Source organism: Chiloscyllium punctatum, chromosome 8, assembly GCF_047496795.1.
Source record: "Chiloscyllium punctatum isolate Juve2018m chromosome 8, sChiPun1.3, whole genome shotgun sequence".
NCBI classification, from domain to species: domain Eukaryota; kingdom Metazoa; phylum Chordata; class Chondrichthyes; order Orectolobiformes; family Hemiscylliidae; genus Chiloscyllium; species Chiloscyllium punctatum.
Window position 1 is genome coordinate 129,784,107 of NC_092746.1, and position 144,179 is coordinate 129,928,285.

Here is a 144,179-nt window from a genome sequence, read left to right on the forward strand (position 1 = left end):
AAAGCTTTTTTAGGTATGTGAAAGGGATAAAATATTAAAGACTAAAATTGGGCCCTTGAAGACAGAAACAGGGGAATATATTACAGGGAACAAAGAAATGGCAGAAGAATTGAATTGGTACTTCAGATCTGTGTTCACTGGGGAAGACACAAGCAATCTCCCTGAGGTAACAGTGGCTGAAGGACCTGAACTTAAGGGAATTTATATTTGGTGTTGGAGAGACTGTTAGGTCTGAAGGTTGATAAGTCCCCGGGGCCTGATGGTCTACATCCCAGGGTACTGAAGGAGGTGGCTCTAGAAATCGTGGATGCGCTGGTGATTATTTTCCAGAGTTCGATAGATTCGGGATCAGTTCCTGCAGATTGGAGGGTGACTAATGTTGTACCACTTTTTAAGAAAGGTGGGAGAGAGAAAACAGGAAATTATAGACCAGTTAATCTGACCTCAGTGGTGGGAAAGATGCTGGAGTCTACTATAAAGGATGAAATTACGACACATCTGGATAGTAGTAACAGGATTGGTCAGAGTCAGCATGGATTTTTGAAGGGGAAATCATGCTTGACTAATCTTCTGGAATTTTTTGAGGATGTAACTCTGAAGATGGATGAGGGAGATCCAGTAGATGTAATGTACCTGGACTTTCAGAAAGCTTTTGATAAAGTCCCACATAGGGGGTTAGTAAGTAAAATTAGGGTGCATGGTATTGGGGGCAAAGTACTAGATTGGATTGAAAATTGGTTGGCTGATAGGAAACAAAGAGTAGTGATTAACGGCTCCATTTCGGAATGGCAGGCAGTGACCAGTGGGGTACCGCAGGGATCATGCTGGGACCGCAGTTTTTTACAATATATGTTAATGATATAGAAGATGGTATTAGTAATAACATTAGCAAATTTGCTGATGATACTAAGCTGGGTGGCAGGGTGAAATGTGAGGAGGATGTTAGGAGATTACAGGGTGACCTAGACAAGTTAGGTGAGTGGTCAGATGCATGGCAGATGCAGTTTAATGTGGATAAATGTATGGTTATCCACTTTGGTGGCAAGAACAGGAAGGCAGATTACTACCTAAATGGAATCAATTTAGGTAAAGGGGCAGTACAGAGAGATCTGGGTGTTCTTGTACACCAGTCAATGAAGGTAAACACACAGGTACAGCAGGTAGTGAAGAAGGCTAATAGCACGCTGGCCTTCACAACAAGAGGAATTGAGTATAGAAGCAAAGAGGTTCTTCTGCAGCTGTACAGGGCCCTAGTGCAGTTCTGGTTCCAAATTTGAGGAAAGACATTCTGGCTATTGAGGGAGTGCAGCGTAGGTTCACGAGGTCAATTCCTGGAATGGCGGGACTACCTTGCGCTGAAAGACTGGAGCGACTGGGCTTGTATACCCTTGAGTTTAGAAGACTGAGAGGGGATCTGATTGAGACATATAAGATTATTAAAGGATTGGACACTCTGGAGGCAGGAAACATGTTTCCGTTGATGGGTGAGTGGCGAACCAGAGGACACAGCTTAAAAATATGGGGTAGACCATTTAGGACAGAGATGAGGAGAAACTTCTTCACCCAGAGAGTGGTGGCTGTGTGGAATGGTCTGCCCCAGAGGGCAATGGAGGCCCAGTCTCTGGATTCATTTAAGAAAGAGTTGGATAGAGCTCTCAAGGATAGTGGAATCAAGGGTTATGGAGATAAGGCAGGAACAGGATACTGATTGAGGATGATCAGCCATGATCATATTGAATGGTGGTGCAGGCTCGAAGGGCAGAATGGCCTACTCCTGCACCTATTGTCTATTGGCTATTGACTCATTGTCAGTGCCATCCTCCTGAACACGATCCCTCGACCGTTTCACCCATTTACTCAGCTTCAGGTTAAACTGGGGAAGGGCTGAGATCACCTAAAGCTGGCCGGTTCAGGAAAATAACGAATAAAGACTGCAACAGCCGAAAGCAGAGATTCCTGGAGAAACTCAGCAGGTCCGGCAGCCTTCCTGGGAGAGAAACAGAGTTAACGCTTCAAGGTGCAGATTACTCAGCTTCACAACAGATGGTCAATCATCAGGCTTTGTAGAATTATCGAGTACAGCAGAGGCCATTTGGCCCATTGAGACTGTACTGTCAAAACTCTGCTGAATCTACACAAATCCCACAGTTTGTTGCCATCAGTGAGACAGACTGTGTTGGAGATCGCAGCGTTTATTCACAGATTGATTTCACTCAGCGAACTGTCCCTCTGATTAACGAATTCCCTATCCCACTGTCGCATCTCCATCTTGCCCTCCCCAGTTGAATGGCCTCCTGTCCCACAGTGCCGTTCTCAGTTTGACCACCCTCCCTGCAGTCCTTCTCCCCATCCACACAGAGCCAGTACCTCAGGCTGAGGTTCCTTCAGCACTACCTCCTGGAACCCTTGACCTGCCTCACTTAGTCACACCCTCCTGTCCCTGACCACATGCAGGTTAGTTAATCTAAGGAGAACGACTGCCTCTTGAAACACAGTGTCCAGGTAACTCCAGCCCTCCCTGGTGTGTCAGAGTGTTTGAAGCTCAGACCCCAGCTCATTAACTCTGAGCTGGAGTTCCTCAAGCAACCAACATTTACTCCAAGTGTGCTCACTGTCAACTACAATGGGGATCACCAACTTCCACATCACACAGGTACAACACATTGCCTGGACCAGCATCTCAAAATTATTTAATTGTATTTTAATCTGTGCTTTTACATTTCCTCCTGGTCTTTTTTCTTTGCTCTGTAAAATAGTTCTCGGATTTGAATGTGAAAACGGCTGAGAGAAGGTATTCAAATTAGCAGCTACTCTCCAACAAACGAACTTAACTGTTCTCCCTGAGATGGTTCTGTTTCATTCTCCATTTTCTAATCCCTGAGTCTCTTCTCCCATTGGCTGCTCCAAATCACACCGAATTATCGCCTCTGTATCTCCCAGACATCACCCTCCCCAGTCCAGCCAGCACCAACCCTGGACACAACCCAGGACACATCAAACAGAGCCCAGGACTGGACAGTGGGTAAACACTGACACCCACTGGTAATGATGTGGAAGTGTTGGTGTTGGACTGGGGTGGACACAGTTAAAAATCACACAACACCAACTTATACGACAACAGATGAATGGGCACCACACAACAATCACCAGACAGCAGCGTTCCCTCCCATTTGGGGAACACTTCAGTGGTCTGGGACATTCAGTCTCGGACCTTCAGGTGACCATCCTCCAAGGTGGACTTCGGGACAGGCAACAACACAAAGTGGCCGAGCAGAGGCTGATAGGCACATTCCTTACCCATAGGGAGGGTCTCAACTGGGACCTTGGGTTCATGGCACATTACAGGGGACCCCACGGCACTGCACACACACACACACACACTCACACACACACACACACACAGGCACTCCTATACACACGGACACACAGACACACACACTCCCACACTCTCACATGCACCACCTCACAGACTTAAGACACTCTGCACTCACTACACACACACACACACATACACTTTCTCACACTCACAACCCCCACCCCAGACAGACACACACACACAGACAGACAAAGACCCACATGCACACATATATGTTGTGGGGTGAATTTGTACCTTGCAGGGTTACATTGTACTTTGCTCAAAAACTGCATGAATTTATGTAAAACTCTGTAATCTCACTTTTTAGATTAGAATCAATCTAAACATCAGGTCATAGACAGAGAACACAGGGGGCTAACACCTTCAACATATTGTCTGGCTATCACCATTGTTAACACTAACCTGAGAATGCAACTTTAAAAAAAGGTTTTGTGATTTAAACATGAAAGAAGTGAAACTATCACTGTATTCTAACAGACAATCAATTTTTCAATGTATAATTTCAGTTACATCACACTGTAAATTTTTGCTATAAATTCTGTGTGTTACGATTGAGCTCTCCACTACCCCCTGATGAAGGAGCGTCGCTCCGAAAGCTAGTGCTTCCAATTAAATCTGTTGGACTGTAACCTGGTGTTGTGTGTGATTTTTAAGTTTGTACCCTCTGGTAAATCACAGAACTTCACCATACACAACCTCACCAGCTGCTCCAACTATTCCCAGTGCCCATATTTCAATTTACCAGACACTGTCCTTACAACACATACTCCTGCACTTCAATCACCTTCTTCAGTGCTGCTTCAGAGTATCAGGTTGTCAGAGGGTCAATGCTGAGGGAGTGCTGCGCTGTCGGAGGGTCAGTGCTGAGGGAGTGCCACACTGTCAGAGGGTCAGTGCTGAGGGAGTGCCGCACTGTCAGAGGGTCAGTGCTGAGGGAGTGCCACACTGTCAGAGGGTCAGTGCTGAGGGAGTGCCACACTGTCGGAGGGTCAGTGCTGAGGGAGTGCCGCACTGTCAGAGGGTCAGTGCTGAGGGAGTGCCGCACTGTCAGAGGGTCAGTGCTGAGGGAGTGCTGCACTGTCAGAGGGTCAGTGCTGAGGGAGTGCTGCACTGTCAGAGGGTCAGTGCTGAGGGAGTGGGCACTGTCGGAGGGCCAGTGCTGAGGGAGCAGTACACTGTCAGAGGGTCAGTGCTGAGGGAGTGCCGCACTGTCGGTGGGTCAGTGCTGAGGGAGTGCCACACTGTCAGAGGGTCAGTGCTGAGGGAGTGCCACACTGTCAGAGGGTCAGTGCTGAGGGAGTGCCGCACTGTCGGTGGGTCAGTGCTGAGGGAGTGCCACACTGTCAGAGGGTCAGTGCTGAGGGAGTGCTGCACTGTCAGAGGGTCAGTGCTGAGGGAGTGGGCACTGTCGGAGGGCCAGTGCTGAGGGAGCAGTACACTGTCAGAGGGTCAGTACTGAGGGAGTGCTGCACTGTCGGAGGTTCAGTGCTGAGGGAGTGCTACACTGTCGAAGGGTCAGTGCTGAGGGACTCCCGCACTGTCGGAGGGTCAGTGCTGAGGGAGTGCTGCACTGTCAGAGGGTCAGTGCTGAGGGAGTGGGCACTGTCGGAGGGCCAGTGCTGAGGGAGCACTACACTGTCAGAGGGTCAGTACTGAGGGAGTGCTGCACTGTCGGAGGTTCAGTGCTGAGGGACTCCCGCACTGTCGGAGGGTCAGTGCTGAGGGAGTGCTGCACTGTTGGAGGGTCAGTGCTGAGGGAGTGCCGCACAGTTGGATGGTCAGTGCTGAGGGAGTGCTGCACTGTCGGAGGGTCAGTGCTGAGGGAGTGCCGCACAGTCGGATGGTCAGCGCTGAGGGAGTGGGCACTGTCAGGGGGTCAGTGCTGAGGGATTGCCGCACAGTCGGAGGGTCAGTGCTGAGGGAGTGGGCACTGTCGGGAGGTCAGTGCTGAGGGAGTGGGCACTGTCGGAGGGTCAGTGCTGAGGGAGTGGGCACTGTCGGGGGGTCAGTGCTGAGGGAGTGGGCACTGTCGGGGGGTCAGTGCTGAGGGAGTGGGCACTGTCGGGGGGTCAGTGCTGTGGGGGTGGGCACTGTCGGGGGGTCATTGCTGAGGGAGTGGGCTCTGTCGGAGGGTCAGTGCTGAGGGAGTGGGCACTGTCGAGGGGGTCAGTGCTATGGGGGTGGGCACTGTCGGGGGGTCAGTGCTGAGGGAGTGGGCTCTGTCGGAGGGTCAGTGCTGAGGGAGTGGGCACTGTCGGGGGGTCAGTGCTGAGGGAGTGGGCACTGTCGGAGGGTCAGTGCTGAGGGAGTGGGCACTGTCGGGGGGTCAGTGCTGAGGGAGTGGGCACTGTCGGGGGGGTCAGTGCTATGGGAGTGGGCACTGTCGGGGGGTCAGTGCTATGGGGGTGGGCACTGTCGGGGGGTCAGTGCTGAGGGAGTGGGCTCTGTCGGAGGGTCAGTGCTGAGGGAGTGGGCACTGTCGGGGGGTCAGTGCTGAGGGGGTTTCCCGGTGACACTCTGTAAGCGCCTTAAAGGTACAAACAATTCCAGATCCTTTCTCCTGGATGAATGACATTGTTATTCCACTCACTGGGTGATGGTGTTTCTCCTGTTCACTGACGGAAACATTGTTGTGAATGGGCTCAGTGGAAAACTCCGTTATTTAACACCGTGGGGGTGATGTTACTGGGTGCCTGGACAGTGAGTGAGTTAATGACTGAAGAGTCACACCTCAGGAGATGTCACCAAGTTAGGTTTGGTTATAGATGATAGCAGAAAATTACAAAGGGAGATCGATGGTGGGAGTGGTTTGATTTGATTGGATTTCTTATTGCCACATGTACCGAGTTACAGTGAAATGTGTTGTTTTCTGTGCTAACCAGACAAATCATACCTCACATAAATACATCAGGGTAATGGAACAGAATACAGAATATAGTGTTACAGCTACAGAGAAGGTGCAGAGAAAGATCAACTCTAATATACAGGAGGTCTGGTCAATGTCTGATAACAGCGGGAGAAGTGAACAGGTAAAACTGTGACAGGTGGAGTTCAATCTCAACAAGTGAAAGGTTTGGACCGAAAAATGACAGATCAGGGAACCTTCAAGATGGTATGAAGTAAAATTCAGTGGATAGCCAAAAACCTTGAGGGATAATTAAAATGTCACAATCCAGAAGGTTAGTGGAATACTGACCTGTTGAGCTCAGGGACTGAGGTACAGGCCCACACAGGTTACACTGCAGTTAGACAGAACTCTGGTTCAGCCCACCCAGTAGATCTGAGCACTACACCTTCAGAAGGACATAGTGGCACTGGAGGGAGCATGTTGCACATTTACAGGGGTTACCTGGTTTTCAAGGGTTAAGTTATGAGGAGAGATAATACAATTTAGGCCCGTTTCCTCTCGAATATAGAAGGTTAAGGTGTGATTTGATTAGACTGTTCCAAGTATTAACAGGAAAGGACAGGGTTGGGGATTTTACAACCGCGGGGTGGTATCTCAGAATTAGGGCCAGATTGTTCGGGAGAGATGATTGGAAGCACTTTGGCACATAAATATTCAGGGAGTCTATAATAAAGGGGGCAGATAGGATCCTTTGCGAGCCAGATCGTGAGTCTCATATGGTGTGTTGCCTGCCTGGTGCCAGGGTGCAGGACATCTCTGACCTTCTTGAAAGGATATTGGGGTGGGAGGGGGAGGATCCAATTGTTGTGGTCCATGTTGGGACTAACAACTTGGCAAGGCTAGGGTGGAGGACCTGTTTGGGGGATTAGCAAGCACTAGGAAGGAAATTAAGGAACAGGTCCTTAAAGGTTATAATCTCCGGATTACTGCCCGAGCCATGTGCAAATTGGCATAGGGATAAGAAAATGAGTTAAGTAAACACGTAGCTAAAGGAGTGCTGTGGGAAAGAGGGGTTCTATTTCATGGGGCATTGGCATCAGTCTTGGAACAGGGAGGGATCTGTACCATTGGGACAGTCTCTACCTGAACCAATCTGGAAGCAGTGTTCTAGTGACAAAAGATAAATAGGGTGGGACTTGAGGACTTTAGACGAGTGAATCAGGGGGAAGGGAAGGGGAGAACGACAGGAAGTATGACGGTAAATGGAAAAGTAAGCAGCAAGTTAGCACGTGTGCAGGAGGGTTTAACTACAGGGCAGACTGTGAAAGAAATTAAAAGGAAGGATAACTCAGGAGATTCTGTTAATGGAGATACTGTTAAACTTGCATAAAGGCACTTTACCTGAATGCTCATAGCATTCGAAACAAGGTAGATGAGCTAACGGCTAAAATCATTGTGAATGAATGTGATTTAGTAGCCATTATGGAGACATGGTTGCGGGATGGTTAAATATCCAGGAGTATCAGACTATTCGGAAGGACAGACAGAAAGGTAAGGGAGGTGGTGTAGCTCTGATATTCAAGGATGACATCAGGGCGGTGCTGAGAGATGATATAGGTTCTATGTAGAATAAAGCTGAATCGATTTGGGTGGAAATGAGAAATTCTAAGAAAAAAAGTCATTGATAGGTGTAGTCCAAAGGCCACCAAATAATAGTATAACATTCAGGCACACAATAAGCAAAGAAATAATTAATGCCTATAAAAATAGTATGGCAATTATCATGGGGGATTTTAATCTACATGTAGATTGGTCAAACCAGCTCGGTCAGTGTAGCCTCAAGGGGGAGTTCATTGAATGTGTCTGTGATAGTTTTCTTGAACAGTATGTAATTAGATTAGATTACTTACAGTGTGGAAACAGGCCCTTCAGCCCAACAAGCCCACACTGACCCTCCGAAGAGCAACCCACCCATACCCATTCCCCTGTACCTAACACTACGGGTAATTTAGCATGGCCAATTCACCTGGCCTGCTCATGTTTGGACTGTGGGAGGAAACTGGAGCACCCGGAGGAAACCCACGCAGACACGGGGAGAACGTGCAAACTCCACACAGTCAGTCGCCTGAGGTGGGAATTGAACCTGGGTCTCTGGCGCTGTGAGGCAGCAGTGCTAACCACTGTGCCACCGTGCCGCCCAATACTAGGATCAACAAGGGAGCAGACTATTCTAGATCTGGTCTTGTGTAATGAGATAGGAATAATCCTCATAGTTCGGGATCCTCTTGGAAGGAGCAACCACAGTATGGATGAATTTAGAACACAGATAGAGAGTGTGAAGATAAAATCCAATACGAGGGTCCTGTGCTTAAACAAGGGAAACTACAATAGTTTGAGGGAGGACTTGGCTAAAGTAGACTGGAAACAAAGATTTGATGGTGGGACAGTTGATGAGCAGCGGAGGACTTTCAAAGTAATTTTTCAAAGTGCTCAGCAAAAGTATCGTCCAGTGAAAAAGAAGAACTGTAAGAAAAGGGGTAATCTGTCACAGGTGTCTGAGGAAATAAGGGAGGCTATCAAATTAAAAGAGAAGGCATACAAGGTGGCAAAGATCAGTGGGAAACTAGAAGATTGGGAAAACTTTAAAGGTCGACAGAAAGCCACAAAAAATTCGACAAAGAAAAGTAAGATAGAACATGAGGTAAAAAAAACACAGAATATCAAGACAGATAGCAAAATAATCGACAATTATATAAAATAAAAAGAGTGGCTAAAGTAAATGTTGTTCCTGTAGAGGATGAGAAGGGGCATTTAGTTCTGGGATGTGATGAAATGGCCAAGGCAGGTATTTTGTATCAGTCTCTACAGTGGAGGACATTAATAACATGTCAGTTACTGACAAAGAGACAAAGGTAGGTGAGGACCTGGAAACAATCATTATTACAGAAGAGTTAGTGTTGGGCAAGCTTATGGACTGAAGGACAGACAAGTCGCCCGGCCCTGATGGACTGCATCCCAGGGAACAAAAAAGAGATGGCAGGAGAAATAGCAGGTGCATTTGTGGTAATTTTCCAAAACTCGCTGGACTCTGGGGCAATCCCAGCAGATTCAAGAACAGCAAATGTGATGCCACTGTTTAAGAAGGGAGGTAGGCAAAAAGTGGGGAATTATAGATCAGCGAGCTTAACCTCTAAGTTTGGGAGAAGATTTGTAGCTCAGGTGCACGTTGTTGTGGTTGTGTTCGCTGAGCTGGGAATTTGTCTTGCAAACGTTTCATCCCCTGTCTAGGTGACATCCTCAGTGTTTGGGAGCCTCCTGTGAAGCGCTTCTGTGCTGTTTCCTCCGGCATTTATAGTGGCCTGTCTCTGCCGCTTCCGGTTGTCAGTTCGAGCTGTCCGCTGTAGTGGCCGGTATATTGGGTCCAGGTCGATGTGTTTGTTGATAGAGTCTGTGGATGAGTGCCATGCCTCTAGGAATTCCCTGGCTGTTCTCTGTTTGGATTGCCCTATAATGGTAGTGTTGTCCCAGTCGAATTCATGTTGCTTGTCGTCTGTGTGTGTGGCTACTAAGGATAGCTGGTCGTGTTGTTTCGTGGATAGTTGGTGTTCATGGATACGGATCGTTAGCCGTCTTCCTGTTTGACCTATGTAGTGTTTTGTGCAGTCCTTGCATGGGATTTTGTACACTATATTGGTTTTGCTTCGTTCTGGTGAGTTGTTGTCTGAGAGAGGCTGTTGGTTTGTGTGCTGTTATGAGTCCTAGTGGTCGCAGTAGTCTGGCTGTCAGTTCAGAAATGCTCCTGATGTATGGTAGTGTGGCTAGTCCTTTGGGTTGCGGCATGTCCTCGTTCCGTTGTCTCTCCCTTAGGCATCTGTTGATGAAATTGCGAGGGTATCCGTTTTTGGCGTATACATTGTATAGGTGGTCCTCTTCCTCTTTTTGCAGTTCTGGTGTACTGCAGTATGTTGTGGCCCTTTTGAATAGTGTCCTGATGCAACTTCGTTTGTGTGTTTTGGGGTGGTTGCTTTCATAGTTTAGGACTTGGTCTGTGTGTGTGGCTTTCCTATAAACCTTTGTGGTGAATTCTCCATTCGGTGTTCTCTGTACCATCACGTCTAGGAATGGGAGTTGGTTGTCCTTTTCTTCCTCTCTAGTGAATCGGATTCCTGTGAGTGTGGTATTGATGATCCGGTGTGTGTTCTCTATTTCTGTGTTTTTAATTATTACAAAGGTATCATCCACGTATCTGACCCAGAGTTTGGGTTGAATTTGCGGTAAGACTGTTTGTTCTAACCTTTGCATTACTGCTTCTGCTATGAGTCGAGAGATCGGTGAGCCCATGGGTGTGCCGTTGATTTGTTCGTATATTTGGTTGTTGAACGTGAAGTTTATTGTGAGGCACAGGTCCAGTAGTTTGAGTATGCCGTCTTTGTTGATAGGTTCACCATCCTGTTGTCTGTTATGTCTGTCCAGCAGGTTGGCTATTGTTTCTTTGTCTAGTGTTTTGTCGATGGAGGTGAACAGTGCCGTTACATCGAATGAGACCATAGTTTCTTCCTTGTCTATGTGTATATTTCTGATGATGTCCAAGAATTCCACCAATCAGTAATGGACCCGGACCATAGAACAGGCCGTCACCATAGGACAGAACAGGACCACACACCGCAAAAAAACGGCACTAAAAGAAAAAATGGCCAAACTAACACACAACGAAGAGGACACCACAACACACACCTGGGTTAAAAACCTCTCCCACAGACAGCTCACAGACACAGAAAGAACAATACTGGCCAAGGGACTCAACTACAATCACAGGGACACCAAGACAGTAGACTTCCTAGCAGCACTAGAATACACACTCAGGAACAATGGACTGACAGAAGAGACACAACAAACAGTGAGACAAAGTATCGTACCGCTGATAACAAGGAAAAGACAAACACATAACCTCAACACCAAGGAGAGGGAAGCACTAAAATCACTAAGAAACAATAAGAACATAATTATACTACCAGCAGACAAAGGCAGAATGACGGTCATCCTGGACAAAGCAGAGTACATGCAAAAAGCGCAACAACTACTTGCAGATACCAACACCTACCAAAAGAGGGAGTTTAACCCCACCCCACAGCTCACCGACAGGATAAACAACACACTGAGGAATCTACAAAAAACCGGACAGATAACCAGGTTTGACCTACAAAGAATGAAACCTGAAAGCAACAACACCCCCAGATTCTATGGACTACCCAAAGTGCACAAACCAGACATCCCACTCAGACCCATAGTATCACTACCAGGGACACATCACACAAACTGACTAAAGAACTACAAAAGAAACTGAAACACCTGATCAGTGGATCCAGACACTCTATACAATCGACACAGGAATTCATGGACATCATCAGAAATATACACATAGACAAGGAAGAAACTATGGTCTCATTCGATGTAACGGCACTGTTCACCTCCATCGACAAAACCCTAGCCAAAGAAACAATAGCCAACCTGCTGGACAGACAGAACAGACAACAGGACGGTGAACCTATCAACAAAGACGGCATATTCAAACTACTGGACCTGTGCCTCACAACACACTTCACATTCAACAACCAAATATATGAACAAATCAACGGAACACCCATGGGCTCACCCATCTCTGGACTCATAGCAGAAGCAGTAATGCAAAGGTTAGAACAAACAGTCTTACCACAAATTCAACCCAAACTCTGGGTCAGATATGTGGATGATACCTTTGTAATAATTAAAAACACAGAAATAGAGAACACACACCAGATCATCAACGCCACACTCACAGGAATCCGATTCACTAGAGAGGAAGAAAAGGACAACCAACTCCCATTCCTAGACGTGATGGTACAGAGAACACCGAGCGGAGAATTCACCACAAAGGTTTACAGGAAAGGCACACACACAGACCAAGTCCTAAACTATGAAAGTAACCACCCCAACACACACAAACGAAGTTGCATCAGGACACTATTCAAAAGGGCCACAACACACTGCAGCACACCAGAACTACAAAAAGAGGAAGAGGACCACCTATACAATGTATTCGCCAAAAATGGATACCCTCGCAATTTCATCAACAGATGCCTAAGGGAGAGACAACGGAACGAGGACATGCCACAACCCAAAGGACTAGCCACATTACCATACATCAGGAGCATTTCTGAACTGACAGCCAGACTACTGCGACCACTAGGACTCATAACAGCACACAAACCAACAGCCACTCTCAGACAACAACTCACCAGAACGAAGGACCTGATACCCAACATGAGCAAAACCAATATAGTGTACAAAATCCCATGCGAGGACTGCACAAAACACTACATCGGACAAACAGGAAGACAGCTAACGGTCCGCATCCATGAACACCAACTAGCCACGAAACGACACGACCAGCTATCCTTAGTAGCCACACACACAGACGACAAGCAACATGAATTCGACTGGGACAACACTACCATTATAGGGCAAGCCAAACAGAGAACAGCCAGGGAATTCCTAGAGGCATGGCACTCATCCACAGACTCTATCAACAAACACATCGACCTGGACCCAATATACCGGCCACTACAGTTGACAGCTGGAACTGACAACCGGAAGCGGCAGAGACAGGCCACTATAAATGCCGGAGGAAACAGCACAGAAGCGCTTCACAGGAGGCTCCCAAACACTGAGGATGTCACCTAGACAGGGGATGAAACGTTTGCAAGACAAATTCCCAGCTCGGTGAACAGAACCACAACAGCTTAACCTCTGTAGTGGGGAAGATGCCTGACTCTTATTATCAGGGAAGAAATAACAGGGCATCTTGATAGAAACTGTCCCATTGGACAGACGCAGCATGGCTTCATGAAGGGCAGGTCTTGCTTCACTAATCTTGTTGAATTCTATGAAGACATTATGAGCAAGGTGGACAATGGGGATCCAATGGATGTGGTGTACTTGGATTTCCAAAAGGCCTTCAACATTGTGCCGCACAAGAGGCTGCTGCATGAGATAAGGGTGCATGGCATTATGGGTAAAGTATTAGGATTAGAGGATTGGTTAACTAACAGGAAGCAAAAGGTGGGAGAGATGAGTGCTATTCTGGTTGGTAATCGCTAACTAGTGGTGTGCCTCAGGGATCAGTGTCGGGACTGCAAGTATTCACAATTTATATTGATGTTTTTGAGTTGGGGACCACGTGTAGTGTGTCAAAGTTTGCAGATATATTATATGAGTGGCAGAGCAATATGTGCAGAGGACTGTGAAACTTTGCAAAGGGACACAGATAGTTTAAGTGAGTGGGCAAAGGTCTGGCAGATGGAATACAACGTTAATAAACATGAAACCATCCACCTTTTAGGGTTAATATTAAAAAGGATTATTTCTTGAATGGTGAAAGGTTGCAGCATGATGCTGTGCAGAGGGACCTGGGTGTCCTTGTGTATGAATTACAGGGGGTTGGTCTGCAGGTACAACAGGGAATTAGGAAGGCAAATGGAATGTTGCCCTTCATTGCTAAAGGGATGGAGTTTAAAAGCAGGGAGGGTATGTTGCAGCTATACAAGGTGCTGCTGAGGCCACATCTGGAGTACTGTGTGTGGTTTTGGTGTCTTTACTTGAGAAAGGATGGACTGGCACTAGAGGGGGTGCAGAGGGGGGTTCACTGGGTTGGTTCTGGAGTTGAGGGGGTTGGCTTGTGAGGAGAGACTCAGTAGATTGGGATTATATTCATTGGAATTCAGAAGAATGAGGGGAATCTTATAGAAACATAAAGAATTATGGAGGGAATAGATAAGATAGAAGTAGTGGGAGATTTTCACTGGCAGGTGAAACCAGGACAAGAGGGTACAGCCTCAAGATTAGGGAGAGCAGATTTAGGACTGAATTGAGAAGGAACCTCTACCCAGGGGGTTGTGAATCGATGGAATTCCCTGCCCAGGGAAGTGGTAACTTCAGTAACCACTTTTAAAGCTAAGGGAGATATTTTTTCGAACAATGAAGGAGTTAAGGGACACCGCGAGGGCACAGGTAGGTGGAGCTGAGGCCATGGGAAGGTCAGCCATGATCTCACCGAATGGTGGAGTAGGCTCGATGGGCCGGATGGCCTACTCCTGCTCCTGGTTCTCATGTTTTTATGAGTCATAGAGCACAGAAACAGACCTTTTGGTCCAATACCAACCAGATATCCCAACCCAATCTAGTCCCACCTGCCAGCACCCAGCCCATATCCCTCCAAACCCTTCCTATTCATATACCCATCCAAATGCCTTTTAAACGTTGCAATTGTACCAGCCTCCACCACACCCTCTGGCAGCTCATTCCATACACGTACCACCCTCTGTGTGAAAGAGTTGCCCCTTAGGTCTCTTTTATAACTTTCCCCTCTCACCCTAAACCTATGCCCTCTAGTTCTGGATTCCCCCCACCCCAGAGAAAAGACTTTGTCTATTTATCCTATCCATGCCCCTCATGATCTTGTAAACCTCTATAAGGTCACCCCTCAGCCTCCGATGCTCCAGGGAAAACAGCCCCAGCCTGTTCAGCCTCTCCCTGTAGCTCAAATCCTCCAACCCTGGCAACAAACTTGTCAATCTTTTCTGAACCCTTTCAAGTTTCACAACATCTTTCCAATAGGAAGGAGACCAGAATTGCAAGCAATATTCCAAAAAAGTGGTCTAACCAATGTCCTGCACAGCCCCAACATGACCTCCCAACTCCTGTACTCAATACTCTGACCAATAAAGGAAAGCATACCAAACACCGCCTTCACTATCCTATCTACCTTCCCACTGATCCACTCCACCCTCCTTTCCAAACTATCAACATCGCCACCCACCTTCATCTACCTATCGCACTTCCAGTTACCTTCCCCAGCCCCACCCTCCTATTAACCTCTCAGCCCCCTTTCCCCCTCATGTTCCTGATGAAGGGCTTATGCCCGAAACATTGACTTTCCTGCTCCTCGGATGCTGCCTGACCTGCTGTGTTTTCCCAGCACCACTCTAATCTTGACTCTGATCTCCAGCATCTGTAGTCCTTACTTTCTCCTGTGTCTTTCCCTCTGACTCTCTGTCTCCTGGTCTGTAATTTTCAAATTAAACCCCTGACACGGAGGAATTTCTAACTTCTAATTTCCAACATTTCTGATCAAACTCCTTTCTGCAGCAGGAACTTCAATGTGTATTCTGTCCATTTATAAAACTGTCCCAGCAGGAACGAGTTTCCCATTTCTGCGCAAGGACTCATCTCTTTCACGTTGTATGTTAAAAATTAAACCACGGCTCCATAAAGCCTGCCAAGTAACTCATTAAAATCTCCTCACAGACAGACGCAGACCACAAATCATCTGCCACACATTCCAAATCAATTCTCAAAAATAAATGAGATCATATTCGATAAATTATACCAGTTACATCAGACAAGTAACATCATCCAATCCTGATGAAGGGCTTATGCCCGAAACGCCGATCCCCCTGCTCCTCAGATGCTGCCTGACCAGCTGTATTTTCCCAGCACCACACTCTCGACTCTGATCTCCAGAATCTGCAGTCCTCACTGTCTCTGAACAGTACAGGGCAACTGCCACAGCCAATGAGAGACGACCTATCCATCAGAGAACAGTGAGTGTGAGTGTACCCCTGTCAGAGCAGATATGTCCCGGGAATGTACAGTAATCTAATTCGTGTGGCGTGTCCATGTTCCCAATCTGATCCAGAGAACCAGCAAAACACAAACACAATCTGACTTCCAGGAAATGGGGATCCTCTGTGCTGAGATCCACACTTCATCCCCACCCCCCATCTCTCTATCTCTGTCACTCCCTCCAGGCTCTACACCCCCTCCCTATCTCTATAACCCCCTCCAGCCCCGACACTCCCTCCCTATCTCTGTAACCCCCTCCAGCCCCTACACCCCCTCCCTATCTCTGTAACCCCCTACAGACCCGACACTCCCTCCCTATCTCTGACACCCCCTCCAGCCCCTACACCCCGTCCCTATCTCTGTAACACCCTCCAGCCCCTACACCCCGTCCCTATCTCTGTAACACCCTCCAGCCCCTACACCCCGTCCCTATCTCTGTAACCCCCTCCAGCCCCTACACCCCCTCCCTATCTCTGACACCCCCTCCAGCCCCTACACCCCCTCCCTATCTCTGTAACACCCTCCAGCCCCTACACTCCCTCCCTATCTCTGACACCCCCTCCAGCCCCTACACCCCCTCCCTATCTCTGTCACCTCCTCCAGCCCCTACACCCCCTCCCTATCTCTGACACCCCCTCCAGCCCCTACACCCCCTCCCTATCTCTGTCACCCCCTCCAGCCCCTACACCCCGTCCCTATCTCTGTAACCCCCTCCAGCCCCTCCCTATCTCAGTAACGCCCCAGGCCCCTAAACACCCCCCTACCTCAGTCACCACTGACAGCCCGTACACCCCTCTCTATCTCTATAACACCCCCTCATCCCTACATCCACTCCCTATCTCTCTAACCCCCTCCAGCCCCTACACCCCTCCCTATCTCTCTAACCCCCTCCAGCCCCTACACCCCTCCCTATCTCTCTAACCCCCTCCAGCCCCTACACCCCTCCTTATCTCTGTAAACCCCTCCAGCCCCTACACCCCCTCCCTATCTCTGTAACCCCCTCCCTCCCCTACACCCCCTCCCTATCTCTGTAACCCCCTCCCTCCCCTACACCCCCTCCCTATCTCTGTAACCCCCTCCCTCCCCTACACCCCCTCCCTATCTCTGTAACCTCCTCCAGCCCCTACACCCCCTCCCTAACTCTGTCACCCCCTCCCTCCCCTACACCCCCTCCCTATCTCTGTAACCCCCTCCCTCCCCTACACCCCCTCCCTATCTCTGTAACCTCCTCCAGCCCCTACACCCCCTCCCTAACTCTGTCACCCCCTCCATCCCCTACACCCCCTCCCTAACTCTGTAACCCCCTCCAGCCCCTACACCCCCTCCCTAACTCTGTCACCCCCTCCATCCCCTACACCCCCTCCCTATCTCTGTAACCCCCTCCCTCCCCTACACCCCCTCCCTATCTCTGTAACCCCCTCCCTCCCCTACACTCCCTCCCTATCTCTGTAACCCCCTCCTGCCCTTCCACCCCCTCCCTATCTCTATAAACCCCTCAGCCCCTACACCCCCTCCCTATTTCTGTACCCACCTCCAGCCCCTACACCCCCTCCCTATCTCTGTACCCACCTCCAGCCCCTACACCCCCTCCCTATCTCTGTAAACCCCTCCAGTCCCTACACCCCCTCCCTATCTCTGTAACACCCTCCAGTCCCTACACCCCCTCCCTATCTCTGTCACCCCCTCCAGCCCCTACACCCCCTCCCTATCTCTGTAACCCCCTCCAGTCCCTACACCCCCTCCCTATCTCTGTAACACCCTCCAGTCCCTACACCCCCTCCCTATCTCTGTCACCCCCTCCAGTCCCTACACCCCCTCCCTATCTCTGTAACACCCTCCAGTCCCTACACCCCCTCCCTATCTCTGTAACCCCCTCCAGCCCCTACACCCCGTCCCTATCTCTGTAAGACCCTCCAGCCCCTCCCTATCTCAGTAACGCCCCAGGCACCTAAACACCCCCCTACCTCAGTCACCACTGACAACCCGTACACCCCTCTCTATCTCTATAACACCCCCTCATCCCTACACCCCCTCCCTATCTCTCTAACCCCCTCCAGCCCCTACACCCCTCCCTATCTCTGTCACCACCTCCAGCCCCTACACTCCCTCCCTATCTCTGTAACCCCCTCCAGCCCCTACACCCCCTCCTTATCTCTGTAACACCCTCCAGCCCCTCCCTATCTCAGTAACGCCCCAGGCCCCTAAACCCCTCCCTATCTCAGTCACCACCGACAGCCAGTACAACCCCCTCCCTATCTCTGTAACCCCCTCCAGCCCCTACACCCCCTCCCTATCTCTGTAACCCCCTCCAGCCCCTACACCCCTCCCTATCTCTGTCACCACCTCCAGCCCCTACACTCCCTCCCTATCTCTGTAACCCCCTCCAGCCCCTACACCCCCTCCCTATCTCAGTAACCTCCTCCAGCCCCTATACCCCCTCCCTATCTCTGTAACCCCCTCCAGCCCCGATACCCCCTCCCTATCTCTGTAACCTCCTCCAGCCCCTATACCCCCTCCCTATCTCTGTAACCCCCTCCAGCCCCTATACCCCCTCCCTATCTCTGTAACCTCCTCCAGCCCCTATACCCCCTCCCTATCTCTGTAACCCCCTCCAGCCCCTACACCCCTCCCTATCTCTGTCACCACCTCCAGCCCCTACACTCCCTCCCTATCTCTGTAACCCCCTCCAGCCCCTATACCCCCTCCCTATCTCTGTAACCCCCTCCAGCCCCTATACCCCCTCCCTATCTCTGTAACCCCCTCCAGCCCCTATACCCCCTCCCTATCTCTGTAACTCCCTCCAGCCCCTACACCCCCTCCCTATCTCTGTAACCCCCCCTCCAGCCCCTATACCCCCTCCCTATCTCTGTAACTCCCCCCCAGCCCCTACACCCCCTCCCTATCTCTGTAACCCCCTCCAGCCCCTATACCCCCCTCCCTATCTCTGTAACTCCCTCCAGCCCCCTACACCCCCCTCCCTATCTCTGTAACCCCCTCCAGCCCCTATACCCCCTCCCTATCTCTGTAACTCCCTCCAGCCCCTATACCCCCTCCCTATCTCTGTAACCCCCCTCCAGCCCCCCTACACCCCCCCTCCTCTCTCTGTAACCCCCTCCAGCCCCTATACCCCCCCTCCCCTATCCTCTGTAACTCCCCTCCAGCCCCTATACCCCCTCCCTATCTCTGTAACTCCCCTCCAGCCCCTATACCCCCCTCCCTATCTCTGTAACCCCCCTCCAGCCCCCTACACCCCCCTCTCTCTCTGTAACCCCCCTCCAGCCCCCTATACCCCCCTCCCCTATCTCTGTAACCTCCCTCCAGCCCCCTATACCCCCCTCCCTATCTCTGTAACTCCCTCCAGCCCCTACACCCCCCTCCCTATCTCTGTAACCCCCCTCCCAGCCCCCCCCTATACCCCCTCCCTGTCTCTGTAAACCCCTCCAGCCCCTACACCCCCTCCCTATCTCTGTAACTCCCTCCAGCCCCTATACCCCCTCCCTATCTCTGTAACTCCCTCCAGCCCCTACACCCCCTCCCTATCTCTGTAACCCCCTCCAGCCCCTATACCCCCTCCCTATCTCTGTAACCCCCCTCCAGCCCCTACACCCCCCTCTCTCTCTGTAACCCCCTCCAGCCCCTATACCCCCTCCCTATCTCTGTAACTCCCTCCAGCCCCTATACCCCCTCCCTATCTCTGTAACCCCCTCCAGCCCCTACACCCCCTCTCTCTCCGTAACCTCCTCCAGCCCCTATACCCCCTCCCTATCACAGGAGTGCTGCACTGTTGGAGGGTCAGTGCTGAGGGTGTGCCACACTCGGAGGGTCAGTGCTGAGGGAGTGGGCACTGTCAGATGGTCTCTGAACTCAGTTCTCCATCTTTGTCGATCGAATCGTTGTGACATTATCTGAAGTTCGGACACTGTTCGCAGCCATGATCCTTTTGATCCTTTTGAGTGGAGTCGATGTTGTGATATCTGGCAAAATATTGACTGTCATGAGGCAGGTTAGCTTCTGGGATGTGGATATAGTCAGTGGGCATCCTGGAGAATTCGTGTTGTTTTCTGTCAGTGCAGTCTTGATGGGCCGAAGGGCCTGATTGTCATATGTGATCCCATGAATATGTGTGAGACAGAGCAGAGACAGGAATGTGCTGCAAACATTTCTCTCATCACTCAGTGTTACTGTGCTCAGATCGTCACAGCTCCTGACATCAAATCAAAAACTCAGCAGGAAATCAAAACGAAATCAAATGATTCCGTAAACTGTGCCGACTAAGATTCCATGTGCTGCGACTTTCATATTAAACATGTTCTCATAAGGTTTAAAGGTGAAAGTATGGAGTAATCTGATAATCAACTGATGTTGTCCCTGTCCTGGGAGTGTTTGATGGGGGGGACAGTGTAGAGGAAGCTTTACTCTGTATCTAACCCAATGCTGTCCCTGTCCTGGGAGTGTTTGATGGGGACAGTGTAGAGGGAGCTTTACTCTGTATCTAACCCTGTGCTGTCCCTGTCCTGGGAGTGTTTGATGGGGGGGACAGTGTAGAGGGAGCTTTACTCTGTATCTAACCCTGTGCTTTCCCTGTCCTGGGAGTGTTTGATGGGGGGACAGTGTAGAGGGAGCTTTACTCTGTATCTAACCCTGTGCTTTCCCTGTCCTGGGAGTGTTTGATGGGGGACAGTGTAGAGGGAGCTTTACTCTGTATCTAACCCCTGTGCTTTCCCTGTCCTGGGAGTGTTTGATGGGGGACAGTGTAGAGGGAGCTTTACTCTGTATCTAACCCCATGCTGTCCCTGTCGTGGGATGGTTTGCTGGGGTACAGTGTAGAGGGAGCTTTACTAGGTATCAGTGGAGATGAGGTGGGGTGAAGTGAGTGAAAGTGTGGGAAGTATGAGGTGAGTGGAGGGGAGGTGTGTGAACATGAGGGGAGTGGAGTGATGAGGTGTCATGAGGTTGGAAAGGGAAAGGAAGGTGGGGAGGTGTGGGTGTGGGAGGTGTGGGGAGGGGAGGTGTGGGGAGGGGAGGTGTGGGGAGGGGAGGTGTGGGTGTGGGAGGTGTGGGGGAGGGGAGGTGTGGGTGTGGGGAGGGGAGGTGTGGGGAGGGGAGGTGTGGGGAGGGGAGGTGTGGGTGTGGGAGGTGTGGGAGGGGAGGTGTGGGTGTGGGAGGTGTGGGAGGGGAGGTGTGGGGAGGGGAGGTGTGGGGAGGGGAGGTGTGGGTGTGGGAGGTGTGGGAGGGGAGGTGTGGGGAGGGGAGGTGTGGGTGTGGGAGGTGTGGGGAGGGGAGGTGTGGGTGTGGGAGGTGTGGGGAGGGGGAGGTGTGGGTGTGGGAGGTGTGGGGAGGGGAGGTGTGGGGAGGGGAGGTGTGGGGGAGGGGAGGTGTGGGGAGGGGAGGTGTGGGTGTGGGAGGTGTGGGGAGGGGAGGTGTGGGTGTGGGAGGTGTGGGGAGGGGAGGTGTGGGGAGGGGAGGTGTGGGGTGTGGGAGGTGTGGGGAGGGGAGGTGTGGGTGTGGGGAGGGGAGGTGTGGGGAGGGGAGGTGTGGGGAGGGGAGGTGTGGGTGTGGGAGGTGTGGGAGGGAGGTGTGGGTGTGGGAGGTGTGGGAGGGGAGGTGTGGGGAGGGGAGGTGTGGGGAGGGGAGGTGTGGGGAGGGGAGGTGTGGGGTGTGGGAGGTGTGGGGAGGGGAGGTGTGGGGAGGGGAGGTGTGGGTGTGGGAGGTGTGGGAGGGGAGGTGTGGGGAGGGGAGGTGTGGGTGTGGGAGGTGTGGGGAGGGGAGGTGTGGGTGTGGGAGGTGTGGGGAGGGGAGGTGTGGGTGTGGGAGGTGTGGGGAGGGGAGGTGTGGGGAGGGGAGGTGTGGGGAGGGGAGGTGTGGGTGTGGGAGGTGTGGGAGGGGAGGTGTGGGGAGGGGAGGTGTGGGTGTGGGAGGTGTGGGGGAGGGGAGGTGTGGGTGTGGGAGGTGTGGGGAGGGGAGGTGTGGGTGTGGGAGGTGTGGGGAGGGGAGGTGTGGGAGGGGAGGTGTGGGAGGGGAGGTGTGGGGAGGGGAGGTGTGGGTGTGGGGAGGTGTGGGGAGGGGAGGTGTGGGAGGGGAGGTGTGGGGAGGGGAGGTGTGGGGAGGGGAGGTGTGGGTGTGGGAGGTGTGGGGAGGGGAGGTGTGGGGAGGGGAGGTGTGGGTGTGGGAGGTGTGGGGAGGGGAGGTGTGGGTGTGGGGAGGTGTGGGAGGGGAGGTGTGGGAGGGGAGGTGTGGGCGTGGGAGGTGTGGGAGGGGAGGTGTGGGTGTGGGAGGTGTGGGGAGGGGAGGTGTGGGGAGGGGAGGTGTGGGTGTGGAGGTGTGGGTGTGGGAGGGTGTGGGGAGGGGAGGTGTGGGGAGGGGAGGTGTGGGAGGGGAGGAGTGGGAGGGGAGGTGTGGGGAGGGGAGTGGAGGGTGTGGGAGGAGTGTGGGGAGGGGAGGTGTGGGTGTGGGAGGTGTGGGGAGGGGAGGTGTGGGTGTGGGAGGTGTGGGGAGGGGAGGTGTGGGTGTGGGAGGTGTGGGGAGGGGAGGTGTGGGTGTGGGAGGTGTGGGGAGGGGAGGTGTGGGTGTGGGAGGTGTGGGGAGGTGTGGGGAGGGGAGGTGTGGGTGTGGGAGGTGTGGGGAGGGGAGGTGTGGGTGAGGGGAGGTGTGGGGAGGGGAGGTGTGGGTGTGGGAGGTGTGGGGAGGGGAGGTGTGGGGAGGGGAGGTGTGGGTGTGGAGGTGAGGGAGGGAGGTGTGGGGAGAGGGAGGCTGTGGGGAGGGGAGGTGTGGGTGTGGGAGGTGTGGGGAGGGGGAGGTGTGGGTGTGGGAGGTGTGGGAGGGGAGGTGTGGGGAGGGAGGTGTGGGAGGGAGGTGTGGGAGGGGAGGGTGGGAGGGAGGTGTGGGTGAGGGAGGTGTGGGAGAGGGGAGGTGTGGGTGTGGGAGGTGTGGGGAGGGGAGGTGTGGGTGTGGGAGGTGTGGAGGGAGGTGTGGGGAGGGGAGGTGTGGGTGTGGGAGGTGTGGGGAGGGGAGGTGTGGGTGTGGGAGGTGTGGGAGGGGAGGTGTGGGTGTGGGGAGGTGTGGGGAGGGGAGGTGTGGGGAGGGGAGGTGTGGGAGGGGAGGTGTGGGAGGGGAGGTGGGGAGGGGAGGTGTGGGTGTGGGAGGTGTGGGGAGGGGAGGTGTGGGTGTGGGAGGGTGTGGGAGGGGAGGTGTGGGTGTGGGAGGTGTGGGAGGGGAGGTGTGGGGAGGGGAGGTGTGGGTGTGGGAGGTGTGGGGAGGGGAGGTGTGGGTGTGGGAGGTGTGGGAGGGGAGGTGTGGGGAGGGGAGGTGTGGGGAGGGGGAGGTGTGAGGGTGTGGGAGGTGTGGGGAGGGGAGGTGTGGGTGTGGGAGGTGTGGGAGGGGAGGTGTGGGGAGGGGAGGTGTGGGGAGGGGAGGTGTGGGTGTGGGAGGTGTGGGGAGGGGAGGTGTGGGTGTGGGAGGTGTGGGTGTGGGAGGTGTGGGGAGGGGAGGTGTGGGTGTGGGAGGTGTGGGGAGGGGAGGTGTGGGGAGGGGAGGTGTGGGTGTGGGAGGTGTGGGGAGGTGGAGGTGTGGGTGTGGGAGGTGTGGGTGTGGGAGGTGTGGGGAGGGGAGGTGTGGGTGTGGGAGGTGTGGGTGTGGGAGGTGTGGGGAGGGGAGGTGTGGGGAGGCGAGGTGTGGGTGTGGGAGGTGTGGGGAGGGGAGGGTGTGGGTGTGGGAGGTGTGGGTGTGGGAGGTGTGGGGAGGGGGAGGTGTGGGAGGGGGAGGTGTGGGGGAGGGAGGTGTGGGTGTGGGAGGTGTGGGAGGGGAGGTGTGGGGAGGGGAGGTGTGGGTGTGGGAGGTGTGGGGAGGGGAGGTGTGGGGTGTGGGGAGGTGTGGGGGAGGTGGAGGGTGTGGGGAGGGGAGGTGTGGGGTTGGGGGAGTAAGGTTATCACTGACCATGGGACCTGTTAATAATTGCACATGGAACTGATGTTATCACTTTGTAAAGTCACAAGCCCAGTTCCTGAGTGGGTAACCAAACCTGAGTTCACAGACCCAGCCGTCTCCTGTTGACTGACATTGATTACAGGGTCAGGAATTTGAATCAACCCTCTCTCTCTCTCTCTCTCTCTCAGAGACTGCCATCTAGTCACATACACAGGGACTTCTTATTTCTCAGTTCAGAAATCATTCACTCTCTCTAAAAGGTACAAAACCACACCTTCAAGTTCATTACACAGGCCAGCTTCAGACAGCACTTCCCAACCATGGCCACTTCCATCTAGAAGGACAAGGGGCAGCAAATACACGGGAACACCAACCTCTGCACGTTCAAGCCCCTCATCCTTTCCCATGTCCCAGAATTCCCAAAACTATTGGCTTTGACCTGGAATCTGATCAATGCTGCACCATTGACCAGTGCCTGGGACAGAGAATTCCAGCAGTTCCAATCCTGAGTGAGGAACATTCTCCTCATCACCATCTGTCTGACATCCCGAGGCCATGCATTGCTGGAACTTGGTCTCAGATGGTTTTCGTAAATGTTTGCCTGTTTGTGCTGGTTCTGGATTAGTGGTGCTGGAAAAACACAGCAGTTCAAGCAGCATCCGAGGAGCAGTAAAATCCATGTTTCGGGCAAATGCCCTTCATCAGGCTTTTGCCCGAAACGTCGATTTTACTGCTCCTTGGATGCTGCTTGAACTGCTGTGCTCTTCCAGCACCACTAATCCAGAATCTGGTTTCCAGCATCTGCAGTCATTGTTTTTACCCTGTTTGTGTTTGATGTCACGTTTAGTTTGGTTGTGAACATACCAGATTCACACACTCACCTTAACCTTATCTCATTGTTCGTGACTGGCCATGTCCCTGGCTGTATAAGTAGCAGTAAGCAGTCTCTCCCACAGCGCAGTGTTTCCAACCAGTGCTCTGGAAAACAGGAATGTGAATTCTGAAGGATTTGGACTAAACTAAAATCCCCCAAATCAAACTGGTGACTCTTCTTGAGAGTTCAAAATCCAGTCTGGGGTATCGACAGGGAGGGGAGGAAAGGAAGGACATCTTTAACCTGAAGGATATTGGAATGTTCACTAAGTAACAGCTGTTACAAAACGGCAGTGAATCCCCCACTAATTAAACCAAACCCCCAGAAAAGCTCATCTCACCTCATAATCTGTTAAAATGAGTGACAGAGAACTCTCCAAATTCCACTATTTAAAGAAAATAATATCAATTTATTCCTTAACTTTAAAAGTGAACATGAAACAACAACTATTCACCCCATTCTCGTATTATCTGTCTCCAAATCTATAGGAATATACTGTTCCAATAAAACACTTATTAAAATTACGTCAACTTAATTTCAAAGCCACACAGCGGCTATCATCTTCAGTGTCTTTTTTCTGGCTGAAGACTTCCCTGGGTCAACTTCTTTCGTTTTACCGTGAGTATATTTCATATGAAATGGTCCCTTTTATAGAGAGTGTTTCCTACTTTCTTCGAGAGCAGGATGTTACCTCTCCCTACAATTTTCTCTCTTAATGGCAGTTGCTCTCTGACCACTTTTCAAAATGTCTGCATTTTATAGCGCCCCCCCCCCAACATCACATCATTTCATTGGTTCGATGTTGGCAAAACAATAAATTCAAACTCAATTGGGTTTTATCATCCTGGGGCATAATTTAAACTGATTGGTTAAATTCAAATTTTGTCAAAACAGCAACAACTCATTTCACAGCCAAATGTTATATATTTTCAATTTTCCAGTACACTCCAAGACTGCTGTCTAGTCATATACACAGGGACTTGTTATCTCTCAGTTCAGAACAGCATTCACTCTTTGTTAAAGGTACAATACAGACCTTCAAATTCATTACACAGGCCAGGGTCAGACAGCACCTTCCAAATCCACGGCCACTTCCATCTCGAAGGACAAGGGGCAGCAGGTACATGGGAACAGCACCCCTTGCAAGTTCCCCTCTAAGCCATTCCCCATCCTGACTTAGAAATATCTCACCATTCCTTCAGTGTCACTAGGTCAGAATCCAGGAATTCCCTCCCTCAGGGCATTGTCAATCTATATACAGCACACGGACTGCAGCGATTCAAGGTGGCAGCTTACCCCCACCTTCTCAAGGTGGTATCTGGGGATGAGTAATATATACTGGCCACATCCCGAATACCTCACATCCTGAAAAATAATTGTTAAAAATGCTTCTGTAACCTGAGATTGAATTGTGGATGTGACCCTCTGCAGTGATTGTAATAAGGTCAGGTCAGGTGGAGAACTTACAATATGAGATCCCTGACTGGGTCTGTTAATCTGGTCCAATCAGGGAGCCCACGCTGATAGATATAAACAGAAGTGTCAGATGTTCTGTTCATTGTGGGAGTTGGCTCTGAGTAAGCTGGTCAGGACTCTATTGCTGTGTATGTGTGAATGAAGGGTGGCTCACTGATGGGATACTGGCCTCAATGGAGTTACTTCACCCTCTCGCTGACATTGAGGACTGTTTGATTTGGAACGAAATTCCATGGGAATTTTCACATGGGAAGAAAAGGCAGCCATAGAGTTACGGGTTTAGATGGAGAGGAATTTGTTAAGGATGGTCAAGACAATTTTCTGATTCAGTATGTGGATGTACCAACGAGAGAAGGAGCAAAACTTGACCTACTCTTGGGAAATAAGGCAGGGCAGGTGACTGAGGTGTCAGTGGGGGAGCACTTTGGGGCCAGTGACCATAATTCTATTAGATTTAAAATAATGATGGAAAAGGGCAGACCAGATCTAAAAGTTGAAGTTCTAAATTGGAGAAAGGCCAATTTTGACAGTATTAGGCAAGAACTTTCGAAAGCTGATTGGGGGCAGATATTCGCAGGTAAAGGGACGGCTGGAAAATGGGAAGCCTTCAGAAATGAGATAACCAGAGTCCAGAGAAAGTATATTCCTGTCAGGGTGGAAGGGAAGGCTGGTAGGTATAGGGAATGCTGGATGACTAAAGAAATTGAGGGTTTGGTTAAGAAAAAGAAGGAAGCATATGTCAGGTATAGACAGGATAGATCGAGTGAATCCTTAGAAGAGTATAAAGGCAGTAGGAGTATACTGAAGAGGGAAATCAGGAGGGCAACAAGGGGACATGAGATAGTTTTGGCAAATAGAGTTAAGGAGAATCCAAAGGGTTTTTACAAATATATTAAGGACAAAAGGGTAACGAGGGAGAGAATAGGGCCCCTCAAAGATCAGCAAGGCAGCCTTTGTGTGGAGCCACAGGAAATGAGGGAGATACTAAATGAGTATTTTGCATCAGTGTGTGGGGAAATAGATGGTGACATCTTGAAAAATGTCCAGATTACAGAGGAGGAAGTGCTGGATGTCTTGAAACACATAAAAGTGGATAAATCCTCAGGACCTGATCAGGTGTACCCTAGAACTCTGTGGGAAGCCAGAGAAGTGATTGCTGGGTCCCTGAGATATTTGAGATTGCTGAGATATTTGTATCATCGATAGTCACAGGTGAGATGCCGGAAGACTGGAGGTTGGCAAACGTGGTGCCACTGTTTAAGAAGGGTGTGAAAGACAAGCCAGGGAACTATAGACCGGTGAGCCTGACCTCGGTGGTGGGCAAGTTGTTGGAGGGAATCCTGAGGGACAGGATGTACATGTATTTGGAAAGGCATGGACTGATTAGGGATAGTCAACATGGCTTTGTGCGTGGGAAATCATGTCTCTCAAACTTGATTGAGTTTTTTGAAGAAGTAACAAAGAGGATTGATGAGGGCAGAGTGGTAGATGTGATCTATATGGACTTCAGTAAGGCATTCGACAAGGTTCCCCATGGGAGACTGATTAGCAAGGTTAGATCTCATAGAATACAGGGAGAACTAGCCATTTGGATACAGAACTGGCTCAAAGGTAGAAGACAGAGGGTGGTGGTGGAGGGTTGTTTTTCAGACTGGAGGCCTGTGACCAGTGGAGTGTCACAAGGATCGGTGCTGGGCCCTCTACTTTTTGTCATTTACATAAATGATTTGGACGCGAGCATAAGAGGTATAGTTAGTAAGTTTGCAGATGACACCAAAATTGGTGGTGTAGTGGACAGCGAAGAAGGTTACCTCAGATTACAACAGAATTTTGATCAGATGGGCCAATGGGCTGAGGAGTGGCAGATGGAGTTTAATTCAGATAAATGTGAGGTGCTGCATTTTGGGAAATCAAATCTTAGCAGGACTTATACACTTAATGGTAAGGTCCTAGGGAATGTTGCTGAACAAAGAGACCTTGGAGTGCAGGTTCATAGCTCCTTGAAAGTGGAGTCGCAGGTTGATAGGATAGTGAAGAAGGTGTTTGGTATGCTTTCCTTTATTGGTCAGAGTATTGAGTACAGGAGTTGGGAGGTCATGTTGCGGCTGTACAGGACATTGGTTAGGCCACTGTTGGAATATTTCATGCAATTCTGGTCTCCTTCCTATTGGAAAGATGTTGTGAAACTTGAAAGGGTTCAGAAAAGATTTACAAGGATGTTGCCAGGGTTGGAGGGTTTGAGCTACAGGGAGAGGCTGAACAGGCTGGGGCTGTTTTCCTTGGAGCGTCGGAGGCTGAGGGGTGACCTTATAGAGGTTCATAAAATCATGAGGGGCATGGATAGGGTAAATAGGCAAAGTCTTTTCCCTGGGGTCGGGGAGTCCAGAACTAGAGGGCATAGGTTTAGGGTGAGAGGGGAAAGATATAAAACAGACCTAAGGGGCAACTTTTTCACTCAGAGGGTGGTACGTGTATGGAATGAGCTGCCAGAGGAAGTGGTGGAGGCTGGCACAATTGCAACATTTAAGAGGCATTTGGATGGGTATGTTATTGGGAAGGGTTTGGAGGGATATGGGCCAGGTGCTGGCAGGTGGGACTAGATTGGGTTGGGATATCTGGTCGGCATGGATGGGTTGGACCGAAGGGTCTGTTTCTGTGCTGTACATCTCTATGACTCTGACCTTGATTCTAATATCCTCAGACAATGAATTAACTTCCATTGATGGCTGATCAATCGCTGCCGTGACCTCTGCCCTTGCCCTAACCCCACCGACCTCGCTAAAACCTCCACGAATGCTGCCTGCTATGTCACCTCTGCTCCCCCATGAATTGCTGCCATGAACATCACTTCCTCTAATGATGCCACCAATGATCACATGACCACACCTACTCTAGAGACGGTCTCCACCCCCACTCCCAACTCCAGCCCTGTCAGGTATTCACCACACCCCCAGACCTCCCCCTCAGTCAGGATGAGCGATCAGTCTTTAGTAACGTTCTTACCTTCATCCCAGTACCCCTCCCCCACCCCGGGTCAATGAACACCCTACGTGTTGTGACATTGAAGTTGTCTTCTGCTGCCTCCATCTCGTGCCTACTTTCCTGTCGTGACTCACACTCACCCTCCGAAGACCCGTTCTCCCGCCTCCAACATACACCTCTGCCCCTCCCTCGACCTATTTATCGCCAATTGCTGCTGTGGCATTGACCGCCTGAACCTTCCCACCCCTCTCCCCTACTTCAACCTCTCAGTATGCACTCCTCCAGTCCCTCTGCTCCAACCCAACCTCACCATTAAACCAGCTGACGAGAGGGACGCAGTGATACTGTAGCACACTGATCTCTACCTTGGTGAAGCCAGACGCCAACTCGCACACACCTCCTCCTACCACCCCCCTGACCACAACGCCACCTCCCATCATCATCTCCTACACCATCCTCATCCTCATCACCTCAGAGGATCTCCCATCCACAGCCTCGAACCTCCTCATTCCCCAGCCCTGCACCGCCAGATTCTCCCTCTCACCCAAAATCCACAAACTGGATTGTGCAGGTTGACTGATTGTCTCCAGCTGCTCCTGTCTCACAAAACTCATCTCCTCATATTTCAACTCCGTCCTGTCCCCCCTTGGTCCAGGACCTGCCCACAGACATTTGGGACACCCACCACCTTCTCCATAACGTTCGATTCCCTGACCCCTTACACCTCACTGTCATCATGGACATCAAGTCCCTATACACCTCCATCCCCCATGACCAAAATCTACAAGTCCTCTGTTTCTTCCTCTCCTGCCAAAACAACTAGTCCCCCTCCACTGACACTCTCAATCAATTGGTGGAACTGGGCCTCACCCTCAAAAACCTGTCTTTTGAATTGTCCCACTTCCTCCAAACCAAAAGGGTAGCCATGGGCACCCACATGGGCCCCAGCTATGCCTGCCTCTTTGTCAGCTAGGTGGAACAGTCTAGCTTCCACAGTTACACCGGCACCACCCCCCACCTTTTCCTCCGCTACATCAATGGCGCCGCCTCATGCTCCCACAAGCAGGTTGAACAGTTCTGGATGTAGGTTTGCTCGCTGAGATGGAAGGTTCATTTCCAGACGCTTCATCATCCTACCAGGTAACATCTTCAGTGGGCCTCAGGTGAAGCACTGCTGAAAATGCATGCTTTCTATTTATATCTTTGGGTTGGTGATGTCATTTCCTGTGGTGATGTTATTTCCTGTGGTGAAGTCACATCCAGTTCCTTTTCTCAGGGGGTGGTAGATGGGGTCCAACTCAATGTGTTTGTTGATAGAGTTCGGGTTGGAATGCCAAGCTTCTAGGAATTCTTGTGCGTGTCTCTGTTTGGCTTGTCCTAGGATGGATGTGTTGTCCCAGTCAAAGTGGTGTCCTCCTCATCTGTACGTAAGGATACTAGTGAGAGAGAGTCATGTTGTTCTGTGGCTAGTTGGTGTTCATGTATCCTGGTGGCTAGTTTTCTGCCTGTTTGTCCAATGTAGTATTTATTACAGTCCTTGCACAGTATTTTGTAAATGACATTAGTTTTGCTTGTTGTCTGTATAGGGTCTTTCAAGTTGATTAGCTGCTGTTTCAGTGTGCTGGCGGGTTCGTGGGCTATCATGATGCCAAAGGGTTCATCAACTTCAGCAACACATTCCACCCGACTTTAAATTCACCCGGATCATCTCAGACACCTCCCTCTCCTTCCTGGAACTCTCCATCTCCACCAACAGTGACCGACTCAACACTTAGATCAACTTCAAACCCAACGACTCCCACAGCTACCTGGACTAGACCTCCTCCCACCCTCCCTCCTGTAAAAACGCCACTCCTTATTCCCAATGTCTCCACCTCTGCTGTATCTGCTCCCGGGAAGAGCAATTCCACCATAGAACATCCCAGATGGCCTCCTTGTTCAAGGACTGCAAATTCCCCTCCCACATGGTCGACGATGCCCTCCAGAACATCTCCTCCACTTCCTGCACCTCCGCCCTCGAACCTCACCCCTCCAATCGCAACAAGGTCAGATCACCCCTGGTCTTCACCTTCCACCCCACCAAACTCCGCATACATCACATCATTTCCACCACCTACAAACAGACCACACCACCAGAGATATATTTCCCTCCCCACCCCTATCCACATTCCGCAGAGACCATTCCCTGAGTGACTCCCTTGCTAGGTCCATAGCCCCCACCAGCCCACCCTCCATTCCTGACACCTTCCCCTGCCACCGCAAAACCTGCGCCCACACCTCCCCGCTCACCTCCGTCCAAGGCCCCAAGGATCCTTCCACAACTGAGAGATTTTCCTGTACTTCCACCCATCTCATCTACTGTGTCCGTTGCTCTTGATGTGGTCTCCTCTACATCGGGGAGACAGAATGCCAACTCGCGGAACGTTCAGGGAACGTCTCTGGAACACACGCGCTAACCAACCCTATCGCCCTGTGACTGCAAACTAACTCCCCCAAGTCCTGGGCCTCCTCCACCACCAAACTCTTGCCACCCGACGCCTGGAGGAAGAATTCCTCATCTTCCACCTTGGGATCTGCCAAGCACACAGGATTAATGTAGATTTCACGTTTCCTCACCCTCCCTCCAACCACCTTATCCAACATTCCAACTCGGCACTGCCCTCTTGAACTTTCCCATCTGTCCATCTGCCTTCACTCCTATCTGCTCCACCCTCTGCTCTGACCTGTCACCATCACACCCCCCCACCTCCACCCACCTACCTTCCCCCAAGCCCCCCTCATCCCCCTATTAATCTCTCAGTCCCTTACCAATAGAAGAGGGAAACCCTCTAATGACACAGTTAGTATCCATGGAGACTGACATCAATCACAGTCAATGTGCAAACAGCTTCAGTTAACCCTTTCACTACAATCCTCATAAGTCACAACAATACTTGGTCTGATTGGGATGTTGACATTGCTATTGGGCTAATAGCATCCTCTCCAATTGTAAAGTTAGAGGTGAGGCAGAGGGATGATGCTTTCTGTTCACGAGCTCGATGATCCTACAATGTTGTGGCAGGGTCAGAATTGCTGGGCTCCCAAGGCCGGCTGTGTCTGATAACCAGGCCTGCTGCATCCTTTCGCTTTATTTATTTATGTTTAACTTTGACATTTATCTTACCATCATTTAACGGCTTAGGTGGGGTTAGGCATTTTTGAGAGGCTCCTACAGTGTCATAAACAGTGTAGCTAGAGTCCATTCCTTGTGGTCCTTGTAGCTGCAGCCTGGTTCTGTGGAGTGACGGTCAAGCTGTCACAGAAGCAGGATTCTTCGTTTTACCTTTTCCCAGTTATTGCTGGGGTATCAGCGGGATTGGAAGGCTGTAAATCTCTCCCAGCTGCTACACTCTCTCTCTCAGATTTTTTCTCAGAATTGTCTTTTGATGTGCTTTCCTCCTGGATTGGAGAACTGCATGTGAGACAATCTGTTTCCTGAATTTGTTTTTTGACAACTGTGTGTTTATAGGATGTTACCTGATGAGGAGCTTATGCCCGAAACGTCGATTCTCCTGCTCCTCAGATGCTGCCTGGCCTGCTGCACTTTTCCAGCACCAACTCTTCAACTCTGATCTCCAGCATCTGCAGTCCTCACTTCCTCCTCAGATTAGGTTGAGACTCTGCCCTCTGTACAGGAATCAATGATGTGGCCTTTACGTGGTGGGAATGTTTCCAAGACAGGTTTGTTCATTGGAATAGACCCCTACTCCTGAAAACTTTACCCATACTGGCCTGTATCAAGCTTCATCTTGATCCCACCCCCTCACTAATAGCTTTATCTTCTATAAATGTCCTCTTTCCTTCCTTGTTTGTTTGTCTTATCAATGTTTTCTCTGCCTCAAAAGAATTATTTTGCCTTTTCAGTGAGCTGTGGGCATTGTTGGGTATGGCAGCATTTACTGCACGTTCCGTAATGGCCTGGAGAGGGTTAACGTGTTAAAGGTGCTCTCTCAGTCTCACGTGGATCAGAAAGCTCGAGTTGATGAACAAAGATCCAATAATTTAACTTCAAAGTAATATCAGATCAATACTTCAGGTGGGAGAAAATGGCAGGGCTTTGGAGAAAGGGCAGGGGGGAGTGTGACTATTCGGAGAGCTTTTCAAAGAAGCAACAATGGGTCAATTGGCCTCCCCCTGGGCTGAATGATTTTGTTACAGTTCAAATTCCAGGCCTGTAGCTTTAAGATACGAGAGAGGCATCTTAAGGGACATTAAGATAAGCGCAGGGATATGGATTAAGACCCGGCAGAAGGTATGTGTTTCATTTCAAGACATATTCAGCACAACATTGTGGGCTGAAGGGCCTGTTCCTGTGTTGTACTGTTCTGTGTTCTCTGTTCTAAGACAGTTACACGATTAGTACAATGTGATGTTTAACTTTGTTCCTTTAGTTTTCCAGTTGATATTAAGAAGGACTTTAATGTTAACTATTGCCTGATTTATTTGCTTTTCTACTCTTTCTATGAAGGTAATGCTTAACTTTTTTAACTTTGTCCCTAAGTTTTTTATAACATTAGATGGCGCCATGTGGTGACGTTAGACACTTTTCACTATACTCCTGTAATCATGACAATAAAATCTAAATCTGCAATCTATATAGAAATGTTCTGGTATAATGATCAGCACATTGCCTTCAGGCACTCTCTCTGTCTAATGGGGGATGTGTACAAACAGTTATTGGGCCAAACAAAATTGGAGTGATATTGAAAAAATGTCACGTTTTGGAGACAGGAAGGGAACGTACTGTAGCCAATTTGCAAACAACACGAAAATAGGTGGAAAGGCAAGTTACAACCAGGATATAAATTGCTAAAAATATTCACAGGCTAAATGTAAGGGGTGAACATATTGGCAAAAGGAGTATAGAATAATAGAATCACTACAGTGTGGCAGTAGGCCATTCGGCCCATCGAGTCCACACCACCCCTCCGAGCAGAATCCCATCCAGACCCACTTTCTTAACCTAACCCTTGCATTTCCCACAGCCAATCCACCCTGACCTGCACATCTTTGAACTGTAGGAGGAAACTAGAGCACCAGGAGGAAACCCACACAGACATGGGGAGAACGTGCAAACTCCACACACAGTTCCACCAGGGTTGAATTAGACTCAGGTCCCTGGTGCTGAGGGGCAGCAGTTTTAGACACTGTGAGACCCCCAAATAGACATATAACGTGGGAAACTATGGAGTTGTTCAGCTTGGAAGGGAATCAAAAGACCAGAGTATTATTTAAACAGAAAAAGACCACAGAAAGCCGCAGCACAGCAGGATTTGGAGTGACGTGTGCATGAAACACAGAAAGTTAGCACATGGCGGCAGCAGGGAATCAGCAAAGGGTCATGGAACGTTGACCCTTATTTCAGGAGGTTTGGAATATGAGTAGAGGCTGCAGAAGGAGCTGGGGAGACAATACCTGGAATACTGTAAGCAGTTGTGGTCCCCTTATTCAAGGAAAGATTTCATTGGAGGCAGATCAGAAAAATGTTCATTCAGATGATCCCTGGTATGGAGGGATTGTCTTAGGGGCAAAGTCACTGAGTCATGGAAATGTACAACACAGAAACAGACCCTTTGGTCCAACACGTCCATGCCAACCAGATACCCTAACCTAATCTAGTCCCATTTGCCAGCACTTGACCCATATCCCCCTAAACGGCACAGTGGTTCAGTGGTTAGCACTGCTGCCTCACAGCACCAGGTACCAGGTTTGATTCCAGCCTTGGACAACTATTTGTGTGGAGTTTGCACGTTCTCCCCCTGTCTGCGTGGGTTTCCTCCCACAGTCCAAAGATGTGCAGGTCAGGTGAATTGGCCATGCTAAATTGCCCCTAGTGTTAGGTGCATTAGTCAGAGGGAAATGGGTCTGGGTGGGTTACTCTTCAGAGGGTAGTTATTGACTTGCTAGGCAAAAGAGCTTGTTTCCACACTGTAGGGAATCCAATCTAATCTAAACCCTTCCTATTCACATACCCATCCAGATGCCTTTTAAATGTTATGACTGTATTAGTCTCCACCACTTCCTCTGGCAGCTCATTCCATACACGTCCCACCCTCTGTGTGAAATAATTGACCCTCAGATCTCTTTTATATCTTTCCCCCTCACCCTAAACCAATGGGACTAGATGAATTTAGGATATCTGGTCAGCATGGAAGAGTTGGACCGAAGGGTCTGTTTCTGTGCTGTACCTGTTTATGACTATAACATAGTACTGCTCCACCAACCTTCGAATCCAACGTGTCATTCTCCGACATTTCCGTCACCTACAATCAGACCCCACCACCCAAAAGATATTTCCTTCCCATTCCGTCAGCTTTCCGTGAGGAACGTTCACTCTGTGACTCCCTTGGCAGCTCTACACCCCCACCAACGTGTCCACTCCACCCAGTACCTTTCGCTGTGACCACAGGAGGTGCAGCACCTGCCCCCACACCTCAGCCCAAGACCCCAAACAATCCTTCCAGATCCAACAGAGAGTCACCTGCCCATCATCCAACCTCATCTATTATACCCGTTGCTCCCGATGTGGTCTCCTCTATATTGGGGAGACCAAATGCAGGCTCGGGGGGACTGGTTCATGGAGTATCTGTGCTCCACACTCATTAACCAACCCGACCTTACAGTTGCCATCCATTTTAATTCCCTTTGCCACTCCCCCAGTGACATGTCCATCCTTGGCCTCCTCCACTGTCAGACTGAGACCAAACTAGAGGAACACCACCTGATATTTCCCCCGGGAAGTGTACAGCCCAGTGGCCTCAACATCCACTTCACCAGCTTCAAAGTCCCTCCTCCCCCAGCCTTAACCCATGTGCAGCCCTCCCTGTCCCTCCTCACCTCCCTGACCTGCCCAGGTTCCTACTCACCTAGCTGCTCCACCCTTCCCACTGACCAATCACAAGAACCCCCTGTTTTCATCCACCAATCACCATCCCAACCAACCTTCCCAGCCACACCCCCTCCCCCTATATACCTCTGGGCTTCCCTGCCCCTCCCCAGTCCTGACGAAACATTGATGTTCCTGCTGTTTGGATGCTGTCTGACCTGCTGTGCTTTTCCAGCTTCACATCTATCGACTCTAACATAGAACCTCATGGCATTTTTAGTTTTCTATCAGCTAATTTTGTATTTAAGAATTGTTGTAGCCCACCCTTTAGCCCCAGAAAGGCTTCTGTCTTACCATATCCCATCCATTTCTAACGTTATACAGGCCTGTCACGTTACTCTGCCTTACTCTGATGAATGAAGAGGGATTTTAACCTTTTCCCAAATTCTTCTCCCAGGGAGTAATGTTACCTCCCCACCCTGTACCAAGCCTGTAACATGAACTGTGTCACATGTGAAAGGAGCAAACGTTCAGAGGCATTGCGAACTTGAGTTAAAAGTCTTTATTTTTGAAACAAGTACAGGACAGAGAACTGCGAAGCCAGATCTTTCAATCCTTCTGACCCCTCCACACTCTGTCTTTTGTTAAGATGCTCAATCAGCTCTCTCTCAAGGTGTTGACCCACCACAACAAGGAAAACAATTAATACAAGTTCCCGAAAACATCAGGATATCAAATAGCTTAAGGTGAGGCAGGAATATAAAACACCTAATTAAAAAGTGATCCTTGCAATTAGAAGGTAGTTTAAGATTAAATTCAGCCAAGTCATGCTGATGTGACACTGATTTTGAAACTACACGCCTATTGCACCAACCCTACCAGAGACAGGAGTGAAAACTGGCCCCAGAAATGACTAAGACTGCTCTGTGTGGACACAATACACCCCCAAATGTACTTGGTACAGGATAGTGTTTGAGCAGTGATTGGGAACATTTAGCTGTTCTCCACTCTCCTGACTGGAGTTGCTCCAGCACACACTGCTTTTATTTTGGACTAACAGCAGCTTATCTACTGCCTCTTGCTTTCAGACTTAAATGAACTCTCCTCGGATCATGTCTCTATTGATTACCGTGTGAGACAACAAAGCCAATTCAAGTTAAACAGCTCCATTTTGGAAATCCACCACAAATACTGCCGTCGCTGCTCGCTGTTCACAACCAACAGAGAGAGAAAACAGAACTTAACCAAGAGACTCAGGGATTGATCCTTAAACCTGGTGGATACACCCAAAAATAAAGGCTTCATGAAGAATGAGTGTTCAGGATTAATCCATTGGTTCATTCGGGTCACAGCGTGTCTCACAGACAATCAACATCCTCCTTAGTAAAACTCATCATAAGACCAACTCTCCCATATGGCGTCCATGACCTCTGACCTGGGGCATGACCCAAGATGAGCTGTGAATCTTGGTCAGGAATGGGTCAGTTAGATCCAGATTGGTCCCATTGGAGTGGTTGTTATATTAGCTCCCCTTGTGTCTCCCGTGAAGTGAAATTCCATTGCTGTTTTGGACTTTCAGATAAAGGGGAGGTCGCCAGTTCATGGTGTTCCCCTTGTGCACCAAGCATGACACGGGAGTGTGTCCAGCCCACCCAATCCAATCAAGGAGCAGAAATACACAAGGGAGCTGTGCTCCATACAACCCCAATGGGAGTCGGTAACTGGGAGGCTTCACATTAGGGTACCGACAGACTGACCCACTGCTCTTGTGAATTACAGAAGGTTAACTGCATTCGTTTTGTGTCTATCTTGTGTTCGGAGTACCGCCCCAGTCAGAAGGTTGGCTGTTAATGTCACTCAGTGGAACAATTGGAATATCAGCAGCTTCTCACCCCTCACCCAGGCACACCACCAGGAATGCCTACAGCCACTCTGACAGGAACGCCGCCAGGAACACCTACAGGCGCTCCGACAGGAACACCGACAGGCGCTCCGACAGGAACACCGACAGGCGCTCCGACAGGAACACCGCCAGGAATGCTGCCAGGAACACCGACAGGCACTCTGATAGGCGCACTGACTGGTATGCCAACAGGCACTCCGACAGGAACACCTACAGGCACTCCGACAGGCACGCTGCTGGTTCTCCGGGCTCAGGATCAGAAATCTTGGCTCTAATCCTCTGGCACTGAGGCCTGTTGTCTTGCTCCCACCCCTTTGTTGAGGATTGCCAGTGTCTGAACTCCTCGCTTTTAACCCAAGTCGGAATCATTGCTTAAAACTGGTAACTTTGGACAGTACCGGCGAAAATCCTCAACGACAATTAATATTTAATTCTGCAATTTCCTTGGTCCTGATGTAGAATATTAAGGTAAAGTCCAACATGAGATTGTTCACAGAGGGAACCATCCCCTCAACGAGGATCACAGCACATTGCTCCTGTTGCAGATACAGACCATGAGGAAATCAGACAGTTCCAATTACTTCATCCTAACTTCGAGATTATTGCATTGTTAACATTATAGAGAATCATCTTAGATGGTTTTCTTGATCATATCCATCCCTTCCCTCCCATTCATTATCCCTTCACCTAACGACGTGTTTGATTGGTTCCAGGGCAGATCATTTACTTTATTGATTTGCATTGCACCCTCCCCCCCTCCTCCCTTGCTGAAATATCGAGATGTACACTATGTATGTACGTTCCTATTGCTATCACTTTTGATAACCTGACAGGTTTGTCCCTGTGCACTCCCGCAGTGCATGGAGTTATGGACAGACTCGGATGGTTAGGAGTACTGTTGGGTGAATTCCTGGTAGAATTTCTTCAGCTTGCTTAGAAGCACCTTCAGCTTCTCAGTCTTGGGTAGGATGGTCATCCTGTGAAGGAGCAGAAATACAGCAAAGGACAAAGAGAATTAAAACCAAAAGGAATACTCCAGCGAAACACCCAAACCCAACCATCTCCACCACAATCATAGCATTACAGTGTTCACCCTTCCACATCCTCAGCCCACTGCCCCTTTTCCCTATCTGCCTGTACAAACGCCAGAGTGCGGTTCCCTGATAATCCACTCGCATTGCTGCACGATCAGTGACAGTGCTTTCAACTGCCTGGCTCGGAGCTCTGCAAACTCTCTGACCCTCTTTCTTCCTCAACCATACTCCTCAAAGTCTACCTCAAGAAAGAAGGCCTTTGGCCATTGGTATAAATACATATATCGTTTTGCTTTCTCATGACTTACAGTCATTGTGTTACAGAGATGTACAGCATGGAAACAGACCCTTCGGTCCAACCCGTCCATGCCGACCAGATATCCCAACCCAATCTAGTCCCACCTGCCAGCACCCGGCCCATATCCCTCCAAACCCTTCCTATTCATATACTCATCCAAATGCCTTTTAAATGTTGCAATTGTACCAGCCTCCACCACATCCTCTGGCAGCTCATTCCATACATGTACCACCCTCTGGGTGCCCCTTAGGTCTCTTTTATACCTTTCCCCTCTCACCCTAAACCTATGCCCTCTAGTTCTGGACTCGCCCACCTCAGGGAAAAGACCTTGTCTATTTACCCTATCCATGGCCCTCATAATTATGTAAACCACTATAAAGGTCCCCCCTCAGCCTCCAACGCTCCAGGGAAAACAGCCCCAGCCTGTTTTGCCTCTCCCTATAGCTCAAATCCTCCAACCCTGGCAACATCCTTGTCAATCTTTTCTGAACCCTTTCAAGTTTCACAACATCCTTGGACATCTCATTATATTGCAGGTGTTGCAAAGGTTGTTGTTGAAATATTGTACTTGCTTTCAATTTTGCTATTTCTAAACTTGATCTAACTCTGGATTGCTGGTAATACTAATGTCCCAGCCACTCCCCATCCTGACTTGGGAAATATATCGCCACTCCTTCACTGTCGCTGGGTCAGAATCCAGGAATTCCCTCCCTCAGGGCATTGTGGGTCAACCCACAGCACATGGACTGCAGCGGTTCAGGAAGGCAGCTCACCCCCACCTTCTCATGGGGAAACTAGGGACAGGCAATAAATGCTGGGCCCAGCCAGTGATGTCATGGCCTGTGGATGAATGAATGAAAGAGGGTCGGTTGCTGTAACTCAGACAGAAGTCTGAGTGAAGCTAGCTCTCTCGTCAAGGAGATTGTTGGATTCACACAATGAAGTTACATTGTATTCTCCACATTGTCAGTCAAAGCCAAATCCTTGATTAAATAATAAACTAACTAGCTTCCAAAACAGCACCCAGTGAACCTCACCAGAGCTCCTGACATCATTGCAAAGCCTTCCTTACTCTCGCACTGTGTCCTTGAAGTAGACAGGAATATAACTGATCCTTCTGTACTGTTTGCTCAGCCTGTTTACTTCACCAACAAGGACACACCAGTTCCTCAAATAGGAACATTTACCCACTCCCTCACTGTTTCAAACAGATCCTGATTTTTTTTTTACTTTTATAAGAGGAGAACCTCACACATAAAATCATTGGACCATAAGAACCAGGAGGAGGCCATTCGGCCCCACCAACATGTTCCGCCATTTGACAGGCTCATGGCTGATCCCACAATCCTCACGTCCCCTTTCCTGCCCTTTCTTCTCGATTCCCCGACTGATCGCGAATCTCTCGGTCTCAGCCTGAAATATCCACATGGACTCTGCCCCCACTGCTCCCTGTGACGAGGAGTTCTGAGAGAAGGGATTCCCTCCCCACCTCAGCCTCCAGTTGGTGCCCCTTTATTCTGAGCTAGTGCCCTCTGGCCCTAGACTCTCCAATAAGGGGAGGCACCCTCTCAGTATTGACCCTGTCAAGCCCCTCAAGAATTGGACATGTTTCAATGAGATCACCTCTCATTCTTCTCCAGTGAGCAGAGTCCCAACCTGTTTAACCTTCACTGATAAGACACCCACCCACCCCCCCCTCCCCCACTCCACCCCACCATCCTAGGGACCACCCAAGTGAACCTCCTCCTCTGAAACAACATCTCTACTTTAATAAGGGGAACAAACTGCCCGGTGGGTGTGCTCTCCCCAGCTCCTTGTACAGCTGCAGTAAGACCGCCCTAGTTTTATACTCTGACCCCTTTGAAAAAAGGGCCAACATTTTGTTACCCTTCCTGATTACCTGCTGCCCATGTGCTAGCTTTCTGTGTTCCAAGTCTCCCCCCAAGTCTTTGTGCGTTGCAGCTTTCTGCAATTCTTCTCCATTTCAATAATGGAGAAGATAAGCCCTGAAGGGCTTTTGCCCGAAACGTCAATTTCGCTGCTCGCTGGATGCTGCCTGAACTGCTGTGCTCTTCCAGCACCACTAATCCAGTTACTGAGTCTTCACCCAAGTCATCAATATAGATTGCATACAGCCAAGGTTCCAGCACCAATCACTGCAGCACCCACTGGGGCACAGCCTCACAGTCTGAAAATAACCCATTTATTCCCAGCAACCCTCAAACTGGGCAAATCGTTTACCCTTATTCCCACCGGCCCTGAAACGAGTAAGTGGCGATCAAAGACGTTTTCACACTCTTGTCCAACAGGCTAAGGGTGAGGGGATTGGGTGTTAAACAGACAGATTTCAAGCAGCTGTGCAAGGAGTGCAGTGAGTGGGGGGGCCAAAGGAGGTCAGGTGTCACATCCAGACACTTGGCCCCAGTCAGTCAAACCCAGACGGGTCAAAGGTCAGACAGAAAGGACCTCATCACTCTGTTCTTGTAATGCAGAAGGAATTTAAATTTAACAGTGACAGGCATGTTCATGGGATTTGAATACAGGAAATCAACGGTCAAGTCAAACATTCATCCACGTGCCACTGACGAACAGCAGAAAACAGACCACGAGAAAGAGAGGAGAGCACAGCTCTCTGCTCAGATTCACAAATTTCTGGCTTCAATCCCAACTTCACAGCCACGTGCAGGTAATTCAGACTAACACCCCAGTGCACTGCCAAGGGAGTGGGCACTGTCAGAGGGTCAGTGCTGAGGGAGTGGGCACTGTCAGAGGGTCAGTGCTGAGGGAGTGCCGCACTGTCGGAGGGTCAGTGCTGAGGGAGTGGGCACTGTCGGAGGGTCAGTGCTGAGGGAGTGCCGCACTGTCGGAGGGTCAGTGCTGAGGGAGTGCCGCACTGTCGGAGGGTCAGTGCTGAGGGAGTGCCGCACTGTCGGAGGGTCAGTGCTGAGGGAGTGCCGCACTGTCGGAGGGTCAGTGCTGAGGGAGTGGGCACTGTCGGAGGGTCAGTGCTGAGGGAGTGGGCACTGTCGGAGGGTCAGTGCTGAGGGAGTGGGCACTGTCGGAGGGTCAGTGCTGAGGGAGTGGGCACTGTCGGAGGGTCAGTGCTGAGGGAGTGGGCACTGTCGGAGGGTCAGTGCTGAGGGAGTGGGCACTGTCGGAGGGTCAGTGCTGAGGGAGTGCTGCACTGTTGGACGTTTCAGCCTTAGGTGAGCTAAGCTATGATTTGAGCTCTCAGATCGATATGAAGCTTCCCATAGTTACTGTTTGGAAGAAAAGTATGGAGTATGTTCCCTTGTGCCCTGAGGCCTCTCCTTTAATAATCACCGAAACTGCCGATAGGTGCCGCCTGTGGGAGCTTGCTGTGCATAAATTACTTGCCCCAATTCCAGCCATGACTACATTACAGAGGTCTGTTACATTCCTAACTTATGATAGGTGCTATAGAAATGTAAATTCTCTCTCCATGTACCTGAAATGGTGAGTGCCTTCTTTCTGTCCAAAGCCACTCCCTGGAACCACACAGATGCCAGTCTCCTCCAGCAGCTTCATACAGAAGAACATGTCTGGGGTCTGCCCTGCAGCCTGGTGGGGAAGGACACTGGGGTTACTGTATGTTCATTACAGGGTTCGGGTACCTCATCCAGGGACCCCGCTCACTGGCTTACGGGATCCACTGAGGTCCGATTCCATCTGGACAGTTCGAGAATCTGAACTCTGTTAAAATAATCAGGATATAAAACACTAGTGTCATTCAACGTGATCTTTAGCTGACATAGAACTCCAAAATGATCTTTTGCTTAGAACATTACCGGTCTTACCCAGTCTGACCTGGGTCAGACTGCGGACATGCAGAAAGGTGATCAGCTGTTTTGTGCCCTGTGAAATAAGCCAGCAATCCACTCAGTCAGCTCTGTCACAACTAATCGTTGTGATGGCTTTACCCTCATTGCTTTGTTTATGGCCTTGAATTTGAAGGGTTGTGGATTGCCTGGAAGGTGACCTGATTGAAGTCTTCAAGATATTAACAGGAAAGGACAGGGTAGAGATAGTTCGTCTTTATCCTCTGGTTGGGGATTCTAGAACAGGATGTGAGAATTAGGGACAGTCTGTTCAGGAGAGATGTTGGGAAGCACTTGTACACACACAGGTTGGGACAGGTTTAGAACTCTCTTCATGGACTTCAGTAAGGCGTTCAGCAAGGTTCCCCATGGGAGACTGGTTAGCAAGGTTAGATATCACGGAATACAGGGAGAACGAGTCATTTGGATACAGAACTGGCTCAAAGGTAAAAGACAGAGGGTGGTGGTGGAGGGTTGTTTTTCAGACTGGAGGCCTGTGACCAGTGGAGTGCGACAAGGATCGGTGCTGGGTCCACTATTTTCCATCATTTATACAAATGATTTGGATGTGAACATAGGAGGTATAGTTAGTAAGTTTGCAGATGACACCAAAATTGGAGGTGTAGTGAACAGTGAAGAGGGTTACCTCAGATTACAACAGGATCTGGACCAGATGGGCCAATGGGCTGAGGGGTGGCAGATTGAGTTTAATTCAGATAAATGCGAGGTGCTGCATTTTGGGAAATCAAATCTTAGCAGGACTTATACACCTAATGGTAAGGTCCTAGGGAATGTTGCTGAACAAAGAGACCTTGGAGTGCAGGTTCATAGCTCCTTGAAAGTGGAGTCGCAGGTGGATAGGATAGTGAAAAAGGCGTTTGGTATGCTTTCCTTTATCGGTCAGAGTATTGAGTACAGGAGTTGGGAGGTCATGTTGCGGCTGTACAGGACATTGGTTAGGCCACTGTTGGAATATTGTGTGCAATTCTGGTCTCCTTCCTATCGGAAAGATGTTGTGAAACTTGAAAGGGTTCAGAAAAGATTTACAAGGATGTTGCCAGGGTTGGAGGATCGGAGCTACAGGGAGAGGCTGAACGGGCTGGGGCTGTTTTCCCTGGAGCGTCAGAGGCTGAGGGGTGACCTTATAGAGTTTTACAAAATTATGAGGGGCATGGACAGGATAAATAGGCAAAGTGAGTGATTAGTATTTGGAACACACGTCCTGAGAGTGTGTTGGAGACAGGTCCAACTGAATGGGACTGGTATCTGCACCGATATGGGGAGGAGGGAGGAACAGCATGAAATGAGGAGCTCCTTCAGAGAGCTTCCAGGCTGTACGTCCTCCTTCTGTCCTGTAACCTATCGCTGGTGCGTTCCAGTTCCAGGATGGACTATTCAGCAATGAGAGCAGCACTGTTCAGTGATAAGTTCAGGTTACAGTTCCTTAAAGAAAAGACAACAAATTTGGAACCAATCATTTCATACTGCCATGATTTAGAAACACATCTACTCAGATCGAATGCAGACATTTACAGCATGGTCATAGAGTCATAGAGATGTACAGCATGGAAACAGACCCTTTGGTCCAACCCGTCCATGCCGACCAGATATCCCAACCCAATCTAGTCCCACCTGCCAGCACCCGGCCCATATCCCTCCAAACCCTTCCTATTCATATACCCATCCAAATGCCTTTTAAATGTTGCAATTGTACCAGACTCCACCACTTCCTCTGGCAGCTCATTCCATACACATACCACCCTCTGTGTAAAACAGTTGACCCTTAGGTCTCTTTTATATCTTTCCCCTCTCACCCTAAACCTATGCCCCTCTAGTTCTGGACTCCCCCCACCCAAGGGAAAAGTCTTTGTCTATTTATCCTATCCATGCCCCTCATCAGCCTCTCCCTATAGCTCAAATCCTCCAACCCTGGCAACATCCCTGTAAATCTTTTCTGAACCCTTTCAAGTTTCACAACATCTTTCCAATAGGAAGGAGGCCAGAATTGCACGCAATATTCCAACAGTAGCCTAACCAATGTCCTGTACAGCCGCAACATGACCTCCCAACTCCTGTACTCAATACTCTGACCAATAAAGGAGAGCATACCAAACACCTTCTTCACTATCCTATCGACCTGTGACTCCACTTTCAAGGAGCTATGAACCTGCACTCCAAGGTCTCTTTGTTCAGCAACACTCCCCAGGACCTTACCATTAAGTGTATAAGTCCTGATAAGATTTGCCTTTCCAAAAAATGCAGCACCTCACATTTATCTGAATTAAACTCCCTCTGCCACTTCTCATAACATGGAATGCAATATTTCACACAATTCGAGGCTGCTATCAGGGTTGGGTTAGATTTCAGGAGTTTACCTCAGCTGCCTCAATGGCTTTGGGTGGGATAGCAATCCTGGGAAACGAGTACATTGCTCCTTGCACTGGGTTACACCGGATTCCTGGAGTCTCATTGAATATCTCCTCCGTCAGACGCGCCCTCTCTGCCAAACAGTTCAGCACATTTCGCTTCTCCTGCACACAGAGAAAGGAAGAAACGGAATATCCTCAACATTCCCGTCTCACTGACTGAGAACACATTGGGAATAATAGGACCAACGTTAGGTACAGAGTAAAGCTCCCTCAACACTGTCCCCCATCAAACACTCCCAGGACAGGGTCAGCACGGGGTTAGATACAGAGTAAAGCTCCCTCTACACTGTCCCCCATCAAATATTCCCAGGGCAGGGACAGCACGGGGTTAGATACAGAGTAAAGCTCCCTCTACACTGTCCCCATCAAACCCTCCCAGGACAGGGACAGTACAGGGTTAGATACAGAGTAAAGCTCCCTCTACACTGTCCCCATCAAACCCTCCCAGGACAGGGACAGCACGGGGTTAGATACAGAGTAAAGCTCCCTCTACACTGTCCCCATCAAACCCTCCCAGGACAGGGACAGTACAGGGTTAGATACAGAGTAAAGCTCCCTCTACACTGTCCCCATCAAACCCTCCCAGGACAGGGACAGCACGGGGTTAGATACAGAGTAAAGCTCCCTCTACACTGTCCCCATCAAACACTCCCAGGACAGGGACAGCACAGGGGTTAGATACAGTGTAAAGCTCCCTCTACACTGTCCCCATCAAACCCTCCGAGCTTTCGCATCGGTTATAAATTGAAGAAATAGCGGTGAGCCGCTGATGTTGATAATAATTTAGGAGAATGTTATTGTGATTCCACTTACATTATCATTTGGACTTTTAGACTAGATTTAGACTAGATTTCCCTACAGTGTGGAAACAGGCCCTTCGGCCCAACAAGTCCACACCGACCCTACGAAGAGTAACCCACCCAGACCCATTCCCCCCTGACTAATTCACCTAACACTACGGGCAATTTAGCATGGCCAATCCACCTGACCTGCACATCTTTGGACTGTGGGAGGAAACCCACGCAGACACGGGGAGAACGTGCAAACTCCACACAGACAGTCACCCGAGGCTGGAATCGAACCTGGGACCCTGGCGCTGTGAGGCAGCAGTGCTAACCACTGAGCCACTTAATTTGAAATTCTAATGGAAACAAAGATGGCAGGAGCTGGAGTAGGCCGTTTGGCTCCTCAAGCCTGCTCTACTATTTACTAATGATCATGGCCGATCATCCAACCCAGTATCTTATCCCTCCTGCACACAGACAGTTTGATCCCTTTAGTCTGGAGAACATTCGGGTTTGACGAGGCTCCTGATCCCAGCCCCAACACCCAGGAAGATGAGATGCTGTTGAAAAGTCACTCACTTTCATGAACCTCTCATATGAGGGTTCTTTGGGCCGAGGAGGGTCTGTGATCACTCCAAGCACTGCCTGCCCCGACACTGGGGGGCAGAGACGGACAGAGACCAGTTTGATCAACTGCATCCTGACCTCTGGATCCAGGTTGACGAGTTCCATGTAGCCCCCCCGGTAACCACACCTACAGAGAGAAAGGAAAACAAACTAACATTAGGAACATAGGGATGGAGGCAGGCCATCCAGCCTGTCCAGTCTCTTCTACCATTCAATAAGATCAGGGCTGATCTGTGGCCTAACTCCAAACATCTGCCTTTGGCCCATAACCCTTAATACTTCTGCTTAACAAAAATGTGTCCCTCTCAGGATTAAAATTAACAACTGACCCAGTACCTATGACCATTTGTGGAAGAGAGTTCCAAACCTCTCCCACCCTTTGTGTGTGGAAGTGCTTCCTAACATCTCTGCTGAACGGTCTGGCCCCTAATTCTCGGATTCTGTGACCTAGTTCCAGAATCCGCAACCAGTCAAAATCGTTTATCTTTATCTACTCTGTCTTTTCCCATTAATACCTTGAAGATTTCGATAAAATCACACCTTGACCGTCTACATTCTAGAGACAACAGGGGCCTAAGTTGTATAATCTCTCCTCATAACTTAGCCCCTGAAAACCAGGTGTCATTCCTGTAAACTGACTCTGACCTCCCTTCCAAGACCATTCCAGGCTTCCGAAGGTGGTAGTGACCAGGTCTGCTGCAGAGGAAAGTGGGCTCGAACCAAGGGTTCGGTATATCAGCAGCATAACCGCTGTTTTCTTTGTACTCCAGTGATCTAGATAGAAAGGCCATCATTCCATTAACTCTCTGGATTATTTTCTACACCTGACTGTGACAGTTTAAAGATCGAAGCACCTAAACCCCCAAGTCTCTCTGGGCATCCACTATATTTAACTTCATACCATCTGGAAGTTTTTAAAAAATTCATTCACAGGATGAGGGAGTCACTAGCTTGGCATCATGGATTGCTTGTCCCTAATTACCCAGAGGGCACCCACATTGCTGTGGGTTTGGAGTCACATGTAGGCCAGACCGGGTAAGGATGGCAGATTCCTTCCCTCAAGGATGTCAGTGACCCAGATGGGGTTTCCGACAATCGACAATGGATCCATGGCCATCATTAGACTCTTTAATTCCAGATTTTTATTGAACTCGAATTCCACCATCTGCCATGGCAGCACTCAAACTGGGCTCTCTGGAACATTAGGAGATAGTGAGGACTGCAGATGGTGGAGATTAGAGTCAAGAGTGTGGTGCTGGAAAAGCACAGCAGGTCAGGCAGCATCCGAGAAGCAGGAGAATTGACATTTATCAGTCATTTCCTGATTCATTAAGTCTCGTTCATAAAGTCAGGAGGTATGGGATACAGGGAGATTTGGCTATGTGAATTCAGAATTGGCTGGCTGACAGAAGGCAGAGAGTGGTTGTAGATGGAAAGTATTCTGCCTGGAGGTCAGTGTTGAGTGGGGTCCCACAGGGCTCTGTTCTTGGGCCTCTGCTCTTTGTAGTTTTTATAAATGACTTGGATGAGGAGGTTGGGGGGTGGGTTAGTAAATTTGCCGATGACACAAAGGTTGGAGGTGCCATTGATAGTATCGAGGGCTACTGCAGGCTGCAGTGCGACATAGACAGGATGCAGAGCTGGGCTGAGAAATGGCAGATGGAGTTCAACCTGGATAAATGTGAAGTGATGCATTTTGGAAGGTCAAACACGAATGCTGAATATAGGATTAAAGACAGGATTCTTGGCAGTGTGGAGGAACAGAGGGATCTGGGTGTGCAAGCACATAGATCCCTCAAAGTTGCCATCCAAGTGGATAGGGTTGCATATGGTGTTTTGGCTTTCATTAACAGGGGGATCGAGTTTAAGAGCCACGAGGGTTTGCTGCAGCTCTACAAGTCCCTGGTGAGACCACACTTGGAATATTGTGTCCCGTTCTGGTTGCCCTACTATAGGAAAGATACAGAGTCCTTGGAGAGGGTGCAAAGAAGGTTTACCAGGATGTTGCCTGAACTGGAGGGCTTGCCTTATGAAGAAAGGTTGAATAAGCTCAGACTTTTCTGTCTGGAGAGAAGGAGGAAGAGAGGAGACCTGATAGAGGTATACAAGGTAATGAGAGGAATAGATAGAGTCAATAGTCAGAGACTTTTCCCCAGGGCAGGATGGATTGGTACGAGGGGTCATAGTTTGAAGATATTAGGAGGAAGGTATAAAGGAGATGACAGAGGTAGGTTCTTTACACAGAGAGTTGTGAATGCATGGAATGTGTTACCAGCGGTGGTGGTGGAAACAGAGTCATTGGGGACATTTAAGTGACTGCTGGACAGACAGGCACATGGATAACAGTGAGTTGAGGGGCGCGTAGGTTAGGTTATTATATTTTAGATTAGGATTAAACCTTGGTACAAAATTGTGGGCCGAAGGGCCTGTTCTGTGCTGTACGTTTCTATGTTCTGTGTTTGACTCTCACCTCCCTAGAACATTACCTGGGTCTCTGGATAAACCATTAAGCCATTATGTGACCTTTCTCAGTCCAATATGGATAAACTCACATTTGCTTCCATTGAACTCCATCTGCTGCAGTTTTGCCCATTCACTCAATCTCTCAATATCCCTTCGAAATTGTATGCTGTCATCTACATTGTCTTTAATGTTACCCAACTTTGTGTCATCAGCAACTTCAGATACATAACCTACTACTCTTCTGAAATAAAAAAAAAGCTTCCTCGACTTTCCGAACTGAAAATAAAATCCGTATTCCTCTGGGAAACAAAAATAAATAAACAAACAAAACATGGCTCTCCCTTGACTCTATTCCCAGGGGCAGGGGCCTTACTGTTAAATAAACCTTCCTTGACTCATTAAAACACAAGGGAAATGGAAAAATAAATCCCCTCTGCTCTGTCCCCATCCTGATGGTCCTGAGACAGGGTTAACAAGGGTTTCAAATCCAAAGATAAATTCCTCTAATCATTTCAACTAAAAATAGTATTCCCCTCACACTGACCCCATGAAGCACATCTGGGACAGGGACAGTCCAGGGGTGAGACAAGCCCCCCCCCGCTACTCCCCCCACCCCTGACCTTCCAAATGGTCCAAATCAATACCCAAGGCCCGCTTCTGGCCAGAAAACCGACAACAAACACAAAGTTAAAACATCAAACGGGAACTTCATTAAACTAGAATATCATTGTCCAAACTGATAATGCCCTCCAGCCCCCCACTGGTCACGAGAGGTCTCTTGGAGCACTGTGTTCTCCTTCTCTTGGGATATCCGAGCAGGGATGTAACCGGGAAAGAGGGGCATTCCGGGCTCCACGACTACCTGGTGAGAGATGCACTAAAGCTTGGACAGTGGGGAAACAGCAGCGCCTCAGGTCCTTCTGTCGAAGTTTAAGGGAAGTCTGTTCAGTTATCAGACCCTCGCATTGCCTTAATGTATAAAAACACTCTCCTCCGTGAATGAGAATTGCCTTGGGACATCTGTGGGGAACTTCAAATCCCAGTGTTTGTTTTCCTGTACAGACTGTACACAATTGTTACAATACCGGTGAGTGATGACAAAGATATTTTTAATTAAAGTTTATTTTTGCAATAGAATAAAGCTCTGGGTGAAGGGAAGGATGGATGGGTTACCAGAGAGCAGGCAATTGTCCCATTCACTGAAGGTGCCTCACCCTTACCCTTCCATTCCCCTCCCTGGCCCAGTGACCCAACTTTATTCCATACACCTCACCCAATCCACCCAACGTTCACACTCCTGCGTCACTCAGTGTACTCACTCTCCCATATAACCCTTGGAGATGGAGTGGAACGAAGCCAATTCAACGGTGTTGGAATACTCAGGACCCATCTCAAACAAAACCTTCTTAAAGGAATGGAACTGACAGCCCTCAGCGTAGACATTGTCCTGATAGACCTGTTGGAAGAAAAGGTAACAGGTTCGGAATCGGAATACGTCTGCTGCTCACTATACTAATACACACACACACCAGCACACGGCAATTCTCTCATCATAAAAACCAATAAGACCATAAGACATAGGAGTGGAAGTAAGGCCATTCGGCCCATTGAGTCCACTCCGCCATTCAATCATGGCTGATGGGCATTTCAACTCCACTTACCCGCATTCTCCCCGTAGCCCTTAATTCCCCGAGCCAACAAGAATCTATCAATCTATCAACCCACTTTAATTCTTGCCCACATCCCTCATCCGTTTCTTTACAGAGTATCCCTCAGGAAGCCAACTACCACTCCAAAACCACCCACCCCCCAAAGCACTCTCCCCCTCCCCCCAAAGCACCCTCTCTCCAAAATCTTCCCCCTCCCCCCAAAATACCCCCTCCGCCTGAAGTCCTCCCCATCCCCCTTCCCCCCCAAACCACCCTCCCCACCCCCTCCCCCTTTGGTGAAGTTCTGCAGTGCATCTTTCTAAGTGTACAGAGGAGGCCCTTTGGCCCATCGAGTTGGCACTGAGAAATCGACTGAATTAAATCTCACTTCTCTGGGCTAGAACGATGAACAGTCCAGCACATGAACAGGCCCTTCAGCTCTCCTAGCCTGTCTCGACACAAGACACCTTCCTAAACGAAACCCTTTTGCCTCTACTCAGTCCATATCCCTCTATTCCCTGCCTTGTAATGTCTCTGTCGAGATGCCTCTTAAACATTGCTATTGTATCTGTCTCCAGCACACTCCAGGCACTTCCCACCCTCTGTGTGTGTAAAAGGCCCTGCCTCTCACATTGCCTTTAAACTTACCCCCTTTTACCTTAAACCTGTGTCCCCTCATCGTTGACATTTCTACCCTGGGAGATAGACTCCAACATTAACATACAGATGGATCTGGGTGTGCAGGTCAACAGGTCCCTACAAGTGACAACACAGGTTGCCAAGGTGATGAAGGCGGCACAGGGCATGCTTGTCTTCATCAGGTGGAGCAGGGACTACAAGACTTGGCAAACCATGCTACAGTGATATAAAACTCTTGTTAGGCTGCATTCGGACTATTGTGTGCAGTTATGGTCGCCACACTACCAGAAGGACATGAAAGCTTTGGAGAGAGTGCAGAGAAGGTTCACCAGGATGTTGCCTGGTCTTGAGGGCATTGGCTATGAAGAAAGGTTAAAAAGACTAGGATTGTTTTCACCGGAAAGACAGTGGCTGAGAGGAGACCTGATAGAGGTCTAACATTTATGAGAGGAGAAAGTGAGGACTGCAGATGCTGGAGATCAGAGCTGAAAATGTGTTGCTGGAAAAGCGCCGCAGGTCAGGCAGCATCCAAGGAGCAGGAGAATCGACGTTTCGGGCATGAGCCCTTCTTCAGGAATGAGGAAAGTGTGCCCAGCAGGCTAAGGTAAAAGGTAGGGAGGAGGGATTGGGGGAGGGGCGTTGGAAATGCAATAGGTGGAAGGAGGTCAAGGTGAGGGTGATAGGCCGGAGTGGGGGTGGGGGCGGAGAGGTCAGGAAGAAGATTGCAGGTTAGGAAGGCGGTGCTGAGTCCGAGGGATTTGACTGGGACAAGGTGGGGGGGAGGGGAAATGAGGAAACTGCAGAAATCTGAGTTCATCCCTTGTGGTTGGTGGGTTCCTAGGCGGAAGATGAGGTGCTCTTCCTCCAACCGTCGTGTTGCTATGGTCTGACGATGGAGGAGTCCAAGGACCTGCATGTCCTTGGCGGAGTGGGAGGGGGAGTTGAAGTGTTGAGCCATGGGGCGGTTGGGTTGGTTGGTCCGGGTGTCCCAGAGGTGTTCTCTGAAACGTTCTGCAAGTAGGCGGCCTGTCTCCCCAATATAGAGGAGGCCACATCGGGTGCAACGGATGCAGTAAATGATGTGTGTGGAGGTGCAGGTGAATTTGTGGCGGATATGGAAGGATCCATTGGGGCCTTGGACGAAAGTGACGAGGGAGGTGTGGGCGCAAGTTTTGCATTTCTTGCGGTTGCAGGGGAAGGTGCCGGGAGTGGAGGTTGGGTTGGTGGTGGGGGGGGTGTGGACCTGACGAGGGAGTCACGGAGGGAGTGGTCTTTTCGGAACGATGATAGGGGAGTGGAGGGAAATATATCCCTGGTGGTGGGGTCCATTTGGAGGTGGCGGAAATGACGGCGGATGATACGCTGTACATGGAGGTTGGTGGGGTGGTAGGTGAGGACCAGTGGGGTTCTGTCCTGGTGGCGATTGGAGGGGCAGGGCTCAAGGGCGGAGGAGCGGGAAGTGGAGGAGATGTGGTGGACGGCATCGTCGATCACATCTGGGGGGAAATTGCGGTCCTTGAAGAAGGAGGCCATCTGGGTTGTTCGGTATTGGAATTGGTCCTCCTGGGAGCAGATGCGGCGGAGACGAAGGAATTGGGAATATGGGATGGCGTTTTTACAGGGGACAGGGTGGGAGGAGGTGTAGTCTAGGTAGCTGTGGGAGTCGGTCGGTTTATAATAAATGTCCGTGTTGATTCAGTTGCCTGAGATAGAAATGGAAAGCTGAAAATATGTTGCTGGAAAAGCGCAGCAGGTCAGGCAGCGTCCAAGGAGCAGGAGAATCGATGTTTTGGGCATAAGCCCTTCTTCAGGAATCCTGAAGAAGGGCTGATGCCCGAAATGTCGATTCTCCTGCTCCTTGGATGCTGCCTGATCTGTTGCGCTTTTCCAGCAACACATTTTCAGCTCTGATCTCCAGCATCTGCAGTCCTCACTTTCTCCTCTATAGAAATGGAGAGGTCTAGGAGGGGGAGGGAGGAGTCTGAGACGGTCCAGGTAAATTTGAGGTCGGGTGGAAGATGTTGGTAAAGTGGATGAACTGTTCAACCTCCTCGTGGGAGCACGAGGCAGCGCCGATACAGTCATCGATGTATTGGAGGAAAAGGTGGGGGGTGGTGCCAGTGTAGCTGCGGAAGATGGACTGTTCCACATATCCTACGAAGAGGCAGGCATAACTGGGGCCCATGCGGGTGCCCATGGCTACTCCTTTGGTTTGGAGGAAGTGGGAGGATTGGAAAGAGAAGTTGTTCAGAGTGAGGACCAGTTCAGTCAGTCGAAGGAGGGTGTCAGTGGAAGGGTACGGGTTGGTTCGGCGGGAAAGGAAGAGTCCTTCGTGATGGGGGATGGAGGTGTACAGGGACTGGATGTCCATGGTGAAGATAAGGCGTTGGGAACTGGGGAAACGAAAATCATGGAGGAGGTGGAGAGCGTGGGTGGTGTCCCGAACGTAGGTGGGGAGTTCTTGGACTAAGGGGGAAAGGATTGTGTCAAGGTATGTAGAGATGAGTTCGGTGGGGCAGGAGCAGGCTGAGACAATGGGTCAGCCGGGGCAGTCGGGTTTGTGGATTTTGGGCAGGAGGTAGAAACGGGCAGTGCGGGGTTGTGGGACTATGAGGCTTATGAGAGGGAGAGATAGGGCGGATAGTCAGATGCTTTTTCCCAGGGTTGACGTTTCAATTACACAGGGTCACAGGTCCAAGGTGTGTGGGGGGGGGGGGGGGGGGGGGGTGGAGTTTAAGGGAGATGCACAAGGGAAGACTTTCATGCAGAGAGTGGGAGGAGGCTGGAACACACAGCCAGAAGAGGTGGTGGAAGCAGGCACGCTGGGGACATTGAAGAGGCATCTGGATGGTTACAGGAACAGGGAGGGAATAGAGGGATACGGACTGAATAAAGGCAGAAGGTTTGTTTTTCAGTTCAGTTCGAGCATGATGATCGGCACAGGCTTAGAGGGCCGAAGGGCCTGTTCCTGGGCTGTACTTCTGTTTGCTCTTTTCTCCATTCTATCCACGCCTCTCCCAATTTTGTAAACTTCTGTTAGGTCACCCCTCATCCTTCGACGTTCAAGTGAAAAAGAAACCACATTTGTCCAATCTCCCCTCATAACCAACACCCTCCAAATCAGGCAACACCCTGGTAAACCTTTTCTGTACCCTCTCCAAAGCCTCCACCTCCTTCAGGTAGTGTGGTGACCCAACACCGTACACAATATTCCAAATGCGGCCTAACTAAATGTGGCCAATACAGGTAGTCCCATATTTTGAGTGTTCTGCTACTTCAAGTGCTCACCCAGGTATTTTTTTAAAAAGATTGTGAAGTTTCTCACCTGACCGACCCTCCCAGGCAGTGCATTCGAGACCCTTACCCCTTTTGGGTACAAAAAACCATAATAAACATGGCAGTAAATGGTTGGTACACGCTGCTGCGACTGAGGGTGTGGAGGGAGTGGGTGTTTGTGGATTGGTGAGCTGTCTCCTCCTGGATGGTATTCAGCTTCTTGATTGTTGTAGGAGCTGTCCCCACAGGAGGACCGTTTTGCTGCTGTTGATGGCCCACAGTGCCTCATGGATGCCCAGTCTTGAGTTGCTAGATCTGTTCAATATCTGTCCCACTTAGCACGGTGATAGTGTCACACAACACGATGGAGGGTATTCTCAATGTAAAGGCAGCACTGTCCCTACAAGGACTGTGTGGTGGTCAAACTTACCATTTGCAGATGACACCAAAATTGATAGTGTAGTGGACAGCGAAGGTGGTTGCAATGGGACCTTGGTCAGATGGACAAATGGGCCGCAGAGTGTCAGATGGAGCTTTAATTTAGATAAATGTGAGGTGATGCATTTTGGAAAGGCAAATCTTAGCAGGACTTATACACTTAATGGTAAGGTCCTAGGGAGTGTTGCTGAACAAAGAGACCTTGGAGTGCAGGTTCATAGCTCCTTGAAAGTGGAGTCGTAGGTAGATAGGATAGTGAAGAAGGTGTTTGGTATGCTTTCCTTTATCGGTCAGAGTATTGAGTACAGGAGTTGGGAGGTCATGTTGCGGCTCTACAGGACATTGGTTAGGCCACTGTTGGAATATTGCATGTAATTCTGGTCTCCTTCCTATCGGAAAGATGTTGTGAAACTTGGGAGGGTTCAGAAAAGATTTACAAGGATGTTGCCAGGGTTGGAGGATTTGAGCTACAGGGAGAGGCTGAATAGGCTGGGGCTGTTTTCCCTGGAGCGTCGGAGGCTGAGGGGTGACCTTATAGAGGTTTATAAAATCATGAGGGTCATGGATGGGGTAAATAGACAAAGTCTTTTCCCTGGGGTCGGGGAGTCCAGAACTAGAGGGGCATAGGTTTAGGGTGAGAGGGGAAAGATATAAAAGAGACCTAAGGGGCAACCTTTTCACACAGAGGGTGGTACGTGTATGGAATGAGCTGCCAGAGGATGTGGTGGAGGCTGGTACAATTACAACATTTAAGAGGCATTTGAATGGGTTTATGAATAGGAAGGGTTTGGAGGGATATGGGCCGGGTGCTGGCAGGTGGGACTAGATTAGGTTAGGATATCTGGGTCAGCATGGAGGAGTTGGACCGAAGGGTCTGCTTCCGTGCTACTACATCCCTATGACTCTATGACAGACGTACCTGCAGCTGGCAGCCTGGTAAGGATGAGACTAAGTATGTTTTTGCCACTTGTTGGTTCCCTCACCACTGCCACAGACAAGCAGCTATGTCTTTTAGGACCTGACCAACTCAATCAGTAGTGTTCCTGCTAATCCCCTCTTGGTAATAGTCATTAAAAATCCCCCAGCTTTCATTACAAGGTGAAGTTGGACAAGCTGGAGTTCCTGGCGTGGTCAACGTTACTAGACTCAGTGTTAGTCAGGGATGGAGAAGCCTAACTCATCACTGAACCCTCTCCAGCAGGTTCTCAAGAACATACCCAGAATTCCCAAAGATCCAGGGGCTAGTATATTGCCATTCACTCCACCCAGAATTCCCAGAGCTCCAGGGGCTAGTATATGGCCATTCACTCCACCCAGAATTCCCAAAGATCCAGGGGCTAGTATATGGCCATTCACTCCACCCAGAATTCCCAGAACTCCAGGGGCTAGTATATGGCCATTCACTCCACCCAGAATTCCCAAAGATCCAGGGGCTAGTATATGGCCATTCACTCCACCCAGAATTCCCAGAGCTCCAGGGGCTAGTATATGGCCATTCTCTGAGCACAGTTACCCAATAGCAGCGACTTGCAGGAAATTACCTCGTCTGCCATCAGGAAAAGACCCTCTTCAGCAGCGAATCGAATCACATCTTCTATAACCTGCCGGCTCTGGACCTGGCCTATAGGAAAAGAACAAAGAATGGATGAGTTAACAGGAGGAGGAGGAGGTGGGGAGGAGGAATCCCCTCCCCCCCCGTTTCCCCCCCTGACCCCTTCACTGACCCAACACCCCTCCCTGTGCCTGAGGCCCCACCTTTAAACCTCTCCCCAACTTGAACCCCAAATCCCTCCTCCCCTTTCTCAACCCAAACCCACCCCATGAGATGAACCTCCTTGACCCTGAACTCCACCCCTAACCCCTGACCTGAATTTTCTGTCCCCATCCCAGATTGAAGTTGGGGGATTGTTTCCCACGGAGGGCTGTCAAGGCTGGGCCCTTCAGTTATGTTCCAGGCTGAGACAGACGGAGTTTTCATCAGGAAGTGGACTGAGGGTTACGGGGGAAAACGCAGGGAACGTTGGGTCGAGGGCTAGCAGATCAGCCCTGAAGGGCAGAACAGACCTGATGTGCTGAATAACCTACCTCTGCTCCTTGTAGTCTTCAAGAGAGACCTTGATCCAGACTCCCAGCCGAATGAGGAGGTCGTGCCCTGACCAACCCACATCCCAATCACAGCAACAGGAATGACCACTTGCTGACTGCCCCTAACTCCCCCCAACCCGTCCTGCCTGGCTGTGCCTTTATTTACCTGTGGGGTTTCCAGGGTTAATAGCACAAAGTACTTTTGGGGTGCAGTAGCTCCTGGCTTCATTGAGTGCCTTTCGGAGCTCCTCGATGTTCAGTGCCCAGCAGTTCTCCTCATCGAGGTAGTAATTGACCTGGACTCCATTCAGCTCTGCAATCGCTGCGGAATAGAGCGGGTATTGTGGGATGGGGATCATTACTCCAGTCCTTGACCTCCCCTCGCCAGATATCAGGAGTTTCAGAGTGGTCTGTGAAGAGAGAAATGTTACAAATGCTGGGCTTTCAAAAGTAGTTGATTCAAGTAGGAATGGAATACTCTGAAAGAGGGTTTGGGATCTGCCTGGAGACAAGCCCATGTAATGTTCCCGTACACGTACCACCCTCTGTGTGAAAATGTTGCCCCTTAGGTCTCTTGTATACCTTTCCCCTCTCACCCTAAACCTATGCCCTCTAGATCTGGACTCCCCCACTCCAGGGAAAAGACTTTGTCTATTTATCCTATCCATGCTCCTCATGATTTTATAAACCTCTAGAAGGTCACCCCTCAGCCTCCAACGCTCCAGGGAAAACGTCCCCAGCCTGTTCAGCCTCTCCCTCTCAACATCTGTCCAATAGGAAGGAGACCAGAATTGCACGCAATATTCCAACAATGGCCTAACCAATGTCCTGTACAGCCACAACATGACCTCCCAACTCCTGTACTCAATACTCTGACCAATAAAGGAAAGCATACCAAATGCCGCCTTCACTATCCTATCTACCTGCGACTCCACTTTCAAGGAGCTATGATTACACTCAGGAGGTTAAATAAAAGGCAATTTGTTTAAGACGCTAAGATTCACTCTGACCAGGACAGTGATCATGTGATATCTGGGAGAAAATTTGTCAACCATGATCTCAGTGAACGATGGATGAATAGATTCACACAGGGGCCCTTTGACCCATCCAGTCTGCACCAACGTAACCTCCATTAAAAATGCACTAATCCCAATTTCCTGTAGTTGATCCACTTCCTTGAATGTTACGATATTTGAAGCTCATCCAAAATTTCTTTTCAAAGTTGTAAGACTTCCGGCTTCCACGACCTTCCCAGGCTGTGCATTTCATTAGGCTGGAGGGGCTGAATGGCCTACTGTTCCAATGTTCTTCCATCCTATTCAGAAGATGAGTGATCCGTGAAGAATGTGTGCAGTATATACAGGTGTGGTTTCCACGCTGTAAGCTTTAGGGGAAGCCGTGTTCCAGTGGCTTTGTGTTTGAGGTGCCCACAAAGTAATGCTTGGTCAATGTTGGAGTGTGTTTACTACAGTCACTCTTCAAACTGGATTAGCTTGTCTTCTTCGTTGTTTGTATTAAGCATGGAGGAATTCACCTCCTTTTACAACACATCAATCTCCAAAAGGACAATGACAAATTGGGAATTCCTGCAGGATATAAATCCAGTGACAGGGAACCAGTACAATGGAATTTGCCAAAATTGAAAAAGAAAATTCACAACTAATCAACCTCGAACAGATAGACAAACAGAGAGAGAGAGAGTGTGCACATCAGACAGGGAGACAGTGTAAGAGAGAGAGAGAGAGGGAGAGAGAGAGAGAGAGAGAGAGAGAGAGAGAGAGAGAGAGAGAGAGAGGGAGAGAGGGAGAGAGAGAGAGAGACAGACAGACAGAGACAGAGGGCGAGACAGGGAGACGGGGAGGGGCGAGACGGGGAGACAGTGAGAGAGACAGGGAGACAGTGAGAGAGAGAGAGACAGACAGACAGACAGACAGACAGAGAGACAGAGGGCGAGATAGGGAGATGGGGAGGGGCGAGACGGGGAGAAAGTGAGAGAAAGACAGACAGACAGAGTGAGATAGGGAGACAGTGAGAGAGAGATAGACAGAGAGCGAGATAGGGAGATGGGGAGGGGTGAGACAGGGAGACAGTGTGATAGAGAGAGAGAGCGCGAGAGAGAGAGAGAGAGAGAGCGAGCGCGAGAGAGTGAGAGAGAGCACGAGAGAGAGCGCGAAATAGGGAGACGGAGAGAGGCGAGACGGGGAGACAATGAGAGAGAGAGAGACAGACAGACAGACAGAGAGAGACAGAGGGCGAGAAAGGGAGACAGTGAGAGAGAGAGAGAGAGAGAGAGAGAGAGAGAGAGACACACACACAGACAGACAGAGAGACAGAGGGCGAGATAGGGAGAAGGGGAGGGGCGAGACAGGGAGTGAGATGGGGAGACAGAGGGCGAGACGGGGAGCGAGACAGAGATAGAGAGGGCGAGACGTGGCGGGGGGGGGCACGATATGGGGAGACAGGGAGACAGGACGACAGGACCTGCGTGCAGATGTCTTGCAGTTGACTGGGATTAGATAGAAATGGGTAGCAGAGGAACTGGGAATAAAACCAAAAATAAAGCAGACAGCATTGGAGCAATCCCTCAATACCTAAAACACAAGGGAGACAAACCATGATGATGATAATAACACTCAAACTGAAATAACTGCAATTTAGCTGCAAACAAAACAGCTGGAAATGAAGAAACTATATTTTAAAAATGTAACAGAAAGAGAGAGTAAGAGGCGAAATTTGAACTTGTATTCTAAAGTGCAAGGGAAAGAAAATCTTCAAGCTGCAGGGGATTAGAGAGAAAAAAGCAGAAGATAGAACAAGGGAAAAATAGCAAAAACATGAATTTCAAAAAGAGAGAGAGACTGGAATGAAAAACTGAGAAAGGAAGTATAAAACTGGACTGTTGACGTAAACATTTGGCAGGAACAGTGGCTGATGATTCAGATTTAATTCCCAGTTTTGCTTTGTGATGAAATCTTCACCAACGTCTAAAAGAAGAGAGGAAGGGTGGAATTGCGAAACTATAATAAACCTGAAAACTATAATAAAGCTGCAATGGCCAGAGGAGAGCTACACTTCCTCCTGAGAAAAATCTTAGTCTCACACCAACCTTATTCCAAAGCAGCTCAATGCAGAAGGCCCTCAGAATTTTACTCAACTCTGTGGGAAGATGACACTGTGAACAAGATGATTAAAGGGTTAAAGCTGCTTGTCCCAATGCAGGTTTATGGAGCGGACAGCAGAGACTTAAGGAAGAGATAGATCCTTGTGCAATTTGCAAGGTAAAGGAAATGACATGTAAGTGGCACAGCTGGTTTTTCACAGATTATAAGAAACAGGTGCAGGAGTCAGTAACTCCAAAGCTGGTAGATACCGGAAATAGAGGAAATATAGAAATAAAGGCCCCACTTTGATTATCTGTAATACTGACCCCCCGACAGTGCGGCACTCCTCTCAGCACTGATTCTCCGACAGTGTGGCGTTCCCTCAGCACTGACCCTACGACAGTGTGGCGTTCCCTCAGCACTGACCCTCCGACAGTGTGCCCCCTCCCTTAGCACTGACCCTACGACAGTGTGGCATTCCCTCAGCACTGACCCTCCGACAGTGCCCACTCCCTCAGCACTGACCCTCCGACAGTGTGGCGCTCCCTCAGCACTGACCCTCCGACAGTGCCCACTCCCTCAGCACTGACCCTCCGACAGTGTGGCGCTCCCTCAGCACTGACCCTCCAACAGTGATCCCTCCCTCAGCACTGACCCTCCGACAGTGCAGCACTCCCTCAGCACTGACCCTACGACTGTGTGGCGTTCCCTCAGCACTGACCCTCCGACAGTGTGGCGTTCCCTCAGCACTGACCCTCCGACAGTGTGGCGTTCCCTCAGCACTGACCCTCCGACTGTGCGGCGCTCCCTCAGCACTGACCCTCCGACAGTGTGGCACTCCCTCAGCACTGACCCTCCGACAGTGTGGCACTCCCTCAGCACTGACCCTCCGACAGTGTGGCACTCCCTCAGCACTGACTGACAGTTCTGAGGAAGGGTCACTGGACTGAAAACTTTAACTTTGATTTCTCTTAACAGATGCTGCCAGACTTGCTGAGCTTTTCCAGCAATTTCTCTTGCTGTTCCATATGGATGACTCTGGATGAAGATTGTTGAGAATACTTCACCCTTATCTTTTGCACTGATGTGCTGGCCTCTTCGATCATTAAGGATGGGGATATTTGTGCAGCCTCTCCCTCCAGTGAATTGTTTAATTGTCCATCACCATTCCCAGGACTGTAGAGGTTCAATGTGACCGTTGGATGTTTCACTGCAGATCGAGAGGGAGAGGGAGAGCAGACAGACAGTGCGATGTACAGAAAGAGAGAGTGCATTAAAAGAGAAGGGAGACAGAGAGAGAGGACAGTACTATCATTGTTTGAATGCATTCAAATCTCAGTTGATAGTAGTGGAGTCTTGCTGCCAACATATGAACAATGACTCCTGTGTTTTCATAACCTTGAGTAGCAATGGATTCTTGGCAGATTCTGACCAACTCCAGGAAGCTCGCAGGAACACCTGAGCTTTCCATGTATCTGCATCGTGGCCCAGATGGAGTTAACTCTTTCACAACACAGCATCACTAATTCATTGGGAGCTACACAATGTGTCTGGAGCACATCTGCACCAAATCTGATGTTTTCTCACAATGCAATTAATTTCAGTCAAATAGCAAACAGAGAACAAAGAAAATGAAGTATTCCCAATGTAACACTAAACAACAGGACTTGAACCACAGGAATGATTGGACTGGGAACTAACTGAAGGGTTCAGTGTGGTTTATATTCAGAATAACAGTTACCCGGGAGGGAGGTACAGACTGGAATCTACCCTGAACGTCTATCAGGGTAACAGAACAGAGTGCAGAATACATTGTTACAGCCACAGAGAACGTGCAGAGATAGATCAGAATTAATATTTGAGATGTCCAATCAAAAGTCTGATAACAGCACAGAAAATACTGTTCTTGAATCTATTCGTATGTGTATTCAAACTTTTGCATGTGCTGCCTGATGGAAGAGATTATAACCAGGATGGGAGGGTCTATGATGATGATGGCTGCTTTCCTGAGGCAGTGGGAAGGATAGGCTGAGGCAACGGATGGAAAGCTGGTTATCCTGATGGACTGGGCTGGGTTCACACCTCTCTGGTTTGTCGTGGTCTTGGGAAGTTGCCATACCATCCTGTGATTCATCTGGTATGGATCCTTTCTATGGTGCATCTGTTAAAAATGGGTCCGAGCCCCTGTGGATATGTCGAGTTCCCTCTGCCTCCTAAGGGAGTAGAGGTGTTGTGCTTTCTTGTGGGTGGGCCAGGACAGGCTGTTGGTGATGGTCACTCCCAGGAACTTGATGCTCATGACCATCTCCACCTCAGCCCCATTGATCCAGGCAGGGGGCGTGTCCTCCACTCCACTTCCTGAACTCAGTGACCAGCTCCTTCCTTTTGCTGACATTGATGGAGAGAGTTTTTATCTTTACACAATGCTGCTAATCACTCCACCTCCTTCCTGTACTCCATGTCATTGTTGTTTCCATGTCAGTAACATCGTTAGCAAACTTGTAAATGGAGTCGGTGTGGGATTTGACCACGTGGTTATGTGTGCATCAGGTGTACAGCAGGGGGCTGAGTACATACTCTCTTGGGCACCGCTGTTGAGGATTATCATGGAGGAGGTGTTGTCCCCTATCCTCACTGATGGCGGTCGATGGGTCAGGATCCATTTCCAGAAGGGGGGGGGGGGAGCTGAGACCGAGGTCTCAGAGTTTGGGGGTGAGTTTGTTTGGAATGATGGTTTTGAAGGTGGAGCTGTAGTCAATAAACAGGAGCTTGATGTAGGTATCCTTGTTGTCCAGGTATGAGTATAGGGTCAGGGAGATGGCATCTGCTGTGGACCTGTTGCAACGATAAGTGAATTGCAAAGGATCAACGCAGGTTGGGAGGCTGGAGATGATGTGAGCCATGACCAAACTCTCAAAGCACTTCATAGTGACATAACGATAGAGGTCAGAACCACCAGGCACGTTGCACGTTTTTTGCCTTTGACACTGGGATGATGGTAGTTTCCTTGGAGCAGGTGGGAACGTCAGATCAGAGGAAGACGAGGTTAAAGATGTCAGTGAATACTCCCACTGGCTGGTCCATGCAGGACCTGAGTATACGGCCAGAGTCTCCATCTGGGCCTGTCCCTCTCTGTGGGTTCACCCTCAGGAAGGCCGATCTAACCCCTGCAGCAGTGACTGTGGATCCAGGGCACCTGGGGCTGTTGGGGCAGGTGACATCATTTCACCGAGCTTCTGTTCAAAGTGAGCACAGAATGGAATGGTCTCATTGGGGAGGGATGTACCATCGAGCTCATCAGGGGAGGAGGGAGATGTACCATTGAGCTCATCGGGGGAGGAGGGAGATGTACCATTGAGCTCATCAGGGGAGGAGGGAGATGTACCATTGAGCTCATCAGGGAGGAGGGAGGTGTACCATTGAGCTCATTGGGGAGGGATGTACCATCGAGCTCATCAGGGGAGGAGGGAATGTACCATTGAGCTCATCATGGAACACATCCATCCTGGGACAGGCTAAACAGAGACATGCACAGGAATTCCTCAAGAATTCAAACCCAAACTCCATCAATAAACACATCAATTTGGACCCCATTTACCATCCTCTGAGAAAAAGAACCGGAAGTGATGCCACCCACCGTAACAGACCAAGATACATAAACAGAAAGTGGTACAGAATACCAGCGCTTCACCAGAGGCTCACTGATGACGTTCCCTCGTACAGTGACAGAACATCAGAGAACAAATCTACCAGCTCAGCAAGCAAACCTACAACTTAAGGGGGATAAGATTGAATTGACATTGAAGCTTTATTGATGACTGGTTCACCACTGGTTTGAAGAATATGTTTGCTGTAAATACCTTGTTAGTTTAGAATCTATTGAGAAACCTGGTCACACTCCCATCTCTTCACCAGAGACTCTCTCTGATGATGTTACCTCGTCATGGTGATGAATTGTCTGAAAACAAACCTTCCAGCTCAGCGAGCTAACTTACATACTTATCACCCTGAGCTACAAATCTTCTCAAAAATTCCTGACACACTCTTCTATTCTACTGAACAGCAATAAGAGATAAACGTTGATCATTCTTGGTGAGTGAACAAGATTGTTGCATATTTGGTATGGCTCAACCGGTGATGGGATTGGATTCCCATTTGTCACCGTTCCTTCACTGTCACTGGGTCAGAATCCTGGAATTCCCTCCCTCAGGGCATTGCGGATCAACCCACAGCACACGGACTGCAGCGGTTCAGGAAGGCAGCTCACCCCCACCTTCTCAAGGGGACAATGAGGGAGGGTCAACAGATGTTGGCCAGCCAGTGATGTCCAAAACCCATCAGTGAATAAAACAAAATCCAGTGTCTCCAACCGTCTCTTAATATCGCGTGTAGTGAACAGAATTGGCTGGAGACTGGTATCTGTGACGCTGGGATCACTGGAGGAGGCCGAGATAGATCATCCACTCGACACTTCTGACTGAAGATTGCTGTGAAAACTTCAACTTTGTCCTTTAACCCTGATGTGTTGGGCTCTTCCATCATTGAGGGTGGGGAGTCTCCTTCTTCAGTGAGTTGGTTAATTGTCCATCACCATTCACGACTGGATGTGGAAGGACTTCAGAGATTAGATCTGATCCGTTGTTTGTGGGATTATTTAGCTCTGTCTATCTCTTGCTATGCTGTTTGACATGTAAGTAATCCTGTTTGGTATCTTCACCAGGCTGACACCTCATCTCCAGGTCTCCCTGGCACTGTTCCTGGCATGCCCACCAGCAGTTGATTGGCAATAATCACCACTGGGGTAGCTTTTGAATTTCGGGCTTTGTTCAAGTTTCACCATCTGCCACGAGAGGATCCAAACCCACATCCCCAGTATATTTCTGAACAAGAATTGAGAACTAACTTTATTTCTCTACCAACAGATGCTGCAGGCCTGCTGAGTTTCTCCAGCATTTTCTGCTTTAATACCCCAGAATTCTGGATTACACTGGCCCAGTGACCATACCAGTGCAGCACCTCTCCAAGTTTGTCAACTGTTAACTATACTCACTGCAGTAGCAGGGTCAGCAGTATTCACAGCACCAGCAGAACTCACCGCATGTCAGCAGTTGTTAAGGTGTGACACACTGCTGAGCGTCACCCACAGGAGCAGACAGTGCTTTGGTGCAGTTTACAGTCGTGGGATTTTAGACGATCAATTCCACGTTGAACCCTTACTGGCAAATTGCCCGGGAAGTACTGAAAACTTTCAAGGGAGGACTGTGTAACTTGCTCGAGGCAAGACGTGGACACAGTCATGAACACAATCAGCTCAGGCACAGCCCTTCATTCAATCTTGCAGCTTTCTCACTGCAACAGATTGTATGCAAAGTCCATCAGAGGAGGAAATGTTGAAAACATAAAACATTCTGGATGTCATACAATGACTCTGCAAACAGATACCATTCTCCCCAGTGACTTATTGTGTGTTAACCCTCTCCAACTCAACACTGCCCTCAAAAATAACCACTTCCCAACTTCCCATTGACAGCTTATTCCCCTCCTCCTTCCCCATTATACTCTGTGGGGACATGGTGTTACTCCCCCAGAGAGTCAGAGCTTCAATATTCAAAACAATGACCGAGAGCAACTCTCCCTCTGGGTCCTAAAGGTGAGGGGTGGGGGCTTTGGGGTGACACTGAGTGGGAGGGCTACCGGGCAATCTAAGGTGCCACCTGCTCAGAGAGTGGGTACACAGTATTGAAGGAGAGAGTGCCTGTAGATATAGACCATCTGGTCACGATTACATTCCCGACATTACAGGAGGAGCTACCTTCCCGAGGTATTTCTATGAGCCCGTGAAGATCATCAGGAGATGTTAATGACGCTGTACTCACCACGATGGCGTCGCTGGCTCCAGTCGAGAGGAAGATGTTGTTCGGATCAGCAGGGATTCCTCCATCTCGAGTCTCTATGTATTTAGCCACAGTCTGTCGAACACACTCCAGGCCCTGACTGGCCGTGTAGGCACCTGGGTGAAGACATTGAGAATGTTCAGTCGGGCTGTGATCAGCTCCCAGACTATAGCACGGTGATTACAGGATCCCGATCCCACTCCTGTATTGGTGTCTTGGAAGCTGAGGTACACTATTCTCTAACGATGTCTTGTTATTAGATCTCTGGTAGCACATTGGGTAGTGTCTGTGCCTCTGAGTAAGAGGCTCTAGATTCAAGTCCCATCTTGGGGCTCAGTGGCTGAGCAAGGGGTGTCAATAACACCAGCCGAAAAGGGTGACGCTGGAAAAGCAACTGGTCAGGCAACATCTGAGGAGCAGGAGTGTCGACATTCTGGGCATAAGCCCTTCATCAGGAATGTGGAGGGAGAAGAGGGATGAGAGATAAATAGGGGGGTGGGGTGGGGTTAGGGGGAAGGGAGTCGGGAAGGCAAGAGGTAGGTCGGGGTGGGGTTAATGGTGATAGGTCAGTGGGGAGATTGCAGTGGATAGGTGGGAAGGAAGATGGACAGACAGGACAGGTCATGAGGGCAGTGCCGAGTCAGAGGGTTGGATCTCGGATGAGGTGGGGAGAGGGGAGATTTGAAGTCAATGTTAATGCCGTGTGGTTGGAGGGTCTCAAAGCGGAAGATGAGGCGGTTTTCCTCCAGTTGACAGGTGGCTTGGATGTGGTAGTGGAGGCGGCTCAGGACTTGTCTGTCCTCGGGGGCATGGGAGGGGCAGTTGAAGTGGTGAGCCACAGGGCGGTGGGGTTGGTTGGTGTGTATTCCAAGAATGTTCCCTGCAATGCTCCAGGGAATGCCCTGTCTCCCCGGTGTTGAGGAGACCACATACAGAACAACAGACACAGGAGATGAGGTGGGTGTGCACCAATTCATCCCAACGGTGGGCGGTGGGACTTTTGCCTGGCCACGTGATGGAAGCAAAGCTTTACACATTCTCCCCGTGTCTGCGTGGGTTTCCTCCAGGTGCTCCGGTTCCCTCCCACAATCCAAAGAAAATGTGCAAGTTAGGTGAAATGGCCATGCTAAATTGCCCATAGTGTTAGGTGAAGGGGTAAATGGAGGGGAATGGGTGTGAGTGGGTTGCGCTTTGACGGGTCTGTGTGGACTTGTTGGGCCGAAGGGCCTGTTTCCACACTGTAAGTAATCTATAATAATCTAATCAAAGCTGGAATCTTATCCATCTCCATACTGATGATAACAGGTTTGGAGTGTACCCATTGCCAGAGCAACCCACTCTGCTTCGGGGCATGGGTTTAGTTGGCTGTAAAGCTGGCCTGGATCAGACTCGGATTCAGACAGGGTTCGATCCCCATTTTGGCCCCAGTTGGGTTTGGGGTGGGCCTGGTACAGGTTGTCGTGCTGTGGGTACAGGTTGTCGTGCTGTGGGTACAGGTTGTCATGCCGTGGGTACAGGTTGCCGTGCTGTGGGTACAGGTTAATGATGTCGAATAGTTTGACATCGTATCCCTACAAACCCCATCCTTCCTGAAGGTTTCTGAATTCTCAATGCTCCAGCTCAAGGTCCACTGTCCCTTGTGCCTTGCAGCCCATCGACCCTGCCACCATTTAATGACGTGTCGGTCAGAACAGAGCCGTTTGGTTCCTCAAGCCTGTGATGGCTCTTTGAAAGAATGTATTTTGTTTGCCCAATTCTCCTCTCAGAGTCATACAGCATGGAAACAGATCCTTCGCTCCAACTCTTCCATGCCGACCAGATATCCCAACCCAACCCAGATATCCCAACCCAACCCACCTGCCAGAACCTGGCCCATATCCCTCCAAACCCTTCCTATTCATATACCCATCCAGATGCCTCTTAAATGTTGCAATTGTACCAGCCTCCACCACTTCCTCTGGCAGCTCATTCCATACACGTACCATCCTCTGCATGAAAAAGTTGCCCTTTACGTTTCTCACTATAAACCTATACCCTCTAGTTCTGGACTCCCCCACCCCAGGGAAAAGACTTTGTCTATTTATCCTATCCATGCCCCTCATAATTTTGTAAACCTCTATAAGGTCACCCCTCAGCCTCCGAAGCTCCAGGGAAAACAGGCCCAGCCTGTTCAGCCTCTCCCTGTAGCTCAAATCCTCCAACCCTGGCAACATCCTTGTAAACCTTTGCTGAACCCTCTCAAATTTCACAACATCTTTCCAATAGGAAGGAGACCAGAAGTGCACGCAATATTCCAACAGTGGGCTAACCAATGTCCTGTACAGCCGCAACATGACCTCCCAACTCCTGTACTCAGTACTCTGACCAATAAAGGAAAGCATACCAAACACCTTCTTCACTATCCTATCTACCTACGACTCCACTTTCAAGGAGCTATGAACCTGCACTCCAAGGTCTCTTTGTTCAGCCACACTCCATAGGACCTTACCATTAAGTGTATAAGTCCTGCTAAGATTTGCTTTCCCAAAATTCAGCACCTCGCATTTATCTGAATTAAACTCCATCTGCCACTTCTCAGCCCATTGGCCCATCTGGTCCAGATCCTGTTGTAATCTGAGGCAACCCTCTTCGCTGTCCACTACACCTCCAATTTTGGTGTCATCTGCAAACTTACTAACTATACCTCTTATGCTCACATCCAAATCATTTATGTAAATGACAAAAAATATGGACCCATCACCAATCCTTGTGGCACTCCACTGTTCACAGGGCTCCAGTCTGAAAAACAACCCTCCACCACCACCCTCGGTCTTCTACCTTTGAGCCAGTTCTGTACCCAAATGGCTAGTTCTCCCTGTATTCCATGAGATCTAACCTTGCTAATCAGTCTCCCATGGGGAACCTTGTCGAATGTCTTACTGAACTCCATATAGTTGATATCTACTGCTCTGCCCTCATCAATCCTCTTTGTTACTTCTTCAAAATATTCAATCAAATTTGTGAGACATGATTTCCCGCGCACAAAGCCATGTTGACTATCCCTAATCAGTCCTTGCCTTTCCAAATACATGTACATCCTGTCCCTCAGGATTCCCTCCAACAACTTGCCCACCACCGAGGTCAGGCTCACCGGTCTATAGTTCCCTGACTGAAGGGAACTCTGAACTCTGAAGATGGACGAGGGAGATCCAGTGGATGTAGTGTACCTAGGCATTCAGAAAGCTTTTGATAAAGTCCCCCATAGGAGGTTAGTGAGCAAAATTAGGGTGCATGGTACTGGGGGCAAAGTACTAACTTGGATTGAACGTTGGTTGGCTGATAGGAAACAAAGAGTAGTGATAAACGGCTCCATTTCGGAATGGCAGGCAGTGACCAGTGGGGTACCGCAGGGATCAGTACTGGGACCGCAGCTTTTTACAATATATATTAATGATATAGAAGATGGTATTAGTAATAACATTAGCAAATTTGCTGATGATACTAAGCTGGGTGGCAGGGTGAAATGTGAGGAGGATGTTAGGAGATTACAGGGTGACCTGGACAGGTTAGGTGAGTGGTCAGATGCATGGCAGATGCAGTTTAATGTGGATAAATGTATGGTTATCCACTTTGGTGGCAAGAACAAGAAGGCAGATTACTACCTAAATGGAGTCAAGTTAGATAAAGGGGCAGTACAAAGAGATCTGGGTGTTCTTGTACACCAGTCAATGAAGGTAAGCATGCAGGTACAGCAGATAGTGAAGAAGGCTAATAGCATGCTGGCCTTCACAACAAGAGGGATTGAGTATAGAAGCAAAGAGGTTCTTCTGCAGCTGTACAGGGCCCTGGTGAGACCACACCTGGAGTACTGTGTACAGTTCTGGTTCCAAATTTGAGGAAAGACATTCTGGCTATTGAGGGAGTGCAGCGTAGGTTCACGAGGTCAATTCCTGGAATGGTGGGACTACCTTACACTGAAAGACTGGAGCGACTGGGCTTGTATACCCTTGAGTTTAGAAGACTGAGAGGGAATCTGATTGAGACATATAAGATTATTAAAGGATTGGACACTCTGGAGGCAGGAAACATGTTTCCGTTGATGGGTGAGTGCCGAACCAGAGGACACAGCTTAAAAATACGGGGTAGACCATTTAGGACAGAGATGAGGAGAAACGTCTTCACCCAGAGAGTGGTGGCTGTGTGGAAGGTCTGCCCCAGAGGGCAGTGGAGGCCCAGTCTCTGGATTCATTTAAGAAAGAGTTGGATAGAGCTCTCAAGGATAGTGGAATCAAGGGTTATGGAGATAAGGAAGGAACAGGATACTGATTAAGGATGATCAGCCATGATCATGTTGAATGATGGTGCAGGCTCGAAGGGCAGAATGGCCTACTCCTTCAGCTATTGTCTATTGACTTGTCCTTACCGCCCTTCTTAAACAGTGGCACCACGTTAGCCAACCTTCAGTCTTCCGGCACCTCACCTGTGACTATCGATGATACAAATACCTCAGTAAGAGGCCCAGCATTCACTTCCCTAGCTTCCCATAGGGTAGAAGGGTACACCTGACTAGGTCCTGGGGACTTATTCATGTTTATGTGTTTCAAGACATCCAGCACTTCCTCCTCTGTAATATGGACATTTTTCAAGATGTCACCATCTATTTCCCCACATTATATATCTTCCATATCCTTTTATGCAGTAAATATTGACAAGAAAGTTTTCAATGCTGAGGTTGTACAAGACATTGGTTTAGTATCTCTCCCACCTCCTGTGGCTCCACACAAAGGCAGCCTTGCTGATCTTTGAGGGGCCCGATTCTCTCCCTCGTTACCATTTGTCCTTAAGGTATTTATAAAAACCCTTTGGAGTCAATGCTGAATATAATCCCAAACTAAACTGGTTCCAGCAGCCTGCTCCTGGCCCAAATCCCTCCAAATCGTTCCTATTCATGGACTCATCCAAATATCATTTTAACTCTAATTGTAACAACATCCACCACTTCCTCAGGAAGGTCATTCCACATGCAGACCACCCTCTGTGTAAAAGATTTGTCCCTCATGCATTTTTAAAATCTCTCTCCTCTCAGCTTAAAACTATACCCCCCAGTCTTGAAACTCCCCTAGGGAAAAGACAACTCCCATTAACTGACCCATACCCTTTGTGATTTTATAAACTTCTGTAAGGCCTCCTCTCAACCTCCTACATCCCAGCCCATCCGACCTCTCCTTATAACTCAAACCCTCCATTTCCAGCAAGGTCATGGGAAATCTATCCTGAACCCAATCCAGTTCAATAATGTCCTTACTCTAACAGGATGACCAAAATTGGACACAGTATTCCAGAACAGGTCTCACCAATGTCTTGTACAACCTCAGCATTGAAAACTTTCTTGTGAAACTACTCCTTCCAAAAAGTGTACCACCTCACACTTTTCAGGGTTAAATTCTATCTGCCACTTATCTGCCCCTTTGACCATTCCTTTTATAGCTTCTTGTGGCCCAAGATACCGAAACGCATTGTTAACCACCTGACCAAACTTTGGGTTATCCATAATCTTACTAATCCAATCCCTGACAGAGTCATCTATATCATTTATATAAGTGATGAATAACAGGGGACCCAGCACAGATCCCTATGTCACGCCACTGGACACCAGTTTCCAGTCACTAAAGCTGCCTTCTGTCAACACTCTCTCGGTCTCCTACAACTGAGCCAATTTTGAATCCACTTTATCTAATGACCCTGTATCCCGTGTGCATTGGCCTTCTTGATAAGTCTCATAGGGGGACCTCGCCAAAGACTTTTAACGACAAGACTGTCATCTATACACCTAGTCACCTCCTCAAAAACTTCAATCAGATTTGTTAGTCATGACCTCCCTCTGAACATCCCTGATCAAGCCTTGCCTCTCTAAGTGAAGGGAGATGTTCTCTTTCAGAATTTTCTCCAATAGTTTCCCTACCACTGATTGAGACTCACTGGTCTATAGTTCTCAGGCTTCTGGCTATAACCCCTCTTAAATATCAGAACCACATTAGCTGTTCTCTAGTCCTCTGGCACCTCCCCCATGATCAGCAAGGATTGGTGTCCCTGCAATCTCCTCCCTTGCCTCCCACAGCAGCCTGGGACACAATTCATCTAGACTTGGAAAGTTGCCCAATTTTAAGGCTGCCAACACCTCACCCTTCCCCGTATCAATTTACTGATGAACCTCACCGTCTCTCCCCTGGGCAACATACCGTCATCCTGATCCTGTTGGGTGAAGGCCAATGGGAAGAACTGGTTCAACACTCTACCAATGTCCTCTGGCTCCACCCATAGCTGTGCCCTTGGTCCCTAATGATCCCTGCTCTTTCCCTGGTTATCCAGTCCCCATTGATATACTTACAGAATATCTTGGAAGTTTTCCTACTTTTACCAGCCCAGAGTTTTCTCATATCCCCGCTTTGCTTTCTTATGCTTTTTAAAAAATCCTGTGACAGGATGAGGGCGTCACCAGTGAGGCAGCATTTATTGCCCAGAGGGCAGTTGGGAGTCAACCAATGAAGAGCTTATGCTCGAAACGTCGATTCTCCTGCTCCTCGGATGCTGTGCTTTTCCAGCACCACACTTTTCCACTCTGATCTCCACCCTTACTTTCTCCCACATTGCTCTGGGTCTGGAGTCACATGTAGGCCAGACCAGGTAAGGACGCTAGATTCCTTCCCTAAAGGACATTAGTGACCAGATTAGCAATGGATTTATAGTAGTAATTATAAATTCCAGATTTTTATTGAAGTTGAATTCCACCGTCAGGGGTGGGAATTCAAACCCGGGTCCCTGGAACATTACCTGGGTTTCTGGATTAACAGTCCAGTGGTAATACCACTAGGCCATCCATAAGACCATAAGACATGGGAGTGGAAGTAAGGCCATTCGGCCCATTGAGTCCACTCCGCCATTCAATCATGGCTGATGGGCATTTCAACTCCACTTACCCTCATTCTCCCCGTAGCCCTTAATTCCTTGTGACATCAAGAATCTATCAATCTCTGCCTTGAAGACATTTAGCGTCCCAGCCTCCACTGCACTCTGTGGCAATGAATTCCACAGGCCCACCACTCTCTGGCTGAAGAAATGTCTCCGCATTTTTGTTCTGAATTGACCCCCTCTCATTCTAAGGCTGTGCCCACGGGTCCTAGTCTCCCCGTCTAACGGAAACAATTTCCTAGCGTCCGCCCTCTCCATCATCTCTGCTATTCATTCTGTACTCCACTAATGCCTCTGCTATTTGCTCCTCTTGTACCTGCTAAAGTGTCTCTTTTCCTTCTCATTATATTCTGACTATCATTGGGCTCGTTACTCCTTCTGATCACCCGAAGAGGGAGAAAGCTGAGTTTGCTGATTCCCTCCCCATATCCTTTTTGAAAGCCTCCCACTGCCCTTCTGTCGACTTCCCCGCTAGCAGCTGTTCTCAGGCTGCCTTGTTTTACTAAAATCTGCTCTCCCCACTCCAAAACCTGGCTTTGCCCCGTCCATTTCTTTGTCCATAAGAAGTTTAAATTGTACCGTGTTGCCATCACTATCACTAAAATGCTCCCCCCCCTCCTCCTCAACTGTGCGGTTCAGTTTCATTCCCAGAGTGAGGTCCAAACCATCTCTGTCCCTTGTTGGACCCTGCACATATCGCCCTGAAATGTTCTCCTGTACACATTTCTGTGATATCCAGGCCCTAAACACTTTGACTATCTGCTTGCCCTGCCTCTCAGACTGCACATTCCAGATCACAACAATTTCAAATCTAAACAAACCTTTCCCCTCGTCATCGCTGGCTCTTTTCCTAATTATCAAGCCGCCTGCTACTGATGACAGCTTTTCCCATTATAATCTATCCAATCCCTTCGCCATTTCAAAGATTTCTGTTCAAGTTTCTCTTAACTTTCTCGGGTTCACGAGGAACTATCTTAGCTTCTCTCACCTCACTCAGCATTTTCAACAAAGGTTAATCCCTTTTTGGTACCTCCCCATGCTATGCCCGAACGACTCCTGCTCCAGGGTGTAGGAGTCACTGACGCTTACAAATCAGGGCTTATCTTTCTCTTCCTAGTTCGGGAATAATTGATACAGGTCGACTGATTGTTGATTTGTCTCAGAGTACAAGAGATGTAGGTAAGTGGAAGGATAACTCCAGCTTGAGAAAGCTTTCTCAACACTGCCACAAAGCTACCTCAGAATGACTACTTCTCTGTATAAGAGGGGTCGGGGCTGGTGGACATAGTAAAGAGGTAAACAGAGAACAGAAGAGAGAGAAAGGGAGCACGGAAGATAAGAATAGGCTGAAAGGAAGAAGGAGACGAGATGAGACAGGTTGGGAGAGGAAGTGGGTGCAAGGACGATGAGGGAGAGAGAGCAAGAGAAAAAAAACACAGGTCAGAAGGAAGAGGAGGAATGGTAGTGGCAGGGAAATGGGGATAGTGTGTAAATGCAGATGGGAGAAGAAGAACTGAAACAGAGTGACAAAGTTGAAAAGCAGCAGGGGAGCTTACAGAAGAGAGCGAGAAGAGAGAGAGAGAGACAGAAGAGAAAGAGAGACAGAGAGAGAGACAGAGAGAGTGTGAGAGACATAGACAGAGAGAGAGACATAGACAGAGAGAGAGACATAGACAGAGAGAGAGACATAGACAGAGAGAGGGAGAGAGAGACAGAGTGAGAGAGACAGAGACAGAGTGAGAGAGACAGAGACACAGAGAGAGAGAGACAGAGACACAGAGAGAGTGAGAGAGAGACAAAGACAGAGGGAGACAGAGAGACAGAGACAGAGAGAGAGAGAGCGAGGCAGAGAGAGAGAGAGAGAGAGAGAGAGTGTTGAGAAGGGAATGAGGGACAGAGGTAGATTGTAAATGTGTTAACAACGGAACAGCATCACCTCATTTCATACTTTTTATACTCCCATTGATATTAGCAGCTCCATGTTTCAGGTAAAATATTTCCGAGCCCTCCTCTAGATTTGAACAAGCAAGAAGGGAAGGCAATGGCCTAGTGGTATTATCACAGGACTGTCAATCTATACCCAGATAATGTTCTGGGGGTGGGCTTGAAACCTGCCAGAGCAGATAATGGAATTTGAATTTAATTTTAAAAATCTGGAATGAAGAATCTAATGGTAAACCATGAATCTATTGTCAATTGTTGGAAACACCCATCAGGGTCCTTTAGGGAAGGAAACTTCCATCCTCACCTGGTCTGGCCTACACATGACTCTAGACCCACAGCAATGTGGGTGACTCTTAGCTGCCCTCTGGGCAATTAGGGACGGGCAATAAATACTGGCCTAGCCAGTGACACCCTCATCCTGTGAATGAATAGAAAGAAAAGGTGGCCTTTGTGCCAGCTTCAAAAGTATCTCTGATTCCATGCAGTTCCATTGTTGGCTTTTAGTGAAGAGGAGAATGTGAGAGAAAGTCATTGAAAAATCAAGCTTACCAATAGAGTTTCCTCCACATGCATCTAAAATTCTCTTTGCTCTGCTTTTGGCATCTTCAGGCACACTGTGGTCACAGAGAAGGCTTGGATTTGTACAGATAGTGAGAACCTGGGAGACAGGAGACCTGCTTAATGCATCAACCAGGACAACAATAACACGCATTTACCGAAAACAAAATGCTGCAGATGCTGGAAATCTGAAATAAAAACACAAAGCTCGCTATGTAGTGAGCAGGTCTGGCAGCATCTGCGGAGAGAGATACTGAGTAAGTGTTTCTGGACAATGACCTTACACCTGAACTCAAAAATTAGAAATAGGTTGATTTTGCTAAAATGACAGGAGCAGCTTTACCTCCTGAACCAATCGAGTCAAGAATGAGAGAATCAGATGTGGAGAATGGACCACTGGTTTACCCAGCATGGGAACAGCTTGCTGATTGGATGGGCCTTTATTAACATGGAGATGTAGCAGGGGCAGTTAACTGACATCTGGAGTTCTCAGACCAGGCGGTTGCTATAGGAATGCAGCAGAGATCGATAGCTTTCATGATTGCTTTTTTTTGTGTCATGCTTGTGAAATTCCTTTACCCCCACGGCCCTGTGTTAATAAACTAGCCTCACACAGAGCCTGACAAAAACTTTAAACTGGTTTTGTCCTCGTAATTCTTAGCACTGTCTAGATTTCTGAATGAATGATTTCCAAAGTCAGAGACACAATTTACTTTCTTTGGAAGTAGAAACCAGGATGGAAGTCGGGCAACTGTTATGGTGCTAAAATACCAGAAGAGGATTGCAATTTGGAAAGATCAAGTGGCATACCCTTTTTTGAACTGGATAAGTGGGATGTTGCATGGTTGCTGGCTGGATCTGCATTTATTTCCCCATCTCTAATTGGCGTTAGCTGTAGACTCTTCCACTAATGAGTGTGCGGGGCAGCAGGTCAGTGAGATGCTGCCACACGACAGCCCTCAGATTGGTCATGCCACCATTTGTTACAGACTGGTGATAGGACTGGAGCCAGAGGGAGGTTGTGGCTGGGTGGTATTATCGCTGGACTGTTAACCCAGAGACTCAGGGAACCTCCTGGGGTCAGGGGTTTGAATCCCACCATGGCAGTTGCTGGAATTTGAATTCAATAAAAATCTGAAATTAAGAAACTAATGATGGCCATGTCAATTATGGAAAAACCCATCTGGGTCACTAATGTCCTTTAAAGGAAGGAAACTTCCCTGGTCTGGCCTACATGTGACTCCAGACCCACAGCAATGTGGGTAACTCTGAACTGCCCTCTGGGTAATTAGGGATGGGCAATAAATGCTGCCTAGCCAGCAACGTCCTCATCCCATGAATAAATTTTTAAAAATTCCAGAGCCAGCAAATAGTAAACATATTTCTCCCTTCTCTGGAGGGGAGTGAGAAGACCAAAAATTAGCAAAAGATTTAAAAAATGAATTCTAATTCCAGAAAATTGTAGTAGTGAAACTTGGGAGCCCTTTTCTTTTCTCAGCCAATGTTCACGTTAAGTGCATTCTAATAAATGGTTATTTTCTGTTCATGATGAAATGTGTTGTCCTGGATCATGGTCAGTGAGACAAATTGATCATCTCAGATAAAATAAAGAACAGTGGATGGTGGAACTCTGAAAACAGAAACAGAAATTGCTGGAGAAACTCAGCAGGTCTGGCAGCATCTGTGGAGAGAGAAACAGAGTTAACGTTTCAAGTCCAGCGACCCTTCTTCAGAACTGACAGCAATTAGAAAACAAAGGTATTTCCTCTGATAGCAGGGCAGGGGAGTGTGGGAGTGTGGGAAGGTGAGTGAGCAGATAGTTGGAGGTAGAGCCCAAACTGAGTGAGGTGAGTGAGAGAGACAGAGAGAGAGAGAGAGAGAGAGAGAGAGAGAGAGAGAGAGAGAGAGAGAGAGAGAGAGGGGGGGGGGGGAGGGAAACACAGAGAGAGAGAGAGAGAGAGAGAGACATAGGGAGAGAGAGAGACAGAGAGAGAGAGACAGAGAGAGAGAGAGAGAGACAGAGAGAGAGAGAGAGAGAGAGAGAGAGAGACATAGGGGGAGAGAGAGACAGAGAGACAGAGAGAGAGAGAGAGAGAGAGAGACAGAGAGAGACACAGAGAGAGAGACACACACAGAGACACAGAGAGAGAGAGAGAGACAGAGAGAGAGAGACAGAGAGAGAGACACAAAGAGAGAGAGACACACAGAGACACAGAGAGAGAGAGAGACAGACACAAAGAGAGAGAGACACACAGAGAGAGAGAGAGAGACAGAGAGAGAGAGAGAGAGAGAGAGAGAGACACACACAGAGAGTGAGAGAGAGAGAGAGAGAGAGACACAGAGAGTGAGAGAGAGAGAGAGAGACACAGAGAGAGAGAGAGAGAGAGAGAGAGAGAGAGAGAGACAGAGAGATTGTGACAGAGCAAGGAAAGAAGGCGGACAAAGGGATTATTGACTACAGACCAGGGGAAGGGGATAGCTGGGCTTTAACAGCAATGTTGGGTTGGCACCTGAGAGACCAATTGGTTACGTGGAAGTGAAAGGTCCCACCAACATCATCAGATTGAACAGAGTGAGAATTGGTTAGTGCTGGCTCAGAGATACCGTTGATTATACAGAATTGGACAGGAAAGTAAACCAACTGTGGAAACTGCAGAGCTTCTAAGTTCTGTGTGTTAACTTTTTTCTCCTGCTCTTAAATACCAGCCACTGTCTGCCCCTTAACCCAGCTTCCAGCCACCTATGAAAGATAACATACCTGTCGGATGAAGGTGATTGGCTTCTGTCCCATGGCATGTGCATCTCCGATATTCGCTTTGATAACCTCAGAGAAGGGTTTGCTCACACCCTGTGGGGGAGGACAGAGAAACAGTCTGAGTGAGTGAGTGAGTGAGTGAGTGAGAGAGAGAGAGATAGAGAATAGGAGAAAGAATGAGAGGTTGAGTGAGATTGCAATCAGAAAATCTTACTGTGCCTCCGATTCCCTTCCAATGTATTGTACATTCATGGTACCATCAACCAAGAGTTGGCTAGTCCTCTCATAGTGCAATAGTATGTTGCAGCCATTAACTCAGCTCCTGACTCCCCAGGGCCTGAGAAAGCAACACTTCAGGAAATGTACAATGGAGAATTCTACATCAATGTTTAAAATGGTGTTGTTGCACATGCAACACTGGAAACAAGAGGCAATGAAGGCGGCAAAGGATTACACAATTTGCTTGTGAATTTTCCATTTTTATTTTCATTACAAATTGTTTTGCGATTTAAAAGAGACTAAGTGAAGAGGGATGTCCCCGTCATTACTTTCTGCTGCGATGTGAATCCCAGGGTTTGTGCATGCCAGCAGCTTTTGGAAGCAGAAACCATTCATTGGATGGCAATCACTGTAGGTGCAGCTTCCCAGTGGCTCTGCAGCTCAGGGGGAAACACTGGTCTTCCTGAACCACTCCACTCCATCTGCTGTGGGTTGACATCCCTGAGGGATTCCAGGATTCTGACCTAGCTACAGGGAAGGAACTGGGTGGTGTGTGGTTCAGAGGGTGGTGTTCCCAAGTATCTGCTGCCCTTGTCCTTCTAGATGGAAGGGGTCGTGGGTTTGGAAGATGCTGTCTGAGGATCTTTGGTGAGTTTCTGCAGTGCACCTTGTAGATGGTACACACTGCTGCTACTGAGCATCGGTGGGGGAGGGAGGGGATGCAGCTGCTTTGGCCTGGACGTTCATACAGTCAGAGATGTACAACACAGAAACAGACCCTTCGGTCCAACCTGTCCATGCCGACCAGATATCCCAACCCAATCTAGTCCCACCTGCCAGCACCCAGCCCATATCCCTCCAAACCCTTCCTATTCATATACCCATCCAAATGCCTTTTAAATGTTGCAATTGTACCAGCCTCCACCACTTCCTCTGGCAGCTCATTCCATACACGTATCACCCTCTGAGTGAAAATGTTGCCCTGTAGGTCTCTTTTATATCTTTCCCCTCTCACCCTAAACCTATGCCCTCTAGTTCTGGACTCCCCCCAACTTGGATATAACCTTAAGAGGTACAGTTAGCAAGTTTGCAAATGACACCAAAATTGGAGGTGTAGTGGACAACAAAGAGGGTTACCTCAGATTACAACAGATCTGGACCAGATGGGCCAATGGGCTGAGAAGTGTCAGATGGAGTTTAATTTAAATAAATGCGAGGTGCTGTATTTTGGGAAAGCAAATCTTAGCAGGACTTATACACTTAATGGTAAGGTCCTATGGAGTGTTGCTGAACAGAGAGACCTTGGAGTGCAAGTTCATAGCTCCTTGAAAGTGGAGTCACAGGTAGATAGGATAGTGAAGAAGGCGTTTGGTATGCTTTCCTTTATTGGTCATAGTATCGTGTACAGGAGTTGGGAGATCATGTTGCGGCTGTACAGGACATTGGTTAGGCCACTGTTGGAATATTGCATGCAATTCTGGTCTCCGTCCTATCGGAAAGATGTTGTGAAACTTGAAAGGGTTCAGAAAAGATTTACAAGGATGTTGCCAGGGTTGGAGGTTTTGAGCTACAGGGAGAGGCTGAACAGGCTGGGGCTGTTTTCCCTGGAGTGTCGGAGACTGAGGGGTGACCTTATAGAGGTCTATAAACTCATGAGGGGCATGGATAGGATAAATCATTTATATAAATGACAACAAGTAGAGGACCCAGCACCGATCATTGTGGCACTCCACTGGTCACAGGCCTCCAGACTGAAAAACAACCCTCCACCACCACCCTCTGTCTTCTACCTTTGAACCAGTTTTGTATCCAAATGACTAGTTGTGTCAAGCTTCTTGTGTTGTTGGAGCTGGCCCTATCCAGGCAACTGGGGAGTATTCCATCACACTCCTGACTTGTACCTTGTGTTACGAAGTCAAAAGTGTGTATATTCACTTTTAGAGAGTGTGTTCTGAATATTGAAGTAAACTTGACGTGCAGGCTCAGCTGCTGAAATGGAAAGGCTGTTCCAAAATAGGTACGTGTAACAATTGGCTGTTAAATAGATAGGTGAAAGTGCAGACTGCACATGCTGGAGATCAGAGTCAAGATTAGAGTGGTGCTGGAAAAGCACAGCAGGTCTGGTAGCATCAGGCAGGAATGAGCATTCCTGGTGAAGGACTTTTGCCTGGAACATCAATTTTTCTGCTCCTCGGATGCTGCCTGCCCTGCTGTGCTTTTCCAGCACCACTCTAATCTTGACTGTTAAATGGATACCTGAGGTTTGGTTGCTGTTTTGACAACAACTCCAATTTAACCAAATACCTTAGAGTATGCCCAGGATACTAAAACCCAATTGAGTTTGAAATTATTGTTTTGACAACATTGGACCAATGAGGTAAAAACAATGACTGCAAATGCTGGAAACCAGATTCTGGATTAGTAGTGCTGGAAGAGCACAGCAGTTCAGGCAGCATCCAAGTAGCTTCGAAATCGATGTTTCGGGCAAAAGCACAGCAGGTCTGGTAGCATCAGGCAGGAATGAGCATTCCTGATGAAGGGCTTTTGCCCGAAACGTTGATTTCGAAGCTACTGGGATGCTGCCTGAACTGTTGTGCTCTTCCAGCACCACTAATCCAGAACATTGGACCAATGACAGGAAACCATGTTGGGGGGTATAAAAAACAGGAGCATTTTGAAAATTGGATAGAACAACTGCCGTTGAACCAGAGAGCTAACTGCCCATCTAAAATCTTGCTCTCAAAGAAATTAGAAGGAACTGTATATTAAAATGAATCTTTTCCTGTGAAACATACTGGCAGGAAAAAGAAAGAAGGTGGCTCAGAGGGACCAACAGATTGATGACAGCGGAGAAGACAGAGACTGTGTGGACTTGAGATTAAGTTAATATAATGTTTAATAAGTGTGTTATTGGAACATCATGTTAATAGGATTATGTTCAGTTAGGGGAAAGAATGTTCAGTTTGTTAATAGTTTTGTTTCATGTTCCGATAGGGAAATAAATTGTGATTTATCTCTTTCATTCCCTCTCACTTCTATCAGATTACAAGGCAAGGCCAGCTTTTCTGGGTGTTTGGTTTTAATTAGCCGAGAGATTTGACCTCCGTCTCGTAACATTTGTAGATGGTGGACAGGCTCTGGGAAGTCAGGAGGTGAGTCAATTGCTGAACTATTCACAGTGTCTGACCCGCTCTTGTACTCACTTTACTCTCCTGGCTAGTCTAGTTTCTGAGACACCCTCCAGGGAATTCTCCTACTGTCTCCTACAAACCTACCCTCAGTGGTCAGTGAACACACGGGGATTCCTATGGTTCCACGTGCTGCAAGATTGGTCTGATCAGAATCTCTAAACTAAGGCCCAGGTCGTTTGTTCTCTCTGTGATTTGATGCTGAAAGCCACCCTTGGGATCATGGCTATTCCGATTGGAGTATTCCTCATGGACACTGCACAGACTCATGGAAGCCCCTAAGTGGTCACACCTCCTTTCTGAAAAGGACCCAATCTAGTTCAAAATAAGATAGTGCTGGAAATGTGAAACAAAACAAAATTCTGGAGAAACTCAGGAGATCTGGGGAGAAAACCAGGGTTTAAAGTTTTCAAGTCCAGTGACCCTTCTTGTGTTTGGAAGGTCACTGACCTTGAAATGTTAACTTTGTCTCTCCTGTCACAAATACTGCCAGCTCTGATAGTCTCCCCAGAACTTTGCTTTTCTCTTGTTCCAACCTATGTCAGCTTACCCTGGAGGTTATAGGCCCAAATAACATAACGAGATACAAAATGAAGCAGAACAAGATAGCGAACAAAAACACATCCCTCCCTGATGCGGTCAATGCTTTTTATGCTCGGGTTGAGCAGAATGCCAGCTGTCCTGTGTCACCCAACTCAACAGCCCCAGATGCCCCTGTTTCCTCCAACGCTGCTGCAGATGTCAGATTGGTCTCCCTGAGAGTCAACCCAAGGGAAGTGACAGAGTCCCCGGCCATGCACTGAGATCCTGTAAGGACCTGTTGGCGGAGGTACTCACTGACATCATCAACCGCTCCCTCCTCCAAGCTGAAATCCCCCACCTGCTTCAAGAAGGCCACCATCATCTCAGTCCCAGACAAAGAACATGCAACGTGCATTAATGACTGCCACCCGGTGGATCTGACCTCTGTAACCAGGAAGTGCTTCGAGAGGCTGGTCATGGCCCACATCAACTCAAGCCTCCCAGCCTGCCTCGATCCGCTGTAATTTGCCTACCTGCATAACAGGTCCAAAACAGATACCATTTCCTTGGCCCTGCACTCATTCCTGGATCATCAGACCCCTGCTCATTGACTACAGCTCCACCTTCAACACCATTACCCCCTCCAGACTGATCTCAAAACTCTGCGACCTTGGTCTCAGCTCCACCCTCTACAACTGGATCCTCAGCTTCCTGACCGACTGCAATTGGTGAAGATAGACAACAGGATCTCCCCCACAATGACCCTCAACACTACAGCCCCCCAAGGATGGATTCTGAGCCCCTTACTGTACTCCCTGTACACCCACAATGCGTGGCTAAATCCCAAACAAACACCACCTCCAAGTTCACTAATGATATCACCATGGTAGGATAGATATCTAACAATGACGACTCAGAATACAGAAAGGAGATCCAGGGCTTGGTGACGCGGTGCAACAGGAACTACCCGTCTCTCACCGTCGGCAAAACTAAAGAACTGATCATTGACTTCAGGATGAAATGAGGACATACCTCCATCTACATCAACGGAGCGGAGGTTGAGAGGGTGGAGAGGGTCAAGTCCCTCAGAGTGACGGTAACTGACAACCCGACCTGGTCTTCCCACGTAGATGTGACGGTCAAGAAGGTACAACAACACCTCTTCCTCCTCGGGCAGCTCAGGAAATTCAGCGTGTCCACAAGGACCCTCACCAACCTCTCCAGGTACACCATTGAGAGCAGACTGTCCAGGTGGATAACAGCCTGGTACGGTAACTGCTCTGCCCAGGACTGTAAGAAACTAGAGAAGGTGGTGTGCACAGCCCAGACCATCACAGAGGCCAACCTTCCATCCATGGACTTCATTTACACGGCTCACTGCCACGGAAAGGCTACCAACATCATCAAAGACCCATCCCACCCTGGTAATGATCTCCTACACCCTCTTCCATCAGGCAGAAGGTACAGAAACCTGAACACACGCACCAACAGGTTCAGGAACAGCTTCTTCCTGGACTCTCTAGTCACCAATACTGACCTAGATAACATGGTCTCGCCTAGTGCACACCCTGTGCATTGTAACAGTATACCTCTGTCTCAGTCTCTGATCCATCCAGCCTTGTTTACTATGATCTGCCTGTACTGCTCACAAACAAAGCTCTTCACTGTATCTCGGTACACGTGACAATAAATCAATCAATTGATCGTAAACCTTTCATAGAGTCATCGAGATGTTCAGCTCGGAAACAGACCCTTTGGTCCAACTTGTCCATGCCGACCAGATATCCTAACCCAATCTAGTCCCACCTACAGCACTTGGCCCATATCCCTCCAAACCCTTCCTATTCATATACCCATCCAGCTGCCTTTTAAATGTTGTAATTGTACCAGCCTCCACCACATCCTCTGGCAGCTCATTCCACACACATACCACCCTCTGTGTGAAAAAGTTGCCCCTTAGGTCCCTTTTATATCTTTCCCCTCTCCCCCTAAACCTATGCCCTCTAGTTCTGGTCTCCCCCACCCCAGGGAAAAGACTTTGCCTATTCACCCTATCCATGCCCCTCATAATTTTATAAACCTCTATAAGGTCACCCCTCAGCCTCCGACGGTCCAGGGAAAACAGCCCCAGAGTATTCAGCCTCTCCCTGTAGCTCAAATCCACCAATCCTGGCAACATCCTTGTAAATCATTCAGCAACAGGTATAGCTTCTTCCCTCCATCCTAACGTCCGAAGTGGGGATGTTCGCTGACGATTGTACAACGTTCAGCACCATTCATGACTCCTCAGGTACAATATTCAAATGCACTGTGATCTGGATAATTTCCAGGCTTGGGCTGACAAGTGGCAAGAAACATTCCCACCACACAAATGCCAGATAATGACCACCTTCAAAAAGAGACAATCTAACCAACACCCCTTGGCATTCAATGATGTTACTATTAACATCCTGGGGATTACCATTGGCCAGAAATTTCAACATAAACGCAGTGGCTACAAGAGCAGGCCAAAGGCTAGGGATCCTGCGGTGAGTAACCCACCTCCTGACTCCCCAAAGCCTGTCCACCATCTAAAAGGCACAAGTCAGTTGCCTGGACGGGGGCAACTCCAACAACACTCAAGAAGCTCAACACCATCCAGAACAAAGCAGCCGCTTGATTGGCACCACATCCACAAGCAACCCCTCCCTCTCCCGCCGATGCTCGGTAGCAGCAGTGTGTACTACCCACAAGATGCACTGCAGAAATCCTCAGACAGCATCTTCTAAACCCACCGCCACTTCCATTTAGAAGGACAAGGGCAGCAGATACATGGGAACACCACCCCCTGCAAATTCCCTTCTGAGCCACTCCCCATCCTGACTTGGAAATATATTCCCATTCCTTCAGTGTCACTGGGTCAGAATCCTGGAATTCCCTCCCTCAGGGCATTGTGGGTCAACCCACAGCACATGGACTGCAGCGGTTCAGGAAGGCAGCTCACCCCCACCTTCTCAAGGGGGCAACTAGGGACGGGCAACAAAAACTGGGCCCAGCTAGTGACACCCAGCTCCCACAATTTAATAAGAAAACCTGCTAATCATCATTAATTGGTGCTTTCTCTATAGCCATGAGTTTGATTGGAAGTGATGTTGCCGATCAGTACTCTCCTTTCATGCAGAATAAAAGTGGATTTTCCCATGGAATTAATGTGCTTGCAAATATGTACTCTTTACGAGTCAAGATAAAAAAAAAACTGCAAAAAAATGTATCTCTTTTCATCAAAGTAAATTTGTTCTGACTCTGATCTAATTGTTAGTTTTTACTGGGCAGTAGTTCAGGGAGCTATGAGAGACTGACCAGGAAGACGAACCATGTCTAAGAGTCTTTTGGCAAGACCAAGGCCACAATCAACAAGCATTTCATCATTCTGTTCCAACTCAAGGATTGGTCAGTTTCGACTCCTCGTCCATTTAGTGCAAACGACAGGATTACTGAATTCCTGTAGCACTGAGCGAAATAGTAACTGGTGGACACTTATGTTAAAACACAACAACACACAAGGAACAGTGAGGGGTCACATAGAGGAGGCTGTCTATCTAACCCTGTGCTGTCCCTGTCCTGGGAGTGTTTGATGGGGGGACAGTGTAGAGGGAGCTTTACTCTGTATCTAACCCCGTGCTGTCCCTGTCCTGGGAGTGTTTGATGGGGACAGTGTAGAGGGAGCTTTACTCTGTATCTAACCCCGTGCTGTCCCTGTACTGGGAGTGTTTGTTGGGGACAGTGTAGAGGGAGCTTTACTCTGTATCTAACCCCATGCTGTCCCTGTCCTGGGAGTGTTTGATGGGGGGACAGTGTAGAGAGAACTTTACTCTGTATTTAACCCAGTGCTGTCCCTGTCCTGGGAATGTTTGATGGGGGGACAGTGTAGAGAGAACTTTACTCTGTATCTAACCCTCTGGCGTACTGGTTTGAGAGTTTTACTGTGCCTTAATTGTCTTATTAAAGTAGGGAGTGCTGAAGTTGAGCTGACAGTGAGGCCACATTGAAAATCCTACTCAAACATCCCCTGTCTTGCTCTCAATAATTTCAAGCATTGAAACGGACATTAATCCAGTGTTTCAGTCAGCGTGTGTGGTAACTGCATTTACTGATGGATGGTCCACTCTTACAGAAACTGTATATACCTGTCCACCTTGTTACCACAGAGACATTAAAATTCAGTCGTGTCAGTCAGCCAGCACAGGATAGGCAGCACATGCTGGCTTCAGTCAGCCACGGTCTAGGTTCAGTTCCTGGTTAGAGGCAGCTCACTCACATATGCCCTCAATAAGCAGTAATTCATGACGCTTTATTGGCAATGTCTGCAACATTCCTCAACCCCAGCACGGGGAACTATGACTGCACTATCTACTGCGTACAGGAACATGTCCTGGTTATAAACAACACCTTTGGAAGTCGAAAGCTAACAGAGAGGCTGCAGGATACGGAGAACGAGGCACCTACACAAGAGGTGAGCTAACAGCCACTACCTGACTCAGTGTTACACTGACATCACAGCGAGTTGTACATTAACATTATCCTGGAACATTCCCCCCCTCTCTCTCTCTCTCACACACACACTCTCAGTACAGGAATCCTGCCAAGTCATTAACACATTGACAACCTGGTTTTGAGTGAGCTCTGATTGCAATAAACAAAGCATTGCCACAACAACTGATGGCATTTAGAGTCAACCAGACCAACAACAAACCAGAGATCAGCCTGCAGGGAAACAGTGGGGCTAATTCACACAGCACAGAGAAAGCCCTTCAGCCCATCAAATCCGCACTGACATAATTATCACATAAGGCTCACTAATCCGGATTCCATTCCCTTGTCCCATATCCTTGGATGTTATGATATTTCAATCGCTAATGAAAATATTTGTTAAAGGCTGTACTGTTTCCAGCCTGCAATACCTTCCCAGGCAGTCGATTGGGATATCACTTTATCACAGTCCGTACGGAATAACAGGGCTGAATAGTCTCCTTTAGTAATGTATAATTCTAAGACAGAGAAAACCTAGAGGACAGGCTGAGAGGAAACAATAACTCATCTTTAAATGATTTTTGACTTTATTTGTGAGCTAACACATGGTGACCATGCAGCACTGTGTTCAGACAGGCCCAGGAGACTGGGACTGAGTGCAACAAGATTCAATCCAGAACGTGTGTAAGGGGACAGGAGCTGAGCGGGCTGGGGGAGGGGGGGTTCAGAAGCATGGTGATTACTGAGGATCTGTAGATATGACCACACACACACACACACACACACACACACACACGTGCACACACACGAACACACACGAGATCTGGAACCTGTGGCTATTTAACTGCAGTAATGATGTGGTTCCTTTGTCCTGGACGATATTTCTCCCCCGTCCAACATCACCACAGTGGATTAGCTGTTCAGTGTTGTGGGATCTTGCTGTGTGCAAATTAGCTATCGTATTCCCTACATTCCAATAGTGAATAAACTTCAAGGGGCAATATTTAAAAGGCATTTGGACAAATACTGGATAGGAAAGGATTAGAAGGATATGGGCCAAGAGCAGGGAAATGGGGTTAGTGCGGACGGATATTTTGGTCAGCATGGACCAGTTTGGGCCTAAGGGCCTATCTCTGTAGGGCTCTGTGACTCTACGACTTCAAACAGTATCTTATTGGCTGCAGAATGGTTTCCAATGTCCTGAGGAGCTGAAAGATCTCAATAAAGTTCTTTGATTCTGAAAGATTTACACTTTCATTACAGCCGTGATTAGGGATTTGTTCATCCAGAGTTTCTCTGGCTGTAGATGTGACTGCAGGATGGTAGGTTGCCTCTCTGGTGACAGGGTCAGGGCCGGCTGCAGGACACTCTCCTGTGGGAGACAAGGTCATTCGGAGGTCATGGTCCACATCAGTACCAACGTCGATAAGAGGAGTTGGGAGCTAGGTAGAAAGTTAGCAAGCAAGCCCACAAATGTAGTAATTGCCAGATTACACCCAGTGACGCAAGTGAGTACAGAAAATAGCAGCATAAGGCAGAGGAACAGTAGAGCTGTAAGGAGGGCTTTAAAACCTCAGGACCCTGAGACTGGCACCTTACAAGCCAGACAGGTTACACCTGAACAGAACTGGGACTGGGGTCAATAGACAATAAACAATAGGTGCAGGAGTAGGCCATTCTGCCCTTCGAGCCTGCACCACCATTCAACATGATCATGGCTGATCATCCTCAATCAGTATCCTGTTCCTGCCTTATCTCCATAACCCTTGATTCCACTATCCTTGAGAGCTCTATCCAACTCTTTCTTAAATGAATCCAGAGACTGGGCCTCCACTGCCCTCTGGGGCAAAGCATTCCACACAGTCACCACTCTCTGGGTGAAGAAGTTTCTCCTCATCTCTGTCCTAAATGGTCTACCCCGTATTTTTAAGCTGTGTCCTCTGGTTCGGCACTCACCCATCAGCAGAAACATGTTTCCTGCCTCCAGAGTGTCCAATCCTTTAATAATCTTATACATCTCAATCAGATTCCCTCTCAATCTTCTAAACTCAAGGGTATACAAGCCCAGTCGCTCCAGTCTTTCAGTGTAAGGTAATCCCGCCATTCCAGGAGTTGACCTCGTGAACCTACGCTGCACTCCCTCAATAGCCAGAATGTCTTTCCTCAAATTTGGAGACCAGAACTGCACACAGTACTCCAGGTGTGGTCTCACCAGGGCCCTGTACAGCTGCAGAAGAACCTCTTTGCTTCTATACTCAATTCCTCTTGTTATGAAGGCCAGCATGCTATTAGCCTTCTTCACTACCTGCTGTACCTGCATGTTTACCTTCATTGACCGGTGGACAAGAACACCCAGATCTCTCTGTACTGCCCCTTTACCTAAATTGATTCCATTTAGGTAGTAATCTGCCTTCCAGTTCTTGCCACCAAAGTGGATAACCATACATTTATCCACATTAAACTGCATTTGCCATGCATCTGACCACTCACCTAACCTGTCCAGGTCACCCTGTAATCTCCTAACATCCTCCTCACATTTCACCCTGCCACCCAGCTTAGTATCATCAGCAAATTTGCTAATGTTATTGCTGATACCATCTTCTATATCATTAATATATATTGTAAAAAGCTGCGGTCCCAGCACTGATCCCTGCAGTACCCCACTGGTCACTGCCTGCCATTCCGAAAGGGAGCCGTTTATCACTACTCTTTGTTTCGTGTCAGAGTCTCTTGGGGTATTTGTCTCATACTATTGCAGAGAGTTTAAAATAACTGAGCAAGGTCTTAAGAATCAGGGCAAGATATTAAACAGGGTGCACAAAATACAGGGAGATGCAGGCAGCTGAAGGATAGAGAACTAATTAATAAGTAGAGTTAGAGAAAGGGAGAGGGTAATAAAGTATCAATCCAGGTTCTACTGTCTGTGTGTAAATATACAGAATGCAGTAAATAAAGTTGGGGAGTTACAGGCACAGATTTCCTTGGGGAAACATGATGTTGTGGTGATAACACACTTGGCAGAAGGAACAGCAAGTCTGGGTATGAAACATTCCTGATTACAAGGCTTTCAGGAAAGGAAGATGGACAGCAGTAAGTTGAGGGGTGTGTAAGTTAGGATGATGTTAGATCAAGATAAATGCTTGGCACAACATCGTGGGCCGAAGGGCCAGTACTGTGCTGTACTGTTCTACGTTCTATGGTCTTGGTTAACAGAGAAACAGGATATTTCAGAATGTCCAAGGACGGAATCCTTTTGACTTGAGCTAAGGAACAAAAAGGTGCAATGACATTGCTCATTGTAGTCTCTAGATTAGTGGAAAAGATGTAAGAAACTAATCTGCAAGGAAATTTCAGAGAGGTGCAAGCATTATAGGCTAATTATAAAGGGCTTCAATTTCCCAAAAATATATATTGGGATAGTGGTAGGGATAGTGGGATTATGAATTACGTCTCCTAAATCCCCTTGTGCTTCAGATTGCCAAAACTTTTTCCCATCCAGAAAATTAGGAGAAAGTGAGGACTGCAGATGCTGGAGATCAGAGCTGAAAAAGTGTTGCTGGAAAATGCGCAGCAGGTCAGACGGCATCCGAGGAGCAGGAGAATCGACGTATCGGGCAGAAGGGCTTATGCCCAGAACGTTGATTCTCCTGCTCCTTTGATGCTGCCTGACCTGCTGCGCTTTTCCAGCAACACATTTTTAACCACCCAGAAAATTGTCTTCACCTCTATTCTTCCAACCAAAGTGCATAACCTCACATTTTGCCATTTCTTTGTCCAGTTTCTGAGCATGTCCAAGAACCAGATTTACAGTGGTGTGCTAAAGAAGCAAGGATGATGTGAGAGGAACCTTTTTCATGGAGTAGTCAGGGTCAGGGTCTGGTAACCTGATGGATACAGCTTCAGATGAGGCATTTGGGAGGGGCATTGGATGGTTATTTGGATAGAAATGGTGTGTGGGGGTAAAGTTAGGAGATTTGCACCAAATTAAAATGCTCAGAAAACTGGTACACATGCTGGGTGGAATGAGCTGTTTCTGTGCTGTAACAATTCTGTGATTCACTGATGAAACCAGCCACAGCTGAACAACGAGCTAAAGCAGAGCATCGGGGCAGAGGCACTGTCACACTCCTCACCCCTGGACCTACAAGAGAACCTCGTCCCACTGACAACAGGAAACAGCGTTGGGGATTAGAAAAAACAATATTGACAACAAATACTTAGTGCACCTGCTCAAAGTTTGTCAGCACAAGCAGGAAGCAATGTCAGCGCAATCGCAGATTGAGGAAGCGAACTTTGCAAAGCAGTAGAATGATGAGGCAGAGTCAAGCTGTTGATTCCACGGCAACCACCATCGACAAGGAGCCGCAAGGCTTGGCACTGAATGGCAGGGGTCAGTGCCTGAGCCAGGGGTGACATGACACTGTCCGGGGAAGCTCCCTTGCCCACTGTGCTAGCTGGTCACCCTGAGATGGGGCCTATTGTTTGTAAGGAGCGTGAGGAAAGGGACTTTGATTACTTTTTCTCGTTCACGCTTTGAGGGGAATGAACATTCCCTTTTTACAAACAGCTCTAACCTGCATGTCTGCGTGGAGACTCAACCCAACCCTTGTAACCCTTGCCCAGACGAGATGGTAAAGAGTAGCAGCAGAAACTTTTGTGACTGATCTAACAGCCAGGGGACGTCAGTCCACATCCCACTCCCGAAGAGCATGTTGTTGGAAAAGCACAGCCGGTCGAGCAGCATCTGAGGAGCAGGAGAGCTGATGTTTCAAGCATAAGAAGCACGGTGGCTCAGTGGTTAGCACTGCTGCCTCACAGCGCCAGGGACCCAGGTTCAATTCCAGCCTTGGGCCACTGTCTGTGTGGAGTTTGCACATCCTCCCCATGTCTGTGTGGGTTTGCCCCAGTTTCCTCCCACAGTCCAAAGATATGCAGGTCAGGTGAATTGGCCATGCTAAATTGCCCATAGAGTTAGATGCATTAGTCAGGGGTAAATGGGTCTGGGTGGGTTACTCTTCAGAGGGTCGGTGTGGACTAGTTGGGCTGAAGGGCCTGTTTCCACACTGTAGGGAATCTAATCTAATTAGGAATGAGGCTTGTGGTCCAAGAGGGCTGAGAGATAAAATGGGAGGAGGGTGTGGCTGGGGGGAAGGTAGCTGGGAAGGCGATAGGTAGATTGAGGGTGGAGCAGATAGGTGGGAAGGAAGATGGACAGGTAAGAGAGGTCATGAGGGTGGTGCCGCGTTGGAAGGTTGGATCTGGGATAAGGTGGGGGTGGAAAATGAAGCAACTGGTGAAATCCACATTGATGCTGTGTGGTTGGAGGGTCCCAGAGCAGAAGATGAGGCATTCTCCCTCCAGGCATCGGGTGGCGAGAGTTTTGTCTTTGACTCTGACCTTCTGCATCTGCAGTCCTCCCTTTCTCCACACATCCCACTCTGCCAATCTCAGATCAGCTGGAAATGAGAGACTGAAGTCAGCAATGGGATTACCAAAAAAACCCAACTGTGCCTTCGATGAGCTGGGAGGCAGGATGAGGAATGAACCCAAGTCCCTGAGATGGTGCTGGAGCTGGAGGGGGGAGGGAAGGTAGCACCAGTCAAGGTAGGGAAGAATTAGAAGGCGAGTCACAATTTTTTGTGGGTGGGGAAATTGGTCAGGGTGGCGTTAATAGTGAGTTTATTCACCATGTGTGTATCGCAGAATGACTGACAGAACCCTCCCAGCACAGGAAGCAGATGTTCAACTCAGTGAGTCGGTCTTGATTTTCTAAGAAGCTGTATTAAAACATTCTTTACCCATGCGCACTACTTCATGTCATCCAAGGTTATAATTTATCTAGTGTTATGTAATGTTCCAATTTGCAGATGACTAATCTCCTCAAAAAGAACATGCAAACATGGGAAACAGGAGCAGGAATATGCCGATCTGCCCGAGTCTATCCCACAAGTCTATGTGATCATTGCTGATCTGCCCTCGTCCTCAATGCCTCATTCATGACAACCTCTCATAGCCTACAACTCCTCAATATTTATGTAGTCTGTTTACCTCCTCTTCCAATACTTGCAATGATCTAGCCTCCACAACTCTCGGGGTGAGATCTAGGAACACAAGGAGGCCATTCTGTCACTCCACCATTAGTCGATATCCCTTAATATCTTTGCTTCTCAAAAACGTATCTACCTCAGATTTAAAATTAACAAATGATCCAGCATTCACTTCCTTCTGTGGAAGAGAGCTGTGAACCTCGCCCACCCAGTGAGTATTGAAGTGCTTCCTAACATCTCTCCTGAACAGATACTGGATTAGGGGTGCTGGAAGAGCACAGCAGTTCAGGCAGCATCCAATGAGCAGCGAAATCGTCGATTTCGCTGCTCGTTGGATGCTGCCTGAACTGCTGTGCTCTTCCAGCACCACTAATCCAGTATTTGCTTTCCAGCATCTGCAGTCATTGTTTTTACCTCATCTCTCCTGAACGGTCTGTTCCTCTTTCTGAAATACTGCCCCGAGTTTTAGAACCTCCAATCCGCGGCAATTGTTTATCTTGACCTACTCTGTTTTTTTCCCTGTTAATATTTTGAAACTTTTGATCAGACCAACCCCCTCAAACCTTCTCAATGCTAGAGCACACAGGCCTAATTTGTATAATCTCTCATCATATCTCCATCCCCGAAGGCTGAGTTTCATTATTGTAAATGTGTTCCTTCTAAAGTCGTTCTATCCTTCCTAAAGTGAGATGCCTCAATCTGTTCACAGTACTCCAAATGAGGTCTAACCAGGGTTTTATATAACTGCAGCATAACCTCTGCATCCTTGTACTCTCGTCCTCACGATTTTAAGGTCAGCATTCCATTTGCCACCTGGATTATTTTCTGCACTGATTTCTAACCTTTTAAATATCTGTCCACCTGAATTCCTAAGGTTCTTTGGACATCCACTGAATTTAACGTCACACCATCTAGAAGGTACCCTGGTCAATCCTGTTTCAGTACAAAATGGATAACCTCAGAATTGATTATACTGAACTTCATCTGCCGTGCTTTTTGCCCATTCGCATAGCCTATCAAAATCACTTTGTAATTTTATGTTATCATCCACATTGTCAACAGTGCCATCTTATTTTGTGTCATCTGCAAATTTAGATATCTGATTTTCCATGCCATTATCAAAGTTGTTAGTAAAGAATGTGAATAATTGAGGCTCTAACACTGATTCTTGTGGGATATTGTAGGATCCTTGTGGAACATACCAGTTGGAATATTCTGCCGATTTGAGAACCTACCCATTGTTCCTCCTTTCTGGAACCCCCGACTGAGTCAATTTCCCACCCATGTCAGTAATATGCCAGAATTCCAGACATTCAGCACCCTGTGGGAGAAAGAAATCCTCTTATGTCGCAGTATTAAATATGCGATCCCTTATTCTGTCCTAGTGTGAGACAGCCCCAACAATGAAAACCCCACCTCCTCAACATCTAATACATCAAGCCACCACAGAATCTTGTATGATCCTTCAATTAAAAGATTTCGAGAATTACAAACATAAATAAACAGGAATTATACCTCATGGACAACCTACAAGTCACAGACCAGTCACTTTAACTTCAGTGGTGGGGATACTTTCCGAAACAATTATTTAGGACAGAATTAACAGCTACATGGAAAAATGGTGGGTTAATTTGGAAGAGTCAGCATCGCTTTCATAGTCAAGGGCTTGAGTCAACTCAATTCACTCCACGTTATATCAAGAAACAACTAAAGGGACTGGATACTGCAAAGGCTACAGGCCCCGACAACATTCCGGCAATAACACTGAAGGCTTGAGCTCTCGAACTTGCCTCTCCCCTAGCCAAGCTGTTCCAGTCCAGTTACTACACTGACATTTACCCGACAATGTGGAAAACTATCCAGGTATGCTGCATGGATAAAAAGCAGGACAAATCCAACTCAGCCAATTCCTGCCCATCAGTCTAATCTCGGTCAGGGATGGGAGGCATCATCAACGGTGCTCAGCAATAACCTGCCCCAGGATATCTCTGCAGGAGTTCCTTAGGATACTGCCCTACACCCAATCATCTTCAACTGCTTCATCACTGACCTTGCCTCCATCATAAGGTCAGAAGTGATGATTGCACAACGTTTAGCACCATTCCTGACTCCACAGATACTGAAGCAGTCCATGTTCAAATGTGAGAGTGGTGCTGGAAAAGCACAGCAGGTCAGGCAACATCCGAGGAGCAGGAGAATCAATGTTTCGGGCATAAACCCTTCATCAGGAATGAGGCTTGTGGGTCGGGGGCTGAGAGATAAATGGGAGGGGGGTGGGGCCAAGGGAAAGGTAGCTGGGAATGTGATAGTTAGGTGAAGGTGGGGGTGGGGGGAGGGGGAGGTGATAGGTCAGAGAGGAGGGTGGAGCGGATAGATTGGAAAAACAATGGACAGGTCAAGAGGGTGGTGCTGAGTTGGAGAGTTGGGACTGGGATAGGTTGGGGGGGGGGGGGGGTTGGTGGAGGGGAAATGGGAAATTGGTGAAATCCACATTGATCCCGTGTGGATGCAGGGTCCCAAGACTGAAGATGAGCCATTCTTCCTCCACGCATCGGGTGGTAAGGGTTTGCCTTTGTGGAGTGGGAGTGGGAGTTGCCCTCCAGCGCATCACCTCCGCCTCTGCCCTTGAATCCCACCCTTCAAATCGCAACAAGGACAGAACTCCCCTGGTCGTCACCTTCCACCCCATCAACCTCCAGACACATCACATCACCTTCCACCATTTCTGCCACCTACAAACAGACCCCACCACTAGGGAAACGTTTCCCTCCCCACCCCTGTCTGCATTTCAGACGGACCATTCCCTCTGCGATTCCTTTGTCAGATCCACACTGCCCACCAGCCCACACCTGGCACCTTACCACCGCAAGAAGTGCAAAACCTGTGCCCGCAGATATGTGGGAACACCACCCCCTACAAGTTCCCCTCTGAGCTACTCACCATCCTGAGTTGGATATCTCACCATTCCTTCAGTGTCACTGGGTCAAATCCTGGAATTCCCTCCCTCAGGGACATTATGGGTCAACCCACAGCACATGGACTGCAGTGGTTCAAGAAGGCAGCTTACCCCCACCTTCTCAAGGGGGCAACTAGGGACGGGCAATAAATGCTGCCTAACCAGTGACATTCACATCTCACGAGTGAATTTTTAAAAATTAGTATGTATATGGAGTGGCAAGGTCACTCAGTGGTTAGCACTGCTACCTCACAGCGCCAGGGACCCGGTTCGATTCCCGCCTCAGGCGACTGACTGTGTGGAGTTTGCACATTCTCCCCGTGTCTGCGTGGGTTTCCTCCGGGTGCTCCGGTTTCCTCCCACAGTCCAAAGATGTGCAGGTTAGGTGGGTTGGCCATGCTAATTTGCCCGTAGTGTCTAGTGATGTGCAGGCGAGGAGGATTAGCCATGGGAATTGAAGGATTGTTGGGGTAGGGTTGGGGTCTGGGTGGGATGCTCTTCGGAGGGACAGTTTGGACTCAATGGGATGAATGTCCTGCTTCCACACTGTTGGGATTCTATGATTGCCCAGTAAACCACTGCAAGGACATTGGCACATTGCTGGGCATTGCCCAAGGAACACATTTTTTCACTTCATTCCCAGAATAAGGGCCAGCATTTATTGCCCCATCCCTAATTACCGAGAGGGCAGTTAGGAGTCACCCACATTGCTGTGGGTCTGGAGTCACATGTAGGCCAGACCAGGGAAGGACGCTAGTTTCCTTCCCTAAAGGTCATTAGTTTTTCCCCGACAATCGATAATGGATTCAAGATTATCATTCGATTCTTAATTCCAGATTTTTATTGAATTCAAACTCCACCATCTGCCATGGCAGGATTGGAACCCAGGTCCCCAGGACATTCCCTGGGTCTCTGGATTAACAGCCCAGCGATAATACCACTAGGTCATCACCCACCCCTGAGAGGCAAGATATTCATGGTGGTTGGTTGAGCCACTTTAGCTCACACTGTGATGGGTCCCACTGCTGTCACTGTACACCTGCTGTGGGAGGGAACGAATCATTACGCTGCTTTGATTTCGTCGTAGACAAATGTTTTGCCTTATTGTATGGAAAGGAACAGACATCACCGCCTTTACCAATACAGCTAAACCACAAACTCCATTGAATGTCAGACGTGTGCACTCCTCTTTCCAATCCAAACAGACTCTGGAATTGATCACTGCAACTCAAAGTGTTTTACAATTTCACTGTGCTCGACCCAGAACTAACTGAATGTTCAACCTGATCTCACCTCCCCCACTCATGATTGAACAAGGCGAAGGGGGTCATGTTCCCTCTTTATGGTCCTGACCCAGGTCAGAATGATAAACCAATATGCTTTGGAGGGGGTGAAGAACAAGACCATACATAAGACCATAAGGAGCAGAATTTAGGCCATTCAGCCCATCAAGTCCACTCCACCATTCAATAGTCACAAAGCTGGTCTCTTTTTTTCTAAAAGCTGTTCCTTTTCTCAAGGATACCGTGTCCTTGGGTTTTTTCAGTGGGATCATAAAACTCTCCCAGTTCTGATTAGACTGGTTTGGTACAGAGATTAAAGGGTAATGAGAGGCCTTTTTGTTTATATAGTATCAGATTAGATTAATTACTTACAGTGTGGAAACAGGCCCTTCGGCCCAACAAGTCCACACCGACCCGCCAAAGCCCCTTTACCTAACACTAAGGGCAATTTAGCATGGCCAATTCACCTGACCTGCACATCTTTGGACTGTGGGAGGAAACCGGAGCACCCGGAGGAAACCCACGCAGACACGGGGAGAACATGCAAACTCCACACAGAGAGTTGCCTGAGGCGGGAATTGAACCCGGGTCTCTGGCGCTGTGAGGCAGCAGTGCTAACCACTGTGCCACCGTGCCGCCCACAAAGAATCCCTACAGTATGGAAACAGGCCCTTCAGCCCAACAAGTCCACACCGACCCTCCGAAGCGTAACCCACCCAGACCCATTCTTCTACATTTAACCCTGACTAATGCACCTAACCTACACAACCCTAAACACTATGGGACAATTTAGCATGGCCAATCCACCCTAGCCTGCACATCCCTGGGCACTGTGGGACAATTTAGCATGGCCAATCCACCCTAGCCTGCACATCCCTGGGCACTGTGGGACAATTTAGCATGGCCAATCCACCCTAGCCTGCACATCCCTGGGCACTGTGGGATAATTTAGCAGGAACACTTCAACCCCAGGGCATCAATGTGGACTTCAACAGCTTCCTCATTTCCCCTTCCCCCACCTCATTCTAGTTTCAAACAACATCACTCCAGCTCATGCCTCCACCCCCATTCCCCCCACCATCACACCCACTCCAGGTACTGGCTCCGACCCCACTCCCAGCTCCACACCCACACCAGATCCCAGCTCCCGGCCCTGCCGAGTTTTCACCATTCCCCCAGACCTCCCCCTCACTGAGGACGAACGATCAGTCCTCAGCAAAGGACTCACCTTCATCCCCCTCCGTCCACGCATCAATGAATTTAATACACGACGTGACATCGAACAATTCTTCCGTCGCCTCTGCCTCTGAGCTTACTTTCACAATCAGGACTCCCGCCCACCTTCCGAGGACCCCTTCGACCATCTCCAACACACTGCATCCACCTGGACACCCCGCGCTGGCCTATTACCTGCCCTCGACCTCTTCATTTCCAACTGCCGCCGGGACATTAACCGCCTCAACCTGTCGTCCCCCCTCCCCCACTCCAACCTCTCACCCTCACAACGCGCAGCCCTCCAATCCCTCTGCTCCAATCCCAACCTCACCATCAAGCCAGCGGATAAAGGGGGCGCAGTGGTAGTCTGGCGCACTGACCTGTACACCACTGAAGCTAAACGCCAACTCGAGGACACCTCTTCCTACTGCTCCCTCGACCATGACCCCACCCCCCATCACCAAACCATCATCTCCCAGACCATACAGAACCTCATCACCTCAGGAGATCTCCCACCCACAGCTTCCAACCTCATAGTCCGGGAACCCCGCACTGCCCGGTTCTACCTCCTTCCCAAGATCCACAAGCCTGACCACCCTGGCCGACCCATTGTCTCAGCATGCTCCTGCCCCACTGAATTCATCTCTACCTACCTTGACACTGTCCTATCCCCCCTAGTCCAGGAACTCCCCACATACGTTCGAGACACCACCCACGCCCTCCACCTCCTCCAAGACTTCCGCTTCCCCGGCCCCCAACGCCTTATCTTCACCATGGATATCCAATCCCTCTACACCTCCATTCGCCATGACCAGGGCCTCCAAGCCCTCCGTTTTTTCCTCTCCAAACGTCCCCAACAGTACCCTTCCACTGACACTCTCATTCGTTTGGCCGAACTGGTCCTCACCCTTAACAATTTCTCCTTTGAATCCTCCCACTTCCTCCAGACCAAAGGCGTAGCCATGGGCACACGTATGGGCCCCAGCTATGCCTGTCTCTTTGTTGGCTATGTAGAACAGTTGATCTTCCGTAATTACACCGGCACCACTCCCCACCTCTTCCTCCGCTACATTGATGACTGCATTGGCGCCACCTCGTGCTCCCGCAAGGAGGTTGAGCAATTCATCAACTTCACCAACACATTCCACCCTGACCTTAAATTTACCTGGACTATCTCTGACACCTCGCTCCCCTTCCTGGACCTCTCCATCTCCATTAGTGACGACCGACTTGACACTGACATTTTTTACAAACCCACCGACTCCCACAGCTACCTGGATTATACCTCTTCCCACCCTATCTCTTGCAAAAATGCCATCCCGTATTCCCAATTTCTCCGCCTCCGCCGTATCTGCTCCCAGGAGGACCAGTTCCACCATAGGACACACCAGATGGCCTCCTTCTTTAGAGACCGCAATTTCCCTTCCCACGTGGTTAAAGATGCCCTCCAACGCATTTGTCCACATCCCACGCCTCCGCCCTCAGACCCCACCCCTCCAACCATAACAAGGACAGAACGCCCCTGGTGCTCACCTTCCACCCTACAAACCTTCGCATCAACCAAATCATCCACCGACATTTCCGCCACCTCCAAACAGACCTCACTACCAGGGATATATTTCCCTCCCCAACCCTTTCCACCTTCCGCAAAGACCGTTCCCTCTGCGACTACCTAGTCAGGTCCACACCCCCCCACAACCCACCCTCCAATCCTGGCACTTTCCCCTGCCACCGCAGGAACTGTAAAACCTGTGCCCACACCTCCTCCCTCACCTCTATCCAAGGCCCTAAAGGAGCCTTCCACATCCAAAGTTTCACCTGCACATCCACCAATATCATTTATTGTATCCGTTGCTCCCGATGTGGTCTCCTCTACATTGGGGAGACTGGGCACCTCCTAGCAGAGCGCTTTAGGGAACATCTCCGAGATACCCGCACCAATCAACCACACCACCCCGTGGCCCAACATTTCAACTCCCCCTCCCACTCTGCCGAGGACATGGAGGTCCTGGGCCTCCTTCACCGCCGCTCCCTCACTACCAGACGCCTGGAGGAAGAACGCCTCATCTTCCGCCTCGGAACACTTCAACCCCAGGGCATCAATGTGGACTTCAACAGCTTCCTCATTTCCCCTTCCCCCACCTCATTCTAGTTTCAAACTTCCAGCTCACTTACTGTCTCCTTGACTTGTCCGACCTGCCTATCTTCTTTTCCACCTATCCACTCCACCCTCTCCTCCTTGACCTATCACCTTCATCTCCTCCCCCACTCACCCATTGTACTCTATGCTACTCTCTCCCCACCCCCACTCTCCTCTAGCTTATCTCTCCACGCTGCAGGCTCACTGCCTTTATTCCTGATGAAGGGCTTTTGCCCGAAACGTTGATTTTGCTGCTCGTTGGATGCTGCCTGAACTGCTGTGCTCTTCCAGCACCACTAATCCAGTAGATAATTTAGCATGGCCAATCCACCCTGAGACTTCAGGCCAAAATGGTCATGTTTTAGAAGTGACCTGTACAATGGAAGGGGAGTGGTCAGCTCTCTAGCTGAGCAGTTCAGTCCAGGACTGTTTGGGAGTTCAGCTGTGGACTGTGTGAACAGGCTCTCTCTCTCTCTCTCTCTCTCTCTCCTTTTGCCCTTCTAACTTCAACCTGTAAGCATTTGTTCCTTTTGTACTGTTCTTTAAGGGGGGTTTGTTTATTGGGACCATTGTGTATATTTGGAACAGCATAATTAAGTCTAATTTGGATAGACTGAGTTCTGTAGGGGTTCTTTATTCTGTTCTTTGTGTTCCATTGTGCAATTTGTGACTACATTTTTGTCTGTTTTAAAACCTGGCAATCAACCTTGTTAACTTACTCTGGGTAATTCTCACTGTACACTTACCGAAACAGATCGCAAAGTTAGGGTCTGGGCTGTCTGCTTAAGAATGTTTTGAGTGGTCTGGCCTAGTCCATAACACAATCATGGCTGACAACTTTCTCAACCCCACTGTCTTGCTTTCACCCTGTAACCTTTGATCCCCTTAGCAATCACAAACTTATCTATCTCTGTTTTAAATATATTCAATAACCTGGCCTCTATAGCGTTCTGTTGCAGTGAATTCCACAGATTCCCCACTGTCTGGCTAAAGAAGGTTCTCTTTATCTCTTTTCTAAAAGCTCTTCCCTTTACTCTGAGGCTGTGCCCTCAGGTTCCTGTTTCTCCTGCCACTTTCCCAAATTGTATTCCATCTGACACTTCTTTGCCCACTCTCCTGTCTAAATCTTTCTGCAGCCTCCCCACCTCCCCAATGCTACCTGTCCCTCTACCCATCTTTGTATCGTCTGTAAACTTAGCCAGAATGCCCTCAGTTCTTTCATTGAGATCATTAATGTATAAAGTGAAAGGTTGTGATCCCAACACTGAGCCTTGTGGAACACCACTTGTCGCCGGCTGCCTTCCTGAGAAGGACCCTTCCAACCCCACTCTCTGCTTCCTGCCAGAAGGCCAATCCTCTATCCACGCTCTCACACCAGGGGCCCTTACCTTACTCAGCAGCCTCCTGGGCGACACCCTGTCAAAGGCCTTCTTGAAGTGCAGGTAGACAACACCTTTTGGCTCTCCTTGGTCTAACATGCTCATTACTTCCTCCAAGATCTCTGGGGTGGAGTCCATCTGGTCCTAGTGAGTTATCCACCTTCAGATCATTCAGTTTTTTCTAGCACCTTCTTCTTGGTGATAGCCACCATACTCAGGTCTGACCCCTTCTCTCTTGAATCTTTGAGATATTTAATCTTCTTCCTCCTTATTTTGTTTTTTGTTGGTCTTTGTAAGCTTCCCAATCCTCTGGGTTCTCACTGCCCTACACCACATTATCTGCTTTCCCTTTTGTTTTGATGCTGACCCTGCCTTCCCTAGTCAGCCACGGTTGCCTCATCCTCCCTGTACCTTGATTCCTTTTCCTTGGGATGAATCCCTGCTGTATCTCCTGAATTACTCCCAGAAACTCCTGCCATTGCTGTTCCACTGTCTTTCCTGCTGGGCTCCTCTCCCAGTCAATTCTACCCAGCTCCTCCCTCATGCCTCTGGAGTTGTGTTTATTGAAGCTGCAATGGTACGTCTGGGTGAACATTGCCAGGCAGTCACAAGTAAAATTACCACTGGCAGCATGACCCCTTCTGCCAATTGTACCTCATCCACTTCAGACACACTTCTCCAACACGCAGTCCCCATGCTGGGTCATATGTGAGGAAGTCATTCTCTGCTATTCCTAACCCTATCAGCCACTCTGTCTTACACATATTCCTGTATAAAACACTTCATCAACACCCCCTTTATTCAGATACAATCAAACAAAGAATTGCGAATGCTCAAGATCTGAAATAAAAGCAGAGAGCATGGGAGAAACTCAGAAGAGGAGACACTGGACTTGAAATGTGAACTCATTTTCTCTGTCCACAGATGCTGCCAGACCTGCTGAGTTTTTCCAGTGCTCTCTGCTTTTAGTTCTCCTTTCATGCTTATCTTTCTTGTTGAGAACAAAGTGAACTCTTTTACTGAAAGCAGAAGTTGATATCTCTCAGGGAGTCAGGTTATAATCCAACAAGGATTAACCCAAAGGATTTTTACATCTCCCTCAGCGCTGTGTGGGCAAAGCTACCCTGAAGACTGTAGCCTGTTGGCCAGGAAACCCACGAGGAAGGGGACTGTGACACTACATGGTGACAAGAGGCTCTCTCTGCTGGGCAGGCAGTCAGCAACATTAAAATGGTCCGTTTTAAAGGAACACTCGTCATGGTCTCTTGTATCAGTCACTGGCATTCCCCTTGGAGATTGGTTTGGGAATGGAGTTCTGGTCCTTCTCTTGTTTTTCAGTGGAATCAGATCTGCGCATGCAGCCAAATATTTATACAGCACCTTTACATTACGAAACGTTTACAAGAACTTCACAGGAGCAAGTATAAAGTGAAATCTGACACCACCAAGGCACACAACATACTAGGGCAGATGGCCAAATACTTTGTTAAAGGACTAAGCTTTAAGAAGTTTTTGAAAGGAGGGAAGTGAGGTAGAGCTGGAGAGGGGCTGCAGTGGGATAGGCAGGGTGTGGGAGAAAACACTGGTTTAGGGAGAGGTTTTTTAATAATTCATTCACAGGATGAGGGTGTCACTGGCCAGGCCAGCATTACTGCCCATCCCTAATTACCCCGAGGGCAGTTAAGAGTCAACCACATTGTTGTGGGTCTGGAGTCACATGGAGGTCAGTCTAGGTAGGGATGACAGCGTCCTTCCTCAACCTCTAAGGACATCAGTGAACCAGATGGGGTTTTCCTGACAATCAGGATTTTGAAAACACAATTTTAATGACCAATATTTGCTTGACTGGGAGCCAGTTGGAGGTTAGCAATTTCCTGACATTGTCACACTCTTAGTTTAATGATGATCAAATTCAAATTCCACCACTTGCCGAGGGGAATGCTATGGTGGGACTCAAACCCGAGACCCCAGAACATGGGGTCTCTGGATTAACACATCGTTCATAAGACTAAGAGGCCATCATTTAGTCAGAGCGTTGAATCCAGACAGTGGAAGAGAAACTCGTCAAAGGAGCAATTAAAATCAGAGGTACATCCGGCCAGAATTGGAGGGTGCAGATATCTTGGAGGTGGAGAGAGGCTGGACGAATTTCCAGAGATAGGGAAGGATGCAGGGTTTGAAGGGAGTTATCAGTTCAGCATTATCGAAGTGACTGGTGAAGTATGCTCAAGAGGTCTCTTCTTAAGGTTAAGTCAATGTTCATCTGTTCAAAATCTGTTATAATAAACTTATAATGATTTCACCAGAAACGGGGATGGGAAGCATTATAGAGATCATTTCCAACTTGTCCAAATTGATTATAATTCATGCTAACCACACTGCATCTGTAGACAACCCTTCACATAACCATAAATCCCTTTGGGAAGGTCATGATGTAGTGGCAGTGTCACTAGACTAGACCCAAACTAATGCATGGAGGTCTCAGGTTCAAGTCACACCCCAGCACCACCTTAAAATAGTACTTTCAAACTCACAACCACTTCCACCTTGAAGGACAAGGGCAGCAGATACATGGGAATGCCACCCACTACAAGTTCCCCTCCGAGCCACTCAGCATCCTGACTTGGCAATATATCCCCATTCCTTCACTGTCACTGGGTCAGAATCCTGGAATTCCCTCCTTAATGTCATTGTGGGTCAACCCACAGCACATGGACTGCATCGGTTCAAGAAGGCAGCTCACCCCCCACCTTCTCAAGGGGGCAACTAGGGACAGGGCAATAAATGCTGGGCCCAGCCAGAGACACCCACAAACCATGAAAGAATTTTTAGAAATCCATTTGGTCTATATCAAAGCTCACATTACAGCAAATCCATGGCTTGTGTATTTAGTCCTTTGATCTCAATTCCTTAGTTAGCATCTCTGCAGTTTAGTCTGTGTACATGTGGAACATATGGAAACCAGAGTGTACAGAAAATACCACACATACACAACCTCCTCAGAATCCTTGCCAACATGCAATTCTTAGAATCTGTGGAGACATTGGGTCAGACCTATCGAGGAGTGGGAACTCTCTCAGGTTCTCACATTGGCCCCTCTTTTTTTAAACATAAGGAAGAGCTCAGTGTTTCTCGGAGGAAATTCCACTCAGGCCTCCCTCAGAAATCCAGTGCTGTACTTTCATTCTGACATTTCACACTCACACAGAGCTTTCAGGGGGTGGGGGAGGGCGGGGGTGGAGGGAAACCACATCCCCTTTTCCCCAGCAGTCAGCTGCTGTATTCTGACGTGTCCAAAATCTCAGGCAGTCACTTTAACAGCTGGCTGTTAAACATTAAATATGTCAAGTAAGTGTGAGGTTAGAGTGCTGGGAGAGTGGGGTACCAGTGGGAGGATGCCACAGAATGCTGTCAGGAGGGTGATGGGATACTCCCTACTTGCCCCTGGATGGTGGGCACCCTTGCAATGCTCGGGAAGCTCAACACCATCAGGACAAAACAGCTGCTCAACTGGCACCACATCCACAAACATCTACTCTCTCCACCACCCACATTCAGTAGCAGCAGTGTGTACCATTTACAAGATGCACGGTAGAAACTCACCAAAGATCCTCAGACAGCACCTTCCAAACTCACGACCACTTCCATCTCGAAGGACAAGGGCAGCAGATACATGGGAACACCAGCCCCTGCAAGCCACTCCCCATCCTGACTTGGAGATATATCACTGCTCCTTCACTATCACTGGGTCAGAATCCTGGAATTCCCTCCCTCAGGGCATCGTGGGTCTACCTACAGCACGTGGACTGCAGTGGATCAAGAAGGCAGCTCACCCCCACCTTCTCAAGGGGCAACTAGGGACAGGGCAGTAAACGCTGGGCCCAGACGGTGTCACCCATGTCCATTGAATGAATATTAATACAACAGGAGGGTGTCAGGTCAGATGCAAGATGACAAGAGTCCAGATAAATGAAGCAGTGTACAGGGTAGGTCGTAGTAAGTGGGATACAGGGTCAGGTGGGGAGGGGGGGGGAGAGGAATGGAGTCAGGCATGGAATGGGGTGGGAGAAAACAGAGTTAGGTGCAGAGTGGGGGGTGGAGCAGGGTCAGGCGTAGAGTGAGGGTAAAAATGGGGTGAGGTGGGGAGTGGGGGGGGGGGAATAGGGTTCTGGAAGATGGTGGAGACAGTTTCAACTGAGAGATTCAAGATGGCATTGGATGGTTATTTGGTGTGTAAGGGTTTAGCAAAAGGGCAGGTGATTGGCCCTAGAAGATTACTTGTTTGTGAGCCAGTATACATGTAATGTGCTGAATGGCCTTTTCCTGAGCCCTCACACGTCTGTCATTCTGTGTGCATGTGTATGCACTCACTCCTCCATGCATATACACACTGCTTGGCGTGTTTGAGTACACTGCTCTGTGTATGCGCACCACTGTATAAATTCAGTCTTTGCTCTGGGTACATGCAAACCACTCCATACACATTGATTGATTTATTTATTGTCATGTGTACCTAAGTACAGTGAAAAGTTTTGCTTGTCAGCAGTACAGGCAGATCATACTAAGCAAGGACATACAGACCATAGGGTGAAAAAAGCTTTCGGTGAATAAGGCATACAGGTCACACAGCACTGGATGTGTGCGAGACCGCTCCATGTATATGTACACGCACTACCCCGGGTGTATACATACTGCCCTGGGTATACACACACCACCCTGCATAAATACATCACCCTGGGTATACACGCACTGCCCTGCTTTTACACACCACCCTGTATATACATGCACTGCCCTGCAGAAACACACTGTCCCAGGTATATGCGCACTGCCCTGTGTATACACACCACCCTGCGTATACGCACACTGCCCCACATATACATGCACTACCCTGCGTATACACACTGCCCCACATATACATGCACTACCCTGCGTATACGCACACTGCCCCACATATACATGCACTACCCTGCGTATACGCACACTGCCCCACATATACATGCACTACCCTGCGTATACGCACACTGCCCCACATATACATGCACTACCCTGCGTATACGCACACTGCCCCACATATACATGCACTACCCTGCGTATACGCACACTGCCCCACATATACATGCACCACCCTGCGTATACACACACTGCCCCACATATACATGCACCACCCTGCGTATACACACTGCCCCACATATACATGCACCACCCTGCGTATACACAGAATGCCCTACAAATACATGCACCACCCTGCGTATACACACTGCCCCACATATACATGCACTACCCTGCGTATACACACTGCCCCACATATACACGCACTGTCCTGCATATACACACTGCCCTGTGTATACATGCACTGCCTGCATATATACACTGTCCTGTATATAGACGCACTGCCCTGGGTATACACACTGCCCTGGGTCAGTGGACTGTCCATACATGGAGGGTTGGGGAAGGGGGAGACAGAAGGGGCTCCTACCTGTTGCAGCTCTTTCTCGATCTCCATGGCCCGGAGCACAATGGGGCCCCTCACTGCATACTCCACCTTCTTGATCTGTTGGTTCATGGACTCGAGAGTGAGCACCTTGTTGGGGCCACGGGCCACTCCGTTCAGCTCCTCACTGGCCATGCTGTCCTTGTGAGAGGACTGCTCCCTGTGGAGAAGGAAGAGAGAGCTGAGCAGAGGGCTCCTCCTGGGAGTGAGCAGCCCTGGGAGCAGGCGAGAGCAGGGGGAGAGAGGGAGCATCGGAGCCAGGGGGGTGGGTGGGTGGGGGTGGTGAGAGAAACCTCAGTGAGTGCCCCGTGGCATCAGCTGGAGGAGGAGGAGAGAGTTCATGATTGATTCCAGAAAGTGCACTGACACTCCTGGGGGTGTGTGTGTGTGTGTTCAGGGATGTTGTTGGCAGTACACACGGACCTTGAACTAAGTCCAGAGTCTGAGGGATTTAAAAACAGGACACGTCAGAATATTGGGGGGGGAATGAGGAGACCAGGGGATGAACACGTCCCTGCAACTTCCCAACAAGGACAACTTTCCAGTTTGTAGCCAGTGTGTTCTGCTCTAGTCTGGGGGGTTTGGAGAGAGAGGGAGGGGAGGGGAGGGGAGGTAGTTCAGACCAGGGCACCCACCTCTGGCTCCTTCACAGACCGGGACACACGAGCCGCTGGGAAACGAGTGCCTCTTCCTAAAACCAGCAGCGAACAGCTCAAACCGAACCACAACGCTGCACTTCGCAATTGGTTCGCAGTGGGACCTGATGGGTCTCTCTCTCTCTCTCTCTCTCTCTCTCACACACAGACAGACAGACAGACAGGAGTCGATGAAATTTATCAGCAAGACAGGGAGAGCCAGCCCCTGGCTCTTGGCTCTTGGCTCTGACTCAGGTGAAAGTCACCTCCCGGAGTTGGGGAGGGCTGGGTTACAGACAAACCGGGACCGACCGGGACAACGTCAGCTCTTAAACGGGAAATGAGATCCCGAGAGAAGAGTGTGAGACAGCGGCCTGTCTGTGGGCTATACCCTGGTAACAACTCACCAGTGGGGGGGGGACTGGGGGAATCTGGTATTTATGACCCACCCTCCAGGATGGTAGTGTCGACTGAGGTGGCCGCTTTAACAGGATCACATGCCAGCACTGGGCTCTAGTACACGGTGCTGATATATCCTGACTTTTCCCATGTCCCTGCACACTATTTCCATTCACATCATCCCATCCTTACCGTGCAGGAAGAAGCTGTTCAGACCATCAGACCACCTACATAACCCACAGAGGGTTCATATCCATAGCTAACCCACCGAGCCTGCACACCCCTGAACATGGCCAATCCACCTGAACCTGCATGTCTCTGGACTGTGGGAAGAAACCAGAGCACCTGGAGAAAACCCACACAGACAGTCGCCCGAGGCTGGAATCAAACCTGTGACCCTGGCGCTGTGAGGTGGCCGTGGTAACCACTAGAACATGGAACATTACAGCACAGTACAGGCCCTTCGGCCCTCGATGTTGCACCGACCTGTGAAACCGACCTGAAGCCCATCTAACCTACACTATTCCATTGTCATCCATATGCCTAGCCAATGACCATTTAAATGCCCTTAAAGTTGGCGAGTCTGCTACTGTTTCAGGCAGTGTGTTCCATGCCCCTGATACTCTCTGAGTAAAGAAACCATCTCTGACACCTGTCCTATATCTATCACCCCTCAATTTAACGCTACATTCCCCTCGTGTTAGCCATCACCATCTGAGGAAAAGGCTCTCCCTGTCCACCCGATCTAACCCTCTGATTATCTTATATGTCTCAATTAAGTCACCTCTCAATCTTCTTCTCTCCAACGAAAACAGCTTCAAGTCCCTCAACCTTTCCACATAAGACCTTCCCTCCATACCACGTAACATCCTGGTAAATCTCCTCTGCACCCTTTCCAAAGTTTCCACATCCTTCTTATAATGTGGTGACCAGAACTGTACACAGTACTCCAAGTGCAGCTGCACCAGAGTTTTGTACAGCTGGAATGTGATCTCATGGCTCTGAAATGCAATCCCGCTACCACTAAAAGCTATGCCTTCTTACAACCCTATCAACCTGGGTGGTAACATCCTAGTAATCTATGTACTTGGACACCAAGATCCCTTTGCTCATCCACACTGCCAAGAAGCTTACCATTAGCCCAGTACTCTGTATTCCTGTTGCTCCTTCCAAAGTGAATCACCTCACACTTTTCCGCATTAAACTCCATTTGCCACCTCTCAACCCAGATCTGCATCTTATCTGTGTTCCTCTGTAACCTGCAACATCCTTCAGCACTATCCACAGCTCCACCGACCTTAGTATCATCTGCAAATTTACGAGGTAAAAACAATGACTGCAGATGCTGGAAACCAGATTCTGGATTAGTGGTGCTGGAAGAGCGCAGCAGTTCAGGCAGCATCCAAGGAGCTTCTCCTTGTGCAGATGATTTATAAAAGTGACAATCAGCTACCCCATCCAATAACCATCCTGTACCCTCATGGATGCACCTGTTGGTGACCCTGCAGCCCTCCAAACTCAAGTTCAATCATTTTAAGGCCTGATCTCTCTCATGTCCTAGCCCCCTACCCTAAGCACTAAGCCTCGTTACCACACAGTTAGCCACTAACCATCTCCGTGAACAGTGACTGACCATCCCAGCTGGATCATTATTCATTCCTTTGTCTGTCCAACTGTTCTTCTCTCTCTTTAGGCTCTATCCTTATCTATTGTTTACTCCTCACCCCAACCTTACCTTCTGTATATAAATCTACATTTTCCTAGCTACCATCAGTTCTGAGGAAGGATCACCGGACCCTAAACATCTGATTTCTCTCCCCAGATGCTGCCAGACCTGCTGAGCTTTTGCAGCAATTTCTGGTTTTGTTTCTGATTTACAACATCCGCAGCTCTTTTGGTTTTTAATCTCATGAGTGTCTCTATTGAACCTGCTTCCACCATATTTTAAGGCAGTGCACTCCAGACCCTAACTACTGACTGAGTGAAAAAGTTTTTTTTTCCACATATTGATTCCTGTGCCTTTTGTAAATCATTTTAAATCGATGACCCCTCTTGATCTTGTTGTTTGTCTGAGCAGGAGTAGCTCCCCCCATCTATTCTGTTCAGCCTCGCTCATGACTTTCGAAACATAGAAACTAGGAGCAGGAGGAGGCCATTCGGCCCTTCAAATCTGCTCCACCATTCAATACAGCCATGGCTGATCGTCCAACTCAGTCCCCTGCTCTCAATTTCTTCCCATGCCCTTTGAACCTTTTAGCCCAAAGAACTATATCTAACTTCTTTGTAAAAATATTCAATGTTTTGGCCTCAACAGTTTTCTGAGGCAGTGGATAGTTCTTTGGGACCTGGGCCTGTTTCCACACTGTAGGTAATCTAACCTAAACACATGAATATGAAAGGGATGCAGGGATTTGGACCAAGTGCAGGCAGAAGGGTTTAGTTTTATTTGGCATCATGTTTGGTACAGCATTGTGAGCTGAACAATTCTATGCTGTAAGACTCATCCCTGGGATGTCAGGACTGAGGTATGAAGAGAGACTGGATTGGTTAGGACTAAGTTCACTGATGTTTAGAAAAATAAGGGGAACCATATAGAAACCCATGAAATTCTAACAGGACTAGGCAGGGTAGATGCAAGAAGGGTGTTCCTGATGACCAGGGAGCTCAGATCAAGGGGTCACAGTTTAATGATAGGGGCAATTTGGGATGGGCAATACATACTGCCCTGGCCAACAAGACCCACAGCCCACGAATGAATACAAAATAACCAGGAATATTTAACACGCATCTTGCCGTCTCATCACCACAACAATGTAGTGCAATCGGCTCCTGCAATTCCCCACTTGTACTTACAAATCTCTGTGCTTTCACAGGCTTGCTCACAATGACTCTGATTTAACTTCATTTCATTCTTTCTGACGTTGACTTTGATTAACTTGTCATCTTACCGGCTTAATGAACAGATACACAAGTTCAGATCCCACCGCAACAGCTGAGGTCAACCACCTTGTCAGGTGTTACACACACATCAGGCTGGATAAAGATGGCAGATTTGAACTCATTTTTTCAGAGCATTAACTGAGTAATATGGGCATAATTTAACATCCCCAACCACCTCTAACAGTGTAATGCTCCCAAAACACTGACAGTGCCCACTCCCTCAGCACTGACCCTCCGACAGTGCGGCACTCCCTCAGCACTGACCCTCCGACAGTGCGGCGCTCCCTCAGCACTGACCCTCTGACAGTGCAGCACTCCCTCAGCACTGACCCTCCAACAGTGCGGCACTCCCTTAGCACTGACCCTCTGACAGTGCCCACTCCCTCAGCACTGACCCTCTGACAGTGCACACTCCCTCAGCACTGTCCCTCTGACAGTGCGGCGCTCCCTCAGCACTGACCCTCTGACAGTGCACATTCCCTCAGCACTGACCCTCCGACAGTGCGGCACTCCCTCAGCACTGGCCCTCTGACAGTGCCCACTCCCTCAGCACTGACCCTCTCACAGTGCGGCACTCCCTCAGCACTGACCCTCTGACAGTGCACACTCCCTCAGCACTGACCCTCTGACAGTGCCCACTCCCTCAGCGCTGACCCTCCGACAGTGCGGCACTCCCTCAGCACTGACCCTCTGACAGTGCGGCACTCCCTTAGCACTGAACCTCCGACAGTGCGGCACTCCCTCAGCACTGACCCTCTGACAGTGTGGCACTCTTTCAGCACTGACCCTCCGACAGTGCGGCACTCTTTCAGCACTGACCCTCTGACAGTGCACACTCCCTCAGCACTGACCCTCCGACAGTGCGGCACTCCCTCAGCACTGACCCTCCCACAGTGCAGTACTCCCTCAGCACTGACCCTCTGACAGTGCGGCACTCCCTTAGCACTGAACCTCCGACAGTGCGGCACTCCCTCAGCACTGACCCTCCCACAGTGCAGTACTCCCTCAGCATTGACCCTCCGACAGTGCGGCACTCCCTTAGCACTGACCCTCCGACAGTGCAGCACTCCCTCAGCACTGACCCTCCGACAGTGCACACTCTCTCAGCACTGACCCTCCTACAGTGCGGCACTCCCTCAGCACTGACCCTCCGACAGTGCGGCACTCCCTCAGCACTGACCCTCCGACAGTGCAGCACTCTCTCAGCACTGACCCTCCGACAGTGCGGCACTCCCTCAGCACTGACCCTCCCACAGTGCAGTACTCCCTCAGCACTGACCCTCTGACAGTGCGGCACTCCCTTAGCACTGAACCTCCGACAGTGCGGCACTCCCTCAGCACTGACCCTCCCACAGTGCAGTACTCCCTCAGCATTGACCCTCCGACAGTGCGGCACTCCCTTAGCACTGACCCTCCGACAGTGCAGCACTCCCTCAGCACTGACCCTCCGACAGTGCACACTCTCTCAGCACTGACCCTCCTACAGTGCGGCACTCCCTCAGCACTGACCCTCCGACAGTGCGGCACTCCCTCAGCACTGACCCTCCGACAGTGCAGCACTCTCTCAGCACTGACCCTCCGACAGTGCGGCACTCCCTCAGCACTGACCCTCCAACAGTGCCCACTCCCTCAGCACTGACCCTCCGACAGTGTAGTGGTCCCTTCGTCATCAGCCTGTCTGAAATCCAATTAGGGTTCAAAGACATCGCCCATTTAAAGATCATTGTTCGGTTTGAATCTGGATATGTTTTCCATTTACATAAAGAGCTTGTTGTTTTCAGATGCTGAGCCAGTGCCTGCCCCCTCCACAAACATCACTGGCTGTTCCTTCTTTGAAATCTTGAAAGCCCGCAGTGTTCATTCCCTAACTACAATTCCATTGATATTATCTTACACACAACATCTTGGCTACTTCCACATGTCCCCAATAAATCACCCTAGGGATAGGAGAAGGCAATTCACCCTCTCCAGCCTGGTTGCCTGCCACTTAATTCAATCATGGCTGATCTGTGACCTACCATATATCTGCACCTCTTGTGCCTGCATCCCTTAATATCTTTGCTTGTCAAAACGTATCAAAACTTATCTCTCTTAGATTTAAAGCAAACAACTGATCCTGCACTCACTGATGTTTGTGAAAGAGAATTCCAACCCTCTCCCATCCTGTGTGATCAAAGTGCTTCCCTAACATTTCTCCTGAGTGGTCTGGTCCTCAATCTCAGACTATGGTCTTATTTGTAGAATCCCCAGCCCATGGAAATAGTTTACCTTTATCTACCCCGTCATTTCCTGTCACTATCTTGATGACCTCGATCAACTCACTCTTTAACGTTCTCAATTCCTAGGCCTAATTTTTAATACATCTCCACATAACTTAACCCTTGGAGTCCAAATATCACTGTTGTAAACCTATATTCTAAGATTAGATTAGATTACTTACAGTGTGGAAACAGGCCCTTCGGCCCAACAAGTCCACACCGACATGCCGAAGCGTAACCCACCCAAACCCATTCCCCTACATTTACCCCTTCATCTAACACTACGGGCAATTTAGCACGGCCATTTTGCCTGACCTGCACATTTTTGGAGTGTGGGAGGAAACCGGAGCACCCGGAGGAAACCCACACAGACACGGGGAGAACGTGCAAACTCCACACAGAGAGTCGCCTGAGGCAGGAATTGAACCCGGATCTCTGGTGCTGTGAGGCAGCAGTGCTAACCACTGGGCCACCGTGCCGCCCTATTCTGGTCCCTCCAAAGTCATTTTTTCTTTGTGTAGTGCCCAGACCTACTCACAGTACTTCACATGAGGTCTAACCAGGGTTCTGTATAAATGCAGCATAACCTCTGCATCCTTGTACTCCAGTCGGCAAGACAAAATGGCCACCATTCCATTAGCATTCTTCATTATTTTTGTGCGTTGGTTTGTAACTTTTTAAAGATCTTTGCACCTAAACCTCCTACTCTCACAGTTGCTAGTCTTTGGCCAATACAATTCACTCCCCGGGATATCAACAAACAGTTGGAGACACTGGATACTGCAAAGGCTATGGGCCCTGACAACATTCTGGCAATAGCACTGAAGACGTGTGCTCCAGAACTTGCCTACCCAAGCGGTTCCAGTACAGTTACTACACTGGCATCAACCCGACAATGTGGAAAATTGCCCAGGTATGTCCTTTACACAAAAAGCAGGACAAATCCAACCCGGCCAATTCCTGCCCCATCAGTCTCCCCTCGATCCTCAGTAAAGTGATGGACGGTGTCAGTAACAGAGCTACCAAGCAGCACCTGCTCAGCAATAACCTGCTCAGTGACCTGCCCAGTTTGGGTTCCCCCCAGGGTCACTCAGCTCCTGACCTCATTACAGCCTCAAACATGGACAAAAGAGCTGGATTCCAGGGGGGAGGGGAGAGGGACAGCCCTTAACATCAAGGCTGCATTCGACTGAGTGTGGCATCAAGGAGCCCTGGCAAAACTGAAATCAATGGGTATCGGGGGCAAACACTTCTCTGGTTGGAGTCAGACCTGGCATGTAGGAAGATGGTTGTTATTGTTGGAGATCAGTCATCTCAGCTCCAGGACATCTCTGCAGGAGTCCCTCAGGGTAGTGTCCTAGGTACAACCATCTTCAGCTACTTCATCAATGACCTTCTCTCCATCATAAGGGCAGCAGGGTGGCACAGTGGTTAGCCGGGTTCAATTCCCGCCTCAAGCGACTGCCTGTGTGGAGTTTGCACATTCTCCCCGTGTCTGCGTGAGTTTCCTCCGGGTGCTCCAGTTTCCTCCCACAATCCAAACATATGCAGGTTAGGTGAATTGGCCATGCTAAATTGCCTGTAGTGTTAGGGGCAGGGGTAAATGTAGGGGAATATGTCTGGGTGGGTTGCGCTTCGACGGGTCGGTGTGGACTTGTTGGGCAGAAGGGCCTGTTTCCACACTGTAGGGAATCTAATGATGTTGTGGCCATAACAGAGACATGGGTTTCTCAGGGGCAGGAATGGTTGCTGGATATTCCAGGGTTTAGAACATTTAAAAAGAATAGGGAGGGGGGGAAAAGAGGAGGGGGTGTAGCACTACTAATCAGAAAGGGTATCACAGCTACAGAAGCTTCCATTGTCGAGGAAGATCTGCCTACCGAGTCAGTATGGGTGGAAATTAGGAACAGCAAGGGAGCAGTCACCTTGTTAGTGGTTTATTACAGGCCCCCCAATAGCAGCAAGGGAGATGGTAGAAAGCATAGGTTGGCAGATTTTGGAAAAGTGTGAATGTAGTAGGGTTGTTGTAATGGGTGACTTTAACCTTCCCAATATTGATTGGAACCTCCTTCGAGCAGAAGATTTAAATGGAGCTGTTTTTGTCAGGTGTGTTCAGGAGGGTTTCCTAACTCAGTACGTTGACAGGCCGACGAAGGGAGAGGCCATTCTAGACTTGGTGCTCGGCAATGAGCCGGGGCAGGTATCAGATCTTGTGGTGGGAGAGCATTTTGGTGAAAGTGACCACAACTGCCTCAGATTCTACATAGCTCTGGAGAAGGAGAGGATTAAGTAAAATGGGAGGATATTTAATTGGGGAAGAGGAAACTATGATGCGATTAGATGTGAGTTAGGAAGCATGGATTGGGAGCAATTATTCCATGGTAAAGGCACTATAGACATGTGGAGACTGTTTAAGGAACAGTTGTTGCAAGTGATGAATAAATATGTCCCTCTGAGACAGGCAAGAAGGGGTAAGATAAAGGAACCTTGGATGACGAGAGCGCTGGAGCTTCTCGTCAAAAGGAAAAAGGTAGCTTACATAAGGTGGAGGAAGCTAGGGTCAAGCTCAGCTCTAGAGGATTACAGGCAGGCGAGGAAGGAGCTCAAAAATGGTCTGAGGAGAGCCAGGAGGGGGCACGAGAAAGGCTTGACAGAACGGATTAGGGAGAACACAAAGGCATTTTACACTTAAGTGAGAAATAAGAGAATGATCAAAGAAAGAGTAGGCCCGATCAGGGATAGCATAGGGAATTTGTGTGTGGAGTCTGAGGAGGTAGGGGAAGCCCTAAATGAGTTTTTTGCTTCTGTCTTTATGAAAGAAATGAACTTTGTAGTGAATGAAACCTTTGAAGAGCAGCTGTGCGTGCTGGAATGGATAGAGATAGAGGAAGCTGATGTGCTGAAAATTTTGTCAAACATTAAGATTGACAAGTCGCCTGGCCTGGACTAGATTTGTCCTCGGCTGCTTTGGGAAACGAGAAATGCCATTGCTTCACCACTTGCGAAGATCTTTGCATCCTCGCTCTCCACTGGAGTCGTACCTGAGGACTGGAGAGAGGCAAATGTAATTCCTCTCTTCAAGAAAGGAAATAGGGAAATCCCCGGCAATTACAGACCAGTAAGTCTCACGTCTGTTGTCTGCAAGGTGTTAGAAAGGATTCTGAGGGATAGGATTTATGACCATCTGGAAGAGCCTTGATTAAATGCAGCCAACACGGCTTTGTGAGGGGCAGGTCATGCCTCACAAATCTTATCGAGTTCTTTGAGGATGTTACTAGACAAGTTGATGAGGGTCGAGCTGTGGATGTGGTATATATGGACTTCAGCAAGGCATTTGATAAGGTTCCCCATGGTAGGCTCTTTCAGAAGGTCAGGAGGAATGGGATTCAGGGGAACTTAGCTGCCTGGATACAGAATTGGCTGGCCAACAGAAGACAGCGAGTGGTAGTAGAAGGAAAGTATTCTGCCTGGAAGTCTGTGGTGAGTGGTGTTCCACAGGGCTCTGTCCTTGGGCCTCTACTGTTTGTAATTTTTATTAATGACTTGGATGAGGGGATTGAAGGATTGGTCAGCAAGTTTACAGACGACACAAAGGTTGGAGGTGTCGTTGACAGTATAGAGGGCTGTTGTAGGCTGCAGCGGGACATTGACAGGATGCAGAGATGGGCTGAGAGGTGGCAGATGGAGTTCAACCTGGATAAATGCGAGGTGATGCATTTTGGAAGGTCGAATTTAAAAGCTAAGTACAGGATTAAGGATAGGATTCTTGGCAGTGTGGAGGAACAGAGGGATCTTGGTGTGCAGGGTACACAGATCCCTTAAAATGGCCACCCAAGTGGACAGGGTTGTTAAGAAAGCATAGGGTGTTTTGGCTTTCATTAACAGGGGGATTAAGTTTCAGAATCGTGAGATCTTGTTGCAGGTCTATAAAACTTTGGTTAGACCGCACTTGGAATACTGCGTCCAGTTCTGGTCGTCCTATTATAGGAAAGATGTGGATGCTTTGGAGAGGGTTCAGAGGAGGTTTACCAGGATGCTGCCTGGACTGGAGGGCTTATCTTATGAAGAGAGGTTGACTGAGCTCGGACTTTTTTCATTGGAGAAAAGGAGGAGGAGAGGGGACGTAATTGAGTTATACAAGATAATGAGAGGCATAGATAGAGTCGATAGCCAGAGACTATTTCCCAGGGCAGAAATGGCTAACACGAGGGGTCATAGTTTTAAGCTGGTTGGAGGAAAGTATAGAGGGGATGTCAGAGGCGGGTTCTTTACACAGAGTTGTGAGAGCATGGAATGCGTTGCCAGCAGCAGTTGTGGAAGCAGGGTCATTGGGGACATTTAAGAGACTCCTGGACACGCATATGGTCACAGACATTTGAGGGTGCATACATGAGGATCAGTGGTCGGCACAACACCGTGGGCTGAAGGGCCTGTTCTGTGCTGTGCTGTTCTATGTTCTATGTTCTATGTAGAAGTGGGGAAGTTAACTGATGACTGAGCAATGTTTAGCATCATTCATGGTGCCTCAGATACTGTAGCGGTCCATGCCCAAATGAAACAGGATCTGGACAATATTCAAGTTTGGGTTGAAAAGTGGCAAGTAACACTTACACGACATAAATGCCAGGCAACGGCCAACTCTCACAAGAGACAACCTAACCAGCTCCCCTTGATGTTCGAGGGCCTGACCATTATTGAATTCCCCACCATCAACAATTGACCAGAAACTGAAATGGACTCGTCACATTGGTCCGAGCCACATAAATCTGACATCAGTTGTCGGTAAACTCATGGATAAAATTCTGAAGGAGAGAATTAATCTCCATTTAGAGAAGCAAAGTTCAATTAGAAACAGTCAGCATGGGCTTGTCAGAGGGAGATCATGTGTAAGAAATCCGTTTGAATTTTTTGAAGAGGTGACCAAGTGTGTAGATGAGGGTATCACAGCCAATGCTGAATCATAGACTCACAGAGTCACAGAAACAGGCCCTTCAGCCCACCATGTCTATGCTGACCGACAAACACCAAACTGCACTAATCCCATTTACATTGCTGACCATGCCCTGGAATTTTAAGTGCTCGTCCATTTTAATACAAGTTAAAGGTTGTGAGAGTACCTGCCTTTCAGATAGCATGTTCCATACATCCACCCACCACTGTGTGTGAAAGTACATTTCCTCAGATCTCATTTCAACTATTTACTCCTTCACCTTAAACAAATATGTGCTGACGATCCCTGATCAAGCCTGACTTTCTAGTGTTTTGATTAATCCTGTCCTTCAGAACTTTTTTCAACAATTTCCTGAACACTGACATCAGACTAACCGGTCTGTGATTATCTGGCCTATCCCTGCAGCTCTTCTTGTACAAAGGAACCACATTAGTCATCCTCCAGTCATCTGGCACTTCACCTGTTGCCAGCAAAGTCTTAGAAATCTCCACTGGGCCCCAGCAATCTCCTCCCTTGCCTCCCATAGCAGGCTGGGTTACATCTCATCAGGTCCTGGGGATTTACACCCCTTTACGCCCGTAAAACAGGTCATACCTCCTTCTTTTTAATCTTAAATTCTAGAACCTCACTACCGCAACTGAAATCACAGAGACAGGCCCTTCAGCCCAAACTGCTCCATACCGACCAAAATGACCACCCACACTAACCCCATTTCCCTGCACTTGCCCCACATCCTTCTAATCCTTTCCTATCTGTGTATTTGTCCAAATGCCTTTTAAATGTTGTTAATATACCCACCTCAGCCACTTCCACTGGCAGCTCATTCCATATGTGTACCACCCTCTGTGTAAAAAAGTTGCCCCTCAGGTTCCCTTTTATTCTTTCCCCTCTAACCTTAAACTGATGCCCTCTAGTCCTTGATTCCCCAACCCTGGGAAAAAGACTGAGTACATTCACCCTATCCATGCCTCCCATGATCTTATACACCTCTATAAGATCCCCCCCTCAGTCTCCTATGCTCTAAAGAGAAAAGTCCTAGCTTGTCCAACCTCGCCCTATAGCTCTAACCATCGAGTCCAGGCAACATCCTTGTAAATTTCTTCCGCACTCTTTCCAGTTTAATAACATCCTTCCTGTAGCAAGGTGACCAAAACTGAACACAATACTCCAAGTGCGGCCTCACCAACGTCCTGTATAACTGCAAACATAACTTCCCAACTTCTATACTCAGTGCCCTGACTGATGAAGGCCAGTGTGCCAAAGGTCTCCTTCACTACCCTGTCTACCTGGGACTCCACTTTCAGAAAACCATGCACCTGAACTCCAAGGTACCTCTGTTCCACTACACTCCTTAAGGCCCAAACATTCACCATGAAACTCCTGCCTTGATTTGACTTTCCAAAATACAAGACCTCACACTTATCTATTTAAAGTCCATTTTAATGTTGTGCCTTTATTTAAGAAGGCTTTTTGCAGCAGACTAGGAACTATGGACTGGTCAGCCTGACAATGAGCTGTAGGTAATTAGTTGTGGTAGATTCTGAGATATTGGATTCTCATTTGGAGAGGCAAGGACTAATTAGGGTTAGTTAGCATGGCTTTGTGTGTGGGAAATAGTCTCTCAAACTTGATTGAGCTTTTTTGAGGATGTAATCAAAAAGATTGAGGGCAGGATGATTGATGTTGTCTACATGGACTTCTGTATAGCCTTTTACAAGGATCCACGTGGTAGATTGAATAGTAAAGTCAGATCACATAGGAGTCAGGGAAAGCCTGTAGATTGGACACAAAATTGGCTCAATTGTAGGAGACAGAGGGTGGTGAGGAAGTGCTGTTTTTCCGACTAGAGGCCTGTGCCATGGTGTTCGGCAGGGATTGGTGATGGGTCCACTGTTTGTTTTATCATTTATACAAAACATTTGGATGAGAATTTAGGAGGAATGGTTAATAAATTTGCAGTGAAGATCATCAAAGATTACAGAGGGATCTTGAGCAAATGGGCCATTGAGCTGAGAAATGGCAAATGGACTTTAATTTGAATAAATGTGAGGTGTTGCATTTTGGTACAGCAAACAAGGGCAGGATCTATAGCATACAAGTAATGCTGGGGCCCTGGTAGCATTGTCAAATGGAGACACCCAGGGGTTCAAGACATAGTTCTTCGAAAATTGTGTTAAAGGGAGACAGGGTGGTTAAGATGACATTTATCATTGCTCAGACCTTTGAGTATAGGAGTTGGGATATCATGTTAAGGTTGTACAAGTTGCTGGTGAGGCTACATTTGGAGTATTTTGTGCAGTTCTGATTGCCCTCCTGTAGGAAGGATGTTAAATTAGATCTCGGTGTCCAAGTACGTCCATCCCTGAAAGTTGCTACACATGTTGATAGGCTTGTTAAGAAGGCATACAGTGTGTTAGCTTTTATTGGTAGAGGGATTGAGTTTCAGAGCCATGAGGTCATGCTGCAGCTGTACAAAACTCTGGCATTCCCGCACTTGGAATATTGCATACAGTTCTGGATCACCGCATTATAAGAAGCTTTGGAAAGGGTTCAGAGAAGATTTACGAGGATGTTGCCTGGTATGGAGGGAAGACTAAGGGATCTGAGGCTGTTTTCTTTAGAGGCAAGAAGGGTGAGAGGTGACTTAATTGAGACGTATAAGATAATCAGAGGATTAGATAGGGTGGACAGTGAGAGGCTTTTTCCTCGGATGGTGATGGCTCACATGAGGGGCATAGCTTTAAATTGAGGGGTGATGGATATAGGACAGATGGCAGAGGGAGTTGCTTTACTCAGAGAGTATTAGGAGGCGTGGAATGCACTGCCTGCAACAGTTGTAAACTCACCAACTTTAAGGACATTTAAATGGTCTTTGGATGGACATATGGACAAGAATGGAATAGTGTAGGTTAGATGGGCTTCAGATTGGTTTCACAAGTCGGTGCAACATCGAGGGCTGAAGGGCCTGTACTGTGCTGGAATGTTCTATGTTCTATCAGGATTGATACTACCTGATCTGCAGTGCCTTTTCCAGCTCCACACTTTATTCACTCTGATCCACCTGACTGACCTTGTTACAATCACTATAACCACCACAGGATCTTTCTCACTAATGTAACTATCCTCAACTAATGCTTTTCTGAAGGATTATTTTATACCTATTGTGACAAAGTTTAAAAATATAAAATGATAATTTATGCACTGAATTGCTTTGTACCAATTGAACTGTAAGATATATTTGGTTTTGGAAAATCATATTTGATCAAAGGCGGTCAGCATGGCGTCGTGAGGGGCAGGTCATGTCTCACAAACGTTATTGAGCTCTTTGAGGATGTGACGAGACAGTTTGACGAAGGTCGAGCAGTGCATGTGGTTTCAGTAAAGTATTTGATAAGGTTCCCCACAGTAGGCTCATTCAGAAAGTTAGGAGGTATGGGATACAGGGAAATTTGGCTGTTTGGATACTAAATTGACTGGCTGAAAGAAGACAGCGAGTGGTAGAGGATGGAAAGTATTCCGCCTGGAGGTCAGTGACAGGGATATGTTCTTGCATCTCTGAAATAGAATTAGAATTGTTGTGGTTCTGTTCGCCGAGCTGGGAATTTGTCTTGCAATTTGTCTTGGAATTTGTCTTCTTGCGAACAGAACCACAACAACGAGCACCCGAGCTACAAATCTTCTCCCAAACTTTGAAGAATTAGAATTCCTACAACATGGAAACAGGCCCTTCGGCCCAACAAGTCCACACCACCCCTCCAAAGAATATCCCATCCAGACCCATTATCCTACTGCCAGCGGTGGGAGTAGAGTCAGAGACATTAGGGACATTTAAGTGACTGCTGGACATAGACGGCAGTAAATTGAGGGGTGTGTAGGTTAGGTTGATCTTAGATTAAGATAATGCTCGGCACAGCATTGTGGGCTGAAGAGCCTGTACTCTGCTGTATTGTTGTATGTTATATATCAATTTTCTTAAATTCTTATATGATAATATTATTCAAAATTACCCCTGACTAATGCAACTAACCTATACATCCCTCTACACTGTGGACAATTTAGCACGGCCAATTGACATAACCTGCACATCTTTTGGGCTGTGGGAGGAAACCGGAGCACCCAGAGGAAACCCTCACAGACTCGAAGAGAACATGCAAACTCCACGCAGACAGTTCGCCCGAGGTTGGAATCGAACCTGGGTCCCTGGTGTTATGAGGCAGCAGTGCTAACCACTGAGTCACCATGCCGATCCTCCGCTTTTTGTAATTGTTATAAGTGACTTGGATGAAGAAGTGGAAGGTTGGGCTAGTAAGTGTGACGATGACGGTGGTGTTGTAGATAGTGTTGAGGGCCGTTGCAGACATTGACAGGACGCAGAGCTGGGCTGAGAAGTGAAAGATGAAGTTCAACCTGGATAAATGAGAAGTGATTCATTCTGGAAGGTCACATTTCACTGCTGAATACTGGATTAAAGACAGGATTCTTGGCAATGTGGAGGAACAGTGGGATCTTGGGGTCCACGTATATAGATTCCTTAAAGTTGCCACCCAAGTTGATAGGGTTGTTAAGAAGGCATATGGTGTTTTGGCTTTCATTAGTGGGGGATAGAGTTTAACAGCCGCGAAGTTTCACTGCAGCCCTATAAAACCCTGGTGAGACCACACTTGGAATATTGTGCCCAGTTCTGGTTGCCTCATTAGAGGAAGAAGATGCTTTAGAAAGGGTGCAGAGGAGGTTTACCAGGATGCTGCCTGGATTGGAGGGCTTATCTTATGAAGAGAGATTGAGAGTTCAGGCTTTTCACAGTGGAGAGAAGAAGGAAGTGAGGTGACTGGATAGAGGTGTACAAGGTGATGAGAGGCACAGAGAGAGGAGATAGCCAGAGACTTTTCCCCAGGGCAGAAATGGCTGTCACGAGGGGTCACAATTTGAAGGTGATTAGAGGAAGGTATAGGGGAGATGTCAGAGGTCATTTCTTTACTCAGAGAGTGGTGGGTATGTGGAATGCACTGCCAGCGGTGGTGGTAGAGTCAGAGACATTAGGGATGTTTAAGTGACTGCTGGACATAGACGGCAGTAAATTGAGGGGTGTGTAGGTTAGGTTGATCTTAGATTAAGATAATGCTCGGCACAGCATTGTGGGCTAAAGAGCCAGTACTCTGCTGTATTGTTGTATGTTATATATCAATTTTCTTAAATTCTTATGTGATAATATTATTCAAAATTAGCTTCATTACTTTTGAATATCAGAAATACAAATGATGAGCTGGATTTTTCAATGTACTCAAGTCTTATTTTTATATCCATTTATGAAACGTAACTATAATGTTCATGAATAGAAGTCTACATTTGATTCATGACGAGCAATTCAGTGAAAACGCGCAACATGTTTCTCTGACACTCGCCAAGCATTTCTGAGTTATATTGTTTTAATTCCATCTTATAACTGTCTATTTTCTTCAAGCACCATTTAATCAGAAAGTTTGGGTCATGGCCACATTGTCTCTATTTATAGCTCCATCTTTCCCTGCCCTTTTGACCTCCCAAAATGTATCTCCTCACGCTTGTCCAGATTAAACTAAATTAAGCTCAGAGACTCGGAATAGTTGTTATGGAGGATTTTAACTTCCCCAGAATTGACTGGGAATACTAGAGTTCAACTAGTTTAGATGGGTCAGTTTTTGTCCAATGTGCACAGGAGGGTTTTCTGACACAGTATGTAGACAGGCCAACAAGGGGCATATTGGATTTGGTACTGGGGAATGAACCAGGCGAGATGTTAGATTTGGAGGTAGGTGAGCACTTTGGTGATAGTGACAACAATTCGGTTATGTTTACAATAGCAATGGGCAGGGAAAGGTATATTCCACAGGGAAAGAGATATAACTGGGGTCAAGGCAATTATAGACAATAGACAATGGACAATAGACAATAGGTGGAGGAGTAGGCCATTCTGCCCTTCGAGCCTGCACCGCCATTCAATATGATCAAGGTTGATCATTCCTAATCAGTATCCTGTTCCTGCCTTGTCCCCATAACCCTTGATTCCACTACCTTTGAGAGCTCTATCCAACTCTTTCTTAAATGAATCCAGAGACTGGGCCTCCACTGCCTTCTGGGGCAGAGCATTCCACACAGCCACCACTCTCTGATGCAATTATGATGCATTTAGGCAAGATTTAGGATGCAGAGTTGTGGATAGTGCTGAAGGATGTTGTGGGTTACAGAAGGACATAGATACGATGCAGAGCTGGGCTGAGAGGTGGCAAATGGAGTTTAATGCGGAAAAGTGTGAGGTAGTTCACTTCGGAAGAAGTAACAGGAATACATAGTACAGGGCTAATGGTAAAATTCTTGGCAATGTGGATGAACAGAGGAATCTCGGTGTCCAGGTGCATAAATCTCTGAAAGCTGCCACCCAGGTGATAGGGTTATTAAGAAGACATATGGTGTGTTGGTGTTTATTGGCAGGGGATTGAGTTTCGGAGCCACGAGGTCATGCTTCAGCTGTACAAGACACTGGTAAGGCCACACCGAGAGGATTGCATACAGTTCTGGTCACCGCATTAGATTAGAATCCCTACAGTATGGAAACAGGCCCTTCGGCCCAACAAGTCCACACCCACCCTCCGAAGAGTAACCCACCCAGACCCATTCACCGTGCATTATAGGAAGGATGTGGAAGCTTTGTAAAGGGTTCAGAGGAGATTTACCAGGATGTTGCCTGGTATGGAGGGAAGGTCTTAAGAGGAAAGGCTGAGGGAACTGAGGCTGTTTTCTTTGGAAAGAAGGTTGAGAGGTGACTTAATTGAGACATTTAAGATAATTAGAGGGTTAGATCGGGTGGGCAGGGAGAGTCTTTTTCCTCGGATGGTGACGGCGAGCACGAGGGGGCATAGCTTTAAATTGAGGGGTGTTAGATTTATGACAAATATCAGAGGTAGTTTCCTTACTCAGAGTGTAGTAGGGGTGTGGAATGGCCTGCCTGCAACAGTAAGACTTGCTGACGTTGAGGGCATTTAAATGGTTATTGGATGGACATATGGATAATAAAGGAATGGTGTTGGTTAGACGGGCATCAGATTAATTTTACAGGTTGGCGCAACATCGAGGACCGAAGGGCCTGTACTGCGCTGTTCTATGTTCTAGTGAATCCTACAGTTGAGTACTTCATCTCCTGACTCCCCAAATCCTGTCTACCATCTAAAAGGCACACGTCAGGAGGGTGATGGAATACTCCCCACTTGCCCCTAGATGGGGGCAGCTCTGACAACACTCGGGAAGCTCGACACTATCAGGACAAAGCAGCCGCTTGATTGGCACCACATCCACAAACATCTACTCCCTCCCCCGCCAACGCTCAGTAGTAACAGTGTGTGTTGTCTACAAGATGCACTGCAGAAACTCACCAAGGATCCTCAGACGGCACCTTCCAAACCCACAACCCCTTCCATCTAGAAGGACAAGGGCAGCAGATACATGGGAACACCACCCCCTACAGGTTCCCCTCCGAGCCACTCACTATCCTGACTTGGGAATATATCGCTGTTCCTTCACTGTCACTTGGTCAAAATCTTGGAATTCCCTCTCTCATGGTGTTGTGGGTTTACCCCACAGCATGTCAACTGTCCTCTCAGGGAGATATAAACGATCTCATGGCACTATTTTGACAGGGGGGTGAATTATCTGTCTTGTCCTGGTCACACTGCTTTTCATCATTTATATAAATGATTTGGATGTGAATATAGGAGTTATGGTTAGTAAGTTTGCAGATGACACCAAAACTGGAGGTGTAATGGACAGCAAAGAGGGTTACCTCAGATTACAACAGGATCTGGACCAGATGGGCCAATGGGCTGAGAAGTGGCAGATGGAGTTTAATTCAGATAAATGCGAGGTGCTGAATTTTGGGAAAGCAAATCTTAGCAGGACTTATACACTTAATGGTAAGGTCCTAGGGAGTGTGGCTGAACAAAGAGACCTTGGAGTGCAGGTTCATAGCTCCTTGAAAGTGGAGTCGCAGGTAGACAGGATAGTGAAGAAGGTGTTTGGTATGCTTTCCTTTATTGGTCAGAGTATTGAGTACAGGAGTTGGGAGGTCATATTGCGGCTGTACAGGACATTGGTTAGGCCACTGTTGGAATATTGTGTGCAGTTCTGGTCTCCTTCCTATCAGAAAGATGTTGTGAAATTTGAGAGTGTTCAGCAAAGATTTACAAGGATGTTGCCAGGGTTGGAGTATTTGAGCTATAGGGAGAGGCTGAACAGGCTGGGGCTGTTTTCCCTGGAGCGTCGGAGGCTGAGGGTGATCTTATAAAGGTTTATAAAATCATAAGGGACATGAATAGGTTAAATAGACAAAGTTGTTTCCCTGGGGTTGGGGGGAGTCCAGACTTGAGGGCATTGGTTTAGGGTGAGAGGGGAAAGATTTAAAAGGGACCGAGGGGGCAACTGTTTCACACAGAGGGTGGTGTGTGTGTGGAATGAGCTGCCAGAGGATGTGGTGGAGGCTGGTACAATTGCAACTGGATGGGTATATCAATAGGAAGGGTTTGGAGGGGTAGGGGCCAAGTGCTGGTAGGTGGGACGAGATTGGGGTCAGCATGGACCAGTTGGGCCGAAGGTTCTGTTTCCGTGCTGTACATCTCCATAGCAACATGTTTATCCGGTCATATCAGATTACTGATCGCAAATGAGTTGTTACTTGTTCCACGTTAGAAAAGGCCAGCCCGTCCCGCTACTATGATCACCTACAGTTCAGTAGCTAGAGGCTGGGATAGAATGAGCTGTTTCGGGGCCAGCAAGCACAGTGGGCCGAATGGCCTCACGCTGTGCTGCAAATATAGCTTCCTTCTGCTCAGACCCGTAGCCCAGAGAGGGGGGGGAGCTGGAGGTTGGAGCAGGGGTGAAGGGTAACAGCGGGCTTTCACTGACCTGTTCTGGCCCCACTCTGGACAGCGGAGGTCGGAGCGCAAAGGGCCCGGCGGGGATCCAGGGGCATTAGTGTCGGATCCGCTGGTGCCAGCTCCCCATTCACTTCAGCCCAACCAGCAGCGCCCTCAGAGCCGCCCCACAGCGCGTCACAAACACCAAACACCCATGGGCTGGGCTGGGCTGGACACTGCTGGGCTGGGCTGGGCTGGACACTGCTGGGCTGGGCTGGGCTGGACACTGCTGGGCTGGGCTGGACACTGCTGGGCTGGGCTGGACACTGCTGGGCTGGGCTGGGCTGGGCTGGACACTGCTGGGCTGGGCTGGGCTGGACACTGCTGGGCTGGACAGGGCTGGGCTGGACACTGCTGGGCTGGGCTGGGCTGGACACTGCTGGGCTGGGCTGGACTGGGCTGGGCTGGACACTGCTGGGCTGGGCTGGGCTGGACACTGCTGGGCTGGGCTGGACACTGCTGGGCTGGACTGGGCTGGACACTGCTGGACTGGGCTGGACTGGACACTGCTGGGCTGGGCTGGACAGGACTGGACAGTGCTGGGCTGGACTGGGCTGACCACCAAGTCACCAGCTCAGAGACAGACAGAGAGAAAGAGCTGGGCAAATGCAGAGACTTTGGGAGGGCGGGGGGTGTGGGCAGTGGGCTCCTGTTGGAAGAGTCTTTGGAGGGTGGGTTTCTGGTGAGAGGGGTCTCAGGGGGTGGTTTTCTGATGGGAGCGGTCTCAGGAGGTGGGTATCCGGTGGGAGGGGTCTCAGGGAGTGGTTTTCTGGTGGGAGGGGTCTCAGGAGGGTGGTTTTCTGGTGGGAGGGGTTTCAGGGGGTGGTTTTCTGGTGGGAGGGGTTTCAGGGGGTGGGTTTCTGGTGGGAGGGGTTTCAGGGGGTGGTTTTCTGGTGGGAGGGGTCTCAGGGGGTGGTTTTCTGGTGGGAGGGGTTTCAGGGGGTGGGTTTCTGGTGGGAGGGGTTTCAGGGGGTGGGTTTCTGGTGGGAGGGGTTGCAGGGGGTGGTTTTCTGGTGGGAGGGGTTTCAGGGGGTGGTTTTCTGGTGGGAGGGGTCTCAGGGGGTGGTTTTCTGGTGGGAGGGGAGGTGGGTCAGGGGAGTGGTGTCTGATGAGTGGGTTCCAGGGGATGGGGGAAGCTGAACAAGTGGAATCATGACTTAGTGCTGCATGAGAAGAGCTTACAGAACTAAATGCAACTTTTCAGAGTTTTGTGGGTTCTTGGTGCAGGCTTGAAAGAAAGTGATTGTTTTTTTTAATCCAATATTTGGAACACTTGATGTTAGCTCAGTGCAAGTTTGAGAGCTGAAAAAAAACACAAGAAACTAAGAGGAGATGTCAGGGTAGACTACAAGGGAACAGCAACATTACAAAGTCACATTCAGGTCATTAAAAAAAACACATTGGTAGGTTCTTGACAGGAGGATGATGAAACCACAAGTGACACTGTGCATTTGAAGAAGGTGGTAAATCACAAATGAACAAAAGTTGGATGAAAGAGGAAGGTTTTAAGGAGTGACTTAAAAGGATTGGAGATGCTAGACAGAGAGTAGCGAGGGGAAGCAACCACGGAAGGTTCTGGGAGGGGCCAAACATTGCGTGTAGGTTCTTAATTGATAAGGGGATCAAGGGTTATGGGGAAAAAGGCAGGAGGATGGGGTTTAGAAACATATCAGCCATGATGGAATGGTGGAACAGAATCGATGGGCTGAATGGTCTGATTCTGTTCCGACATCTTCTGGACTTATTGATGCACTCACCATGACCAGGAAGCCATGATGTGGAGATGCTGGTGTTGGACTGGGGTGGGCAAACTTAAAAATCACACAACACCAGGTTATAGTCCAACAGATTTAATTGCTTCCAAATAAACTATAACCTGGTGTTGTGTGATTTTTAACCTTGACTGAGAAGGGGATTGCAAAGGACACAGTGTCAAAGATCATGCCAAAAATCCAAATGGTCTGTTGACTCATGGGTGCAAAGGTTTGGGACATAACGGAAGAGCTGGATAAACTTCTGGGAAGCGATAGTGAACAACGAGTTGTTGTGGTTCATGTGGGAACCAACATCAGGAGGGACTTAAAGAATCAGTTTCAGGGCTTGGGAGTAGGTTAAAGTTCAGGACCTCCATGAGAAGAATCTCAGAAATACTACCTGTGCCATGAGCTTCATTATTCAGATACATCAGGGAGTTAAACGTTCATCTTGAGGAGTGGTCTAAAGGGAAGGAGTTTAGAATTTTGAGACATTGAGATCACCTTTGAGAAAGAGGAAAGCTGTTCAGGAGAGATGGGTTTCATCTGAACAGAAATCAAACTACTCTCCTCGCTGAGAGAGTAAATACAGAGTGGGGGTCGATTTAAACTTGTGATACAGGGGTGGGGAGGTGCAATGTGACTACTGGGAGACACTGAGGTCTGGAGATCAGAGTTGGGTGTTGCTGGAAAAGCACAACAGGTCAGACAGCATCCGAGGAGTTGGAGAATCGATGTTTTGGACCGGAGCCCTTCATCATGTTGACTAGTGGGGCCGAGTTTTGGAAATACCAGAGACAGAAAAAGAAAGAAGATAGATAACAGGGTAAAGGAAGTGAGGGAAGGCTTGACTGTTGACAGTGAATAAAGAAATGGTTGCTTTCCGATGGACAAGAAAGAGATAAGACAGGGCTAAATTGTGTACTTAGTTTTCCATATCCGTGAGGGTTCTGTTCCTGAGGATTCCCAAAAATGATGAAATTCACGAGTGCAGAGTTTGTTAAAAATATGTTAAAATATTTAAAAATATTGTGGATATGCGATTTTTGCCTGCAGATGGTGATCTTTGTTACTTTTTTTGGTGAATTTGTGATTTGTGATTTTGCAGCTACAGAGGATTATGGAGGTTGAGTGTCAGTTCTCAGGTATTTCCTCCTATGGCCTCCTGGCCCATGACCCCATCATGGAACACTACGCCAACATTCACTAATCTAATTTCATCCAGCGATCTCCCCTCTGCCTCCTGGATCATCATCAGAGAGTCATACAGAATGGAAGCAGACCCTTCGGTCCTGCTAGTCCATGCTGACCTGTTCCCAAAGTAAGCTAAGCTAAGCCCATATCCCTCCAAATCTTTCCTATTTACGTAATTATCCAAATGTCATATAAACTTTATAACTGTACCTGCATTTACCACTTTCTCTGGCATTTCCACAAAATGAAGGGTATGGAGGTTATCTGATCTTAGAATAGGATAAAAGGCTGGCACAACACCGAGGGCCAAAGGGTCTGTACTGTGCTGGACTGTTCTATGTTCTATGTTCCAACCCCTGTAAAACAGTTGTCTCTCAAGTCCTTTTCCTTTCCGCTGAGAAATATGCCCCCGAGTTTTGAACTTCTCCAACTTTGGGAAAAGACCCTTGCTATGCACCTTATCCTTGCCCCTCGTGATTTTATAAACCTCTATAAGGTGACCCCTCAGCCTCCTATCCTCCAGTGAGAAAATCCCAGCCTATTTTTATAATTCAAACCCTCCATTCCTGGCAACTTCCTGATCAATCTTTTCTGAACCCTCTTCAATTTAATAATATCCTTCCTAAAGCAGGGCGCCCAGAACTGTACATAATATTCCAGAACAGGCCTCACCAACATCCTGTACAACCTCAACATGAAGTCCCAACCCCTATACTCAAAGGACTGAGAAATGAAGGCAAGCATGCTAAACGTCTTCTTAACCACCCTGCCTATCTGTGATGCAACTTCCAAAGAATTATGTACCTGAACCCCTAGGTCTGTCTGTTCTACAACACTACCCAGGGCCCTACCATTAATTGTATAAGTCCTGTCCTTGTAGTACTGAGGAAGTGGGGAGGCTACAGAAGGATCTAGACAGGTTGGGAGAGTGGTCCAGGAAATGGCTGATGGAATTTAACGTGAGCAAGTGCGAGGTCTTGCACTTTGGCAAAAAGAATAAAAGCATGGACTACTTTCTAAATGGTGAGAAACTTAATAAAGCCAAAGCACAAAGGGATCTGGGAGTGCTAATCGAGGATTCTCTAAAGGTAAACATGCAGGTTGAGTCTGTGATTAAGAAAGCGAATGCAATGTTGTCTCTTATCTCAAGAGGGTTGGAATATAAAAGCAGAGATGTACTACTAAGACTTTATAAAGCTCTGGTTAGGCCCCATTTGGAGTACTGTGTCCAGTTTTGGTCCCCACACCTCAGGAAGGACATACTGGCACTGGAACGTGTCCAGCGGAGATTCACACGGATGATCCCTGGAATGACAGGTCTAGCATATGAGGAACGGCTGAGGATACTGGGATTGTATTCGTTGGAGTTTAGAAGATTAAGGGGAGATCTAATAGAGACGTACAAAATAATACATGGCTTTGAAAAGGTGGATGCTAGAAAATTGTTTCTGTTAGGCGAGGAGACTAGGACCCGTGGACACAGCCTTAGAATTAGAGGGGGTCATTTCAGAACGGAAATGCGGAGACATTTCTTCAGCCAGAGAGTGGTGGGCCTGTGGAATTCATTGCCACGGAGTGCAGTGGAAGCCGGGACGCTAAATGTCTTCAAGGCCGAGATTGATAGGTCTTGTTGTCTCAGGGAATTAAGGGCTACGGGGAGAATGCGGGTAAGTGGAGTTGAAATGCGCATCAGCCATGATTGAATGGCGGAGTGGACTCGATGGGCCAAATGGCCTTACTTCCACTCCTATGTCTTATGGTCTTATGGTTTTGCCAAAATAGAATACATCACATTTATTCAAAGTAAACTTCATCTGCCACTCCTCAGACCATTGACCCAATTGATCAAGATCCCTTTGTAATCTTAGATAACCTTCTTCACTGTCCACTATATCACTAGACTATATCAGTCTAGTGATATAGTCCACTATATCACTATATCACTGATATCACTATATCAGTGATATATATATATATCACTATATACCCCTTCCCCTAACACTAGGGGCAATTTAGCGTGGCCAATTTATCTAACTTGATCATTTTTGGACTGTGGGAGGAAACCGGAGCACCCGGAGGAAACCCACGCAGACACGGGGAGAACGTGCAAACTCCACACAGTCAGTCGCCTGAGGCGGGAATTGAACCTGGGTCTCTGGCGCTGTGAGGCAGCAGTGCTAACCACTGTGCCACAGTGCCGCCCACTAGTCAGGAGTAAATGTGGAGTAATAGGGCAGGGGAATGGGTCTGGGTGGGTTACTCTTTGGAGAGTTGGTGTGGGCTTGTTGGGCCGAAGGGCCTGTTTCCATACTGTGGGGATTCTATGATACGTAACACTGTTTACCCTCCTCAGTGAAGCCAGCACTTCAACATGACCATTTCGGCTCTGCTGTTTGTAAGCTACAGCCAATCAGACCACTCTCTGTCTCTGTCTCTCTCTCTTATTTTTTCTGGTTTAATCCATTAAAGGTTTCTTAGAAACAAGAGTGACCCATTTCACTGAGGTCTGGTGAAAGATGACTTATTTTCTATACTTAAAATGTAGTCAGGTGAATTCAACACCCAAAACCAAATATCAAGGTTGATGCAGGATTCCCTCGAAGAGGTGGTTTTCAGCAGGCCAGTATGTCATCTGATCATAAGCAGGTTGGGTTTCTGTCCAGGGAACTCACAGAGGAGGATGCTCGGCCAGATCATGATATTGCAGTCTCTTGTCTCGAGGCTGAGCATTTTAGCTGCTGCTGTTTCTAGTGTTGTTTACAGTCTGATTTGTTTCTTCCTGGGTGTTTGGACAATATTTCTATTGCACACTTAGAAGGATTTGAAATTTGATCCCCGTTACTTCACTGTGGGAGATGTGGCCATTCACAGGTATTCTGGACAGCTGCCTTTGTTAAGGTTTGGGCTTGGAGACAGGGAGACCGGGAGTCCCAAGGTGATCCGTTTTGGGTATTCAACAAAAAAAAAATCGGGAGTATGACTTCCTTAAATTAATCTTGGTCTCAGTTTCCATTCAAGAAGTGGAGGTGCCCCTCACATGGTCACTCAATTAAGAATATTCTGGTGACTTGAGTTGGTCTTTGCAGACATTTCAGAAGTTCTCTGACCAACTGCAACCATCAGCCATTTAATGTTTATTTTTAAAAGGTAAGGAAGTTTCTGAAGGTTCTCCTGAAAGATGCACAGTCCAGTTTGGTTTGCAGTCCTTCATTGTAATCTGAGCTCCATGCTGTGTACCACCACGTGGGCAAACGTGAGCTCTGTCTCTACCAGCACAGGCACACCATATTTCAAAGTTTACCTGGAGAGCCAACTGCATTCATTCTTTTCCAACACCTTTACAAGGTGTTTCCTGGTGTGCTGGAAAATCTCAGCACTGCTTTTATTCCTGAAAATTCTGTACTGATATTAAAATCACATTTTAATTTTTTTCTGTTATTTTTGACTGAGGACTAAAATCACAAAATTACAGAATTGTTACAGCGCAGAAGGTCATTTGGTCTATCTTTCCTGTACTAGCTCATTAAACAAGTATCATTACTTAGGGCCAATCTCCTGCCATTTTCCCCATAGCATTTCCATCCAAATAACCATCCAATTCCCTCTTGGATGTTTCCATTGAACCTGCCTCCACCATCGTTCCAGGCTGTGCCTTCCAGACCCGAGTTACTCACTGTGTGTGAAGGTTCTTTCTCACATCACCCTTGGCTTGTTTGCAAATCATTTTAAATCTGTGCACTCGTGTTGTTGTTCCTTTTATAAAGGGGAACTGTTTCTCCCTGTCTGCTCTGTCCAGCCCTGCTCCTGATTTTGAAAACCTCTATCAGATCTCCCTCTCAGCCGCCCTCTCTCTGGGGAGAACAGATCCAACACCTTCAAACCCCATCCCTGAAATTTCTCATTCCGGAAACCATTCCTGTAAATCACTTTCTGCACTCTCTCCAATGCATTCCCATCTTTCCTATAATGTGGGGCCCACACCCTGTACACAATACTCCAGCTGAGGACCAACAAGGGTCCTGGACAAGTTCAACATCACCTCCCTGCTATTGTACTCTCTGCCTCAGTAATAAAGGCGAGGATACTGCCTGCTTTATTAACTACTCTCTCCCACCGGTCCTGCCACCTTCAGCGATCTGTGACGTATACTCCCCAGCTCCCTGTGCTCCTGCACCCCCTTTACAATTATACCCCCAACTTTATATTGTCTTTCAATGCTCTTCTGATCAAAGTGCAGCACCTCACACTGCTCTGCATAAACCCCAGCTGCATCCTCCCATATAAAGTACTTTTATAAAGAGTGGAGGCTGAGAATATGGGAGAGTAGGAAGGCATATCAGGAGTGAGGGGCTCTTGCCCAAAACGTTGACTCTCCTGCTCCTCGGATGCTGCCTGACCCACAGCACCACATTCTCAACTCTCCAGCATAAAAGGGAGGATGTAATAAAAGACATGTTGATGCAAGGAAAGTTGTTGGTGAGGCAATGTAAGAAACAGAAGGTGGCACCAGAAGATTGAAATGAGAGAAGAATCATTGTCTAAAGTTAATGGAGTTTTTTTGAAGAGATAACAGAAAAGCCCAATGAGAGTAACACTTGGATTTCCAGCAAGTGTTGCATAGGGTGCCATACAACTGATTTGTTAAGAAAGTGATAGATCACAGTATAAAAGGGACAGTAGCAATGTGAATACAAAATTACCTTCTGAGAACCATCTGTGGGTGTGAATGGTATTTGCAGAAAATCACAGAAGCATAGAAACTAGGTGCAGGAGTAGGCCATTCGGCCCTTCGAGCCTGCCCCACTATTCAATAGGATCATGGCTGATCATGCAATCTCAGTATCCCATTCCCACCCTCTCCCCAACCCCCTTGACCTCTTCAGCCACAAGGACCACGTCCAGCTCCCCCTTCAATATTTCCAATGAACTGGCTCCAACTGCTTCCTGTGGGAGAGAATTCCACAGGTTCCCAACTCTGAGAGTGAAGAAATTCTTCCTCATCTTAGTCCTGAATGGATTATCCCTTATTCTTAGACTGTGACCCCTAGTTCCGGACCTCTCCAACATTGGGAACATTCTTCCCGTATCTAGCCTATCCAGTCTGGGAGAGGGGTGGGTCTGGGGAGAAGATAGCTAAGAGTACAATGGGTGGATGGGGATGGGAATAGAGGTGATAAGTCAGAGAGGAAGGTGAGTGGATAGGTGGGAAGGGAGATTGGCAGGTGGGACAGGTCATGAGGTGGGTGCTGAGCTGGCAGGTTGGAACTGGGGAAAGTTGGGAGGAGGGGAAATGAGGAAAGTGGTGAAGACCCCCTCACATTTATCTCTCCACCCAGGAGGCTCCTTGCCTTCAGTCCTGATGATGGGCTTTTGCCCGAAACGTCGATTTTCCTGCTCCTCGGATGCTGCCTGACCTGCTGTGCTTTTCCAGCGCCACTCTAATCTTGACTCTGATCTCCAGCATCTGCAGTACTCACTTTCGCCATCTCAGGAATCAATCTGGTGAACCCTCAGTGGACTCCCTCAGTAGCAAGAATGTCCTTCCTCAGACTAGGAGACTGAAACTGCACACAATACTCAAGGGGTGGCCTCACCAGGACCCTGTGTAACTGCAGCAAGACATCCTTACTCCGATACTCCAATCCTCTCACTATGAAGGCCAGCATGCCATTAGCTTTCCTCACTGCCTGCTATATCTACATCTGGATTAGAGTGGTGCTGGAAAAGCACAGCAGGTCAGGCAGCATCCGTGGAGCTGGAAAATCGATGTTTTGGGCAAAAGCACTTCATGCATACCAACCATCAGTGACTTTTCCACATGACACCCAGGTCTCGCTGTATCTCACCTTTTCCTAAACTGCTACCGTTCAGATCATAATCTGCCTTCCTGCTTTTGTGACCAAAGTGAATAACCTCACATTTATTCACATGATATTGTATTTGCCAAGTATTCGCTCACTCAGCCAGTCTGTCCAAGTCACCCTGCAGCTTCCTAGCATCCTCCTCCTAGCACACACTGCCACCCAGCTTCGTGTCATCTACAAATGTGGAGATACTACATTCAATTCCTTTATCCAAATGGTCAATGTATATTGTGAACAGCTGGGGTCCCAGCACTGAACCCTGCAGTACCCCACTCCTCACTGCCTCCCCCTCTGAAAAGGACCCGTTTATTCCAACTCCCTGATAACCAATTCACTATCCATGTCAATACATTACCTTTAAATCTCCTTACTAACCTCTTGTGTAGGACCAGATACACAACATCTATTGATTCACCCATGTTCACTCGACTGGTCACATCCTCAACAAATTCCAGAAGATCTGTTAAACATGATTTCCCTTTAGTGAATCCGTGCTGACTAGGACCGATTCTGTCACCACATTCCAAATACTCAGTTATTACAGCCTTAGTGATTGACTCCAGCATTTTCCCTGCCACCAATGTCAGACTAACCGGCCTATAATTCCCCATTTTCTCTTTCTGTCCTTTGGAAATACCCTCCTCAACAGCATTGTAGATTCACATCACAGCACATGGATTGTAGCGGTTCAAGAAGGTTTTGTCAAGGGCAACTAGTGATGGAAATTAAATGCTGGCTCACTTAGCAATGCCCATGTGAACAGAAATAAAAGCAGAAGCCTTCAGATCTACAGGAGAGGAGTTTTTCTCTCACCCTCTCTCGCTTTCTCTCTCTCTCAAGTAAATTATCCAAAGCTCTGAAGAAATTTAGATTATTTATCCTCACCAGTTGCTGTAAATTGAAGCTTTTAACCAGTAACTAAGAGACTTTATAGTTCATGTACCGATCGCCCATGCCTCCTGTAAAGAAGTGGAAACACTGGGCAGAAAGTGATTGAGGAGCAACAAGATCCTGTGAAGCCAAGAGGATCATTTCAGCAAATCCTGGAGATGGAGCCCATTGAGCTGACTTCACAGGTTTTCCCTCCATCTACAACACCAACCTTTTTTTTCCTGCCAGTCTGAATGTCTGTGTAGGTTTACTTTATAAAGAGGTGTGTGTTTTAAGGTTTGCAGGTTGATGGTTTATAATTGTTTACCTGTGTTAGAATATATTTGTCTGTAATAAATAGTAATTTTAGTGATTTTTGAAAAGATTTATGGCTCAGGTTGGTGATAAGTTGCTGAGCTGGAAGGTTTGTTTTCAGATGTTTCATCACCATGACTAGCCAACATCATCTCTGGTGAGGCGCTGGTGGTGTGTCCCACCTCTCTATTTATAGGGCTTGGTTTCCTCAGGTGGGTGATGACATTTCCGGTTCATTTTTTTCAAGGGAAGGTAGATAGGATCTAAATTGTGTTCATTGATGGAATTCCGGTTAGAATGCCAGGCCCCATCCTAGGTTGTGGTTTCATTAAATACAGAAACCTGGTCTAACTCCCTAGGGATGTGTGCTTGATGTTATGCCCCATTATTCTTGAATCATCACAAATGTGTTCATCAAACTATCCAAATTCCCACTTTATAACTGCTGGACACAAGTTCAAGAAAACATTCATGAAGTTTCTGTCCTCAACAAGAAAGGACTTGTCTATTGCAAACAGAATGTTTGTAACTGATAGAGAAGGAAGATGAATAACTCCTCATAACCTGCATACCAGCCTTCATAGAACACAGAAACATACAGCACAGAACAGGCCCTTTGGCCCACGATGGTGTGCCGAGATTTAATCCTAATCTAAAATATAGTAATTTAACCTACACACCCCTCAACTCATTGCTATCCATGTGGATGTCCAGCAGTCGCTTAAATGTCCCCAATGACTCAACTTCCACCACCACCGCTGGCAACACATTCCATGCATTCACAACTCTCTGTGTAAAGAACCTACCTCTGACGTCTCCTTTATACCTTCCTCCTAAAATCTTCAAACTATGACTTCTCATACCAGTCAATCCTGCCCTGGGGAAAAGTCTCTGGCTATTGACTCTATCCATGCCTCTCAAAACCTTAAAAAGCACACAACACAAGGTTATAGTCCAACAGGTTTAACTGGAAGCACACTAGCTTTCCGAAAGCATCTCCAAATCATCTCAAAACCTTGTACACCTCGATCAGGTCTCCTCTCTTCCTCTTTCTCTCCAGAGAGAAAAGTCTGAGCTTATTCAACCTTTCTTCATAAGACAAGCCCTCCAGTCCAGGCAGCATCCTGGTAAATCTTTGTTGCACCCTCTCCAAAGCCTCTGTATCTTTCCTATAGTAGAGTGACCAGAACTGGACACAATATTCCAAGTGTGGTCTCACCAGGGACATGTAGAGCTGCAGCAAAACCTCGCGGCTCTTAAACTCAATCCCCCTGTTAATGAAAGCCAAAACACCATATGCTTTCTTAACAACCCTATCCACTTGGGTGGCAACGTTGAGGGATCTATGTACTTGCACACCCAGATCCCTCTATTCCTCCACACTGCCAAGAATCCTGTCTTTAATCCTATATTCAGCATTCGAGTTCGACTTTCCAAAATGCATCACTTCGTATTTATCCAGGTTGAACTCCATCTGCCATTTCTCAGCCCAGCTCTGCATCCTGTCTATGTCAGACTGCAGCCTGCAATAGCCCTCGATACTATCAATGGCACCTCCAACCTTTGTGTCATCGGCAAATTTACTAACCCACTCCTCAACCTCCTCATCCAAGTCATTTATAAAAACTACAAAGAGCAGAGGCCCAAGTACAGAGCCCTGTGGGACCCCACTCAACACTGACCTCTAGACAGAATACTTTCCATCCACAACCACTCTCTGCCTTCTGTCAGCAGCCAATTCTGAATCCAGATAGTCAAATCTCCCTGTATCCCATACTTCCTGACTTTATGAATGACTGTTCGGTGACTGTTCCATCATGATACCCAGGTCTTTTTGCACCTCACCTTTCCCTATACTTACAAACAAACGTACACACAGAGACAAAACACAAATATTATGGGTGGAGAAGGAACTTAAAAAGTCACTGAAGCATAATTCTGCCACTATGTACAACATGGAAACAGACCCTTCGGCCCAACCCGTCCATGCCGACCAGATATCCCAACCCAACCTAGTCTCACCTGCCAGCACCCGGCCCATATCCCTCCAAACCCTTCCCATTCATATACCCATCCAAATGCCTTTTAAATGCTGTAATATAACCAGCCTCCACCACTTCCTCTGGCAGCTCATTCCATACACATACCACCCTCTGTGTGAAAAAGTTGCCCCATAGGTCTCTTTTATATCTTTCCCCTCTCACCCTAAACCTATGCCCTCTAGTTCTGGACTCCCCCACCCCAGGGAAAGACCTTGCCTATTTACACTATCCATACCCCTCATAATTTTATAAACCTCTATAAGGTCACCCCTCAGTCTCTGACGCTCCAGGGAAAACAGCCCCAGCCTGTTCAGCCCCTCCCCGTAGTTCAAATCCTCCAACCCTGGCAACATCCGTGTTAACCTTTCCTGAACCCTTTCAACTTTCACAACATAGTCCAGATTACAGTCCACTCCTGTTTCCTTTGACTCTTTGAGAAGGATATGATGTTGTGAACACATTGATTCTCAATCATTCATTCACCCTTTTCATGTCTTTGGAGGGGTTTATCCCTTTTGCTTTTCAAGAGTCACTATCAAAAAAGTGAGAGTGCACCTTGGAATGTTCTTTTATTTCTCCACTCACAAAGGCTGAGGGAGAAAAAGGGAGAAATGTTTTCCCCTTCAGGGTGTATGTTCGAAATACAAAGCTATGGCTGCTCACCTAGGAACCAATCAACAAGTTGTTACTATACTGTGTACACTCTCTCACACAGACACAGACACACACACACACACATACAGACACACATAGACACACACAGACACACACAGACACAGACACACACAGACACACACACACACTCACAGACACACACAGACACACACACACACAGACACACTCACATACACACACAGACACACACAGACACACATACAGACACACAGAGACACACACAGACACAGACACACACACAGACACACACAGACACACACACACACACAGACACACACAGACACACTCACGTACACACACAGACACACACAGACACACATACAGACACACACAGACACACTCACATACACACAGACGCAATCAGCAATGGATTCATGGTCTTGACTGAAAAGCCAGTCAAAAGTCTGTAACTGGGTAAAACTGCCCTGAACACACACACACACACACACACACACAGATACAGACACACGTACAGACACGGACACACACACACACACACACACACACAGATAAAAATCACACAACGCCAGGTTATAGTCTAACAGGTTTAATTGGAAGCACTAGCTTTCAGAGCGCTGCTCCTTCATCTGGGGGTAGCAATCACCTGATGAAGGAGCGTCACTCCGAAAGCTAGTGTTGCTTCCAATTAAACCTGTTGGACTATAACCTGGTGTTGTGGATTAGTGGTGCTGATGAAGGGCTTTTGCCCGAAACGTCGATTTTACTGCTCCTTGGATGCTGCCTGAACTGCTGTGCTCTTCCAGCACCACTAATCCAGAATCTGGTTTCCAGCATCTGCAGCCATTGTTTTTACCTATAACCTGGTGTTTTGTGATTTTTAACTTTGTACACCCCAGTCCAACACAAAGTTTATGATATAAAGACAATAAAACATAAAACATACATCCATTTATCTTCATTCATCCCTTGCACAATTCTGATATATTCTTCATCATCCCTCTTAATTTCTTAACATTTGCTATCATTTTCCTATACTGGATGATCCATCCATTATCACATCCATTTTACCAGCAATGGGAACATGCTTCACATTGAATGGTTACATCAGTAAACTCCAATTGAATGGTCTTGCATTTTGAGTTTTAAATAATTCAGTGAATACTTGTAGATTATGGTCAGTAAAGATTAATGTATTACTGAAACCCTGTCAGAAATTGCCTTCAAAATCTCAAAGAGTCAAAAATACTTCAAGGGCTCCTTTTCTACATAAAATACTTCCTCTAATATTGATTTAAAGTCTTAGGAAGTTACCGCCGCCCTTGTCTGTATTCCTGATATCAACTTGCAATAAGACTGCACCTTCCCCAAGTCACTAGTATCATTTATCATTGTAAAGTTTTAATAAAGAGAGGTTGAATTATTAGGACTGCCTTCGGCTTCTCAGAACTGCTTGGTTAGTTCAGATCGTTTCTGCCTGGTCCTGTAACAAAGTTCAGATAAAACCCACACATTCCTAAAAATCTCAGCTTGTCCTGTTCAGTTTTAGGATTGGAGAATTTGATCAGAGCCTTTACATTTGCCATTCTTGGCAATACTTGCCTCTACCCTGCGACGTGTCCCAGGTCAGTTCTCCTCAATTTGGCAGATTCACATTTTGGAGAGGTCTATTAGTAGGTCACTGAACTAATACCTAAACAAGTCCTTTGATTGCCTTACACGCTGTTCCCATGTGTTACATCATTCAAATAAATACACAGTTAGGTATTTCAGTGACATAAGTGTTCAGAACGTAGCTACATCATTTTCTAACAGATATTTTTTTTCCCAGGGTAGGTGAGTCCAAAGCTAGAGGGCATTGGCTTAAAGTGTGAGGGGAAAGATTTATAAGGGGCCTGAAGGGTAGTTTGTTTGCACAGAAGATGGTCTGTGTATGGAATGAGGTGCCAGAGAAAGTGATGGGAGTAACAGGATGGATATTTAAGGTAGGGTGATTGTAGTTTTCAGCTCTTTTTTCTCAGGTTGGTAAATGGAGTCCATATTGATGGAGTTCCAGTTGAATGCCAGGCATCTAGGAATTCCTCATGTATGTCCCTGTTCGGCCTGTCCCAGAATGGATGTGTTGTCCCAGTTGAAGTGGTGTTCTCCTTCGTCTCTATGTGGGGATGCTGGTGATGGTTGGTCGTATCGTTTGGTGGCTAGTTGGTGCTTGTGTGTCCTGGTGGCTGGTTTTCTGCCTGTTAAAAATGGATAAATCCCCAGGACCTGATCACGTGTACCCCAGGACTCTGTGGGAAGCTAGGGAAGTGATTGCTGGGCCCCTTGCTGAGATATTTGTACCATTAATAGTCACAGGTGAGGTGCCAGAAGACTGGAGGTTGGCAAACGTGGTGCCACTGTTTAAGAAGGGTGGTAAGGACAATCCAGGGAACTATAGACCAGTGAGCCTGACCTCGGTGGTGGGCAAGTTGTTGGAGGGAATCCTGAGGGACAGGATGTTCATGTGTTTGGAAAGGCAAGGCCTGATTCGGGATAGTCAACATTGAATTGATTGAGTTTTTTGAAGAAGTAACAAAGAGGATTGATGAGGGCAGAGCCGTAGGTGTGATCTACATGCTCTTCAGTCAGGCGTTCGACAAGGTTCCCCATGGGAGATTGGTTAGCAAGGGGTGGCAGGGTGGCTCAGTGATTAGCACTGGTGCCTCACAGCGCCAGGGGCCTGGGTTCAATTCCAACCTCAGGCGACTGACTGTGCGGAGTTTGCACACTCTCCCCGTGTCTGTGTGGATTTCCTCCAGGTGCTCCGGTTTCCTCCCACAGTCCAAAGATATGCACGTTAGGGTGAATTGGCCATGCTAAATTGTTCCATTGTGTTCAGGGATGCACAGGTTAGGTGCATAAGTCAAGGGTAAATATTGGATAATAGGATAGGGAAGTAGGTCTGGGTGGGTTACTCTTCGGAGGGTCGGGTGTGGACATGTTGGGCCAAAGGGCCTGTTTCCACACTGTAGGAATTCTAGGATATATGAATAGAAAGGGTTTAGAGAGGTATGGGCCAAATGCTGCCGAATAGGACTAGATCGGTTTAGGATGTTTGGTTGGCATGGACAAGTTGGATCGAAGGGTTTGTTTCTGAGCTGCCCAGCTCTATGACTCTATGATGTGGCATCACCTGATGTTGACATAACTCCTTTGGTGCGACAAAGGCTGATATGTCTTTAGTATTTGATGTTAGTGATACCTACCAATACCCTTTTAACAGATCAGTGAAAGAAATGAGGCACAGCCAAGTCTATTGGTACAATCTTCTAACCAGGGAATTGGACAGGAATCTGTGTACGTGACTGCATTTATCATTCATCTGTGTAGAATTGAGTTGATCCATCTAGTTTAGGAAATACTCTAACTGCTTTCACCAGGTTCAATCCAGTAGTTTCTCATTGTGTGCATAACCTCTGTTTCCACCTGAGCTTGTTTTATTGGGTTTAACTGATAAGGATGTGTTTTATCAATCCTGACTCTTCTATGTTCACATCGTGTTAAACTAACGTAGTACACCCAGATGCATCCTGCAGGTATCTGTGAGAGTTTGAGAGGCTGCTGGTACCTCTCCATAGCTCCTTATGTTTGTGGATGATAGGTGGAAAACTTCAGTTGTTTCATATCCACATTACTCACTATGTCCTGTAACTCTGATCAGATGGTATTTCTTCTGGTAGCCCGTAATGGGTAAAAATTTGAGTTAACTTCTACTCTGACTTTGC

General features: G+C 48.3%; 1 protein-coding gene across 2 annotated transcripts; it reads right to left on the minus strand.

Moving 5' to 3' along the window:
* Positions 1 to 36,551: 36,551 nt before the first annotated feature.
* LOC140480913 (alanine aminotransferase 2-like) lies at positions 36,552 to 108,442 on the minus strand. Of its 2 annotated transcripts, XM_072576498.1 has the most exons (12): positions 108,254 to 108,442; positions 107,604 to 107,778; positions 78,673 to 78,762; positions 75,906 to 76,014; positions 66,447 to 66,580; positions 57,636 to 57,879; positions 56,926 to 57,005; positions 50,702 to 50,838; positions 46,872 to 47,046; positions 45,454 to 45,609; positions 42,709 to 42,821; positions 36,552 to 38,884 (listed from the first exon to the last, which is right to left on the minus strand). In XM_072576498.1, the coding sequence occupies exons 2-12, from the start codon at positions 107,751 to 107,753 to the stop codon at positions 38,794 to 38,796; spliced, it is 1,479 nt and encodes a 492-aa protein (XP_072432599.1). In that variant the 5' UTR covers positions 107,754 to 107,778; positions 108,254 to 108,442; the 3' UTR covers positions 36,552 to 38,793. The 2 variants fall into 2 exon arrangements, with proteins under 2 accessions (XP_072432599.1, XP_072432598.1); XM_072576497.1 differs by lacking the exon at positions 108,254 to 108,442 and having other exon boundaries at positions 107,604 to 107,969.
* Positions 108,443 to 144,179: the final 35,737 nt, after the last annotated feature.

Excerpts from the sequence above, each read along its gene's own strand:
- LOC140480913 (XM_072576497.1), bottom strand. The coding sequence starts at position 107,870 with ATGCTCCCTCTCTCCCCCTGCTCTCGCCTGCTCCCAGGGCTGCTCACT. Across the intron at positions 50,839-56,925 it reads TTTTCCTGATGGCAGACGAG|GTCTATCAGGACAATGTCTA; the intron begins GTAATTTCCTGC and ends TTCTTCCAACAG. Across the intron at positions 38,885-42,708 it reads GAAGGCACTCACCATTTCAG|GATGACCATCCTACCCAAGA; the intron begins GTACATGGAGAG and ends GCTCCTTCACAG.